Source organism: Pecten maximus, chromosome 1 (assembly GCF_902652985.1).
Source record: "Pecten maximus chromosome 1, xPecMax1.1, whole genome shotgun sequence".
Lineage (NCBI taxonomy): Eukaryota > Metazoa > Mollusca > Bivalvia > Pectinida > Pectinidae > Pecten > Pecten maximus.
In genome coordinates this window covers 39,252,356-39,396,534 of record NC_047015.1, presented here as the reverse complement: position 1 = coordinate 39,396,534, position 144,179 = coordinate 39,252,356, and the positions used below count along the sequence as shown (strand labels likewise).

Genomic DNA, 144,179 nt, shown 5'->3' with positions numbered 1-144,179 from the left:
TACTGAAAATCACCGAAATTACCGAAATCAAAGCTTTTCATTGACACCGGATACCACAGAAAAACGTACAAAACAGCAGACAATATGTAATATAAAAGTTCTGGCGTCAGACATCAGTTTGTTCTCGTATTGTTAGTTTAGTTCCTCAACTCTGTGGTGCTGTCTCGACTTTTATAGTTGGCTACAGATTAATGAATAACTACACACTTGATAACATTCAACATTTACTACGTTCAAAATTTAATAGTGATGAGAAGATGAAATACGTATGATGAGTCCGGCTCATATATCTCGTATGAGAAATATCTACCTCTGCCCCTCCCTGTGGTTTGATACATACAAATACCCCGACTATAACATGCCTACAACAGGAAAAGACCAACAAATTAACAACCGAATTACTAACTATATCATGCGTACAAAGGAGAAAAATACCACCAAATCCGGAATAATTTAGAGGTCCTAGGCTGAAATATACTTCTACATACCTGACTCTATTAAAGAGAGAGACGAGCCGGCCACCCTCGGCCAGACTGTTGTTTAATACCAAAATACCCAGCTATATAGCCAAATTTGATTATATGCCTCGAAATACACGTTTGGTGTGTTATAAGAATATGGGTAGACCCATACCTGATCTTAGAGTGGTATAAAGGTAAGTTAATTATGAATAAACACATACAAAAAATATTAGCCAATCAAAAACGTTGAAAAAGTACAACCGAAAGGGATTACTTAACGGGAATAACCCGGTTAACCAACGTGAAGCCGGTCATTTACGGCAACGCGCACTCTTGTTTTCAAGACGTGTATATGAAAACATGTACAACATGTACGCGTTAAAAACCCAAACCTTTTAAAAGTAGAAGACTGCCTAGGGTTATCAAGGGATGCGGTCTATTCAAAAGACGCTGAAGGCAGCCAAAGAAGAGTTTTGAGAGAGAAAAGATGTATTCTCAAAGAATTTTAATTCACAATCCTGGAGTCGAAAGGTCTAAACAATTATGTCGGCATTCTGGAAGGCAATTATCAGAATGAAAGGTTTTATACATTAGCACCAATAAAGAGCCAAAACGGGAAGCTACATGTATAATAGACAAAGGTGACAAAAATGAGCAAACATCATTCAACAGGCTAGAAGAATCTCGACCAAACTTTACACTTATTAAAAAAAAAAAAAAAAAACAAGATAGAAGACTTCTAATCTATCAGCATTTCAAATTCTAAATTGATTACAGGTGAGGTTTTTTTTAATTTATTTCTTTTTGCTTCATTACAGTATCTAAGAAACATAATCTGCTGCATATATAGCATACAGCTGTGTTGTCTGTTAAAACTAGACGATGCGTTTTACTTTTTTTTTCGCCAAACTAAGAACTTGTGACCATAGTTTTTGGCAGGAGGCGGAAAAACTGAAGGGTATAATCCCAGGAAATTCTTCTGGCGACAAAAAATCAAAGAGTCTGTATAACACAATATCAACAAAACGAGGTAAAACTATCAGGAAGTATAATTTGAATGGAGCCCATCAACAATGCACAAATATGTAAGACCAGGTGTTCCGGGAGAATTTCCGTCTTTACTTAGACGACATAAACCGTCATATAAATGTAGGTCTTAACCTATCAATAATACACGCTCGTGAGTCACAGCTGTTACAATTTTATGTATCTAATATTCACCCTTTCATATTACGGTTACTTTAGCCGAGTGGGCTAATGGGTTAGTCTCTCCTTATTTTTTTATCACGACGCGACTTCGAAGGCCGCTTTTTTTCGGACTCGAATATTTTGCAATTTTAATTAATAACTCAGGCCTGCGGCCTTCGTTATTAATTTAATTACAAAATATCCTCGTCCTCGTTGTATATCCTGCAACAATATATGAATCATCGTTAATTATTTCTTAAATAACATACGACTGGTTAAACAAGGATATTTCTCTCAGATACTTCACAGAGGTTAATCTCGTAGTTGCTAGGGAATGGAAAGGTGCAGGGAAAGACGGCTCACACGCGATATGATACCAATCACAATAGCGAAACGTTATCACTCTATGAAGCGTAACCATGTCGCAAATAGATAATTGTCATGATGTAAAGATGAAAAAGGATCACAATTTGTTACTTTTTTTAAGTTCAGTATGTGAGGAAAAAATCAAACATGGGTCTATAACGTAGACAGGGAAGTCACTTGTTGGCCAATCAAACTCTTACACGAGAGTTGAGATATCCCTGTACACGGAACAGGCACATGCAAGATTCCATCAATACAGAAATGGAAAAAAAAACATCTCTAACTGTCATAAGGACAGAAAGTTTCATTTCAGAATAGTTTATTGTTCAAAGAAACAACAGGCAAAACCTATAAAATAAATCTCCTCCTAGTCATAAACAGTATACATACATTACAATATGGACAGAGATATCAATTTAAACAATGAATGTACTTCATCGAAGGTCTTATCTTGACTATCAATCACACAACAAAAATAATAAATCATGTGATTGTTACAACAGATACAAGCCAGCTGATTACTCGGAAATAGGACAGCAGAGATGAAATGGCCATTTACTTTTCTGAGCTATCGTCATGTTTGATCAAGCAAAATGAAACTGAACTATGATTGTTATTTCTATACATCATTGTAAATATAGTTTGCTAGTTAGATGTAGTTTTATAACAACGTCTAGTCTGTACTGAATGTCTGGGTCATTTCCATGAAATGTTTATGTTTATGTACAGAAAAAGTCTGGATATCTAATGGAATATTCGTGTCTGTGCCTTTGGTTGATGTAGCTCGTGCAATGGAAGAGCGAGTTATCGCAATCTTCAATAGGAGAGCCACACCTCCCTTAGATAGGAAAGAAACAAACCGAAGTTCAAATTACTGGCGCGATTTCTCAATTGGCATAGGATAATGTTTACTTTTCTGTCTCCAGGGTAATTAACTACTGTATATTAAAACATGGATTTTCGATAACCCATTCAGCTTGGTTTTAAACTCTCCTTTTCTACTGCTTTAATTGATGTCGTCAATATAGGCAGCTTGGATTACTGCATTCTGACATAAGTTTTTGAAAGAAATAACGGTTGTTTAGATTAGTTCGTTCTTGATAGATGGATAAACAAACAATATATTGTGGCGAAGGTGATGATCCGTAAAACAGTTATAATGTGTGGATAGATTGGGTGATAAATATGAGATGGATTTTTAATTAACAATTCTAAAAGAAGGTAATGTTTTGATGGGGGTTTTTTCAATAAGAGTTACAAATCCGATTCCTTCATATGATATACTAAGCTTACAAGTAATGATACGTAGAGAATTGGTCGGATAAAAAATGTATAAATATATATAACAAGGGACTTTTCGTCAATTTAGTATTTCACCATTCTTAGATCCTATGGTATAGTATATTATGAAAATTAGGCATCAAAGAAGTTATGACTAAGAGAACCGGCAAACAGAAAGGTATCCGTGTTATAGTGCGGACCAGAAAGACCAGAGAGTGGGCGAAATATCAGATAGTATACACATACAACTCATGGGAGATAAACTTAAAGAATCATCACTTAGATGCAGAATCAACGCTTAGATGAAGAATCATCGCTTAGATGAAGCATAGTGTCATTCACCGCATTTCACTATTCCAGAAAGAAATATTGGGAGAGCAGGGAATGATAGATAGCCGTAACTAAAAATAAATAAAATGTATAGAGAAACATAATAGGGTACGACATAATCCAATGTACTCATATAGGTAGTAAACATACTGATAATTCGGGACTGTATCACTAAAGAGAACAAGCAATACATGTCCCCTACCAGCGCAGCTAAAATAGTAACAATTATCTTGATCTTGACCCAAAAGCCCTGAAACTCAAACCTGATTTGTAGCAACTTATATTGAAGTTACATACAATTTTTCATCAAAATACCTTGAAGCATGACTGAGAAAAGTACGGGAAACTGTGTGGAATGAATGACAGACAGACAGGTAGAGAACTCCTTCGGTAAAGCTCAGCATAAAAGCTTATTCGATTAAGCATTCGTTCGAAAGGTCCGGTTATCCAGAAAGTGATTTCTTCTCACAATTTTTTTTTCTCGCAGATTAAGTAATAGCGATATTAAATCATATATGATAACGTAAATGATGCGGGTATTGGTTATTCGCACTTCAGATAGGTTTGGCCCACATTACTTAGGTATTGCCCCATATTACTAATGCCATCACCGATATCCACGGAATTCAACCAATTAGTTAATGTAAGATTTGACGTAAACAGACCATGGTATAATGTAGACTGTAGTAAGATAAACAATGAATTAAAGAAGTCTTTTAAGAAAGATGCTGTGCTTTTACTTCACTTAAGATTAATGCTACTTTTATGAATCTTAGCAATGCCATTGGTCTATTTAATAAATTATACCTTCTATTTATGTATTGGAATGACGTATGTGGTTCCTCTCATCGTCTTACTCTTGTATAAATACATTTACCTTCCATACTTTACAATTATACTTTAGCATCAAAAGATGGAGCGTAACATGTTTCTGTCAGGTCTAACCTGAAGTTTTTTCTGGAAGAAGACTTAAATAGGCTTAGCCTGTTGTCTGATTCTTTTAACAATGCTGTATTTGCATGCATAAATATTTGTATGTATTATATATGTATTGTTATTAAAATATTTTGAAATTAAAAAGAAGTCTTTTCCGAGGTTAATTATTTGGAGAATTATATTCGATATTTCCTTCATGTCAAAAAAGAAATAAAGCTTTGCTATTTCATTAATAAGTACATAAATCGTTGTGGAGCAAACAAACCTATTAACTGCAACAGGGTATTTTCCCTTTTTTCATTCTCATTCCTTCTCATGTTCCTTATCAAATTAAGAGGAAATATGTGTCAGAACCAGTCAAAACCGGATATCAAAATAAATGTCATCATATGGTACATCTCCCCTTAAAGGCATTGAGAGATATAACCAATGTCGACCCTTCAATGTGTTCCAAATAAGTACCTTCATTACACGTTATTCTCCTATTATATACAATAACAGCTATTTTTGTGGAATATTTTCCCTTGTTATCAAACCTTAAATTTGTTTTAAGGTTTTGTGATAGTAATGCAACATTTATAGTACTATAAAACAAGTGTCAGGTTTAACATTCAAATTAAAGCACGTTATATGTTACTTCATTTTGTATTTAGTGATACCGAAAGTGCGCCGCGATAAGTGACCTTGAAGTTTACATATAATCCTACGTATTGTTGCATTTTGCACACAAATCGGGAGGCATACATCCGAAACTAGATAAGCATTCGTGATGGTATAGACACCTCTCGTACGAATTGCCTGCATTGTAGGATTAGTAAAAAGCAATTAAGTTTGTGATTTGTTTTCTCATTCGCCTACGACATTATGTTATAGAAAACATTCACCGTTTCCTGATGCTTAAGTATAAGTTGGCATCATTGATGTTGAGTTTATTGGACAATAAACATTAATAACAAACAAACCAACGAACCCTAGATGAAACGGCTCTGTAAGTTGGGTGTAAACGTACCTGCTGCCCCTATATCATGAGTCATAAGAGATTACTACGTTTGGGATCTTATCTCTATTTTAAGACTTGTACGAGTGGTTCGTTTTCAGTACAAGGTGTCCGGATGTGGTGTCATGTTGTATGGCGGTCGCCGGAAGTATACTCCAGTGAGGTACCACTATCAAGTCAGCACCAGTTCCAAGCGATCACAAGAAAGCAAACACGAGCACACCACAATGCCAAAAACACACACTCACTATACGCATGTGCTGCTCGCCCAGATGGAGACCGTCCTTAAATTTCATAACTGTTGATAGGACGTTAAACAATACAAAGCCAAACCTCTATCTAGCCGAGCGGTATATTAGTACTAAAATTTATCAGGGGTTACACAAGAATAAACCCTCCCATGTAAATTGGCAGTCAGAAGGTTTAGGACCGTTACTTACACATAAGTCGTTCCATTCAAGTAGGCTATATACTAAAACATAACTAGGAGTTATTGGAAATCCTCCCTCTAGTACGTAATTTTAAAGCTGATTTGTCTTGGAACATTACACTCTTTATTAATATTGATTAGTATTTCTGTAATAATTTTAGGTCTTCTATTTATATAATTAGGTTAATTATGTTTCATAGTACTGAATTAAATGCATGTTCTTCCATTTCGGTTTGTGTAATTTAGCGGAGCTTCTGATTTTCCAGGTATACCTAGTTTGCAGTAATGGATCGACTGTTTTCTTTGTATATCATCGGGTTCAAATTATAATAACATTTATTTGATTTCTCAGCTATTCAATCCATACAAAACCTAAAATATCAAATACGTAAACACATCGCTTCCTACATCGTAATTCGAAACATCCACATTTTTATAATAAACTACAAATATATGCGAATATCCCTCAGTTTACAGGTCTGAGACTATTTTACTAACCGATTTTTATATCTGTATATATATTGTGTTTTATATCTGTATATATATATATTGTGTATAAGAAAGGAAGCATATAAGATAAATCTGACTAAGCGGTGACAAGGTAGCGAGACAATAGGATTACTGGTGACTAAGAAGCTAAGATGACCGGTTGACAGGACAGTCATATTATATTAAAGCTACTGGATTATTATAAGACAACTTCGCTATGGTTGACCAGGTAAAATGACACCTTGGCTAGGGTTAACCAGGAAAAAACAACTTGGCTAGGGTTAACAGGGTAAAAAGACAACTTGGCTTGGGTTGACCAGGTAAAAAACAACTTGGCTAGGGTTGACCAGGTAAAAAACAACTTGGCTAGGGTTGACCAGGTAAAAAACAACTTGGCTATAGTTTACCGGGTAGAATGACCATTTGGCTAAGGTTGACCGAGAAGATCGACAACTTCGAAAGGGTTGGTCGGGTGGAAAGACAGCGTAGTTAGGATTAACCAGGTAGAGAGACGATATCACTGGGGTTGACCGGGTAAAGGGACTACTTCTATAGGGTTGACCGAGTAGAATGACAACTCGGCTAGGGTTGACCGAGTAGAATGACAACTTGGCTAGGGTTGACCGTGTAGAATGACAACTTGGCTAGGGTTGACCGAGTAGAATGACAACTTGGCTAGGGTTGACCGAGTAGAATGACAACTTGGCTAGGGTTGACCGAGTAGAAAGACAATTTTCCTAGACTTGACCGGGTAGAGGACTGTTATGCTAGGGTTGACCGGGTAGAGGGACTGTTTGGCTAGGTTGACCGGGTAGAGGGACTGTTTGGCTAGGGTTGACCGGGTAGAGGGACTGTTTGGCTAGGGTTGACCGGGTAGAGGGACTGCTTGGCTAGGGTTGACCGGGTAGAGGGACTGCTTGGCTAGGGTTGACCGGGTAGAGGGACTGTTTAGCTAGGGTTGACCGGGTAGAGGGACTGTTTGGCTAGGGTTGACCGGGTAGAGGGACTGTTTGGCTAGGGTTGACCGGGTAGAGGGACTGTTTGGCTAGGGTTGACCGGGTAGAGGGACTGTTTGGCTAGGGTTGACCGGGTAGAGGGACTGCTTGGCTAGGGTTGACCGGGTAGAGGGACTGCTTGGCTAGGGTTGACCGGGTAGAGGGACTGATTGGCTAGGGGTTGACCAGGTAGAGGGGACTGTTTGGCTAGGGTTGACCGGGTAGAGGGACTGTTTAGCTAGGGTTGACCGGGTACGAGCAACTTGGCTAGGGTTGACCAGATTAGAGGACTGCTTGGCTAGGGTTGACCGGGTAGAGGGACTGTTTGGCTAGGGTTGACCGGGTAGAGGGACTGCTTGGCTAGGGTTGACCAGGTAGAGGGACTGCTTGGCTAGGGTTGACCGGGTAACGGGACAACTTGGCTAGGGTTGACCGGATAGAGGGACTGCTTGGCTAGGGTTGACCGGGTAGAGGGACTGCTTGGCTAGGGTTGACTGGGTAGAGGGACTGCTTGTCTAGGGTTGACCGGGTAGAGGGACTGCTTGGCTAGGGTTTACCGCATAGAGGGACTGCTTGTCTAGGGTTGACCGGGTAACGAGACAACTTGGCTAGGGTTGACCAGATAGAGGGACTGCTTGGCTAGGGTTGACCGGGTAGAGGGACTGTTTGGCTAGGGTTGACCGGGTAGAGGGACTGCTTGGCTAGGGTTGACCGGGTAGAGGGACTGCTTGTCTAGGGTTGACCGGGTAACGGGACAACTTGGCTAGGGTTGACCGGGTAGAGGGACTGCTTGGCTAGGGTTGACCGAGTAGAGGGACTGCTTGGCTAGGGTTGACCGGGTAGAGGGACTGCTTGGCTAGGGTTGACCGGGTAGAGGGACTGCTTGGCTAGGGTTGACCGGATAGAGGGACTGCTTGGCTAGGGTTGACCGGGTAGAGGGACTGTTTGGCTAGGGTTGACCGGGTAGAGGGACTGCTTGGCTAGGGTTGACCGGGTAGAGGGACTGTTTGGCTAGGGTTGACCGGGTAGAGGGACTGTTTGGCTAGGGTTGACCGGGTAGAGGGACTGCTTGGCTAGGGTTGACCGGATAGAGGGACTGCTTGTCTAGGGTTGACCGGGTAGAGGGACTGTTTGGTTAGGGTTGACCGGGTAACGGGACAACTTGGCTAGGGTTGACCGAGTAGAATGACAACTTGGCTGGCGTTAACTAAGAAACGGGACTTTGTTAGGGTTGACAGAACAAAAAAACACATTGTATATGGTTTACCGGGTGGAGGGACATCTGGATGGTCAGTTACCTTCATTGTGATGGGAACATTGTATTAGTGATGAGCGGGTTGCTTAGCCACCTGATAATTGGTCAACATGAATCGGTTCAACTGGATTTTAGGTGACCGGTTAATGGGACAATTGGGAAAGGGTTGACTGGATAGAAGAAGAATTAAATAAATAGTTACCGGGAAGATGATTAACTTGATAATAGGTAATGGTGTAGCAGATCAACTGTTTTATGGCTAATAGGGTGGCCAAAAGTGGGTGACGGTAAAATGGGATCACGGGTGACCGGAGAGCCGGTTAACCAGATTAAGGCTGGCCGGTTAACGGGGCAACTGAATTAAGGCTGGCCAGATAATGGAAGAAATGTATTAAGACTGACCGGTTAACGGGACAACTGGTTTAAGGCTTGTCGGATAATAGAAGAAATGTATTAAGACTGACCGGATAATGGGATAACTGGTTTCAGGCTGACCGGATAAAGGGACAAATGCATTAAGACTAACCGGCTAGCTGGACTAAAGATGACCGGATACCGGAGCAATTGGATTAAGCCCGACCAGAAAGTTGTGACCCAGCGGTAGAACGACACAAAGTCGGTCAAAGCAACTATTGGTTTACATTGCATTCGTGTGTTTTGGTTTCGTTTTGTAAACGGATATGCGCATTCCAACCTTCATATATACATGCATCATATCTACTTCACATCGTTCTGATGATAGCATAAGTAATTTAATTTTACAGCTCTGATAGTACTGTGTATCTCTCTGTTATACATTGTACCTAACAGAACGCCTGAAGGGCATGTGTAGCATTGGTAAAGCGTACGGATGTTTCGAAAACATTTAAGTTTAGTAATTAAGAGATTGTCCAATTTGTTAAAGATTATTGTCTATCCTAGATGATTTATAGAGTATAGAGTCTGGATCATATTGTAGCTGATGTATAACCCCCGTGTATATATGACATATCTTCCAGTGCGCGGAAATGCCCGATATTGATCACCTTTATCGCACGTTTTGTTATCAGGTTCGAGAAACAGAGGAACACACTTGTTTATAATTTCATTTCTGTCTGATGACAGACATGGAATGAAGCATACAAATGGGTGATGTAATGTTATAATGGCAACAGACTTTCTAAAACTACTTCCCTCCATCATTTTTATCATATGTAAAATGGTCTATGTCTAACTCCTGTGTAAAAATGAGTGTGATAAATCGAAGATATAAAAAAAAACAAATGAAACACTAAAAATCCGGAATTGTATTCAATAGAATGTGCAGGCGGATATAAAAAATGTATTCTGTGTAAATATAAGCGTGATAAATTAGAGGTATAAAAAGAAAGTACAAAAAAAATCCACTTCACTTAAATAATTAAGTGATTGTCCTAATAAAGTAATTGTCCTATTATTATAAGTCAAATTATTGTCTATCCTAGCTGATTTGTAGCTGATAGTGTCTAGATCCTGTCGTCGTCGTTGTCGTTGTCGTCGCTGCTGCTGCTGATGCTGCTGCTGCTGCTGCTGATGATGATGATGATGATGATGGAATGAAGTTTGATGGTCTCCACATGGTGACACTGACTGACCCCCAGATGATTTTGGACGAGACCTAAAGGGCGAATAACTTACCCCCAGATGCTAATGGACGAGACCTAAAGGGCGCATTAATATTTAAATGTTTATTGATATTATCGTATTAGAGATATATTATATAGGTCAAATAGTCGGAACTGGTGACCACCACAAATCGATAGCCGGTTCATTCATGAAATATTAACATACATTGTATGTCGACAGAAAACAGGCAAAGCCAGACCCGAAAATATATGTCATCAACTTCGGCGACACTTCATACTTCTTACGAAAAAATTCTCGTGGACTCGATTAAGTTGAGATTTTTTTTAAAAAGACAATTATAGTTAAAATGATCATGAAACTTTTTTGCCAAAGTAAATGTTGAGTTAGGAAAAGTCTCGCTGTACCATATAAGGAAATGCTTGCATGTGTTTAGAACACCGGAACATTAGCAAATTGACCACGTGGAAGATAAACCTTACCCCACATCACTTAAGGAAGTAACAATAATGTCTGCATTTACATTACAAAGACAATACTAACGCTGGTAATACGTCACATTATTCTGTATTGAAAGCTGTGGGTGATCATTATAATTTATAGCAAATTGTCAGGTTTTTCATCAATTTGCATGGGAGTGCATACATGCATTTAAGTTTTACAAGGTGTTGTAATATTAATTTCTTTGTTCAAAACCCTTTTTCTAATTTTTTCAATTACGAAACTGGAGCAACCGTCCCAGACTTCACATGCATATTCTAGTACGGGTAAAATAAATGATCGGTTTATCCAGAGACGTATATAACTATATATATTCTTAAAAGAGCATCACGTTTAATACAAATTTAAACTTTCCCAACACATTAACTTTCTTCATAACTGGAGAATATATTGCTTCCCCATGATCCCCCCATTTGACACTGGAACTGAAAGTAATGCCTAAATCCTTATGACGATCGGTAAAATCTAAACTATTGCTGTTGAGTTCTAAATCAATTAATTCGTCAATATCACTTGAGATAAAAAGAACATCAGTTTTATCGGGATTTAAAGTTACAAGCCAGGGTTTTACAGTTCAAAGATTCGAGGTATTTGTTTAACATAGTTTGAATTTCAAGATAGGAAGAGGAAGAGTACGGAAGTGAAATATCGTCTACGAAAAGACGCGATGCTTAGTCAAAGACATCAGCAGTATCATTGATATAGATCAAAAATAGTAAAGGACCTAGGATAGAACCTTGTGGAACCAAAGCATCAATAGAACCTATATCGAGAAAGACCTATTAACACAAACATGTTGTTCCGCGCTTTAAAAGAATTAGGGCTGTGTAAGATAATAGGAAACCAGACAAGAATAATAAATGTAATATAAATATTTAATATAAATTATCATTATTATATTCAAAATATAAACCGTCCGTCTATATTTTTTCCCAAAGGGAAATGTGTATTAAACATTTTTGCCGCAACTTCGGTGTGCTTCGCTTGACATATCATTAATACGCCGACAGGCAGTTTATAAGATGTTAATGCGCAACTTCTGTTGGTTAGGTTATATGTTGACAATGTTATAGATTGGTAACGACTCTTTGATCAAATATCCTATCAAATATCCTATTGGACTCTCGCGCAATTTGACGCAATGATTCTGACAAATCTGATTGGTTGAAATTACTTGACGTCTCAGAACACTCGCACGAGCGTGCAATACGATGTTTCTTCACTGTCGCTGACTGCAATTCGATGTTAAATAGAGAAATACATGGTCGGATGAAGACCAGTCAGCATCTGATAAAAACTGAAAATGTAATACTTTGTAATTCTTTACACGAACATTGGAATGAGGACCAGGGTTGATAAGACATGGTCTTACATCATATAAACACAATCATGGCATTGACTGGGTACACGAATGATAAGTCCACTGACGGACAGTTCATAGTGTCGTCACACTGAAATGACACACACGGACAATGTAGCATGACACCTCACTCGATCTGATTATACTTGGCAAAACGAGGAGTCCTTTTTTATCAATTTTAAAGCTTAATGTCAAGCAAATATTTGAAAGTATAGACTTTTGGTTGTCTCGGTCTCGGGACTGAACCGATGTAGAAAAACTAATATGTCAAATTCAGTCGCCTTTTACGGATCATGTTATTGGGGCAGCAACAATGATTGTGGTACCTGCAGGTCAGTGCTATGCAAGCATGTCATGACACCATTTTGAAAAATACTGATATAATAACAATGCCATAATTCTTACTAAAAATCGATTAAATGAGGACAAAAATAAAACAAAACAAAAAAGATTTATTAAGATTCCACTAACAACCATTTACGACTCGTAACGGTCCGTATTACTATGAGAAGATTTTATCATTCCGGCTGTTCTGTAATGTATATAGCCACGGAAGAACTGTTATGATGTTTTGTTAAAACATGACAAAAGGCAGTGAATATTCCTAGACCACAATCATGAGGATAATTGAATTCCTTGTTAACATTACATCTTTACCGAGATCGGTAGCAAGGTCTTTGCCAATCCCATTTAACACGATGTGTCCCTTTCATTGGTTACTTGTCATTGTTTGTATGTGAGGAAGAGTTAATTAAAATGTTCATCAGTACTGCTAACATTGACCTTGGAATGTAAGTCTGTTTCATTATCAAATATATTGACAGGTTGTTTGTAAACTTCAAGAATTTATTTAGACCATGCCGATCGTATATAACCCACTCCCTAACCTCAGATCATGACACCATAGACAAATATGTGATAAGCTCACGATTTTAACTATGCTACTAATATCTCTGCCTCTTTCTGTAACAAAAAAGAATCAAAATTGATGTGATAGTCTACAGTATCTTTCCATGATCATGGTTCGTATGATAGAGATACCGACAGAGTTTGAAGAGATGGATAAAGAATATTGTCAAGTGTAATGGCAGCTATCTTGTTCTCATTAAGAAACTTCCATTTTCGTGTTTGATGTGAAATCGGCCCTTTGGTGTGTGGGTGTGTGTAAGTGCTCGGTTTAATGGCAATGCACTGTTCTTCTGGTGAAAAGTTCATCCGCGCTTTACCATCGCTCATCAGTCAATCGCTATTTCCTTTTTTATTTAAAAAAATTCCTTATATGATAAGAGTCGGACGTGTTTGAATCTTGTTGCTAGTCCTAGTGGTGTCATTGTTACCGACCTTGTTTTCATTTTGAGAATGTGACCCGGATTGGACCTTGCATATCTATATATTTGTCCATGTTTTTCACTCGTATCATCGACTTTGAGTTTAAATTATGGTTTCATTAATATGTCGCCATTCGCTGTTATTTCAGTTGTGAGATAATCAGACAAATTACGATGCGTTCTGTAATTGTGACTTAATTCTCATTTAGTTTCCTGTGGATCAGATTGCTCTCTGATTGAATAAATCAAAACATTCTCGCACATCTTAATATTAAGATAACGAAGAGACAAAGGAAAAACGGAGATAACATCCGTACAAACTGCCGTAGGCCTAACGTACAAAGGGTACCTATAATATATTGATTTTGTCATTGACCTTATTTCGGATACCTCTTATGGTATGGTGATTAGACGTTTGCTTTTGGGTTTGCTGTAATGATTGGTCGTTAGAGTTGGTAATTCATAAACTTGATGACTAGGGCTATGTCCGGCAGCATTGTCTCATGCACGTGTCTTAACAATTCGTCCTTGTCAACACTTTGTTGTAACGCCATGCTATGTCGCTATGTCAATGTCACCCGAGGCGTTCAATCTGCCACTGCTAGCAGCCTGTGGTATTGCGAGTGGTATGTTCCGTTACGGTATATTATGAAAAAGTCGAGAGGTTTGCACTGCCTCAAACAAGTACTTTATATTATGGGTAAGTATATCATTCGGCAAATAGTTTTTAATTATAGGTAACAGTAACAAATAGTTTATATCATATCAAACTTTTACCTGAGAATGTGTTACGAGCCATCAACATCAGTTTTGCTTTCAGTCCTACGAATATATTACAGACATGTAAACCAATATACGGTAAATGATGAATAATGAACATATAACGGCATCACACAACTGTTATGTCCTTGTTATACTCGTCAGTGATGTTAGGGACACCATACATGTATAACTGGTATGTCCTTGTAGAACTCGTCAGTGATGTTAGGGACATCATACAACTGTTATGTCCTTGTTATACCCGTCAGTGATGTTATGGACATCATACAACTGTAATGTCCTTATAGAACTCGTCAGTGATCGTCAATTATGTTAGGGACATCAAACAAAAGTTTCATCCTTGTATGATTCAACAGTGATGTTAGGGACATCGCACATCAGTTTCGTCCTTCTAGGACGTGTCAGTGATGTAAGGGACATCATACAACTATTATGTCCTTATAGAACTCGTCAGTGATGTTAGGGACATCATACAACTGTTATGTCCTTATAGAACTTGTCGGAAATGCCAGGGACATCATACAAACTATTATGTCCTCATAGAACGTGTAAGTGATGTAAGGGACACCATACATTGTACATCACTTTCGTCCTTCTAGGACGTGTCAGTGATACAAGGGACACCATACAACTGTTATGTCCTTACAGAACTTGTCAGTGATGTTAGTAACATATCATACAACAGTACGGAACTATTGTGTCAGTGATTTTAAGGACATCGTGCAACAATTTCGTTTGTTGAAATCGTCAGTGATGTTAGTAACATCATACATCAGTTTCGTCCTTCTAGGACGTGTCAGTGATTTTAGGGACATCATACAACAGTTTGGTCCCTGTAGAACTCGTCAGTGAAGTTAGTAACATCATACAACAGTTTCGTCCTTCTAGGACGTGTCAGTGATTTTAGGGACATATTGCAACATTTTCGTCCTGGTTATACTCGTCAGTTAGGTTAGGGAAATCATACATCAGTTTCGTCGTTCTAGGACGTGGCAGTGATGTTAGTAACATCATACAACAGTTTCGTCCTTCTATGACGCCTCAGTGATGTAAGATACATCATACAACAGTTTCAGCCTTTAGGACATGTCAGTAATGTTAGGGTTCGTTAGAACCCGTCAGTGATGACAGGGACATCATACAGCTGTTTCGTCCTTTTAGGACTCGCCAGTGAAGTTAGGGATATCATGTATACAACTGTTTTGTCCTTATATGACCCGTCAGTAATGTCATTGGCATCATATATACGGCTCTTTCGTCCTTTTAGGACTCGTCAGTGATGCCAGGGATATCATACAATTCGTTCGTCCTTTTTGGTCTCGTCGATGATGTTGGGGACTTCAAACGGCTCTTTCGTCCTTTTAGGACTCGTCGATGATGATAGGGACATTTTACATATAGCTGTTTCGTCCTTTTTTTGACTTGCCACTGTTGCTAGGGACATCATACATGCAGCTCTTTAATGCTATTAGGACTCGTCAGTGATGATAGGGAAAGCATGAAGCTGTTTCATCCTTTTAGGACTACTCAGTGACTTTAGGGACATCAAACAGTTCTTTCGTTCTTTTAGGACTTGCCAGTGATGCTAGGGATTTCAAACAGCTCTTTCATCCTTTTAGCACTCCTGAATGATGTTAGAGACATCAAACAGCTCTTTCGTCCTTTGAGGACTCCTCAGTGATGTTAGGGACTTCAAACAGCTCTTTCATCCTTTTAGGACTCCTCAGTGATGTTAGGAACATCAAACAGCTCTTTCTTCCTTTTAGCATTCCTCAGTGATGCTAAAGTGTGAACAACCAGAAGGAAAATTCTTAAAAATCAACATGAACATCAACCTTAAAATATTACAATCTATCCGATGGAAATTACCCCAATACTTTGATTAATTCCATACTTTTTACTAGATTATTTTAAAAGATCATGATGTACGTGTGTATATACTGTATAGACTTGATTGCCTGTCGTAGATATTATACTCTCTACATTCACGAGCGTAGCCTAGTGGAGAAAAATGGTACTCGGGCCGGTAATTCAGTCTGAACCGGTGTCACTATGGGTATTTTATATGCACCATGCAGGGAAAGGTAAAGAGATCATATTGTTTCCAATCGTGAATAACGCATGAAGAATCTTGTTTAGCTATGTCTCAGACGCCGTATGGCCAAAGTTAATATAACTGTAGGTTAGCGGTAGATTTCCACAAAAACTTACCTTTTCTTAATATGTTTTTATACACTTTTCAGCGTCGTCACAATGTACATTTGTATTTTGCTTAGTAAAAAGAGTCTTATAAAAATTTGAAATTATAACAGTGCTGTTTAGGGCATATAACGTCCTCCCAACAGCTGTGGTCATGGGGTTTTATAAAAACACCAACAGGGGGAGACAAAATAAGAAACAACAAAAAAACGGAAACGACTGGATAAGAACAAGACCCAAAGTGTTATGATAGAGACAACCGATCTATATTTAACACGATCGACGGTACATCTATGGTCACGATCTACGATTAATAATATTCGGGGTTCCACATGATAACCTTTGCTCAGAAGACAGGAATAACACCCCACAAGGTAATAATACACAACAGACATATTGTTTTCGTTTCCCTACCAGAACACAGGTTGACTGTGAAAAAATATGCATGTTGTTGTTTTTTGTTGGTTTTTTTTTAATCATTTATTTACTATAAGATGGTGGTCTCAGTAGACTTAATGCCCTTTAAAACGAATTCACAGCAGCATACGCGTGTTCTCATTTTCGCACATTCTCTTTTGTTGTTTTCCCCGTAATTCCCCGTAATATTAAAAACATTCTTATCGATAATGCGTAGATTCGGGAGATATGGAATTATGATATTATACTGTCAATAACGTTTTGGCAAATTCAACTTCAATCAGGTGACTCGCTGTAGCAGCATTGTGTGTCACGTCATAAAATAACTGCTAATAAAAACTAATAATTAGATACATATATGATTATAAATTATATTATTAATGAAGCATCCAAGCTAGCATCACAATCACACGGTTAGGATACTGATGTCTAGTAATCCCTATCTAATCCAGAGATCGGGGAAAATGTGTGATTTTGGTCGATATATATCGCACTGACTGTCTTTATTTCATTTCAAGGACAAACCATTAACTTGGGTAACAAACAGTGTTTATGCATCAACAAACGTAACCATCGATTAATGATGACAAAGCGAAAACGTCAAGCACTTGCAGGTACCGTAATGAATGTTGAAACAATATATTACTTGTTCAGTTGTTTCAGTAGTTTTACTAATATAAAAAAAATGTACAGCGGAAGGTAGAATGATGTCTGCTGTCAATGGAATATCGTATATTGTCTCTATAATTGTAATAAATGTTAACTAGCAACAGCTCTTTCTCTACTCGAATACGCAAACACTATGCAGAAATGTATTGCAACGAAAACTGTCAGCGCCTAAAAAATTGAAATTTATTGCCAGTGGAAAATATATATATATATGACAACGTGATCAGATATGTGACATTTCAACATACACTAGACACATTTTAATGATGAGAAATGTCCAGGACTAATCCAGCTATTATGTATGTGTTCTTTTAAAGAAAACAATGGTGACTCTGATCAATAATCAGATGTGCTATCCTGCGGTCTGTTTCGCCACATGAAGTAGAAAGTATCCATCCCGTATACGTAGCAAATGATTGCATAATTTATTACTGAAATGGTAAAATTTCAATGGAAGTATGCACATCGAAAATACAATGGAAGTTTGCATATGAAAAATGTTCAAGCCCCACTCAGCTTGTGTTTAAATCAAAAGGACGCTTTGACGACAGTCTCTCCCAGGGTTCCATCAGTACGTAACCTTTTACACCTCTGTTAACGCCTAACGGGTTATAACATTTTACCTCGGCAGCCATGTCGAATTGTAATCTGTGCTGTAAGTAACAGTCCAAGAATTTTTAGCATGATCTATTGGATGGTGACAAATAAGAACGATATGTAACCGTCAGCTAAATGCATATTTGCAGAAGAGATGCCGAGCTGTTCGTCTGTCAGTTGTCAACTTACTGAAATCGCGATGATCTCCACAACTGTCAATTCCATAAGCATTGAACACCAACAAATGACCTTTATCATATTTTATAAGGTCTTACCTAAGCAAGTGGATATGTATAAGCACTGGACTTTCAAATCTGTCCGCCAAAATAACCCGACAAAATAAATTAATCAAAAATAAGCATACTATGGTATAAATGTACCTTGATATTTAGTAGTTTTGAATGTTAGGCTATAAACAGAAGTTACATAAAAAGTGGTCCGTGTATTTGGTATTTCTTTTGCTCTAGTTATTGTTTATAAGTTACAAAAACACGAGAGTGTTTTTGTAATTTAGGAAAAATAACTAATGCGACTGAAAGAGATACCATATACAACAACCACGGGTTTGTGTGACCTGATTCTACCATTGTAGAAAAACGTCTTTGAGAATAAATTGACCTGTTTTGTGTCAATGTGTTTTCTTTTGACACTATCAATTGGTTTGAAAGGATATGACCTAAAGTGAAATGCTGCTAATTACAATTGTAATATGCAAAACTGACAATTTTGGAAATGCGTGGAAATATTACGATTTATTACAAATAATGACAAATAAGAAGCAATTTTATTATATTCAACGCAATACATTGATAGAAATCAATATCTATTTTCCAACAGATGACAAAAAAATCTGGGAACTACTTCTTGTGCGTAATCGTTTCCGCGACCTCGTGAAGCGGCCTTCGAGTATTAGCTATTCAAAACGCATTGAACCACTTGATTAAAAAAATCAGTCCCGGTCAATGGTCACCGTGTCAACTAATCAAAACGCATTAAGAGTTTATTCCACGTTTGGTATAAACTGAATGTTATTCAATTGTTGAATTATTATTTCATGCCTTGGAAGTTAATCAACACCCACCTATTGTGGTAGAACACAGATTACACCTTGATTTTATCTCATAATGTGGCGTAGGTACGTTTGTCAAAAATATTTGAATGACGGGTGGAGTAGAGAAACAAGGGACAGATAAGTTGACAGATAAGTTGAATTAATATGTTATCTTACAATCTAAATCTACAAAATGTGTGTGTACTAGGTGTTTTCTGTAAACACAGTATACAGTACCTGTAGCTGGCTACTAATTAACTCACCTGGCACTGCTCTCAGATTTGTCTGGTATGAATCAGCCATGCATGGCCACTTACGATAGCAATTCTTACAGATACTGACACTTATTATGGGTAGTAGATAACCAAAGTAAAATTAATGCTCGTAAATATGTAGTAAATATTTTTTCAATGATATGTTTAATGTGTAATTCTATGTAGTTAAGTGTATAAATACTTTATATTCAATTAGCAGTTAACGTCAAACCTGTACTGAGTAGCTATATCTTTCTAACAGGACACAGGGACAGATAAGTGGAATTGACTAATATAATTTTTCCCTGCCTTGGGGTGTGACAGAGAAATATCAACCCGAGAGGGAATTCATGAATGTCCTACCCGAGGATTGCCGAGGGTTGGACATTCATGAATTACCCCGAGGGTAATTCAATATCTATTAAAACAGAAACTAAAATAAGGTATCAGTGAAACTATTCTGATTTTAACAATAGTATAGTTCGTAATTTCATAAAACTGTGTGTCTCTTACGCATCTTTAACATTAAATAACAACGCGGGAACCATAGTGACGTCACACAAAAATTAGTTCCAGAAGTACTTCCGGTTCAGAAGGTTAGCGCGTGCAATCTGTCATACCCCAGGGGTTGACAGGGAATCTTTCAAGTCTAAAACAGAACGTAAATCGATGAACTGCGGGTGAATTGTTATATCACAGGAGACAGGGACAGATAAGTGGAATTAACATGTTATATCACAGGACACAGGGACAGATAAGTGGAATTAACATGTTATATCACAGGAGATAGGGACAGATAAATGTAATTAACATGTTATATCACAGTACTCAGGGACAGATAAATGGAATTAACATGTTATATCACAGTACACAGGGACAGATAAATGAAATTAACATGTTATATAACAGGACACAGGGACAGATAAGTGGAATTAACATGTTATATCACAGGACACAGGGACAGATAAATGAAATTAACATGTTATATAATAGGACACAGGGACAGATAAGTGGAATTAACATGTTATATCACAGGAAACACGGACAGATCAGTGGAATTAACATGTTATATCACAGTACTCAGGGACAGATAAGTGGAATTAACATGTTATATCACAGTACTCAGGGACAGATAAGTGGAATTGACATGTTATATCACAGTACTCAGGGACAGATAAGTGGAATTGACATGTTATATCACAGGACACAGGGACAGTTAAGTGGAATTAGAATTAACATGTTATATAACAGGACACAGGGACAGATAAGTGGAATTAACATGTTATATCACAGGAAACAGGACAGATCAGTGGAATTAACATGTTATATCACAGTACTCAGGGACAGATAAGTGGAATTAACATGTTATATCACAGTACTCAGGGACAGATAAGTGGAATTGACATGTTATATCACAGTACTCAGGGACAGATAAGTGGAATTGACATGTTATATCACAGGACACAGGGACAGATAAGTGGAATTAGAATTAACATGTTATATAACAGGACACAGGGACAGATAAGTGGAATTAACATGTTATGTCACAGGATACAGGGACAGATAAGTGGAATTAACATATTATATCACATGACACAGGGACAGATAAGTGGAATTAACATGTTATATCACAGTACACAGGGACAGATAAATGAAATTAACATGTTATATCACATGACACAGGGACAGATAAGTGGAATTAACATGTTATATCACAGGAAACACGGACACGGACACGGTCAAAATGTATACATTTATACATGTATATACATTTTGTATTTTTATTAGCAGTATAGGGTTTTAAGCAAATGAGGTAAATATAGCAGAAAGCTCGAACTACCGACTGCGAACATTTATTTATTACATCATCGTATAATCGAGAATGTGCAATGTCGTCCCTTAGGAAATCATGATGCAAAAACTTAATACCAAAGTTTAACCTCTAGACAGACATGTTTTATTCCAGAGAAATCGTGAAGGTAGACAGAAAACAATCATATACTGTTCATGTGGTCTTCGCATAAAATCTGATAATATTTTTTGATTTCCTATTATAGATTATTGGTACTAGACTTGATCAAGTGAACAATCAAAATACTTTCAAAACAATTACAATGTACTTTATTCATCCCCTCTGTTACCTTAATGATATCTAAACAAATCTTCAAGTTAAATTAGACGAAAACAATCTGCGAGCTTTTGATAACTCACATGTTTGTTTTCGTTTTCTCATTTCGTAATTCTCTTCATGAAACGTCGCGTGTGTGATTAAAACCATTTGACGTGTACAAGTAAAAGCGTTCTTTATAATGATATTGACAAAACATGCACTACGTTTACGGATTCCGAAAACTATGTACATGTAAATAGCACACGTGATGTTAGTCCAAATTATCCATTCTTTGTCAAATGAAATTAAAAATATGTCAAGTTTTAACAAACTAAGAAAATGTCTTGACAGCTGATAGGAAAAGAAATCTATAGATCACTTGTCCCCAGAGCTTTTCGGCCTGACGCTTCTCGTCCTCCCAGTCAGATACGCTTAAGGGTTATATCACCAACGAAATAAGGCGTCAAGAACAAATATTTCATTCATGGTTGACAACGAAGACTTTCCCAAGAGGATCAGATCTTTTATTGGTTAAAACATTCTCACAAGCGCTATGGTTGTATGGGTAGGGCCTTAACATGGGTCCAATGGTTTTACTCGTACCCATGATTGAAAATAGTGTTTTCTTTTAGTGTCAACTGTCAAACTCAATATACATATAAATATGTATTTATATACTGTGTGTATTTATATATTATTATGTATTAAGTAATACGTTATGTAATGTTGTGATACCTCCAAGTAGTGGTAAGTGTGGATTCACAAGTGATTATAATTGGTGTGAAAATTAGAGCGGTGTCGAAATTAAAGGAGATTGAAAGTTGTGATATATTTGGTGAATATACTAAACACGTATGTTTATTGTATAATTGTGTAGGTACATTTGTATGATGTATGTATGTGTGCATGTATTGTGTATGTATGTGTGATATGGGTCAATCAAGTGCGATTGCAGGTTGTGAGTCAGTAATGGTAAGTGTGGATTTCCACGCTAGGCAATAACACGACTGGCTCACAGCTGGTGATCATGATTGACCTATCCAACTATCATGAAGTGTATGTATATATGTATGTATGTACATGTGTGGTATGTATGCAATTATGTATGTGTGATATGGGTCAATCAAGTGTGATTACAGGTTGTGGGTCAGTAATGGTAAGTGTGGATTTCCACGCTAGACCATAACAAGACTGACTCACAGCTGGTGATCATGATTGAAGTATCAAAATATCATACGATGTATGTATGTATGTATGTATGTATGTATGTATGTATGTATGTGCGAAATCAATGTGCGAAATGCAATCAAGTGAGTGACGTAATAATTAAATATGTATAAATGGTGAGTGAAATTATTTAGGAAGTAATGAATCCAGTGTATGAATGTGTGTAATACAATGAAAGAAAATAAAGGAATGAAATGTGTAAATGAATGTAAGGTGATGAATGAGAGCCCTCTTGTATGAGGATATATTTGTCAGGATACTGAATCCAGGGCCTCAACCCTGGCAGCAGTCCAAATTTTTAAATGTTCTGGGGCATTAAAATTTCTTGTACCAGTTTACTGTGATTTTCAGTTCTTAGATGCTTTGATCATTTTTGGCCATGACAGTTTAATTCAAAAGAAGTTTATTAGACTAAACGGTCCCGCTTGTTCCTAGGTACCGCCGACAATGACTATTCCTTTTTATTATTTATTAATTAAATCGAAAACTTTAACAACAATTGCGAAACAAGTTATATCAACAGCAGGGCAGGTGATAACCTTTTCAAATCCAATCGAGGTATCAATCGATTTATTTACATTAAAGGGAAAAATTAATGCTTCTGTGAAGTTACTTTCCTTTGATGTTGTATTCATATCAGCTGATATATTTTAAGAGTTTTGAGTGGTCAAGTCTTAGTTTGACAAAATATTATACTAAAGTCATACATGATATTAGCAAAGCATTGAGAAATTGAAAAGAATTGTAGGTTTGTTTGTGATTTTCTTCCAAGGTATGGTCATATGAATATGGTGTGCACATATGGTGTGACCATACACTGTCTAACACGAACTCAGTAAAATGACAGGTCAAGAGCCTAATTACATTTAATAGTACTTGGCAAATCAGTCATCGCTTCCACCTTTTTTAAAGTTGGATGTCAGGCGAAGAGCAGTAACTACCGATTTTATTGGCTTTCAGCTGTCTCGGCAGCCTGCAGATTCCATAAACTTTCTAAATGGGCGGAGGCTCATCACCAAGTCGAAAGCGAGGTATGACCGGGCCAGGCAATAGAAAATGAAGGTTAATAGGACTAGAGAACATAAAATCCTAAATGTTTAAATGTTTCAGCACATTTATGTTATTTACTACCTTAACGTCGGCAGAGTTCACAACAAACCTGTATTCTACAAGGGGATCCCAAAGGAAGCAGTATATTATTGATTTCTTATTATGTGTTATTGCGGACTAGGTCCGTTACTCAATTAAGATGTTATCCTACTTGTAATCTTATAGTACTAGTAAGTCAGGATTTGTGGTCGTATATTGTTATTATAAAACCTAAAGACGAAATCGTAAGATTTGTTTAATGAATATTGTTGTCTATAATATAATTATTCGGGTTGTCTCCAAAAAGACTTTATCGGCATAGCCCTGGGGACTACAATCGGGACAATCCGAGAAATCAAAGACACTGCAGACTCTTCAACATCAGCTGCTTACCTCGATCTTTACTTACAACATACGGTAGCCGAAAATACTGTATGATAAGCATTGTAAATCAAATTCACTGCTTCAATCCAATTTCCTTTACTGAGAGTAACATCCCTACTGAACGTAAGCCTTACTTGATTGCCAGTATTCGTGATAGAAAACAGACAGGAAAGTCAACAACACGCGGTTTAGAGATATACAATATATATAATTATATTGCCTTGCGTTATATCGTGTCAGACGTTTTCGATATTTGTTGATATGCCTGGGTGTTTCGTTGTCACCAACAAAAGTCCCATTTTGAGAACATTAAACACTGTTCGCTGGATGTATAGGTCATTTTGAGGCGTGATATCCTTGTTGTAGTTGATGACAACCTCACAACATACGGCATGCCCTTCGCACGCCATTCACAACAATCATGGTAAAGTGTCGAGCTCAAGGTCACGAACATAACAGTAAAGATCAGCCTGTTTCTCAGCTTCCTGAGAAACACAAACCGACATTGATACGGACTGTCTGACTCCATATTGTGCAAGGGAATAGGATATGTATGTCTCCCAATAGGACCACCATGTCGGCCACTGGTCTTCATGATGAATGAACATCATTGTATGTTCAATTTGATAGTTACGGTGGAATAAAACTAATTCAAAACCAAAATTTTACGTTGTGATGGTCAAGTTAGGGTCACAATACAGCAAGTAAGAGCAAATTGCCAGACCAACTTTATGAGTTTGCTGTTTAATTATGTCGAAAGCTACAATATGATATACACAAGACACATTAAGCCTGCCATTTGCCACTCCTGTATTGTGAAACTGAAAAAAAATGTCAACAGGAAAACATTGTACATTGTAAATATTCTCCATGAACGCCATTTTCTGTCACTTTTCTTTAAAGCACAAATAATTATAAGTTACTGCTACCTCATTTAGTTAATTGCAAAGCCCATTTCGTTCGCTTTGGTAGTGGTAAATTTCCTCACTTATATTTATGAATGAACATATCTTAACACTGAGCATGATGATTGATGTCTCTGTAGCATGTGAAATTGCTAAATGAAGTTAATTTGTTCTTGGTTTGATTGGTTGTGCACGTAATTTGATTTTTAGCAACTCTTATGGTCCAATAAACCCAGATGTGCCGACGCTGATGGCGGTGCCGTGATCAATTTATTTCATTTTGTTGACATTGTTGTAGATTTTTCCTAGTTACCTGATATCCTGAAAGTCATCCATGGCATCTCGCAAACTATAAATCAATATGTATACCAACAGAAAACTCAACGCTACTTCAATTTATAGCGTATTTTTATACTAAAAGACAAAGAAAGAATGGCTGCAGATTCCACTATCAACAACAGCTATCGCTTTTTTACGTCTTACTTTTGGCCTTATCAGATGAAAGAGGAAAAGTAATAATGTTTCATATGCTATCATATGGCATTAGTCATTGTCATTTCCACAATTGTTATCGAAATTTTTAAAAATGCACCTCTTTTTAAAACTTGCAAACGCAAACAGAACAAAATGTTTTGTTAGGATCTATTTTAGGTAGGTATATAATGGCGAATCGTCAGCCCTAGTTTCCGAGCCTTTTGATTATAAAACATTGTGATTTTAAACAGTTTGTGTTTGATGATCAGACCTCTTGTTGTCTTCAATAAATAACTTCATAATGTAAAACTCTATGAAGACAACCTAGGGGAATGGACTCTCGCTTGTCGCCTGGTTGGACACTACTTTCTTTTCCGTGACTATTGATACGAGATTACCAACGATACTGTATAGCTGAGATATGCCATTTGCAGCTGTCCGGGAAAAATATTAACAATACTGATCACTTTTTATTTTTTTTTTTATTTATTTTTTTTTTTTTCACAATTTAAATCATAAAATAAAGACTAGAAAAGTAGGAATTGGCATATTGAGGCAAACACTATTTGTCTGTTACGATGATTTTCTATTTTTTTATCATGTGCGTAGTGACAGCATTTGTTAGTTACATGGTTTGTGTTACAAGTTTTATTTCGATTGCATTTGCCGTGTAGTATTTTAGACCTGTCATGCTTATTTCTGTACCTGATCCCTTTTCATATATTTTTTTTAATATTTTTGTTTAATGTTCTCTTTTTTGAACCGATTTTTATCTGAAAAATGAACTTTCGATAGATCTAGAATAAATCCAATCAATAAATTAAATCAATCCATCAATTCTAATGAACTTCAGGTTTGACAAAGTTATCGTGGTGTACAGGGTGTCATTACATCATATGAATACTTTAAATATACCGAAAATGTAATCAATCGAACAATGTTAAAGAAACCCAATCACTTACACACATTGTATACATTTATGCATTAATCTAGAGAAAACAAAACTTGTTTCAACTATATTCTTTACCTATATTGGTTTGAAAAATCAGACTCATATCAGAATAAAATCACATCTAGGATGTAGCCTTTAATTGCTATTTCATAAATAATTATAAATGATACAAATTCCCTTGTTTGCCAATTAATCCTAGAGGGCCAACACATAAATTCTGACGTAAAATAGGGGATGGATTTATTGCGGGGTCATGAAATAGAATTGATTATACCTCATGTTTAAAAAAGAGTGCTTGTTATTAGCCAAAACGCATCACGTGGCAAGGAAATAAAACATCATATTTCCATGAGCCGCGTGAGCCAGGAAAATAAAACATAATATCTCCCTGAAGCGCGTGCTCCCATTGCGACCCTCACATTCTTTTGCGTGGAGTTGTCTACCTTCCAGTTGTTAAAAAATGGCAGACAAACAGAAACGCAAACGCTTCCGTGCAGTCGAAGAAGCAAAAATGCATAAAATTCTACAAAACATTTCCTTTCTTAATTTTTTTTTTTTTTTTTTTTTAATCATTACTGACTATTTTTCGGTATAATAAACAATTTATGGCCCTGGATGGATGGCAATATGAAGGTTTATTTACCCTTTGCTCTCATATTTCCCTCGGACAAGTCTAATATGTCATTTCCACTTAACTGCAATATATATAGGAGAGCTTAATACTAGGCATAGGCCTATTGATAAACACTGTTATATCTTTCTATGTAATAAGAGAGGGAAAATGCACGGCCAGACCGGGGTTCAAACCCGGGACCTCCGAACACTAGCCGGATGCTTTACCAATAGAGCTGCCTGGTCACCGGCGTTCATCCCAGTCCAGTTACGCTACATCTATACATCTTATCTAATTCCACTTCATATTGATACGTTTATTCCCTAATTATTGATAGAGTCGCTACTAGAGTGAAGATAAAGATTCTCTTTAAATCGTTGAGAATATGACATGATTAGCTCATTAAAACACGAATTCGTTCAAGGCATTTCATTAATTAACAAACAAGCAAAGTCAGATCAAAATCCGTTTCCAATTCAAGTTGTTACATTGAATAATTGTCTATAAAAAGTAACTGTGACTTTGACTGTTAGTCTTGGTACCCTTAAATGCTTACAGTATATGAAATTCTATCAAAATCCTTTTATGAATGAAGTAACTATGAGCTATTATACAAAGTGGACTTGCATATGTATTAATGTGAGTACACACGAACGGAACTCCTTTTCCTTGACTTGACGTCATCGCTCCTGAATAATTAGGAACTCATTTTAGATAATACATTTACGCCTCCAACTTAACATTGGTAAAATATTGTAGCTATTATAAACATAAGTATCCACTTCTAATCAACCTCCCCGTTTAATCGTGATTGATGGAAGGAGCAGCTTCCAGAAATAAGACAATGCAGTTCCATTCTTCTACATTTTAGCAAATTTAGTTAGATTGTCTATTAACTGAAGTGTTTTGTGGCTTGTGAGCACAGTTGTTTATGGCATTATTGGAACCTCAACTTTTCCATATATCGTCGTTTACGTTATTTATTTTTCATTTATTACGTGTTTTATATTTCATAGGACCGATTTATTCTCATAGGACCGATTAAGTTCATTCACTGGTCGGTGCCAAGATCACTCTCGGGTTTCTTCTTTTCCTTCGACGCACTGGGTTAAATATCAAAATTTCGGCCCAAATGACCTACATTTGGTACACATTACACAGCTTGAAATCAATTCTTTACTAAAAAGTCGGATATGCCCACAATCAGATTATGAATATACAATATACATTGCATTGTTATCACAAATAAACGCATTTCTAAACTGAAACTTCAGAATTTGCTCCGACTGCCGAAACAATGTCGGAGTGTTTGAAACAAACATGCAGTATTCGGCTACGGGCACGGACGTGAACTAATCTCAACACCGGGCGCTAAATGAAAAGTGAAATAAGAATAATTTAGGAGTGATACGGAGACGTCTTTTTACCTGACTTAGTTTCCAAGCGTCCTCATTGCTTACACTTAGCAAACCCGGATTGGGGGTTGTAGACTACATTGTACGCGATCTAAAGCTATACACACTTGCTTGAAACTAGACGAAAGTGAAAAAGTAACGCCATAGTCTCCATTTCGTGACGATAGTGCTGCAGGCAAGACAATAAACTCTCGGAGTTAAAACATTCACTTAATAATAACGATAATATGACGTCTTCCTGGCCTCCATCTTTGTCCTAATTGGCCCTCTTCTTTCCATGTACAGATTAATCACTTGACATTTTCATAACGCGTTTTATCACTTCGTATACAACATATTTTTATTGGTAAAACGTCACTCACCAGAAAAACCGTAAAACATTTTTTTTCATATTCTATTCTAAGAGTAGGGTTTTAGATACTGCGTTGTATAATTATGATTAAAGTATGACAACTACGTACCTCGGGCTTCAACCTCGTCTATCACCGCCAACTATGGTAAGCTCACTGTCCAATAACGCTGCATAAAAGAAATGTCGTTCATCTTCCATTGTAAAAACTTGATAATGACACAAAACATATCAATGAAGGATTTGTATGCATCTACGTCAGCAGGCCATAATTCACAAATAAAATCAATAAATTTGAAATATTAACTTTTACCTCTATTGGTAAGTGGCCTGCTTCATTAAAATGATGGTTATGTATTGCATGGTATGGGTGTGGGCTATGAATAAACAGTAACAGTATTTAATGTTGATGGGCAGAAATAGCCGATTTGAAAGAAAGTAACGAGACGGAGTGGATAATTTCGATAGAGAGGTTATTCCAATCTTTGATTGTCCGAGGAAAGGCGATTCTTTTCGTACAGACGTCCTACAAGAAATGGTTTGAAAGGAAAGATGATAGTTGTACCATGTTTGTCTTGCTGCATGAGTAAGCTTTTCATAACGGACAGTCCTGTACTAAACCATGTCTTATCTTTTTAGAGGTTAAAGTCACACTCCGTCCGTTTTGTTCTTGCTCTGGAGGTGGTTTAAGATTCTGATATGTAATGATGTCGATATTAGGGCAAAGAACGCGTTGCTCTCGTGTTGGAGAACAACTAAAACAATGTTATTGCTCTCGCAAAAGGCAACACTCTATAGAATAATTTGATAAAACATAAAGGGGAAATAACTCCTTTTATGTGACAAAAAGAAAACTACAATGATGTGTTGTATTAATTTTTCATGGTAAGGTCATGTTTTTATTCTTCCATAATTTAACATTTTAAAATAATGTATCGCTACAAGAAATGCTGTATGTTTTATTCATGATAGAATAGGTATCTCTAAACAATGTTAAATTTTCACATTTGGATGAAATAAATAAATAAATAAAATTCTCAAATAAACATAGGATTTTCCTAAACATATGCATAGAATTGTGGCATTTGTTTCTTTTTTCTTTCTTTTTTCAAAAAGGTCCAGATTTTGAGAAAATTAGCATGGAAAGCCATAGGGAACAACCAACCAATTGAAAAAATATATTTTTGAAACAGCCCCTGTGTATAGAACGTTGAGCCAAGGATAAAATGTCTGGCAGCCACTGATTGGCCAGTATGTTATGAAGTGAGAAAATAGATATGTAGCCAATTATTTTTTTGCAACAAAGCAAATGCTGGCGTAAAGATAACTCATGTCAATTTTCCTGACAATAGGATCAGTGATTCCTGACTGTGTCGTATCCCCTTAAGTTTCTAGTTGATGGTGACACAAATATATCTATTATCTGTCACATGCTCCCTCTCTTGACCCTGTAATAAGTCGGAATGATTGATGAGAGGTCTATTCCTGGTGACTTGGCATTTCCCAGGATGGATAGCTATATTTTCCACTTTGTCTCCCAAAGAGCTTTTTTATCCAATTATCATTGCTGGGAGTTGGCATATTTCTGTGATGATATGGTCAGGTACATGATGGTATCATCTAAGAGTCAGATTAGTAATGAAATATCCACAGCAATGTCAAAATGTAGAATAAGAAAATTTCATTAAAAAGTAATTATGCATGATGCTATCACCTTTAGCTTAAACAATGTTAAACGCTTAATCAACATTCATTTGTTCTATGTTCTAAGTATATTAGCTAAATTGCAAGTTAATCATCTAGGATATAACTGAATAGGAAGTGATAGAGCGCCATCTAGTGTTAATTTGTAAAGTCGAATTATTCCCCAGACTCTGCTTTCCCGTGTTACTTTGATATTCGTATCTATGATATGGTGCCATAGATTATAATCAATGCTATGCCAAATAAACAATTCCTTTTTAAATCTATATGTTGAACAATACATTTTAAGAAACTTATCAACATTAGGTCAGAGGTGATACAGGCCGAATCAGGACTATTCCTTCATAAGGTCAGCTGAAAGTTCCTATTCCTGCTTAACGTCAAACATTTTGTAGTGTGACGAATGGTTCGCCCGTTATCAGTATAATTTGAACGGGTGGGTTGTCTTGCTGGGTGTCTACGGCAGTATGTGCTATCACCAGGACACGAACATACCGCATCATTCAAAACCACGCGCACTCACTACACGCATACATCTTGTACACAGGGTAGGTTGTCCTTAAATGAACGGTACAAACCAAACCAAAACCATCTTTGGGAGTATGTCACCATGGTTCTAAACAACATATCTGAACAAAAACATGTGTCAAGAGTAACACTATATTTGGGCATTGTAGTAATTAAACGTTTCCTATCACGTCGCCTGCTAGTTATGACGCCATGATTTGTAATAAACAAGCTTTTTGGAAGATCGCCATGACCCACATTTCCCGCTTACTGCTGTGTGTTTGGCTTCGTTTCATTTCTCGTAAAAGCTGAAATAGCATATGCATGTTTTTATTTCCTGTGGCGGAAAATGATACATGAATAAGTGTTCCTTATATTGCAACACACAAAACCACAAAGATTAAAAAAATGTCGGAATGAATTACAATTATACTCAGGATTAGTCCTCTTTATTTGGATGTGTCTACCGGTTTCTCCGTAACAGTGGACTTCAGGTCCAAATAAAGAAGATCAAACTTATTTGGAGCAAAATGTGATTGATTCCTACCCTACTCTTCAATCGAATTGCATATTAGATGGTATCTAGGCAAGGGATTAATTAAGTGACGGCGTTAGCTCCATCTCTAAATCTGGCACATTCACAAATAATGTGAAATAACTGTTTTGCCCGGAAATGAGTGTACAAACGACACACAGGAGGTTTAAATACCGAAACAGGAGGTTTAAATATAGAAATATCAATATTAATAAACATTTTTTGAAGTCTGAGTGATGCTGTCGTCCCTAATTGGTGTGTACGACGAAGACGTTCCAAATTATTGGCCTTTTTGCACGTTTTTTAGTTTTATAATCATTATTTCACGGTTTTGTGAGAACCTCGTTATTTTTAAGTTGGAGTTTAAAACAGATTTACAGGAATGCAATCTTAGCTTCTGTTGATGTATTCATCAGAATTGCAATAAAATCTAAATCCAGGAAAACCTGAACCCCAAGAAAATATCAGTAACTCTGCACGGAAACTGATTTATTGCCTAGAGCTCTAATACTTCAAATATCACCACTTTAAAGTGCAATCCAAACAATTTTATTTGAGAGCGAATGAAACCAGAGACATATATATCTGTATATATGTCTCTGTATATATGTCTCTGATGAAACCTACATTTCTTTAATAGCAAAATATGATGATATTAAAGGACGTTAATGCTTACACAGGTGAAGTTGAATTCTTCTTCTTCCTCTTCTTGGGATGAATAATTATTTTTCTCATGGCTTTTTACCCTCTTATGTATATATCGTGTTACATCAATGCAAAGATTGACGTGACGTGATTGAATAGTCGACGTGACGTCATTGTACTGTTGAAGTGACCAAATGCAATTATTGAGAACGTGCAAAGAGCACATGTAGCTTGTCTTTTCCCTTGGGTGAGATATAGAGGTTTCCCAAAGAGTGGAGGTTGTTTATCATTTTTATCCAACTCGAGTGAGTTAATTTTCTTATTTTGAAAGACACAAGCTTTAGCGAAAGTCTTTTTCAAAATTAGAAAATCAACTAAAGAGATTTTGATAAATATTATCAACAATTGTCAGGAGTCGGGGATTCATATTATAACCTTCTTACTCACAAATGTAAATTCGTCGAGTTCAAGTTCTCCAAACGTATCACCTAAATCCAACCGAATCACTATGCGACAATATATAGTTCGTAAAAAAGAAAGCTTATTATCTATTTAGATGCACGACTCATATCTTCTGTATTCCTCTTTATTTGTAAATGATATAATTTTATAAAACGAAATATTAGTTTGACGATCCTTCTGTCCATGTGTTTAAATAGCATGTCACTTGTTTGAATGACTCCGTTAAAATATATTCAAAGACTACACCGTCCTTGTGAAATCGAAGGTCATCGCTGAATATTAGACTATGCTCAATCATTGTCAGATTCAATTATCGGTCCTTTCCTGGATTTCGTAGGTATGCTATTACTGGTTATTGTGATGTTTAATGTTCATCCTGAGATTTGTTAATTCAAGACACCGTGCATTTCATCAAATATTTCGGAAACAGAGCTTGGATGCTGAGCAATGTGTGTATTTCACGTTTGTCAGCGTGTATAAATGAAATCTCTTATCAGTTATCGAGATAAATGTTCCAAAACGGATTTTTGCATTTTTGTGTTTGGGAGTCGTAATAACGGTAAGCGGAATGATAAGAAAGGGTTTATCTAGTGTGTTGTTATTTTTGTTTGTTTTTTTTTTTTTTTTTTTGTTTTTTTTTTACAATATCCGTACCGAATGACACCGACCTAGCTACTAGATTAGGGCCGCGGTGGCCGAGTGGTTGAGGTGTCCCGAAACTTTATCACTAGCCCTCTACCTCTGGGTTGCGAGTTCGAAACCTACGTGGGGCAGTTGCCATGTACTGACCGTAGGCCGGTGGTTTTTCTCCGGGTACTCCGGCTTTCCTCCACCTCCAAAACCTGGCACGTCCTTAAATGACCCTGGCTGTTAATAGGACGTTAAATAAAAACAAACAACAACAAAAACCTAGCTACTACTGTACTAGGAAAAGGGAAGCTTTAGACTTAGGCCTACGTTAGATATCGTGACCATTTCACTCGAATGACTACGATAACGGACAGCGATTTAACCATTTTGTCGTATATGGTCCATTGCTTGGATATTTCATTCATGGCTGTCGAGGTCTACTACATATCGAGGATCAAGGGGGATGTCAGGTACGATTAATGCAGTAGATCTATCTCGCTTCTGTGCGTCGTCTATTTTACAATCATCAAATCACACGACTCAAAAAGTAGTAAAAGAAGTCCATGGTCAAAGGTCAGAGGTTAGCCAATTAGATTCGGTGGGGTCACAAATGACCAAGTGGAGGCGATGAAAGTGGTTACACACCGCGATATCAGTTGTGAAAGAAGCGTAGTTATGCTATAAAAGAACAACTCTACCCGAAAACTGCGGATATCCCTGGCAATGGTAAGAGAAAAGAAGTTCTCTTACCCTGGACAGGGATATCCATAGTTTTACCGGGGTGAGATTTTCTTATCTCACCCTAGGGAAAAGACAAGCTACACGTGCTCTTTGAACGTGCTCTTGTTCTCGATAGGATGACGTTGCTACCACCCGAAACGTTTGAGTGTTAATATCAGTATTATTCACAAAAGAAATTAAAATAAGTATTAATTATCAGAGTTAACTGAGTGTTTGGTGTTCTTTTTGACAAGCTTATCGGAACTATATTTTATATGAAATCAACATCGTAAGGTGTAAAGCGTCTGCCTTATCACAACAGTCATCCGCCGTCCACGTGTTGTTGTTCACATTTTTGGGATGAGATAGGGGGGGGGATCTCAACCCTCGGGGAGAGATTGTTAAGTTCCCAAACACTCGGCAAGCCTCGTCTTTGGGAATTTAACAATCCCCCACACCGATCAGATACAATGCCATAAAAATAGTACTTTTCTTCGCATATGAAGCCATAAAATTCAGAATCAGTTTGTGTGATTTCGCAAAATCCCTATACGACCTAAATGTATGTTTTCACACTAGAAGGAATGGAAATCGGGAGTGGTGGAACGTTTGCTTTTTTTTTTTTTTTTTTTTGACAAGCCCCACCGGAAAGACTATAAGCAAATTACCCAGCCCTGTCTGCCAATCCTACAACATCAGTGATCATATCACGTACTAAAGGTATATGTTTTAAGGTGTTTCAAAGCGTGTTCTCTTATCAAAATATTGGGCTAGGTTTTTAGAAAAATAAATATGAATCGTTTAAACGGACAGCAATGATGATAGTTATCAAGTTATCAAACGTTTGTCGTGGTAGCAATTTTCTGATCCCAACGGTTACCAGAGGTATATATTGAGGCGAATTTGCTTTTACATGGACCACCGAACCAAAACAAAAAGGGATTGTGGGTTTTCCCCGTTTGAGCGGAAGATTTAATCGGAAAGTGAGTGCCTCGAGGCCACTTATTGGATATTTAGGCGAGAATTTGACACTTTACCCTTTTTCATTCCAACATGGTTTGGTTGCTTTCATAAGACTGTTTGAATATTGAAGAAAACCGAATACCGATTAGCCAATCATGTGTGATGAGTTTATGATCGGTAAAGTGTATATTAGTACACGGGCCTATGTCTATGGTCTATGTCTTTTATAATAGTTCGCGTCTTGTGTGAGTCTGAGATAGAGAGAGAGATTGCCAAAAAATAGCCACTGTCCCTAATACTACACCGCTCAAATAGCTTTCTCAATAAATCGCAGCCAACGAACACCTGTTTGTTCGGATTTTGTACCTACATTAGACCATACAGTGCAGGCCGTAGGAATGAACACAAAGTCACCATGTGCCGGTGTTTGATTTTCTATTCAAGGGGTCAATCACCGCGACTGATCACCCTAAATCCCTATCAGGGATCATGTACACGGCGTCATCGCGATCCCCGGTGGTAATGTGTTCATCAAAATCCGCGGTGATCGTTTCTCCGCGAAACATCAAAGCAATTTGTCCGCCGCGAATCCTGATGATGCAGCCCCAGAGGGCCACGATTACATTCAGCCCTCGGTTTTACCTGTGGTGGTGTGGCTCTCAGTTGACCATTATCGACCCTTATCGTTGTACGTGTACCGATTTTTTTACCGCTAGCAGTCGAGACGATTGGTAGATTTTGTGACTTACATGCAAGTGTCCTATCCCTAATGTAAGACTCGAATTCGAAGTGATACGGTTCTCCGTGACGATCATGGGTATAACTAAATAAAAAAAACATCTGGATACCGTATAGTGAGTCTACGAAATTCCCTTAACGTCTCAATTGCTGCTGTTGATAAATGATGTGGTTTAAATGATCTGCAATTCAATACTTGTATATAGGCCTATGCATTTAATCACTACTGATTTAGCTGACCTGTTTATAGATGGCGCTTTGTGCATGACCTCAGATGCCATGACCTCGGAGAGGCCACATAAGGGGCTCGTTATTTAGTGAAAGATCTCGGACTTATTTTTACGTGATCTAGCAAAGTCCTTAATTGCATAATTTAGTCATCACATATATCTGAAGTATATAGCTAGTAAGATGTCTGTTTGAGAAATTGATCCATATACGTGTACGACCTGTGACGGATGAGAAGACGATAAACATTGATAAGATCATTACTTGTCCTCGCGGGGACATAATGTATGTTTTTTGTTTCGTAATTGTTTGAAGAAAACCAAATTTTATCCTGAATACTATAGCTTATAATTATTTCGTCTGACTTTTTGTAGCGGGTTTCATACATAGACTGTACAATTATTTAAACATTTCGTAGTTTAAATACACGACTTAAAGACGTTGTGTGGTTTCTTACTATCATTATTTATGTTGATATATATGCTACTTGCAGTTTACAGGGACGATTCCGGCGTGGCTAATAGCATAGACATACACTTGGGCGCATTCAAATTACCTGTAGATATAGAAATCCATGCTCATATTTTACAAACTTTTTCACAGCAAAATCATTATGCGAGGTCTCTTTTTTTTCGATTACATGCATGATTGGAATCTATGTGTGTATACTATAAATGTTGTGTATATTGTTAAATGGAAATTGTCAAATAAATATTGTTTGAAATACATAGACTACAGAATGATGTGTATGTACAGTCCGATGTGCCCTCTTTATTGTGAGAAAACAATACATTGGTGTATGTAATAAAGAAATCTATAAAATACATTTTAACATATTTCAATTAATTATAAGCATAACATGGGAATCTTTCCCGTCCCTTTTATTTTGGAAGCAAAACAAAATAACGTACTAACAATACAGACGTCACCATTACGATCAAGACCTAACGTCCAAACAATGTGAACTATTTCGTCCTTTCTCTATCTACAGACCAGTCTATTTTACGTCCAACGAAGCCTGATGATAGATCATGTAATTTGAAATTTTCCATTGAACTGGTAGGTAACAAAGGAGTTCCAGAAGAAAATATTTATCTTCTGTGAAGAGAATGTCGGAGAAGAGTATATAATAGATATATTATATCATTATCGTGGTTTTGTTTTACCGCAATCATTGAAAATTCGCTAGGAAATCATATATTCCAAATCGTTACCGTTTAAAACCAAATGAAATCAAACTGAATGATCTATTAAACGGTCATACTTATAAATGAGTTATAAATGGTGTATCATTATTTTCTAGAAAAAAAATCTCTATATCGCGTAATATAATCATAATTGAAGTTAGTGAAAGCGATATAGATTAATTCTCTATACACAGAACAATTACATGCCGTGTAATTACCGTTATAGAAATGTTTTCACCAACTGTTAACACCTGTCAATCACATATCTTAATTACAATAGAGAGTATACCTGTTTCGCAATGACCCCATCGGACCCCTATGGTTTTTTTTACCTGAGGGGAGTATATGTTGTTATCCAGAAGGATTTTAGGCTGTAGTTGGTCCATGTCTACTACCTGTATCTCACATCTTACCGTAGGATTTTTTTTTTTAAATAAATAAATGAAATTACACGTTTTAAATCGCAACAATTAGTGTTCGTGTATTATCTCAATAATTAATAACAAATACACGGGATAACAGCTACCGTAATTATTTAAGTAAATATAAACTAAATATTGTGAAATTATACCCTTATGTTTTGGGCGACACTCTCATAAATCCTAGCGTAAGACTTTTTTTACAGAGAATTAATTAGACAATAGATTGCTGGGATACCAGCATCGAATGGGGTGGACAGTTTACCTGATGACACACCATAATCAGGCACAGCCTACTATAGCTCCGCCCACATACTCTCAGATTTGTTGCCACAGGTGTGATTGACATGTCTAGATGATTTTTACAAAGGACATCGTCGAAGTTTTAATCGTTTGCTGATGTCACTGCACGTTAATGAAATTAATGTAAAGGCTATAAACAGACATATAGATTCGCTTGTTACCGTACATTGATTGATATATTTAATCAGAAGACAGTTACCTGTACAATAGCAAACTCGTAGAGACTCGGCAAAAATCAGACACCGCAGATCGTCAGTACCGACCGCAGTGCAATTTAATTAGGGTCATGTGATTATTTATTTATTACCATATTTCGTTCAATTAACGCATTAAAATCAGACACATTGTTGACTTGAACATTACAATAAGCAGACATCTGTCTCCGGCCGTATCTTCATCTGTGTACCATTGTCGTGGTCATTTATTTGCTACATAAAATACTGTGTTATCGAACATAAACATAATATGTCGTTACTAAAACCAAAGACATATATATGTCTCTGCTAAAACATATATATCATGTGGCATAAAACTTAGTTGTTGCTAGCCACATCGTCATTCACAATATAAAAATGGTACGCATTCTGCAGATATTTTCATTTATATTTATAACGTACCCTCATGTGAGCCCACAGGCGCTTGCATAGAAAATATTACTTTCAATTTTTTTTTGATATGACAGTGGTATGTTTAATCTGTTAGCGCCTGTGGTAGGACTGTGATCTAAAGTTTTCTGACTGCAGTTCAAAGGAACCTTGCAACTTACCTGTGATAAACGGTGACGAGTACACAACTAAATTCACACATGTTCCTAATAATTTGATAGTTGTGTAATTGTCTGTAGCTAATTTCAGGTATCAAACGTCATTTTTTCAGCGGTATTATCAAGCAGGGAAAGTAACCATTTAGGAACACAAAATGTCAAACTTTTCAGGAAAATCAAAACCGAGAATAATATGCATAGAAAGAAAAAAATATTGGGAGAAAGATCCTATGGTCGGTTAATTTATGTACATGTCTGTGATATTTAAATAAGACACACTAAAAAAATACCGAAGACGAGTTTAAAGTTCTTTATTCGAGGTACGGACAAAAGCCCCCCCCCCCCCCCCCCCCCCCCCCCCCCCCCCCCCCCGGACATTATCCCCTAGGCAATAGCCCCTCCAGACAAAAGGCCCTTCACACTATTCATAGTACAAATTATTGATCACTTTAGCCACATACAATACCGACAAATGGATGTGATATCTAGCGTGTACTGTACAGAATGACCATGACATTATTATAGTAAATTGAAATACTTATACATTAACAATTGCTGGCATATTTGTAAAATTTTCAGATTGTAAATACCAAGTATACATCATGTATGTATATTTACTATATCTTCATCCAATACACACACATGTATGAATACGTGTGCCTGTTCACTCGTCTATACATATACAACACGTATCATTCAAAAGCAACTTAATCCAAAATGCTCAATTTTTTATACTTTCTTCTTTATCACATTTGAATTGAATATTCTTGTATTTTGTACCATCATGTGACTATGTTATTATTCATTGTTTTGTTGATTTTACGGGAGAAGTCGTTTATAAGTTGGTAAAATTTGCTGACTAATCCCTTTGTCATTTCTGTATATCAATAAAATATGTTTGTTTTAACTTAAACTACAACACGTGTACAGTGGACTCGCGATAATCCGGACGCCGATAGTCCGGACAACTCACAGTCCGGACGGAAATGCACGGGAACGGATTTCCGTAACGTTATTTGTACTCACCAGTCCGGAAATTTGGATTCCGATTCCGGAAGCCCATTTTGGGAACGGAGCGTACTTTTCATTAGTAAATTTCCCTCAATAATCCGGACGATTTCTTCACCACGAGGAGAAAAAAATGTCGGGGCAAGTCACCCGTGTCGACAGCTGTACAGACTATCACTTGACACTGTGCGTAGTCATAGCGACCGCTGCTAGGTCATAGCCCCGGGTGTTTACCTGTGTTACAATGTGTAGCTTTTGTTTTTATAACGGTACATTGCTTTTTCTCTACGACCTAAATGTTACAGTATTAAAGGATTTTATAGTATAGCCTGGTCTTGCTTTTATCAACTTGACGTACAATATCTATGATAGTTATTTTACAGACGGCAACTTTTATAGGAACACATATTGCTATTTCGTAGTTAGCAAGAATTTAAGCACAAACATACAGTGCGTGATACGATAATTAATCAATCTCAAATACATGTAATAAATTTATGATCGGTAATTAACATCATTAACGCTTGTATTGGGTAAACACGGATATCGGCTTGTAACACCGTTACGTGAAACTCATTGAAAGATGCATGCTATTAATTACATACACATTTACGTATTAAGCAGTGATCACAAGAACTGGGTTGATTACACACAAATTAGTCAATAGTCGTCTGATACTTAATTAATTATGTAAGCGTCACATTGTTAAGTGAATACGGGTTTAATAATTATCGGACATCTTGGGTAGTTCTCGCTAGTGTCCCGTACTTTTAAATAGATAGCTTGGGGTTTCTGGTACGTAAAAATCATGAAAAAAAAACATGGACTGATGGTAAGTTGTAAAATCCGGATCTTTTATTGTATACATATATACCCTTACACATAGTGATATGTGATTATATGCATGTATATAACAATTAATTTACTATTTACATCATAAACAATATCCTATCATAGATTTGTGCTGGAATTGCACATACAGACAATTCAACTACTAATAAAAGTAATACAACATATGAATGAGAAACATTATATGACTATACATAATTATTGGTTATTAAGCCATTCTAATTTTCTCTTCCTTGCAAATTTAATATATTTAGCAAGATTTGAGATATAACTTCTATTATTTCTTGTTAACAGCTCTATTAATTTGAACGTGCTAGGTTTTCATACAATTATGAGATTTAATGCATTTCTTTCGTAATTAATACAAATAAGGACAATTTAAGATGAGATGAAATTAAATGGAGTGAAAATAGCCTTCATAGCGTAATTGACTTAATTACGTGGTGGTCTTAAAGTGTACCCGTAACGATTTGCTATTTCAAGTTTAAATGTGATTTAGGATGAAACTAAAAATGCTGAAAGGCCGACTTTCACAGCGACTTTAGTTTTAGAGTAATTGCGATTTTTCTCGAACCCAGAGCCGTTGACTACGTTTCGGTGACCTCTGACCTGTGACGTCAGAGGTTTAATGGGATCAGAGCCGTCATATAGGAAATATACATAGAAACAAACCTGAACACGTGCCTGCAATTAATGCGAATGAGACAACAATAATGAAAGTACTGAATAAACTTTTTGACTTATATTTGTGAGTTAGTTAATAACAAATGTTACCGAAACCAGGGGCATATAATTTTCTATTATAACGTGCCATATACAACATGTAACATCTTATTAATTTTCCATTATACCGGGCCAAATACAACGTGTATCATCTTACTCATTTTCTAATATAACAGGTCGTATATAACATGTAAAATTTGAATAATTTTCTATTTTAACGGGTCGCTGTAACATGTATGGCATTTGAATAATGGGTCGTTTACAACGACTTACATCATATAGCCTTTATTATGAGGGCATTTCCGGGTTGTTACATACCAATATTGATTTCGGTTATAATACTTCTAGTAATAGAAATTTAAAATACAATTCATACACGATGTGAAATAAAAGTTAAAAAATTGGAATTTTTATTAGCCAAAACAGCAATAGATATGTTGCAAATACACTTGAAGATACCGTTATTTGTAATTTTCGGAAAGATTCATAGAGTAAATTTTCAACATCGTGGGTTTATGAATGAGGAAACTTAGGTTAATCATTCTATAGACAAACCTTTAAGATACATTTTTTTTCGCTTGAAAGGAAAACGAAACCCACTGAATTCCAAAAATAATATGTTTGATTTCAACAACTTAAAAATGCCTTCCCTAGAGTAACACGCAATTCTTAATAAAATTCAAGCTCAATTTACGTACAACATGTGAAAGTATATCTTCGGAACTTTTTTGAAGTACAATGTACATAGAAACCAAACGCGAGAACTCACAAGAATTATCGGCGTGTGCCGATTAGAACACCAGACACCTGTAGTGCAGTGACAGGTGTGACGAGCTTGTGGACAATAATTTCACACTTGGTAATTGTTTAACGGTTATACTAAGCCACTCAATTCGTAATTCTCCGAACATGTTTCTAATCTTCTAAAGTCCTGTTTTAAGTGAAGATATGACTTGTGGCACACGAATGGAAAGTAAAACCACAATGATCTCGATCACTTCACAATAATGACACAATAACAAAAAAAATAATTTTAATGATAATAAAAAATAAATACATAAAATTTGAAAAATTCATACACGAAAATTATTGCGAGTTAATAAGTTTTAGTATTAATTATGATTAATCACGATGAACTAAATTGTATGTTTTCTATATATATATAAAAAACGGAGCGAAAATGATGGTTTTAATAAGAACCTATACTATGTACCTGTACATAAAGTATCAATTATATTATAATTGTTGCGAATCACTTTTATTTAATTTCACTGACAACGATCATATAAAAATTATATCTTTCTCAAGAATGTAATCGTCCGTTATCCCTGAGACCATGACATGTAAAATACCCTCGGGATAAAATCTGTATATGTAGACGTTTGTTGCAGGCTCCAACACTGGTATTCATACGTGAGAGATTTAGTCTATTGTAGATCATGATGATTATAATATATTACTTTCTGAATTAAGTGTTCTTCATGACTTGAAGCGGGTTTTGTATAGAATATAATGCTTAGATTTTATCTCGGCACTCGGCCAACCGATTTTGATGTGGTTCGCGACATCATTCTTTGGTCTTTACAAAAAATACCATGTTTGAATATCGTTTTTTTGTTCTTGGTACACTTTAACACCGAGTTTCACCACGTCAGCATTTGAACACCAAGAACTTTAACTCTGTACATGTACCACTTGTGATATATACTGAAATGACTAAAGTTTTATATACATGTATGACTAAAAAAAAAACCACATTTTATGTTAAATATTTTATTAGAAAATGTTTTTAGATAATGCAATGAACTTTCAAAATACATGTCAAATACAATTGATATAATTCATATATATTCATAAATATATATGATCTCTAGCAATATAGTCTTTGGAAAAAACATTTGATTGTGTCACATGGATTCTAAAATAAAGAAATGCTTTAACAGCTTAATATTTAAATCACACGCTTCAGAAAAAAATATACGTTGAAATTTTATTGTTATCACATGAAATAATCAGCAAATATGTTTTTTATCTTCTAAAAACCACCGTACTGTCTTCTTAAATAATGTTAAATAAATATAATGTTTATTATCAAAAATACCAAAGAAACTGTTGATGTAATACCATGTACTGACTTTCGTATGCGTGAAGTATCACTATCGAAATGGAGATCATTTACAAATCGTGTGCTTTTAACATGCATCTTATTGCCGTACTCAACAAGACAAACACCGTAACATGAATTAAATAACTTCCACAATTCCAATGATCGATGGTAAAATTATGGATTGATATACATGTATTTAACTCGTTATGGTCATAAAGGTGATAAAACTAACTTTCTGATAGCAAAACTTTAAAAGAATAGTTATCATTTATTTGAAAATATATTTATCTGTAAAAGATTGATGCATAGTAATAACAAGACATTTCGTAACTGTCTTGTAAATCTTACCTGTGCACGGAGAATGACTTGTCAATCATTCTTATCAACCAATGAAATACGCGCAAAGCCTTTCCGCGGCGTTTGATTGACAGCAACAATGCTCACTGAGGTGTGACGAACTTCAGTGTCATCTGCTTTGTATAAGGTGACTTGTCAATCTAACCGATGAAATTCGTACAAGTATTAAGATTTTATAAAAATCATTGAAATCACATTTTTGATAGAAACAGTAACCATAAAATAGGCCTGAGTGGGAAAAAAAATATACTCAGTGACATGATATTAATGTGAAGACATGAAACTGCCGGTACATTTAACACCCATATTATATGGATGCCCTAAGATACGATATATTGCAGGTTTTTGACTATGCAACCAGTATCATTACACATAATTAGTGTTATTCCCACTTTTGATCAGTTTCATATGTGGAATTAGCCAGAGTTTCTATTGGCCTCGTCTGGCACACTACGATATGAAAACGTGGAATTCTCCGACAGCTGACAATAAAATCGGGAATGACATAACACTTACATTTATGGATAAATGAGATATTTATTTACCCCAGTATACCCATTTAGTCCCATCTAGGTGTTTTATTCAGTCCTTATAGACCCTCGCTTTACGCTAGTCAATATTTCATTCTGGATTCGACGCCATGTTGCTAACTATACATTGTAGGTCGCGGTCGGCCTAATTACCTAACCATGTGCGATGATACAACTTTTATTTCTATAGATTTTACCGCTTATAATTAAGAAATTATGAATTTTTGAATTTAATATAACAGGGTTTGTGAAATAATAAGCTTAGTTTTCTTGATTCAAACTACTTTAGAAGAAAAACACAATAAATTATATATGGTCTTTTCGGTCCATTGCGTTCCGATTCGGGTTGTTAGTCGTACTGTCACTTACAAAATGGCAGGTCAACAGCGTGAAATTTTGACTAGCGTAAAGCAACGGTCTATACTGACGGAATAAAACACCTAGGTGGGACTAAATGGGTGATCTGGGGTAAATAAATATCTCATTTATCCATATTGGTAAGATACGTGCGATTTCACACCGGTTTTATTGTATTTACACCTTATATCTTAGCGACACCAAACGGTGACGGAACATTCAATGTTTTCATATAGTAGGCTAGTGCGTTCTGGCCCTACACCAGAAATGTATGCAAATTATATCCTTACTTGGATTAAAGTTGTTTGAAATGATAAATGATCATCACACAGTGATTCTTAGATCTACTACTCAAGAAATAACTTCCATCAAATCTACTTTCTTTTACCTGTCAGCGACACCCAGCGGAATTTTTACAGTTCTTTATATATCTAAATATACTAGACATTATCTATGTCCCCTCTAGACTACGACTAGTGACAAAAAAAATCATCATATTTTCAAGCTAAGTAAAACTGATGTTTAATTCTACGGCATTTATAAGAGATGGAAACAATTAAAACCAATGGCAAATGGTTATACCGTACGTCCCTGGTCACATCGATCATAGCGTTGATGGGTGTCAGTTATATACATGTAATTACTCCATACCGATTCATATTACAGGTAAATTTTATCGCATGAGTCGGCACCGATGAGTCCTGCTGATCCTCTGTGATCCTCTGTGGTCCTCAGTGTCTCGATCGCGGAGGTTCACCGCGGCACGCTTGGTCACCGCGATCTTTGATGATTTAACCCCGGTGATCGATCGGCATAATTGGTCTATCACCAGGAAACACGGTGATTATTTCTCCATGTACACTCGTCACCATAAATCGCGGGGGAAAGGGTAGAAGTATTAAAAGCTACGGTCCTTACTGTACCACCGACAATACTTAAAGAGGCTTGCCCGCAGAGAGATCAGAAAAATTGGCTAATAGAAAAAGATTTTTTATACATGACTAGATTGTTGGAATTGATTGAGTTTTTCATTTTATTTTCCTTATAAAACGCTGAAAAGTGATATTAAAACCTCATTTTTTAAATATTATTTATTTAATCGCAACCCGCAATAAGTCCCCGCTATACAGCGGAGTCTAATTTGATTGACACATCAAAGAAACAAGCACGTGCACAGTGCCGCACAGTGATAACTTCAAAGGCAGCGGCGATTTACAAAGAAGATTTGCCGTTATATTCCATACATTTCCCTCTCAGGTTGAGTTTTAAAACGTCTTTTAAATACATATTCTGTAATTGTTTTCAAGAAATAAAGTCAGAAAGCCTCTAATTTTGTCACATAGAAACGTGTACTGAAGTTTATTTAGTGATCGGAGATGTGCCGTTTACCGGTCCGTCTGCGGGTAAGCCTCTTTAACCTAATAACTTGTATTAAAGGTATAGATAAGGGGTTTTGTATTAATAATGACATGATCTACTGCAATCGTCTTAACCAAATTCATCAGAAATGTGCGAAAATCAAGACATCATATTGAGGTTTCAGCAGAGTTACCAACACATTCAGATATAGCAATTGACTATAGCGTCAATAACCTCAGTTAAATTACAACAAACTTAATAAATTTCGAGTTTTAAAGTTTTGTAAAGAGAAAAGAAGTATATTCCTCTATGTCCAAGTCACCAGAAGAGACTTGGATAAAAGCCTATATTACAAACAATGATAATACTGATAAATTCAGGTAGTATATACCACAATATCACAGCAATACAGCCATCTCCAAGCAATTTACAAATTATTATACGTTGTTATGGATACTGTGTTATTTTCTGAAGATATTGTTGACCTCCAAAATATGCTTGACTTTTTAAAGAAGTATTCGGAGCGTTGGAATTTGACTGTAAACGTAGATAAAACAGAAAAGGTGATTTTTAGAGAGAAAAAAATAAGCGATTGTTACCAAATGTACAATAGAAATATGATGGGAAAAATTATAGAGGTGGTAGGTCAGTATTGTTACTTAGGCTTGGTTTAATTATAATGGGACCAGTGACACAGAGTATCATTGCTGCGCAAGACAGGAACGCTTATTATCTCCTCAATCGTAAGAAGTTTATAATAAATGAAAATACTAAGTTATCATTATTTGATACTTACATATCATGCACTTTGATTTGTGGTTGTGATATCTGGGGCTTCAACACCGCGCCACAGGTTGAAAAGCTACATTTGTCGTTTTAGAAATCTGTTTTGGGTGTGAAGAAAGCTTTTAATAGCTCTATTGTTTATTTTGAACTTGGTCGTTTTCCATATGATATACAGCGTAAGGTTTCTATTGTTAATACAGTGTACTGGCTAAAACTATTGAAGACCGATAATTGTATATTGAGGGCTTGTTATAGCGAATTAGTAATTGTAAGGCAAACTGGATTGTTTTCATTTGAAACATGATTTATATTCCTCGGGTTTTGGAGATGTATGGTTGGCACAGCATGTGTTCAATGAAAAATACTTTTTGTTGCTATATAAACAACAGATACATGATATTTAAATTCAAGAATTGAGAAACAATTTAGAAAAGTGTATTATATATAAACGTATTGCTGACCAGTATGTTACACAGGTCTACCTAAGCAAGCCACTGACTTTGAAAATAAAACATATTTTAGCTACTGTAAATATAGGATGAGTCCACAATCGTTGAATGTTGAAGCTGGTAGATACCATGGTATCCCTAGATCTGAAAGGGTTACGTACGATATGTAAAAGTAATGAAGTTGAAGATGAAACTCATTTTGTATTGTTGTGTCCAATAACAGAACTGTTCTCTAGCAATAATGTTAAAACTTTAAAGAATTTAGGAAGATATTTAATTCATGCTACGGTTAAGAGAAAATTACTTTAAATTAGTTAAGATATGGTTCATATTTGCCATCTTTCTCACGTTATATAGTGACTTTTTATTGTTTGTCTTGTTGTTTACAAGTACAGGCATAACATCAACAGTTTCTTTGGTATCTATGATCATAAATATCAAGAAATTTTCCCTACTTTCCAAAACGATGGTTTATATTCCTTTTCTGTATATGATATTTTCCATGCTGACGTCATTATGTTGCGATGCATTGAGCTGTATTTCAATTATGTTTTGAATTATGCTGGCTGTGTTCTCCGCTATCTTGTAAAATGAAATATGTTATAATTTGTATGTATATTATAATCCTATATGCTGATGCATACGGAGTGAAATAAAAGGTAAGAATTGAAATTGGGACATTTATAACAACTAGACAATGTCTTTCTCAACCCCCTGGGGAGCATACCACCAGAGCTGCTATATCGACGGTATGTCTTGTACTGTCCGTCCACATACTCATCTAAGTTAAATATCTTGTACCATGGAAACAAGACATTGGCCGTTCTTGGACTCGAACTAGCGATCCTAGCGGTCACGTAGCCAGGTGTCCTTCCAATAAACGACCGGGTGTACGGATATACCAAACCAGAAAACCAAACCAAACCAGGCCCTACGACTTGACCACCGTACATCAATAAACTCATGGAACATCTCATTAACAATCTCAGAGGAAAATGAAGCTACAAGAACTTAGAGTATAGGGATATACTAAACTGGCAAAGCAAACCAAGTTTATAGGTAAAACTTAACAGAATAACAAACATGCGAAAATATAAAGTTGTATTGCTAAGCCAACAAAAACAGGAAATTAACTTATCGCATATGGAATTTTGAAACAGATCGTGTTGTCAAGCAGTTAGACAACCTATCCTTTTAAATACATAGTATAATACTTTGATCTATAAACTTTCCTTTACCACATACGTTTAACAATACAACCGTTCTGGGTTATTATATGACTATTAAGTTAATTTGCAATTCCTCTATATCAATTATAAGCTTAATTCGTCGTACATATTGTCAACACTAGGTATTATTTCAATCATGAGCAAATATAAGGTCATCATACTTAAATCTGCTGAAACTTTCATCTATGTGGGTGTGAAATACCCTAAACGGTAGAATATCTGCCATACATAGAATTTTATGATTCTATACATAGGTATTAAAACGATCTTTTCTGTTCTTTGTCGGTCAGAAAACTAACTACGCACATTTTCCTCCAAACAGGAATACAGTCATAATTTGAACAAGAGGGGATAGGCAAGTTACATTGATGACGGGAAACAAAACCAGCGACTGATAGATCGATTTTACATCCAGCAACTCGGCATTGTGTAGGTCAGGATTGTCTACAAGAGAATACAACTACATTCTGATATCAGTGACATCAGACACAACAAAATAGTACCAGTGACATCAGACACAACAATATAGTATCAGTGACATCAGATACAACAATATAGTACCAGTGACATCAGACACAACAATTTGTTACCAATGACATCATACACAACAATATAATACCAGTGACATCAGACACAACAATATAGTATCAGTGACATCAGACACAACAATATAGTACCAGTGACATCATACACAACAATATGTTACCAATGGCATCATACACAACAATATAGTACCAGTGACATCAGACACAACAATATAGTACCAAGTGACATCATACACAACAATATAGTACCAGTGACATCAGACACAACAATGTAGTACCAGTGACATCAGACACAACAATATAGTACCAGTGACATCAGACACAACAATATAGTACCAGTGACATCATACACAACAATATGTTACCAGTGACATCATACACAACAATATAGTACCAGTGACATCATACACAACAATATAGTACCAGTGACATCATACACAACAATATAGTACCAGTGACATCATACACAACAATATAGTATCAGTGACATCATACACAACAATATAGTACCAGTGACATCAGACACAACAATATAGTACCAGTGACATCGTACACAACAATATAGTACCAGTGACATCGTACACAATAATATAGTATCAGTGACATCAGACACAACAATATAGTACCAGTGACATCATACACAACAATATAGTACCAGTGACATCAGACACAACAATATAGTACCAGTGACATCATACACAACAATATAGTACCAGTGACATCAGACACAACAATATAGTACCAGTGACATCAGACACAACAATATAGTACCAGTGACATCAGACACAACAATATAGTATCAGTGACATCAGACACAACAATATAGTACCAGTGACATCAGACACAACAATATAGTACCAGTGACATCAGACACAACAATATAGTATCAGTGACATCAGACACAACAATATAGTACCAGTGACATCGTACACAACAATATAGTACCAGTGACATCATGCACAACAATATGTTACCAGTGACATCATACACAACAATATAGTATCAGTGACATCGTACACATCAATATAGTACCAGTGACATCATACACAACAATATAGTACCAGTGACATCAGACACAACAATATAGTACCAGTGACATCAGACACACAACTTTTATACGAGTAGCTTCATACACAATATTTTGAAAGAGTGACATCATGCACAACAATATAGTACCTGCGACATCATACACAACATTCTGATACTATTGACATCATACACAACATTGATAACAGTGACATCATACACAACATTCTTATACCAATGACATCATACACAACATTCTTATGCCAATGACATCATACACAACAGTATGATACAAGCAACATCATACACAACAATATGATACCAATGACATCATACAAAACATTATGAGACCAATGACATCATACACAACATTATGATACCAGAGACATCATATAAAACATTGATGCCAGTGACATCGTACACTACTTTCTGATACCAGTGACATCATACACACATTATGATACCAGTGACATCATACACACATCATGATACCATTGACATCATACACAACATTATGATACCAATGACATCATACACAACATTCTGGTGCATGTGACATCATACACAACATTCTGGTGCATGTGACATCATACACAACATTCTGGTGCATGTGACATCGTACACTACATTCTGATACCAATGACATCATAAACAACAATATAGTATCAGTGACATCATACACAACATTCTGATACCAGTGACATCATACACACATTATGGTACCAGTGACATCATACACAACATTCTGATACCAGTGACATCATACACAACATTCTGATACCAATGACATCATACACAACAATATGATACAAGTAACATCATACACAACAATATGATACAAATGACATCATACAAAACATTATGAGACCAATGACATCATACACAACATTATGATACCAGAGACATCATATAAAACATTGATGCCAGTGACATCGTACACTACTTTCTGATACCATTGACATCATACACACATTATGATACCAGTGACATCATATACAACAATATGTTACCAATGACATCATGCACAACATTATGATACCAATGACATCATACACAACATTCTGATACCAATGACATCATACACAGCATTATCATACCAATGACATCATACACAACATTGATAACAGTGACATCATACACAACATTCTTATACCAATGACATCATACACAACATTATGATACCAATGACATCATACACAACATTATCATACCAATGACATCATACACAACATTCTGATACCAATGACATCATACACACATTATGATACCAATGACATCATAAACACATTATGATACCAGTGACATCATACGCAACATTCTGATATCACTGACATCATACAATACTTTCTGATACCAGTGACATCATACACACATTATGGTACCAGTGACATCATACGCAACATTCTGATATCACTGACATCATACAATACTTTCTGATACCAATGACATCATACACACATTATGGTACCAGTGACATCATACACACATTATGGTACCAGTGACATCATACACACATTATGGTACCAGTGACATCATACACAACATTCTGATACCAGTGACATCATACACAACATTCTGATACCAGTGACATCATACACAATATTCTGATACCTGCGACATCATACACAACATTCTGATACCAATGACATCATACACACATCATGGTACCAGTGACATCATACGCAACACTCTGATACCAGTGACATCATACACAACATTATGATACCAGTGACATCATACGCAACATTCTGATACCAGTGACATCATACACAACAGTCTGATACCAGTGACATCATACACAACAGTCTGATAGCAGTGATATCATACACAAAATTCTGTCGTTTTTTCTGTGAGTTTCCGAATAGCCAGTTTCCAAGCTGACCAATTACGGACAAACACTGAGTGTTATTATTCAAACTAGATCTTCCTACATTGAATTCACTCCCAAAATGAATCAAATTCTTGATGCTCTTCCTAAGTTAGCAGGTTATTCAATTACTTCGTCCTTATCACTAAGAACATATTACTTTATCCAGCTTGCAAACGAAAATATTTGTTTGAACTAACTAAGGAAACTCTACAAACAAACGAAAATGCCATGATTCAGAGCAAGGTATTTTTCGTAAATATGTTTTTTCCAACAATACCTAATTAAATTCCTTTATGGCAAAGTCGTATCATTAGGCTATAAACTTTGGCAGTGACATTAATGAGTCCAATGTACAGATGTTCCAATGCTCAGAAACGAAATAAAATGTACCGGGAAACAGAGAAGAGAGCAATGAAATTGAAATGTCAGTGACAGACGAAGGAAAATTCAAGCCCGAAAAGATATAATAACGGAAATTAACTTAGAGTAATAATGAGAATGCATTGCAATAAAATATCAAAATACCATAATAGATTTGTTGCTGATTCATGAATGACAAATATGGTTGGTAGTATTTAGAGGTTCTTCTGCGCATGCATGTTTTGAGGAATATGCTTCATAGCGTCGCTGTACTGTAAATAGTATTAGTTAAATAGTTTGTTGATTTTGTTTAAGGCTGAAGTGATATAGGACAAAATCTTTTTTTTTTTTTCAATCAGAGAATATTGCAATTTCAAATCTAATATGGATATACATATTGAGCTTTGTACATTTCTCAAAATACAATTGCTCATGCATTGACCTTTCCATTTCATGCAGCTCGTATGCGTAAAATAAGCGACATCATTTAGCATCAAGATCATGATAACCACTGTCTAGAATCTTAGAATAGATAAAAAAAAAATCATTCCATTCTTTTTGTCTGTGTCTCTTAGATGTAACCTCTTTAAAACTTTTAATTAGCTATTTCGTATATCTTTGAGATAAGCCACAATGTGCATGAGAATCGAAAATAATGTTCACTATCCTTTTCAATATTCCAACACTACTCAAAACCTAATGTAATGTTACTAAAGGGCGCCTTGATAAAAAAAATCTAGCTCATTAAAACTGCCGAACGAGGTAATAAATCAGATCCATTCATTTCTTTATATTTTTTTCCTGGTCAAAAAACAAAGTCTGCATCATGTTATGGTTTGAAAAGGTAACTAACTGAACGTTTGACGACATCGTCTAGCGTTACTTAATTGATAGCTCGAATATATGAATTTTAGAGCTTTATAAGGAAACGTGTTCATCGATATTTTGAGGATTATTTCAAATTAAACTCCTGTTGCCATGGCGTGCCTTAAACACGTGGTTATCCGCGCGTGGGCAGGTGTAGTGGCATTTTCATTTTAATACCAGTGAGAACTCTATCTTTATTATCGAAATTTTAAGACGAAATAAGATATAATGTATATTTACGTGGGGACAAGGATAATGAATCCTCAGTTTTGTAGCTTTATGTCAGGGGTTGATTGCTGTTCTTTAAATTTGTAAGACACGAATTTCAGTATTTTGATCTTAACACTGATGAGTAAAAAAGGACAAACCCTATCTTACTGAAAACGTGCACATTTTAGTCGTACTTTTATTTCAGTGCTCAAAGAATTCCGTTAGATAATGATTTCGCTTATTGCAGTTTCTGTTTATCATTTTGAACTGCAAGTGTTTAAAATTTGAGAGCGCCAAATTATATACTTTCACAGTATAAGAAATACAATTAAAGGAAATTTCTTGTTAAAAATTGCCAAAAATAAAGAAATTACTAAAACAAAGTGTTTGTAAATATTTGTCTTCTATTTGTTAAGTACAGGATAACACATGTGAAGGTACCAAAACAAATTATTCTTTTATGAACCTCTAGTCCACTGTACGTGACAGTGTCTTCACGTGGTAGCCTAATGAACTATTTACACAAAACAAGTTTAAGTTCTGGACAGTATTACAAGACACTTTTGCTGCCTTTTCTATTCAAGGTACAAAATGTAATCTATTCCATTGCTTCTTCGTTCGTATGTCATCATACAACAACATTTTACCGCACAGTAGAGCGGTATGTCGTAAAAGAAAACAAAATCGCTAAAATAATAACTACCTTATTGGTCATTCCTTACAGGTCTATCAACGTCATCAACGGTGAGCACGTTATTTCTTATTTTTTGTTTTATAGGAAAAAAAATTACCAGATTTCCGAATAAGATTAACATCAATTTGATTCATTAAGAAATTACTTCTCCTAACACGTGTAACCAACATTATAGAACACCCTTAAATGTTCTTTTCAAGATTAAAGATATAGGGATAATCAAAGTTATATACATAAACACTTTGAAAGAAATTAAAACACTTCATATTATTATTTTAGCCTTCTTGATCACTGTTTTGATAAATCGGTTAAGCACCAAAAAAAAGAAAAGAAAAAACAAAGATTTCATCATTTCAATTACCAATGATGTGCTGAGATGTACATCTTCGCCACGAATTGAAAACAAATGTTATCAACCAGAAATGATAAGTTGCCGTTTTGTTATTTTGGATTCATTAATCATCGTTATTGCAAAATCGTCATAATTAAAGCGCGTCATCGTTTAGAATGGATTACAGTCTTGGACCGATAAATGACAATTCATCACATATGTAGCAAATGTCGACACGAAGCAGTTATTTGGTTAAGGTAAATATATTGGTAGTTAGAGTCTACCTCCAGCCTAGTCGTATTAAGTAGGTCACAAATTACGGTATAAATGACTATTCATGTTTCCTATATTAATACACATTTTTACAAGAGTAGTAGCATTTATCTTTATCGTATAATCTAAAAGATCTCCCATTCCTGACATTGTAGAACCACCAGTACGTTGAACATATACTTGCTTATTACACAAAATATATCTCTTGGTACGTTCTGCTGCAGTAGCAACAGAGTAAATTGTGGAGTCGTCTACACTTTCCTATTGGTGTGTTGATTATATTGCTATTGTTGAGCAGAAGTATTAAGCAATGACAATGACAATTGTTTATTTTCGTAAACAGTAGGCTGCAGAGAACATGAATATTAACAAATGGATAACAATAATGCATGGTAAAACAGGATGGACATCAGTATTGTGAATTAATTATCTTGGTTATATCAATAATAAATTTGGCCAATGAAATAAGTTCATTTTGAGTTACGTAATTGAATAATGTATTTGAAATTTACATATATTTAAAGCAGGCACTGTTTAAAGAAAATATATCGAGATTCCTGAGCATGTACTGCTCGAATCATTTCGAAATTGATAAACATTGTTAAGTTGTTGCTTCGCCAATAAAAATGGTTAAATGTGTAACTGGAATTTGCATCTAAAGAATTAAATTTCCCATCCGGACTTTCCTCCGTAATATGGCAGAAGATTGACCGGCAATCTCGGTAGTTTTATACCGATCTGGCTTCTGGCTTTTGGTGATATTTCATATACATTGTATAATAAAACAGACTCTTTAATGGACTTTTAAATTCCTACCCTCCATAGGTATTTTAGAGAAGATTATTTTCTAAAAGTCTGTAACCTTATTGAAGCATAACGTACGTGCTTCAATATATGTTTACCCTTCTAGATTTCCTGGCCTTACTCTCCGATCGCAATATTAACAACGGAAATAGGAAGTCGTAACCCATTTCACTGTTAATATTCTTAAAGACAAATCATTCTCATTCCCAGACGAGGACATTAGACTGCTTTACAAAAGGTTAGTAGTCTCAAACTTGGAACGTTGACGCTAGAGCGTTGACATTTGTTATTACTCGGCGTATGTAGACAGTTAATGGGATGGATGAGATGGACCTTAAAACTGGCTATATCACCTGCCCCAAAGGACAGTTTTGATATATCGGCTTAACAGCAATTAGATGGACGAATCGCGATAGTCTAAAACGTTTAGACAAGCTTGAAACATTAAGTGTGTACTCTAGGCCGTCCTCCTAAGTAATGCTGTAAAGTAGCTAAATCCTTATGTAGCTTCAAAAAGTTGTGTCAGAGTCATCCTTGAACGTCTGGTAATTGATATACATGTGTTACCCATGATGAACACGGTCACTATAAGGGTAAATCATAGAAACTACGTACAGGAACATTATTACATTGCAAATAAACTATTCGTTAGAGTTAAAACTTGTTGTGTCTTCCGGATAACAGTCCAGCAGAACTTAAGGGTGTATATAGGAGATTAATGTTGAATTTTAATCAAAGTACTGTAAGTACTGTAGCGCTAAAACTCTTGTGCAATTTTATCAGTTGACAATATTTTACACGTTCTTTTCTGTTGGAATTGTATCACAAACAGGATTTCCCTTATTTTTGAGCAAGTCGATATTAAGTTCTTCAATTGGTTCATTACCGTAATTTGACAGATAACACGTTTGGACCTGACCAAACTCACATGTCCATTGTATTCATTTTAGTTAGCCAAAAGCCGTTTGAAAGTGTTAAAACAGTTGTTTCATTGAATATGGTTGATGTTAACTTATTCCAACACACGTTGTTGACTTCTATTACATGAACGCACAAGTCAAATGTAACTAATTTAGGGCCTTTTGATTTTGTGAAGCAGCGTTAAGGTAAAAATGAATGTCAGACGGACACCGCAACATTTTGAAGCGTTTTATCCTGGTCATTGTATTGAGAAGATTTAGTGAAAAGACTATTCCGACTCTCAACGCTATCAGATTAATTAAATCTTAAAGAATGAAGAATTTGGTCGGACTCTTCTAAGGTTAAGGAACCCGCCATATTCTGATTCAGTCATTGCATGGAAAGGGTAGGTGGTATATCTTATCAATAAACGGAACACAAATCCAACGATTGCAAAAGTGGCAATCGAACATGGCCGAACTGTTAAGGCATGTCAACATGTTACTAAGTTTGATGGAAATCTCTCGGACTACACAAACTCCCAAACAACCTAAAATTCTACTTGCACACACGTATTAATGGCAACCCAAGATCACATATATATGGCTTGGTCGATGCCTCCATAATATTTATATCTGTTTTCTATGTCAATGCCATGAAATTGCGAAAAAAATGGGGACGGAGTTATGAGGAAGAGTACCGGGAGCTGGCAACGGTGTTTGGTGGATTTGAGGTATTTGCCGAAAAGGACTTAGAATTACCGAAACGGAGATAAACAAGAGATCCCAGAGGGATCTTGGCGTCCACCATTGAATGATCTTTATAGATTCCATGTCAGATTGATCTTCTCTCTATTTTCTCTTCCTCTTACTAATCTGTGTAAATTGAGAAACATTCCTCCAGTACTTTTCAAACAAATTGGTTTGGTTTAGTTTGTTTAACGTCCTATAAACAGCAAGGGTGATTTAAGGAAGTGCCAGGTTTTGGAGGTGGAAGAAAGCCGGAGTACCCGGAGAAAAAAACACCGGCCTGCGGTCAGTACAAAGGGAACCTAGATGCAATTTGAGATTTAGAAATAATGGCTGCCTGTCGGCCATGTTGTTTTCAGATTGGTCCCAAAATGCAATACAAGGGACTAAGAGGAACCTACATATAAATTTCAGGAGGATCCCTTCTGTACTCTCTGAGAAATAGCGATAACAAACTTCAATTGTCAAAATCTAAGATGGCTGCTTGTCGGTCATGTTGTTTTCCGATTGGCCCCAACATGAATTATGCATAACTAGGGACCAAGGACAACCTACATATGAAACTTCAGAAAGATCCCTTTAGTACTTTCTGAGAAATAGCGATAACAAACTTCAATTGTCAAAATCCAAGATGGCTGCCTGTCGGCCATGTTGTTTTCTGACTGGTCCCAAAATGAAATATGCATACATTGTAACTAGGGACGAAGGGCAACCTACATATGAGATGGTGGGCTAAAAATCAGATGGTGGGGTAAAAATGGGGTCTTAATTGGTATTACTTTCAGAGAATGGACTCAAATATATGTTCTCCATTGCACAACTGTATCTTATGTAAAATTTTAGGGGTTTATTTTTTAATCATTCGTGATTCACAGCCCGATTCCCGTCTGAGTTGAATATTAATTCAATAGTTCTATATGTTGTTGAAATAGCATAATTTTTAAGACATAAATTGAAATTTTAAAGACACCTGAATAAACTGTATATTATTCAATAATAAACACAAAGGTTGCTGTATTTAAATTTTAAGAAAATCTTATTTTGATATACATATGTTACACCATAACTTTTTTACACGTTTTATAATTCCAATATCCTCATTATGCAAATTCCACATGAACTTGTATAATACAAAATAAGAATAAAAGATAATGATTTAATATATTATCCATGGTTATACATATTACATAATATGCAAGAAATAGTGAGTGCATGGCACAGTAGAATGGTGATTTGCAGTTTTGTGTGGTATTTTAAATAAATTATACAAAGGCAACGCAATTACCAGTTTGTATTATTACTTTACTTTGATAAGTAAGATTATGAACTTTATACGATTGACTACTCAGATTTAATTTCTGTATGAAATATTTATTTAATCTGTGTTGCTATTATAGTGTGTGTTATATAGATTTACTGGGCAATACGACTTTCAACATATTTTAACTATACAAATTACTCCATCCTACTCTTTAAGTCACCTAATACATTCACAGTTATGGAAGTAATTTCTACCATATATGAAGATTAATTTCTCACACCTGGGAAGATTTATAAGTTGACATATCTGTGTATCTCTAACCGGCCAGTGTATTGAAAGATTTCCTGAGGCTATACCTGAACTGTCCAGGTAATCAAAGGGTGTCACACCTGTATCAGCAGGGGTGAGGAGAGGAGGGGAGAGGGAGAGGGGGTGGGGGTGGGTGGTGTTAACCTATAGACCTCCATTTTTCACCCTGCGATATATACCCAGAATTTCTTAAGACTGTCTTTATAATAACTTTAACTAGATGTAAATCATCTTTGACTGAAGGTTTAAGGATACAGTATAATTCATCGTTTTGTATCGGATTAGAAAACTCTACTGAGCTAGATCTAGTTACACTTCTTTTGCATTAAAACATATGTACTTGTGCAATTAATATAATAATTAGAATAAGACCATCAAATGTTAGATGGCTATAAAAATTCAAAATTTACACGGTGCAGATATGATTAAAAAGTTGTTACATTCCAATCTAAATTTATAAAGTAAATTTTGGATCAATATTAAAACGATTTCCGGTGAAGATAGACGACAGAGCTTTTACAAGAATTTATTTAATAGGCCTATATCTGTGGGTTTTTTTTATACTCAGAACATTTTAAACATATAGTTATTAGTCACAATATGTATATAAGTATATATAAGTCTCTGTCTTTTTTGTAAAAATTCATGTTTATAAGTTTCGTTTGAAGAAAAAAAAAAGAGAGAGAGAGATTTTGCCGATTTTTGTGAGAGAATGGCTGCAGTTCAGTCCCAATATCCTTAAGTCAATTGAAATATACTGTTTTTTAGCAAATATATCCAGGTTGTAAATAACATAATTTCACTTCAGGTAAAGTTGTTAATTGGAGAATTCACCTGTGACCCAATTTGGCGACAGTCGGAGTGTTTCACGGTTGGCTGACTCTTGTAATCAATTAGTGTCACTGACCATAGCTAACCTACACTTTGGTGAGTCTGTATATAGGACAACACAAAAGAACTTACATGCAGCACTAGTGTTAGTCAAAATTTGAAGCGTCAAATTGACGAGCGGCTCAAATTATTTCTGCGTCAATGCACTGATTTAAGATATTGAAATTATTATAAAATTATATTTGCAAATGAGCTACGAAAAGATAGTACTAAATCTATCTTTAGCCTACTGTACTACAGCTTAGCCTTACTGTTGTTTGTGTTAAAAGACCATTTACATCCCCGAGCAAATATGAATTAAAACAACTATAAACACACATGCGAATATATGTCTTTTCTTAAAATATAGATAGCTTAATTATAATAAATATGTTTATTAAAAAAAATAAAAAAAACCGCTTCCGGGAATTGAACCCCGGCCTCAACGGTGGAACACTTCGCCTCAACCTACTGAGCTAACCGGGACATTCTTCAAAATAATGATATTTTATCAATAAGAAGCTACTCAGTCTAACATTAGTTTTCTTTTCTTTCAAAATTCATCTTTATATTATATTTTCATTGCAAAATAAGTTAACAGAATGATGACAAACCTTACAGTGTTGCTTATTTGTTATTTGTGTAAATGTGCCACTATAGATATCACAGTAGTCAAGTAATTTTACAAAACACCAACCCGGGGGGGGGGGGGGGGGGGGGTTTAAAAAGCGCGTTGCGTGCCCATCTCTCAAAAGCGTTGACAATAGCTGCTAAAACCTATGGTTTTAGCGCTAAAAACGAATAGATATCTCAAAGGTGGGGTTTCAAAATGGCCAAAGAAGCAACTACGATGGAAAAAAAATTACAACAAAGAAAATGGTGGCCCAAAGATCGATCATGTCAATTTTAATGACAATCACTTCTTTGCTTCCTTATCACGTCCTATCCCCCTCTCACACAACAAAACTCAACCGACATTACTGGTAAGTCACTAGACATTACTTTTTCCTCGGTGAAGACTTCCTAAGAAGGAATACTTACTTGTTCTATCAAAGAAATGTGACGGGATTCCATGGAGAACTTCTACTTTATCACAAGATTCATGGATAATGTCTGCTGCCGACATATTCTCGAAAAGGTCGGCGATGCTCTTTACAGATAGGTCAAGACTGCACTGCAAAATGCAAAAGTGCGTTTCGAGAATAGCGTCATTACTTTCGCAAGCTCAATACCAAAAGCAATTTTAAGCCTAATTGCTGAGGAGAATTTTCGATTGATTGTTTCAACAAAGTACTTTTTTCCTTGCTGGTTTATAAATGTTAAACAGAATATCGATATTTTGGTCCAATCGAGAGCAGGTCCAAATACACTGTTGTTGGTATGATTCTAATTCATACCATTAAAGGCTGGCACGACATTTTCCTATGTTATCTTCAATTCACATTTTCCTTAGGATATTTATAGTTGTTAATGTAGCATCAATAATGTGTGTCACGGCCATCCTTGAAACATGAGTAATTGATATACATGTGTTACTCATGATAAGTACAGTCAATATAAGGTTAAATCATAGAAACTACATAACCATTCATATAATATATTCGTAAGAGTTTAAAATTGCTCTGTAGGGTAACATAAGTAACTGTCCTATCTTAAACTATATTATCAGTTTAACGGGGTTTTTTTTAATAAACGTTCGTTTACATGTAAGCAGACGACACTTGTGAGAGAAATCCCATTTTACTCATCTCCAAGCTTGCGGAATGGCATTTAAGATTGATTAAACTCAAATATGAATCCTATTGTCTGTCTCACAGGATATATTAATTACTTGATCGATTACATATGATTTCATATCTATGATGCATTACCATCATGCTAAATACATGTACAGTGTAGAACCACATTCTTCTCTTAGGTACTACTGTCATGTTACCAATAAAGTGTTTAGATGTCAAAAATAAATTATAATAATAATTTTTCTTTTTCATCTGTTCAATAAATACCGTATACATCAAAATAAAAGGCGCATGTTTATTTTTTGTGTATTTAAGGTCAATCCTACGTTCCCTGTGTAAATTTCCACGTTTACGGTAAATGTGAATTCAATAGAGTCTTAAACTCTTCAAATTATTTAATATGTTACTGGCCCTAATGTGACAAAGCCAAGCCTTGCACGCGTTTAATAATTTCATATTTATTCTCAAATTTTATCAGTATTTTCCAATTACAAATATATTTTTCAGGAGAGTCAAAAATCAGTTTTCATAAATGTTAAGGCGAGGCTGACCATACATTGTCAAATTATATACAGTATGGTCGGTCTACGGCTACGCAAGACAAACAATACTGAGTTGTAATAATGGCATCCATTTACGAAAAAATTAGCTGATCGACATATGAAAATAAGGACAGTAAAATCCACATAATGATAGAACGCTCTATATGGTCTCGCACAACTAGTTATACTCTATATTATTACTAGTGACACCATCCCTCAATCACTCATTTGAAGCTCCAGTAACGTGAAACTTTTATCAAATCCAGGTTTTCCCTACCTGATTATGTCATTAGATATGTTTAATTGCATAAAGACAGCACACCAGTACTCGAAAAGCAGGTAACCTTACACTCGTGGAGGGGAAACCCCATCATCCGGAAAATCCTTGCCTTTTCAGACATGTATCCCACGCGGAAATCTATTTTTCAGTGGCAGTATTTTTTGTTAAAGCCTTACTCTCTATTCTCATATCGGCAATACATATTTTATATGTTGATCAAACCTCAAAAAATTCTTTTCGGACTTCATCCAGGTGTTACAGCAGGTAATTGGATGAAACTGTTGTGTGGGACCATATAACAGGTTGGGAGATAAGAAATTACGTACAGCATGCGTGTTTGAGGTTTGACATTTGCTAAAGGAGTTGATATTTCATATTGCGTATATATATGTTATTTGAAGTTGATCTTAAAACCGGCTATATCGTCCTCGTAAGGGGGAATCTGGGGCGTCAGCTATCGTGACGGTTAGAAGGACTGTAATCGTACCAAAACCTGAAGTGATGTCTGAAACAATTTGTGGTTACTCACCTCCAGCCATTCCTAGGTAGATAACGAAAAAACATAATGCTGGTAGATCAATCTGGGTGTGTTATAAAGTGCCTGTATCACCTACCACTCTCATCTTTTGACCTTTGAACTGCTGATGTATATAGCCACCCATAATGGAGCAAGTGATCATTGAATATGTCTGATGGTAATCGATTGCTACCGTACAAATCATGGAAACATGCTAACAGTGTTATTTCGTAGTTAATGTATCACTGATTATCAATACTTCCTTGGCTTCTTATTGGTCCGAAAGTGGGTTTTTTTTTTCGGTTAGACAATGAGTTTGAAAACTTTTCCTGGACTGAACGATATACCAATTCATCTTTTCTCTTGATTTCCCTGGTTATATTTCAATTAATGTATCACAGGTATAATCATGTATATATACAGTGACGTACGAAAACAAATAGCCTTGTAACTAGGTAGTTTGTGGTATCTCTCGACTTGCTAATGGTTCACAATGATGAAGAACAGGAATGGAACTTAACTGATTTTTAATGTTTATTTACCGATTTAACGGTTTTGGTACGTGAATCATAAAAACAGTGGACATTACAATGACAATGATAGGTCGTCCTAATGCAAAAATGGTATGATCTAAGCCAGGATATTGACCTTCCGACAAGGAAATGTGATCTGATAAGAATGAGTCAGATGATTAGTTAATCTAGAAACAATTTATTTATGTAGATAATATTTCCATTTCTATTAATCATCAGGGGACATCTGATTTGAGATCTGTTTTCGGAAACTGGAGGAATATCTTTGAACTCGATTGACATGGAGGCAAAATTAGTCATGACGTCAAATCTATGTAACTCTTAGTGATATCTGGTTACCTTTAATAGATTAAATTTCATTTTGGTACTAGATCTATTTATTCCTGAAGTTAAATCAATAGCATGTGGATTTTTAAGAAAACGGAAAAGAATTTTTACCAATCTTGAACATCGTCATTAAAAACGAATCGTTGGTGGACATCATCATTTTTGTACGACAACTTCCAAAGGACTATTGGTATACCAACAAGATCTCACCGTATTCCTCTCTTGGCTGGCTTGTTTTTGCTTCCTTACGATGCCGTTTATATTGAAGAACTGGTAATAAAAGACCTCTTAAAGTCCTTCAATTTCAACTTTATATTGGTGATGGGTTGTCTTTAAAGAACAAAGCATAACCCTGTCGATCTCACTCCAGACAGCCACCTTCTATCGTAAAAGAATTATCGTAAGACATCGTATAATTAAAGCTGTATGACAAATGTGGCGATTTTTTTTTTTTTCATGATGGAGAGTAACACCTCAGCTTCCTTTACGTACAGTGCCTGCATGTCCTTGTTGATTCAATATTGATGTAATCGCTCCAAATATCTTGAATTTTATTCCAGAGATGAAGATCGACGAATAGTAATTAGGATGTTCCATGGTCGGCATCATGATTTTATCGCCATTTTATTTCTGTTTTCGATATGAAATCCAACGTTCGTTGATATGTCTGGTGGTTCCATTTGTTTTCCATTTGAGGACGCGACAAAACCTGGATTTTAGCTTTATTTTCATATAGAAAATGTCGTCAATCAAAAAAAGCATAATACACTTTACCTACCTGGTGTCATTCTCCATTTTCACCTTTACCATCAATGAAAATCGTTTCAAAAGTAAACAGATAAACAGATATCGGATATACCCTTGAAAGCCTACGAGGTATGAAGTCAAACTAGCTTGATGCTTAATTATATTATTGATATGCCGATGGTTCCGTTGTCACCTCCCTAGATTATTAGATTGTGACTTAACAAGAATTAATTCTAGATTTGTATGCCTGATTCAATCAACGAACCAGAGGACGCTTACTCTTCCTGAGCATTTGGTCTTATTCTCCATGTACTTTTTCAGGAGTCTCCATGCAAATCTGTTTTTGTTTATATTTTACTCGATTTGGTCGATTTTTACTTTGAATTATAGTTTGGTTATTATATCGGTATCATGTGTTGTCTTGGTAAATTACAATTGCGAAAACATGTTCACCTTATACGGCTGTGCCACATCCATGTTCTTAACAAATCCTGTCGTAGCTGAACTGTGATGAATATTTATGATATGTGTACAATTCGAATCCATGTATGTATATACAATGCGAACCGGATATTCATATCATCTAATAGACGACTTGTCACTGACCATCACGGCGTCATTGAAATGCTATTTTGTAAGAATGTGGATGTAGCGCAGCGGTAAAAGTTGCGGGTACTTCTGGCTAGACGATTTGGTGCCGTAGATCGTAGGTGCGAGGCCCAGTCAGGGAACAAGTCATAAAGTTGTCTTCCTTCGTCATTTGTGTTACTTCTCTCATCGCTGTAACCATAATGCATTGAAGCCTAATATCAAATCCGATTTACCCATTGTAATGGCAATGCCAATGGTGATACATTATAAAAGGAACTCAATTACAAAAGACGAAAACAACACATACCTCTTTCTTATTACCATTTACACGGTTACTATCATTAAAAAGATCATTTCTCCAATCTATCTGGTCTCGATTATCCAATATCCGCTTAATATCACGAAGTTTACATTTAGTCGAGCGTTGACTGTTCATTACATCAGATAATCCAAAACTGTGTATAATAGTGTCACATTTTCTTCTCCAAGAGTTAGCAATATGTTCTGTAGCATTATATATAGTTTTAGTTAAACGGGGTTCTTCCGCACCGTGTAGTCGTAGACGTAGACGTAGTACTTCAATAATTTGCTTGTGATGTGTCGACATGAATCCCATATCGCCTCGACTTGCTGTATTTGAAGAGTTTTTCGAAGATCCTAGAAATAATCTACACGCCTTATTCTGTATATTTTTCACATGTGTCCATTTCGATATTCCCCATATTCCAGCACCGTAGTAGAGTACAGGTTCCACGAGGTTACGATATAATTTTTCAAATACATCAAAGGAAAAACCTCCACTTGAAAGGATCTTAGTATATAAAGCAGATAGTGCCCTGCTCGCTGATTTAGTAATATTTTGTACTGTATATTTGAAGTCCGTAAATTCATTAAACGTTAATCCTAGATAACGGTACGAGGTTTCGTAATCAATACGTTGATCTCCACACTTAAATATGTAGTTTGATCTGGGTGAATTTTTTCTCCTGAAGTGTAAAACTTTGGTTTTTCAGTATTTATAGACATCCTCCACTTGCGACACCAGGAGTTAACAACATCCAACATTTTTTGTAGACTTATTTCATCTTCAGCAATTAATGCAATGTCATCTGCATATAGTAATATTGCTAGATTTTGTCCATTTATACTCGTTCCACAATTCAGAGAGTTGATTTCGTCGACAATGTCATTTACATATATAGAAAAAAAAGTGTTGGAGACCATTTACAGCCTTGTTTCGCTCCGAATTTAATATCGAAAAGTCAGTTAAAGAATTTCCTAGCTTAATAGCGCTCCTCGTAGATGTATATAACGATTTAATAGCGTTTAAAAAAGGACCAGTAATTTCAAGCTTCATCAGTTTGTACCACAGTAAATCACGATGAATATTATCAAACGCCCGTTTTGCATCAATAAAACATACAAATGTGTCCTTTCTCTGAATTCTCCTGTTCTTAACAATAGAAGTCAATGTATACAAATGGTCCAAACAACTTCTTTATTCCCTAAACCCGTTTTGTTCCTCAGCTAATATGTTGTTCCGTTCATCGACACCAACAGACTTATTTAAATTTTTCCAGTAAGGTTTACGATTACGATTAGTTTGTTTAACATTTTTTCGGTTTTATTTCTCTGTATTTTCTTTCCATCCCTTACCCGTATGCTCTATGTAAGTGTGAATGCATGAAAATGCCTCGATTTACGTTTAGGTCTTTGTGTGGACTTTGTCACCAAAGACAGTCAGACCTCCGGCTGACAAAGACAGACATGGACGTATCATTGTCGAGTCCAACAAAACTATTAGGTATGTGGTATAATATTTTATTAACTATGTTGTATGGATTATTATTCTTAATGAAATATCCATAGTATAGATATATATTTAAGTCAGAATTGTAATTGTAACAGGAGAGGAGAAAATGTAGCGGCCAGACCGGGGTTCGAACCCGGGACCTCCGAACACTAGCCGAATGCTCTACCAATTGAGCTACCTGGTCACCGATGATCGACCCAGTCCAGTCCCGCACACACCTCCCTCCTTTTTTCAAGTCTTCGCCCTCGAAGACACACGAGACCCTTATACCACCACCGTGGGTATTTTAGTTGGGCGCCAATTTTGTAACAGGAGAGGAGAAAATGTAGCGGCCAGACCGGGGTTCGAACCCGGGACCTCCGAACATTAGCCGGATGCTCTACCAATTGAGCTACCTGGTCACCGATGATCGACCCAGTCCAGTCCCGCCACACAATTGCTTTTTTTATAAAGAATACTTTACCGTTTTGTAGATCAAAGTTTGTAGGCTCTAATGCACATGTAAATATCATTTTACACGCATACTCTTATTACAGTTACAAGGTATGTTCGGATTGTCGAGTGAATTTCCTAGTATTTCGTAAGAGTCCACGAAGTACATTTGGCCCATTGTTGGGGTAGGTACACGTAAATATACTTTTTGTATGTAATAATTGTATTTTTTTGTAATTGGTATATATTCTATACAATTGATTATAGATGTAATTACCGTATTTATAAACCAGATGAATTATCTGTGAAATTCATTGTAATGTTTTATATATTCGATGTTTCGAAGTTCAAGGGACTAACAGAAAAACTTCGAAACAGCGGGACTTCGAATTATTCATGGTTGACAATAGTTCGATTTTTTTCTTGATAATGACCATATCGGTTAACGTTACATGCCCTCGGTGTCTTCATGTTGATCGTCGCCGGTCAGGCTCACATCAAAATGTTTAGTTAATTTATCCTAAACCCAACAAAATAAGAATATTTTTCATCAATTATACCTTAGCATTTTTTAATTAAACAAACTATGTATCTGTTTCAAAGCACTTATATCCCGGCTAATAGATAAAACAAAAGTACAATGCACACTTACATGATGTACGTTAACGTTTTTCTGCTAAAGGCACATGTGTTAACGTTATGTATGGCAAGCCGTTTGGGTCTTTACCTATTGAAATGAAGATATCTCTATTTAATTTAATATATCTCTATTTAAAATGAAGATATCTCTATTTAATTAGAGATATCTGTAATTTAAATAAAGATATCTCTATTTAAATAAGATATGTCTAATTTAAATACAGATATCTCTATTTCTACTGAAAATAGAGATATCTTCTTTAAATTACAGATATCTCTATTTCAAATTCAGATATCTCTATTTGAATTACAGATGTCTTTAATTCAAATAGAGATATCTGTATTTGAAATAAAGATATCTGTATTTCTACAACAATTAAAGATGTCTTTATTTAAAATAGAGATATCTCTATTTGAATTAAAGATATCCCTTTTTTAAATAGAGATATCTTTAATTTTGTTTAAATAGAGATATCTTTAATTTTGTTTAAATAGAGATGTCTTCATTTTAAATACAGATATCTCTAATTCAAATACAGATATCTCTAATTCAATTAAAGATATCTCTATTTTAAATAGAGATATCTTTAATTGAATTAGAGATATCTGCAATTACTTTGCAATACAGATATATCTATTTCAAATACAGATATCTCTATTTGAATTAAAGATATCTGTATTTACACGTGTTTGCTCAGTGCGAAGATTAATATTGAAACACAAAGAAAATAATGATTACTCCCTAATCCTGATCAGTGGTAACGAAACGCTTGTAATTAAATTGGACTATCCGTATCCCATATGCATGCATGAGAGATGTAGGTCTAAACCGATAAACTTGCTACTTGGAGGGGATTTCTAAAGAACAGAACATGGCAACTGTTCTACGGGAAATAGAGCGAACTGTTGCGGCTATACGCAGTACCATTGAAAGCAGCACACGGTCTTCATTTCCCGCCATTTTGCCAATCGGGACCGTCGGCACTTTCCGTAAAAGTGACCGGTATGGTTTACCGGAGTGATTAAATGTCATGGCTTCTAAATATACCATTTATCTATCAATTTAGTCTGACTATTAGTTAACACCATGATCGGGAGTGACAACGCACGCTATCGTTACCCCTATTGTCAGTCAGGGCATTATGGGAGGGGTGTGAAATCTTGCCGCGGGGTCACGACAACCACCTGTCCAGTGGTCAGTACAGGTAAACTTGTTGTTCGAATCATGAGATGTCAATTATATGGTGTTCCGTTAGGGCCAAATTTCCTATATCGCTCCTTCGTTCCTTCGACCTAAACGCGAAGGAGCGCTCCTTCGCCATCGTATTTTCGCTCCTTCGCCATCGTGTTTTCGCTCCTTCGCTCCTTCGCTCCTTCGCCATCGTATTTTCATTCCTTTGCTCCTTCGCGTTCGGAAGTTCGATGGAGAGTAATTTAGTTATTTATTTTATTTTATGTGATGTATGCATAAGTATTCCAAATGATTTTGCAGCTACCATACCTTGAAGAGACGTTTAAAGAATCTTGGTCTCAAGAAACGGGGAAATTGGAGTTTAAGTGAAATTGTCACCGCTATTAAGGTTAATATACAATCTCTCCAATAGTATGTTCCACGTCCTATAGTATTTCGACTGATCCTATTGTATGTATATATACATATCTTATCCATCTTAAAGTTGAAAAAGTGGCTCAATGAACCGAACTATTTATGAAAACTTCTCTCCGCCCACACTTCATTTAACTTTCAGTTTAGTATACTTAGTAGTTATCTTATATGCTGTTTTCCATTTGGGAAAATACATGTACCACTGAAATTTTTGGAAAACACCTTTTTTTTTATCTAGGGGAACTGTACTGAAAGTCTACGAAAAAATAGGGCTGAAACTCACTGAATTGAAAATGTTGATTAACAATTTATGAAAATTGTAGAATCTATATGATAAAACAATATTTAACTCAAATTTAGTGTTTGCGTAATTAATTTTTTATGTAAAACTCTAACAATTTGGTTTCCTGGTAAGGTATTTAAGGCTTTATTTATAAACACTATTAAATCTTCATATCAAACAGAGGAAATCGAAGGGAGTGGACAGGTTTTGGGATGCCGGAGCATGGCATAGCTGCTGGAAGGTACCTTACACTACATAATCAATAATTCTTTATAGTTGCAGGGGATATATATACTTTTATAGGTGGTGCTATTCTGAAATGATTGTTTTCCAACTTTCTGGTGGCGTCACGTAACCAAGTCAGTGTTTCTAAATATAATATATGGTCGTTATTACTATACATGCAAGTAGATTAATATCTTTAATTAAGGATCAGATCAAAGATAGAAAAGTAATATTTCTGAATGTTTGAAAGTTGTATGTATTTCATTGTGGTGAACGATGACATTTTGTTCCTGTTCTTTGCAATATTATTCTCATTCAGAATCAAAGAGTCGAGCACAAAATTAATTTTGAACCTTATAGTTTTGTACATTCAAATATACATGTATGCACATGAATTGGTAGTCCTTGTAGGTCAATTTTGTACAACTTAATTCATTAAAATAATGTCGTATATCAATATATAGTGTACTTGAGACATTTTTTCTAATTTCTGAAACCACTGAACATAAAGCAGGGAATGGAAAAAAACGGACAATTTTCGAAGCTACGTATACCTCCATTGAACTTCCGAACGCGAAGGAGCGAAAATACGATGGCGAAGGAGCGAAAACACGATGGCGAAGGAGCGAAAACATGATGGCGAAGGAGCGAAGTTCCATCGCTCTTTCGCCATCGTGTTTTCGCTCCTTCGCCATCGTATTTTCGCTCCTTCGCTCCTTCACCATCGTATTTTCACTCCTTCGCCATCGTGTTTTCGCTCCTTCGCGTTTAGGTCGAAGGAGCGAAGGAGCGATATTGGAAATTTGGCCCTAATGGAACACCATACAATTACCTATAATATCATAGATAACGGGCCATGAAAAACGTTCGATACATCGAAAACTTCGATTTATAAAAATTCGAATCATACATAGGTTCGTTAGTAGCGTTATATAGTGAGGAAATTCGGGACCAAGCAAAAAGTTCGATACAGCGAGAAATTCGAATCAACGAAGTTCGGATCATCGAGGTTTGACTGTAGTAAAACAGGTATGATAAGCGTATTTAGTGAAAGTCTATGTATATCTTATATGTTGGTAAATGTCCATTCAGACTATTTACTAAATGGAAATATTTGTTTCGTTTTAGGGTATTTTACAAAAATATCATCATGAACGTATATTGAAATAAAAATGATCAAAACCACAACACCGACTCTGTTTCATGAGCAATATACATCTATATAGATTTGCATAAATACTCTTCAAAAAGTATAGGGAGAATAGGACAAGGTGTTCAAGGAGGGTATGAATCTTCTGCTTTATCAACGTCACCCGCAATACAAATCTAGGTCAAATCGACGACACCCCGTGTATCAATCTAGGTCAAATCGACGACAACGCCATTTAAATCTAGGTCAAATCGACGACACCAGTCATACAAATCTAGGTCTAGGTCAAATCGACGACACCAGTCATACAAATCTAGGTCAGATCGACGACACCCGCCATTTAAATCTAAGTTAAATCGACGACACTCGCCATACAAATCTAGGTCAGATCGACGACACTCGCCATACAAATCTAGGTCAAATCGACGACACCCGCCATAGAAATCTAGGTCAACTCGACGACACCGCCATTTGAATCTAGGTCAAATCGACGACACCCGCCATACAAATATAGGTCAAATCCTGGTTAAGTCACATTCTCAAAATAAGGCGATGACACATACCATTTAGCATCGAACACGTCTGACTTCATATCACTCAGGGAGATAGACTGTTTCATACCGAGACCATGAGGTAGACCATAACACCTTCCATTGGACTTCGATGGAGTTTCAAATAGTGTCTCCACATCAGCGCTAATTTGAACTTTGTGCAGTTTTTAGTCCGCTAATGACACCTACACATGAATATTGAGAAATAGCCTTTTGAATAAGTATTACCAAGGAAAGTACTGGAAACGTGAAAGACGCTAGACGAGAAATTAACGATTCAAAATTGTTTTATTTTATTTCATATGTGATGTATGTTTTAGTACATTCCATAGCCCGAAGAAGAGGAAACAAAACTGAAAGGCTCACTGTTAGGAGTTTGTTACAATGAGGCTAACAAACGGCCGACATATTTATACAGTAGCAGCACGGGTTATGTATGTATGTATGTAAAGTAAGTATGTAGGTATGTATGTATGTATGTAAAGTATGTATGTATGTATGTATGTATGTATGTATGTATGTATGTATGTATGTATGTATGAAGATAGGTGATGGTTTTCTCTTTTTCTTTTTGTTTACTCATCATCTCCATTAACTACTGTTATATCTATTTTTCATTTTTCTACTTATTTATATATTTAATTTTTTGTTAATCTTTTCTCTTCTTTGTTAGACATTCTCTTCAATAAATTATTCTCTATTATAAAGCAAAATTCTCCTCTCAGTTATGATCTTTCTTTTCCATAAATTGATAATAAACATTCCATTTTACTTTTTCTCTACATAATTATATTTACAACTATACCACTAAAATTATTAATAATATTTATGTTAACGAAAGTATGGAAAGGACCTGTATAGGCTAAGCCTGTTGTCCAATCCAATTTGTATATATATCTCTATTATGAAATATTGTATTAAAATTCATTACGTTAGTATTTCATGTGAACCTACATAATAACATCACACAATACAGACATTACTTCAAACGAACCAGTTCTATTACCTATTCTCTACATCAACATTCACCGAATTTGAAACCTCGTTGAGGAACTTTATCTAATGCAGGAATTCATTAATCAAATCAATTTTATAAGTAAAGAATAGAGAAGGAATGTTTCAGCTGCGACGTATACAACAAATACAAAATACATCATTTGGATGTGGAATGTAAATATCTGGCGGAAATTTATTTCAATAAAGTAACATTTATACCATGGAAACCATTTTCGTGTTACTGAAGTACATTAAACATTTACACGTGATACATGGCTAACTTGTGTAGTTATACAATATGGTCTAACTTGAGATTATCAAATATGAAGAACATACAATATTTACTATATGATATAATAATTTCAGATGTGTTAATGAAATTTACATTGGTGTATTTAGAAACATTCTTCTCAGTAGAAAACTATGAAAACATGAGAAAACAATTTAAGAACCCTCATATTAACATTCTTCATGTATTTCTACGCTGAAGTATGGCACACTTGTATAAGTCAATATAATCAGAGAAGGTCTCTGGAACTAATGAACAGTTCAAGTATCAATATATGAACGTGCGGAACCCGTCTGAAAGTCAACGGCAGATAATGATGATAGTGGTGATATTGGTATACAAGAGTCCACTCGTAAGGACGATCCTGTTCTTCCCAAACTTCCTCAATTATAGGCATTACAGGACGTATAAATGGCACCAGACAACGGTAAGTCTAATATAATACAACTACCAATACCAGTGTATAGACGTCTCTCACGGACCCCATCTCCTGCTATAACGGCGACTTGTCTGTGAACGCACTGAAAACGGAAAATTCAAAAACGTTTCAACTGTAGTAATGCGGTAAAATTCAAATGCGCCAATTAAGTATGTCTACAGTCTAATTAATATGTCAAACTGCAGGGGATAGCATTTTCTTATTTTTCAGGGTTTTTTCATCTTATTATAGTGTGACGATTAAGAATATAGCCGTCGTTATATGAAAGTTTTGTTTTATTAAGGTGCTCATTTTCCTTCAACATTGACTTATTTATAAGCGTTTAGCTTTTTATAGGCTAAATTTATGGAAATTAGTCTTATGAGCTGTGTTAAGTTGGAGATAATTCTTCGTATAAATGATTTAACACATTGAGAGCACGTGGTACTAAGTAAAAAACAGTGCGTTGGATTTCCAATATCTAATATTGTCTTACCAAGTGAGTCTAGTGTCTCCAACTGTCGTGGTGCTGTCCTATACTCGATTAAATCTGAAAAAAGAATAGAGGATAGTCTTAGGATGTAAAACCAGCCACACCAAGTGACCGGACAATTCACACATTCTGACTTTTTAAAAAACAGCATATCGACTGATTAAACTTCATTATGGCGTACTACAATGATAAGGGCGATTTGCTGTGAAATATCTTCCACAGAAAACATTTAGTTTAATTACATAATACGTCGGATATTCATACATAAATAATGGTTGGACGTATATCCAGCTTCACTCACGCGGCGTTTTCGTAGAGTTCTTCCGGAGATTCGTCCCCAGGAATAGGAGGTGGAGGCCTCCGGCGGGGAGCCTGCCATCGCTTGGTCAGGTTGCGGGACTTCCGTTTCTGGTAAAGGTCATCCTTCCTTTCTTGTTGTTGTAGGTGGAACATCTAAAACGTAGATTCACAACAATCCTCTTATTTTTTTTCTTTGTTTTATTTTTCTATTTTTTATTATTTCAGTTTTTTTTTTTTTTTTTTTTTAAACATCAGGAAACCAATATCGGTATTTGTGCTTTCCTCATTTATCTATTATCTACTTTCTTCTTTCTTTCTTTGATTTTTTTTTTTTTTTTTTTTTTTAACATCAGGAAAGCAATATCGCTATTTGTCATTTCCTTATCAATGCAATAATCCCTCCGAAAATACAACAGATACGTGAAGACGATAATTAAGCACGTGCACTTAAAGATAGTGTCATTTTATTGAAGAGTTTTCATATGAAAACATTAGATTTCATTTAAAATTGAGGTTTTCATTTTTGTAGACATCGCTTTCAGTGCTTCTTAAGAAAGCATAATTTTTCATGGATTTTTCACAAAGGGATTATTTCGATTTTAGTTTATCATCAAATCACGATGGGCACTTTAAAGTATCCGTGTCACACAATGGGTCCGTATTATGTGGTATCAGACTAGCTACAGTCTGTTTTACTTTCATTTATCAAGATATGGTGGGGAAAAAACAAGAAATTGAGGTTTGAACTGAATATTAACTCCCTTTGCACACAAAAGAAATAAAAGTTAGAAGTTTGTTACATGTAGATAACATCAATAAAAGAAAAGAATGCATTACCAGCTTCAAAGAGAAACGTAAGTGAAACGCGGGCTCCGAAGAGTACGTGCTTCCTTTCCGAAGATGGCACAGACTAAGTATGGAGATAAATCTTATATATCAGGAAAATCTCTCCTGGGGACAAATATAGAGCTAATTAGAAAACTTCTTATTATTCAGCAGAACTCGGGTAATGTATAAAGAAGACAAACATAAATTGGAAGATTTCAATAATGGCTAGAATTGTACGTGAAACATACAAAGGTGCCCAATTTCAAAGTATATAACTACAGTAGATGTAAATATCGTTAGGCGTAGATACATGTCAACATCACGTTTTAGTTTCTCCAATCCGAGGGCGATAGAGAACTATTGTAATATGTGTCCATCTGTATCAATGGTATATTATTGTTTACCTCCGGCAGATTCTAACACCTGCAATCTCAAAGAATTTTACAAAAGACATTTAAGAAGTAGAGACAATAACGATTCCTTACCGGAGGTTCGTATATCTCGTCGTCATCATCATCGCTCTCGGCCTCGGCGGGAACTGGCGGTGCGGAGCGGTGACCTTTCGATGAGGAACCGGGCATCTCGTCCATTTCCATACCACCATTCTCCGTCTTCTGGCTACTGAGGTCTGAAAGAAATACCCTCAAAAATTGTACCGTACATAAGAAAAAAATATACGCTGTTATATCGACCCATATTTCGTAGTTTCTTAGATATGTAGCTAATGTTTTATAATACATCAGGAGAACTGAATATAAGTATTCAGTTGAGTATAAATGTACACCAGCCGAGTTACATTCTGAAATAACCAATAGTGGTGTAAGACTTTTGTAGTGACAATCATACATCGGTCCATCCCTTCCATTCTTAGTCTCTGACGGAAATATCGTTACTATTGGTTAGAAAAATGTTTATAAGATATACCTTCCTCTTGGACTTCGTCAAGATCTTGGAGAACATCGACACCGAAGAAAGACGATATAACTGTTGGGAATCGCAGGTCCATGAGGTAAATAATCAGTCCGAGAATAATACAAACGATACCTGTAACATGTAAACATATCAGGTACGGAACACATCAGTAGTTTAAAGGAACATGGTCGCTTGTAGATTAGCTTTGTCTCTCCAAAATGTCAGTATTTGAAGTTTATTGGATGCATGTCAGAACTTTTCTTTTATTTGCTGCTCGAGGTACATGCTAATGGCTGTGTGAACCTTTATAACATCGTATGCTCGAAGAGCAAGTTCAAATGCCTATGTGAGAACTTTTTCGAGTACATTTAATATTATATAATATATAGATGTTTATAGTACAACTGTATCACCAATAGCAACGTACACTGCATTAACGTTGATCTGGATAAAAGTATACATTTTCCAAATTATAACAAATTAGCGCAAGGAAGTATTAAAGCCATGGAGAATAAGCACATTCTCATATTTTCTGTAGGAATAGTACACAGAAAATTTAATTCGCGCAATCATAATTTCGCGCTATTCTTCAAGAGCAAAAAACCGCTAAAATAGGATTACCGCTAAAATATGTACATTCACAATACTCACCAACTATAAGATTGATCCAGTACGAACCGCCATACGTGAAAACTAGTTGTTTCGTTTCGGTAAAGGGAATGATCAATTCATTGAAGTTTCGTATAGAAGACCAAATGATGTTGGCTGTAACCATCACTGCCCCTGTCAGCATCAACATGCAAGCCCCGTAGCGAAGAAGGACATAGAACAAAATCACTGTCAGGAACCATAAAGGCAAGGCCAACCTGGAGTTGTACAACAAACACATAAGTACACCTGTACATGTTATGGATATTGGTGGTTTTACCAAAATATATGAAAGAAAAACAAAGATATATTATTCTTGGAAATTATGAAACAATCATTTACTAAACAGCAGAGAATACCGGCATACGTCTAAACCGTAATTCTAACTTAAACCTCTAAACTTTTTTGGTTTTTTTTTCCTTAAAAGCATAATTTGATGTAATACACATGTACTACATACCACATCATGATGTGGGCGTACCAGCCCGCCTGGCGGTAATGACGCCCCCATCGTATGCCTTCCCCGTCGAAAGTGAAGTATTCTGCTATCCAAAGGACAGGAAGTGGGAGACCTCGGAACTGGGCAGCCCGGAACTCACGGTTAAATCTTCCAGCTTGAAGGTAACAATTGTCACACTAATTTTACAAAACTCACAAGTAGTTAACACTCAGATATAGATTTAATGATAGACAAAAACACTTAGATATAGATTTAATGATAGACAAAACATGTGCCAAATAATGAATATAAAATTGAGCGTACAGCTGTTTCTTCCTTCTATTACTCTTCAGTGATGATGTGGAAATTCAGAAGGGTTTATAATCAAAACTATACTGGTTCCTTTCGATAAATCAACAGAAAATGTCGATTGACTTACCAAAGATACCGAAACCAAATCGTCCCTGCTCCCATCTCCAGTCAAAATGTTCGTTGTAGTTTATGGTTTCATTTAGATTATCTACATTCTGGATCTCTGGTAGTCCTGTAACACATTCCATTCATAAATTCATCTTTAAACCTGAGACGTGTGTCGCCAAATTGAGCAGGACATATCAAACTTCCTTGCTCTTGGTAAACAATAAGGCATTGCGTACTTTAAATGAACGTGTTTTGGCGTACAAAACTTTTAGCGCAATAAAATATAAAGTTTTACGGAAGGACCCAAACGCAAAAATCACTAAAATGATATTACCATAAAAATATGTGCGCTTGCAGTATGTACTCATTAGGTTAGGAGACTCAATGCATCACCACATGAAATCGATAAAATTGGTCCTTAATTTAAAAAAATATAATTATTTGTTGTTTTTATTTGTTTACTTATTTATTGCTATGATTTTTGAATGACACGGGCATTTTTAATCATTATTATCTAAATTGCCACTTTACCTTTCAGTGTGATGTTAATGCCACGGAGCCCAATGTGGACCGCTACATCGGCGTGGATGTCCGCCTTGGATCCCGCTTTGTATTTCGTGGTTAGATCTTTGATTTCCGATACCTCCCAGTCATATGTGAAGTTAGCCACTGCAATCGTTCAAAAATATCACAAAAACGTTCGACTGTGTGGCTCAAGCTAAAAAGCTTGAGTCTGACTGTAGGCAAACTTATTATTATGGTGTTGGTGGTGGTGGTTAGGGTGGTGGTGGTGGTGGTTATGGTGGTGGTGGTGGTGGCATAATTTTGCAGAGATTCATCTCCAGGGGTTAAAGAAATCCGAACACAGATTCCTTGTGTTATTATATTTATATATATATATATGTATATCACTTACGTATAAATTGAGTTTTTTATGATGAATGACTTCACTTCACATCAATAATGGGTTCTACATTAAGATACGCTCAGTTACCACTCTCATATTGTCTGTTCCTTAAAGAGATATGTGTTATTTTCGTCTTTTGTAATTGGGTTCCTTTTATAATAAATCACCATGGCAACTTACATAGTATAACAGCTCCAATGAACAAAAACGAGGTGATTCGAATGAAAGCGAAGATTCTCTGTAAATAGAATGAAAACAAAAAGAATGAAATAGCACGGGCGTGCCCTCCAGTATTAGCCTGTATCTGCATCTCACATAAAAATACAACTTACACAAGGAAATCCTTATAAGGACTCAAAAACTAGGCCGCATATAGGGGGTAAGTGTTCTATTTTAACTAATTGAGAAACCATATTGAAGCATGAACGCGTTAGGCATTGATACAGCTTGACTGACCTCTTTGCCTCTAATTCCAGGAAGGACAACGTAGAAAGAGATAGCAAGGATGATGAAGGCAAAGATAAGACCAGCTTCAAGGACGTCTGTCATAAAAGCCGTCTGGTTAGGCCCATAATAGGTTGGGGCGCCATTTTCGCGAAAAGCGTCGTACAGGCCTTCTGGCAGACTCATCTTGATCCTGTAAAATTAGTTAAATAAGCCGTGGTTAAATAAATGTCAAAGAATATCAACATTAAAACTAAACCGTGTTTCTAACTCTAAATCGACAAAATGATGACAAGATACGACAAAATGATGGCAAAATATGAACAGTATGTAGATTTGAATAAAAAATGTTGAAAAAGCGTGCAAGCTTTTACAGGAAACCTAGCGTTTGCTGGTTTATCGCCCCGTGAACACTAAGGGTCATTTTGAGGCGGGGATTCATTGTAGTAGTTGGTGACTACCTCACTGAACAGCATCAGAGAGAATCCTCGCATACCAACATGAGCAATTAGGATAAAGTGTCTTATTCACGGACACAACCATGACAGAACAGAACAACCCGTTTCTCAGCTTCCCGAGAAACACAAACCGACACGGGTGTGGAGCGTCGAACCACGCCCCTCGGGTTGTCACCCGATATTACGTCTAACCAACTGAGGTAGCGCGGCCCCTGTATGTTTCAGCCGAGTTAACGTCATTACCGGGAAGTCATATTCCTAAAACTAGAACCAGGACGGTGAACCACCGTACAGTTATCAGGGAATATCAGGTACTTCACATTTTAAAATAAACATTGCGACCTGTCGTGTTTATACACGTACCTGATCTAGGGAAGGATTAAGAACGTTCACAAAGTTTGAGAATTTTAGAAGTAACGCTTACACAGTTATAAAGATAATTATCTCTTATCCAATGTTCTAACTATCGTGATTGTGGGAAATGGTTTAGAGTAGAAGAATCCCTACATTACATTAGCACACACATTGTCTACACATCAACCAATAAACTGCTTTTTTTTTAGGACTGTCCCAGTAACGGTCAATCAAGTGCACGGTAAGAGCGACAGTGGCGATAAATAATTGTCCTATATTTAGTGTAGCTTGCCGCGTGATTAACGCGTTAGGCGAGCAACTTATTATATCATAGAAAATCAGACCCATCGCTGAAAGAAGCTTGGCGGTATCGTTTTTTCTCATATTGATTTGAATAGTATCCGTTACAAGTATCACTGTGTAAGCTTAGGGGCTGTGTGGTAGTTTTATATTCAGTATTCGGTAAACTGTATCTGTTATCAAATTCATTATCAAAAATCATTTTAACTTCTGTTTCGTTTTGTACAAAACTGTATTCATTCCACTTGTAAAAAAGCTTCGTAGTTTTCGTGAAATACAGTATCAATAGTTTATAACAATATCACATACGAGATGGAATTTTATTCATATAGGTTATTTTTCAATGTTACCCCGCAGAGATTTTTTCCTTTCCACCAAACATATCTAGCCTGAACGAAACAGCAGTATGTTTTGTTTGTTTTTATTTTTGTTTTTTTCTTTTTCTTTCCTTCTTTTATTCAGCTAATACAATGATCTTTATGAAACCCTATCAAAGGTCCTATTCGCGTGTGTGTCTTTGATACAATCCTCTGGGTATTATCATGTTTAAGAGATCTCGTCCGGCATATCATACTAGATACCGTAAATATTATATATTTCGCGTAGGATTTATTTTCGCTACTTCAAAAAAGTGTTGTAAATAAATCGTTGTTGTAAATTTGGAAACGATTATTAATTCATCAAATAAACAGCCATATCTCTTTATTATTCCAACTTTTCGGCTTCTATATGATATTGCCTTTAGAACAATTTTGATAAGATATTATTTTGTCAATCTTAACTACTCGCGGTAGTTATACTAGCAAGACTGCCTTTAAGTATCTAATATGTATACAAATAATACATATTGTATGTAATGTGTATTGTGTACATTATGGTAGATTAATTGTCCTCGTCACTTGCCTTTCATAGATTTAAATTTACTACATTTGTATTTACTACTCAATACAATAGTTGTTTCGGGTTGTTGATACTAAAATGAAAAACTGTGTTTTGTGATGATCTACATGTTTATATTAAACTGTGCTTAGTTTTGGCAATAGTCACTGTAATCAGAGACCTATATACTATTAGTATATAGGTCTCTGCTGTAATTTAGCATTTGAAATTGATCAAATTACCACTACATGTAATTGAATTCATAATATAATATTATTATTATGTTTTATATTACAATAGTACGTAGATCACTCTACGTTTTACATGTATTCGTATGATGTATCTACGCATAATCATATGCTGTTATTTTCACCTATAGGCCGAAAGGCCTACGGAATAAATAAATAAATGAATGAATGAAAGTATCGGTTTATTCTCGTGCGGTGACGTGTCTTCCGCGTGCGATTTAACTCTATAAGTGGTTATAAGTACTTCAGGTTCATATACTGTAATCGTAAGAATGGTATACAAATGGTTAGTGTTTCTAGTGTATCCTGAACAATTAATGATAAATCTCCTAGAACGGCTTATACAGATAAACAGCGCACAGTATCATATACAACAATATATAAATATTAGAATAAACCCTCTGTAATATCTTGGTATAAAAAGTGAATACAAGTCTGTAATATTTCAGCATAAAATAGCATAAATACGACTCTGTAATATCTCAGTGTAAAATAGTATATACAAGTCTGCAATGTTTCTGCATAGAATAATATATATACAAGTCTATATTATCTTAGTATAAAATTCACTCGGAGGAGCGATGACATTTGAACGGTTCAACATATCACACTGAAACTCCTTGATGGAAAACATCCTTTTCCTATTAGGAACGTTACAGGTATCATATTAGTTTACGTGTCAGACCCGATATCGGTAATTTAGTATTATTGATGATTCATGAAAGTTATATATCTTCACAAGGCAATAGCATGTGGTATCATAATACTCTGTGTGGAGATATGATATTGGTGATGTAATACTTCACAAGACCACACCCGATAAGGTATCATCTATACCTTATATAGAAAGGAGTTCAACGTCATGTCATGAAAACGAAAATCCGGTTATTCAAGTAAAGTAAACTAACATGAGGATGGCGAGTGCTTAACGGCGTGACTTATTTCTTATTCTTAATATGACATTCTGAATGCTTTTTTTTTTTTTTTTTGTCTACTTTATTGTCAAACAAAATCTCCGGTAAGGAGGAAATAAAGAATGATGATGATGATGATTATATGGTTTGGTCGGGTGGCACAGTGGTAACACGCCTATCACATAGCCAACCGAGCCAACAAGAGCGATTAATATAAATAAGCTGGAAGTGACTGAGCCATTATCTAATACTATTATGTGTGTATAATGTGATTACGAAAGAGAATGAGTACTTCCTGGTAAAATGGTCACGATCTGTAAATATTCACTCGGTAAACTTCCCGATTGATTTAAGTCCCCTGATAACATTGTCTGATTATGTTTTATTTTAGATTAGCGACATCAGTCAGAGATTGAGATAGGTCAAACAAACAAAATCTACTTTCGTTTTACGGCATGATTATATGGATATTTCATGTAAAATAATGTACCTTAGAATGAATGAATGGTTTCTGTTATGTTTTTAGTTCTGTTTTCGCCATTGGAAAAAGCACCACACATTGTGTTATGTTTTAGGTGCTCAATTGTTCAAGTCAGTGGGAAATGTTTGTGCAGTTTTGCTGGAATATTTAGAGCTTTTTGGGTTGACTGTTTGAAACATTACATGTAAGGTCGCTATTGTTTCTTATCCGGCTAATGTCTTTACAAGTATGATCATTGAACAATATATGATACAAACCAACTTTAATTATCTATATTTTGAAATAAATCTATTATCGTTCTTGGGTTTTCAATCAACGCATTGTCGTATAGAAAGCCTGCCCTGCAGGTAGGGCATAAGAATTGTACATGCTGCCCCCATTGCATGATCGTAAGATGCGACTAAATTTGGGATCTTATCTTTTCTCTTCTTTCTGAACAACTTTCTTCTTCCTAATGTCTTCCTTGACAATGCCTCACTTTTGGCCTTTAGTTAAGCGTTCGCCCCTGTGAGGAAGGCTCTGGGTTATGTCCCCTTGTCGAGACATACAGAGTCCACACGCATGCATATCGCACGCACGGGAGGCCGTCCTTAAATGACCTTAGCTGTTGACAGAACGTTAAACAAATAAAACCAAACCAAAGTATAGAAAGCACTGTTGTGTACAAACTGCTATATGAATTAATATTTATACCATTCCGTTAGGATCATGACAGGGCAGAGATTCCTAACTTAACCAAAAGTATATTCAATTTTATTTGATCCCTAATCGATTAAGTCAAAAATGTATATTAATGAAGAAAAATACTAGTTTCGATGTCCAGCATGGCTATCGACGAGGGCCAGAAACGTGACTGGGTGACGCGATAAAGCTATACGCGAGCAGTGTATTAATTATATTAAATAGAACTTTGAATTTGTATTCGTAGTTATACATTTATATATATAATTCGCATACAGAGAACATCTGTTTGTTAGGATCCAGTACCTATGTTGGACCATAACGTCGTTATTACTTACTAGACCATATGTGTCGGCTATAATTTTACAGAAGTATGACCGCCAGTTTAATTTCAGTCACTTTAAATCATATATACATAGTTATTAACTATCCTATACAACACAGCTATTTATCTGTATACATGTTAGTACCTAAACTGTGATCACCACCCTAGTTCGTATTTCACTTCACACGACACTCGTTCACGGGGTTTGGTTTTACACTGTTAGATTATTTCCTGTATACACGCACACACCACACTCCATGTATGTGTGTACACATGTGTCGGTATAAGGAAGTGAACCGGTTGAACTTTTTTTCAAATGTCTAATAAACAACTCTTCATTTCAGGGAGTAAAATAAAGAATCCCTGTTTTTTGAAGCACGAAATTCCAGTCCTGCCTGTTCATTAGACAGTGCGGCGAGGGGGAACTATCTGTATCAGCCCCACACTATTGTACATGATCTGAGTAATAACCTTCAACAATGGTTGATAATATATTTATATACACATGTACTTCACGTGTTTTTCAAATACAATACATTTATATAAAATTATAACATTGAACATTGGGTCTTTTGCACCTTCCTATCCAGATTGTGACATTTCTTTTGACTGATTTCGAGTTTTTGGTCACCACTTCAGGTCCTTAGCATCACAGACACTGACGAGTACATGAAGGACGAAACAGCTGTATGTAGTCTAGTTCATCTTGGCTCTAATGTACCTAAGTAATTATCGATATGTTTTGAAAGGTGCATTATATTGTGTACATATGTCGTAGTTCGACACAAGTTGGATATTTAGATCTCTGCCGAATTCAATATAAACAACATAATGATCAGTATAATATTCATAAATATGTCAAATTTCTTTCCCCATGCCTACCTGTGGTGCTGTTCAAAACCTCCGAATGTCTGTTAATGACGTCTCATTAATGTGGCCTGTCCCTCCTCCAGCTAACCCTACAATGTTACATTTAATATGGTTTTAAACTTCCTCGTTTTAAGTCACGTGACCTGTATAGATTGTTAAGTCCGTATATGTGTATAATATCCACTGACTTATCTCGAAGTTCCGGAGTATTTACGTTCTTATTAGTTTCACTGCGGCCCAGGGTACAACAGCTGCGTTAACACTATATGGGGTATGGTGTTCCCCTCCATTGGACCGATACACTAAGTATGTAGTATTGAGTCGATTGTTCGTGTTGAATTATGACATTAATGATACCATTCAAAATGTTTCATCAATTCCTGACTAAAGAAAAACTACTATTAATATTAGTTCTAAACTGCTATAAGTGATAGGGAACATACCGCTCTCCATTTCACGATAAATTGTGATGATGGTCGAAATAAATTCGTCAATATTATTATATATACAGTAAACATGACTTTACCGAAACACTGTGTGACCGGTAAAGTCATTGTCGACAGTGGAGCAGGTCGCCGTGCCGGTGGATATGGTCGGATGGAACAGGATGTCGTTATAGTCAGTGGTCGGTAAAGTCAGGGTTCGCCCTGTAATTATTTACGTTTAATTGAGGCAATAAGAAGACAATTGTACCACACACGAGACATTGGCTTTGTCTACATTTCAATTTTACAGTGTCTATGACGGAGTCGTCTGCGTTATAGTTGTAATATAACCTACGGTGTTCCTCACAAACAGGAGAATGCAGACTGAATGATTTTATTTAAAATATAGATCAGGCCCCGGTTTTATCAATATTCTCTAACTCATGGAAGTTCCTTAAATTAATATTGTCCGTAGGAAAGCATTATTGGATGTAGGTGAAATGTCTTAGCTACGGAACTTTCCTTAAATTCTGTAATAATTTCATATGGAAAACCTAAGTCAATTGTAACCTATCTTTAGCGCGATCGGTTGAGCATGAGACTCCCTAGCGGAGGTAGCGATCTGAATTCAATTAATCATGTGCTCTGTTACACAATGGATTTCTTTAGGTTATGGAAAGTTGATGAAACTGACCCCAGGTCTTACTAACACGATGAAGACATACTGACGAGACAAATACGTTGTGTGTTATGTTATTGTTACGCTGATTATGCTAAAGTACGTGTAAACCTGTCGGTCTATACATATATACATTAGTATCCTTTTAACCCGATAATATTTCCCTAACTTTTTCTTCTTTCATGATCTTCATACTTTTCGTTCCTGGCATCAGTTACGAGCCCTAGCAGGACGAGACATTTGTTATTCGGCATACGCTCCAGTCATTGATTACGTTACTTTCTTCTTTAAAGGTGCTGGCATCTAGAGCCAAACGAAAATACATAGGTGTAATTTCCTTAGAACAATGAGGGACAATTTACACAAATTAATATTGATATACATGTATATAATTATATATTATTATATATGACAATGGCTGGAATATTAATGATCCTAACTTGTGTCTATTATTGTTTTACTACGCCTTCTGCACTGTTGGATTGTTACCATAGTGTGTCTATTTTCTTTGTACTTTATTTCACTCGATGTAAAAATGCACAGCACATTAAAATCTGAGTAACGTTAATGTTTCACACAACATTAAGGACGACTTGAACACCTTAGCTGTTGATAGGATGACAAACAATACTACCTCAAACGTTTTCCCTTTGGCTCTGCTCGATTTCTAATTTGAAATCGGCGATGCGGTTGAACAACTGAGAATTAATGTGGAATAAGTTGGAGGTAAATTGAAGGTTCATGTAAATACCATACCCAGTGATATTTTACAAGCTTATAAATCACTATTCTGGTCAATTTAAAAACTTGGTCAGCTGTTACTGTGTGTCATGACTATGTGTCTTGTTGACATATAATTTGTTCGGTAGACTCATTTCGTAACTTTACCAATAAAAATTTCACATTTCTTGGGTCTACTTCTACCATTGTGACTTGAGTACACTGATAGTTTTTAATGCTGGTTTTAGAAGTACCTACTCTAGAGAGGTCCATCCGCTGTGTACTGATCGGGTTTGAGTGACGTAATCGAATGAGGAAGTACTCTTGTTTCCCTTGACAACGATAACTACGGGTTACTCGGACTTTTTTTATGCTGACCTATATCGTTGTGACCTCTCTGGAGAATGGGGACATGCAGAAGAGCTATGGTTGTTTTTTTTATGAATTCCATATGGAGAATTCTTCACGTTGGTGATCCGCCAAAATGAAACTTAATAAACCCCATAGGTCACCAGAGACGTTCCAAAAAACACGCGAATAGTGTCGACAGATTTACAGATAATTTACGGCGAGTGTAGGCTCATTCGTTACACAAAAAACGTATGCTCACTCCTAACAGTGATTCAGTTGAACATTGGAATGGATTAATTAGGCAAACTTTTATCACAGGGTACGTCATTGTAATTGTATTTTCGTTCTCACATTAATTCTTCTCATTTTGAAAATGTGACACGATTTACCTGGATTTAATCAAGATTTATCAGTTTGAAATATATCAATTTAATTCTTTTCATAATTTTGTTATTGTAGGATACCCTCCTTAAATCCCATGGAATTTACCATACAATCTAATTATATAGGCACGTCTAAATTCATAATCATTTTCTAGTCTTGTATTGCATGTAGAATTTCACTAAGCGTGAAAATAGTATCGGGGTTTTCTTCAGATCTGTCACTCTGGTGTTTTGTGAATCTTATTGTCGTCCCAAAGGGATTTTTTCCCAACTGTAAGTGAAAATACACATCTCTTTTGTTTTGTATCGGCTTCCCTCGGATCCCTTTCTCCATTTCCTTTGTTTGGTTTCGGACCGTTTTCCTCTTTCCAACTTTGCATGCATTGTGAAATTATCGTCCTTTCAACAAGCCAAATTGATGTAAAGCCAATTTAGTTAGTAGGCCCCTATACGGTCCGATCTGTTTGAGAGGGTGTAATCGACACATTCTATATGTATGAATCGTTGCTGTGAAAGAGCTTGTCATATTTCCGATAGGCGATTACGTAACCGTGGGCATAGGTAATTTTAAGAGCTTATGAGCTCTTTAGCTTATCCAGTCCTGTTTAGCCAGGCGCTCATATTTTCACATTTTGTAATTCCCTTCGCGAGGTTACTAGGTCTAGTGACAGCAAGTGCCGACTTCCGGATGGTATCCCTTCATCTTCTCTTTATCCTCTGACTGTACAGACATGGACAACATGTGTATACATTATGCTTTTAACACTTGGTTAAAACTTTCTCCTGACACCAACAATCGTAACATCTCGTGAGAATTACCGACAATCCTCGGAATCCATGTCTTCGAGATGATGTGATTATAGGCCTCTCCCATGTTTGATGTTACCTTGTATATTTGCACCTGTTCAGAATATTCACGGGTATTTCCTGTTCTTTAAAAATGTATATAATATTCAATATAATATTCACATATATGAAATGTATTAAGTTATGGTGTAACAGCACCTCCCCTGCTATGACAAGTCCTAGATATACATTATGTAATTGTTAATACGTCCGTATTGAAAGTTGTTACCCACTTGTTTATTAGCAAGTCCTATCGCTTATAATTAATTGTAGTTGCTGGAATTATGAAAACATCGTCTATGTATAACGTGGTCTTCAGATCTCACAAATGACAAGCGCCCTTTCATTCCTTCCCTGTGAATTGATTTTTGTGTTGTATAAAGTAATTTTATTCACGTGTCGTTACAAATATTGGTAAAAATGTCCCATTGTTAAACTCACACGCTGGGCTAGTATATATAAACCGTTTGGTTGCGTTCGTAATAGAGCCTTTAACAGTTCTGTCTTATCTATTGTTCGATCGTATCACATTCTCCAGTGATTATTGTACAGCTGAACATCCAAAGGTCTATACAAAAGACAAAGAACAAAACAATTTGAGAGTTAGATACTGTAGAGCCAAAAATGAGTTTGACTGCATCATACTGCTGTTTTGTATGATCGCTGGTTGGGACCATTTTTGCGACACGGAAAAGTGAAAAAGCTTTGTAAAGGGCGACATTGCTGCGTTCACGAAAAAGAAAAATGAGCAATTTCCTAATTAGGGACCAAGAATGACCTTCTTTCGCATCAGATATGTGCCATCTAAGAGAAAATGAAGTTCATTGTTTAGTCCCTGGAGGACTCGTTAGTGATGTTTGGAATATCATACAACTGTTAGTTCCTCTATGACTCGTCAGTTATCTTTCGAACACCGTACGGCTGTTTAGTCCCTCTAGGACTCGTTAGTAATGCTCACCATTCTTGTTTTCATACCTGTACGAGGCTGATTATATGGAATAGCTTATCCAAAAATGTTACACAGACCTTGCCAAGTCCTTCTTCAATTTTACTTATAAATAAATTTACGATGTTTTATCTTGGAATAATAAAATCTTTATTGCATGTCGATCGCATATTGAAGCACCTGGAATCCATGATCCTACAGACTCTTCAGTCGGTTATCTCGATCTATACTGGCAACTTAATGAGTCGGGACAGCTTATGCAGTTGAGCTTATGCAGTTGTGATGTATAATAAGAGTGATTTCCAAATTGGTAATTTACTATTTCTGAATAGTAGCACCCCTGTCCTCCCTACCTAATGTGTGTACATGCCTCAACTGTCTCGCTATGCAAGGACGTGTTCCAATTATCACGATTTCCATTATGCTTTTGTTTTGTTATCAAGATATGTCATTTTCTGGTGGGGAAAAAACAAGAGATTTTGAGAGATACAGGTTGATGAAGACCATGAACATTTGTTATGGTCAACATCAGGTTCTCATTTGGAAATACACTTCCTTGTGTGATATAAAGTCGGATGTACGTGTCGAATGCTTGTTAAATTGATATGCCTATATAAAATGTACGTGTAAATACAGATATATATGGGTCTAGTTTTCACCTTGATTCATTTTGAGTTTCGATGAAGCAGAAGACGTTTTCTCTTTCGGAAAACCTGGTCATATCCCCTAATCATAATAATTATTTTACATCTAATTTTGCAGGGTCTCCATGTAAAACCTACTTTTTTTTGCTGATTTTGTAGTTTGCTTTTATTGTTTTGTTTTGTTGTTGTTTTTTCTCTCGTTTTATCACTATTTAGTTAGAACTACGGTTTCGTTATCATCTCGTTGTTTTCTGCTTTTATTTTTGTTCATTTATTTAACTGGTTACTTTTTACTACATGTAGCTAGCTATACGTACATGTATGAACTCTTTTCCACGAGGGATAGTAATTTAATATGGTAGGCCTATATATATATATCACTGTATTGAGTTTTAGCCGAGTTTCGATTTTCTTTTTATTTAATTTAACCGGAAGTTCCTATTCAATTTAGTGTCAATTAATTGTATTGGTGTAGTTCTATCACGGTACATGAAGGGATGGGGAAGGGGGGGGGGGGGGGGGGGGGGGGGGGGGGGCTGTAATGAACTATGAGTCTGGGTCATTGAAACGTATTGCGCTTACAGTGCAATTTAAGCGTGCGGTTGACATGGATAGAATGACAAGATGGTGGGAATCAAAACAGAGAAAAGCACGTGGATAAATGTCAAACCGATTTCGCACGAAATGTTGGCGACTGAGTGAAGCATCATCAAGACTGAAGTATGTATCGTTTAGGCACAGGTCCTAGCCTCGTCTGTCAATAATATATGTGATGTATTGACAGACGAGGCTAGGACCTGTGGTTTAGGACATTCATTTAAAATTAAATCCATATTTCTGACCACTGTAATAATAATGTGTTTCGACTACATGACAGCCCACACTTATCTAAATCGTAGGCTAGTCTTAGGAAGTTAGGAGCCTGCGATCATACGAACCAGAGACCTATATAGGTCTCTGTACGAACATATGTACATTTGATGTATATTTTCGCAGCAAAAAATACCCTGCTGCACAATAGTATTTCTTATCGTGACACTAACAGATTTATGGTTCCTCGTTCTTATCCACAGGGATCGGGACTTCCACACCAGCCGACAAGTATGATATAGGCCCAACAGTTATGTGAAGGTGTTCTGTAATATGACAATCCTATAACAGGATAAATTGATGAAAATGGCTGTATGTCAACTTCTATCCAAATGTTTCCGCCAACAAAATATTTTGTCCACGAAATTACCGTTATCCTTCAGAAGTAATACGCAGTATTCCAGAGATATTAACACAAGTGACTTGTCTATAGAAGATCAAGCATCACTTTATGTACATGTAAGTGCACAGTTATGTTATAGTTGATTAAGATCACCTTGTATAAATAATGTTATGTATAGAATATGTATGTATGTTGCAGTCATAACTAGGAAATATTAGTAAACTCTAACAGTTTAACAGGTACATGCATGGGTGATCAAGAATTTTGCAGTAATATAAAAAAAATTATATATTAGGTGAGTGTATAATAAATTATGTATGATTAGAAGACAATAAAACAATTTTAATATCTGAAGATTCGTTAGTTTTTTATCATCAATGTAAATGTTAGGGTATGGAATTATAAGTTTCATAAATACACTGTATATCTGACATCTATTTGCAGTGGCCATATTGTTCGAAGCGATGTACATACTGTAACTTCAACAAATACATCAAGTAAGTTATAGATATCTGAAACTTACAACAATCCTAATGATATACTTCAACTATACATGTGTTGCAAAATATTGTCAGTCACAAATATGCTTCAAAAGTTTTATAATTGTGCTTTAAATCCCTGTCAATATTAAAACTGTTCCAAAAGTATCTGTGCAAGAAGGTAGGGAGACATTTTAAATAATAAGCATAAAGAATACTAGGAAAATGGAACTTTACCCCAACCTCTACGTATATATATATATACCCCATCAAATTTTCATACGAGTGACACCCACACAGATAATTCTGAAATATAGCCGTCATAAATATCTTTTGACTATACATTGTATATGTATTTGTCAGCTTTTACCAAAATTTGGGAGACATTATGTAGACATGTAACTATGAAACTATGGAACATTGGTAGAAATTGTAATGTTTTGCCAGATCAGAGCTTTCGGGTATCTGTTACAGTCGCAATGTAGACAATGAACGAATGACAAAGTGCCTTACCACAGAGACCAAAACCCTGATAGAGTCTAGCCAAGTCAGCAGAATTAACTCTATTTTCTTTGGAGGAGGTTTGTACCTTGGCTTCTGATTCCATGGAAATCTGAGCCATCCATATGCATATTCTTTGTAAAATGAGCATGCAATCATCTTTAGTGCTGTTTGAACAAAAGACAATTGGATGGCAGTCTTTTTAAAAACAAAAAAAAAACTGAAAATAAATTCTTATATTAATCCCTCCATCAACTACTTTTGATTAAGCATATAATTTTATAAAGACAAGAATTTTGTTTTATTGCAAATAAAATAAATAAGATAACAGGCCACTAGTCTATAGTAAAAATATCTATCTGATTCTCTATAAATAAAGATAAGCTATGCTTCAACCAAGGAAAATGGAATCATTCCACTATTATCTAATATAAAAATGATTTTTCCTCGATAATTAGGAACACCAAGTCTAGCAGAGCCAAGGACAATCGCCAGTGTTATTGAAGCTGTCACTAAGACAACACAACTGCATGCAGCAGCCGAAGTCACGCTGGAGGTCAATCCCACTCTCCTGGAAACTGGAAAGTTGAGGTTAGGACGGTGTAAAAGTGACATCCAGTTTTTATAGACATTATATATTAAAATATGATATTATTGTATATTGTATTTTTGTGACATCTTCGTATGAATACCTGTAAGTTTTTAAGTATATCAAACAATATACCTTTTAAATTTGAGGTTTTCAATATCATGCCTTGTGAATCAAGATTTTCAGAGGACCATTATGTTAAAAAAAAATCCTGAGCTAAGATATATACACGTATATATATAATTAGATCCTCATGGCTCCCACACAATAACTGCCGAGTATTGTTTAAGGTAAAGCCATCATATCTTGTTATGATTAGTTTAGATCAAGGTGTTCAAGTGCAAAATGTTATGTAAGATTGCTGTAACTTTTAAAGTGTTAAAAATGTATCGTGATGTGACAGTATACCTACATCACACACCTAAGTACTATGTAGTAAGGTCACAGTAGTGACCTTCACCTCTAGTCAAGGATTAGAAATAACTTAATAGCTAATACTGGAAGCTATACTTTTTTTTCTTTTTCTTTTAACAAAATCAAATCATATAAAAATTGCTTTGTTTAGGGATTTTCGATCAGCCGGAGTGAACAGAGTGTCCATTGGGGTACAGGTATGTTAAACTATTTTGTACTATCTTTTATGTGCTCAGCCTTTCTTGACCTCTGATCTTTATGTTCAATAATTTTAAAATCTCTAGACTCTATTTTTCTTCATTTTGTAGTGTGTTGTTTAAAGAATAAAAGTTAAGGTAAAACTGGCTTAATTCTGTTGAACTTTCAAAATACTTCGTATGCAATTGGCAACGGTGAAGGGGGAAAGTCACTAATTACCATGCAGAATTGGTAACTTTAACATTCAGCATTTTTTAGTTTCATCTAGTTTTGCATACATTTCTTTAATTATATGTACAATGTACATAATATTTAGATGAAATCTATTTTTGTGTGGACTTTTTTTATGTGTAAATGATTTTTGTACTGTTTTCTAAGTTGGTATAAATTGGTTTTTGTTTTATTATTAGACATAAAGATATGACTTTTGTGTTGCAGGCCTTTAAGGACACAGATCTAAAAGTATTAGGCAGAGAACACAGTTCCCTGGACTCCATAAAGTAAGTGACTGAAAACGACCTTTAGAGTCTAAATTTAATACCATTAATCCGTGAGACACTACCAAAATCTTTAAACCAAGATGTACATGGACAGTAATGTTAGTAGGTTTTAAAATGTTAAGTACCACAATCTATTTATATAATTAAACTTGTCGTAAAACCTGAGAGGATTATGTTCAAAAGGAAATTTTATTTGCTTGAAATTGATGCCTTGATCTGTCAGGTAATTAAGATGGGAGAGTGAATATTTTGTTTATTAGAAATTAATTCCTAATATTCTATTGTCTGAGAATTACTGAAATGGAAAGCTAAATATTGTTACAATGTCAGTCCATTTTTTTCAAGCCATAACTTCTAAGCAAACATTTTCAGGAAACATGTTATAGAATTCATGTACTGTTGCTATACTGGTGTGATTTGGTGAAAACATAAGTTAGACATGTTTTATTTTGTTTTGCTTTGCAGGGGTTAAATATTTAACACTTAGAGCTAGTTTATAGTGAAGATAACATTAAAGTTGTCACATACACAGGAAGTGAGACAGGATTAAACACTAGTTTGTCCCAACTGATACATGGTTACAATGCCTTAATACACCACAACAGTGTGTAAGGCTGTGCAGGTCAAGTACCTTTTCCTGACATCTCACAGACCTTCTCATTTAATATTACTCAGCATTAATGTAACAACATGTATACACTTGCTTATTTCAGCTATATCATCCTGCATCAAATACATGTCTTTTTTTCTTTTATTTGATAGAGTGATGTCTTCAGATTATATAATTATGTTTTCATTAGGGAAATTGTGTCACTATATATAATCATGATCATAATGTAATCAACCATTTTGATTTTTGAGTGATTTATTAGCTCACCTGCCCGAAGAGCTTATGCCGTGGTGCAGCGTCCGTCCGGCCATCCGGCCATCCGGCGTCAACTTTTTCATTTAAACAACTTCTTCTCAATAACCAAGAGGCCCAGGGACTTGATATTGGGCCTGTAGCATGCTGGGGTGAATGGCTACCAAGTTTGTTCAAATAAATGACCTTGACCTTCATTCAAGGTCACATGGGTCAAAAAGGCTTTAATCTTCAAACGACTTCTTCTCAATAACCAATAGGCCCAGGAACTTGATATTGGGCCTGTAGCATGCTGGGATGAAGGGCTACCAAATTTGTTCAAATAAATGACCTTGACCTTCATTCAAGGTCACATGGGTCAAATAGGCTATAATCTTCAAACAACTTCTTCTCAATAACCAAGAGGCCCAGGGACTTGATAATGGGCCTGTCGCATGCTGGGGTGAAGGGCTACCAAATTTGTTCAAATAAATGACCTTGACCTTCCTTCAAGGTCACATGGGTCTAATAGGCTATAATCTTCAAACCTCGTCTTCTCAATAACCAAGAGGCCCAGGGACTTGATATTGGGCCTGTAGCATGCTGGGGTGAAGGGCTACCAAGTTTGTTCAAATAAATGACCTTGACTTTCATTCAAGGTCACATGGGTCAAATAGGCTATAATCTTCAAACGACTTCTTCTCAATAACCAAGGGGCCCAGGGACTTGATATTGGGCCTGTAGCATACTGGGTGAAGGGCTACCAAGTTTGTTCAAATAAATGACCTTGACCTTCATTCAAAGTCACATGGGTCAAATAGGCTAAAATCTTTAAACGACTTCTTCTGAAACACCAAGAGGCTCAGGTACTTGAGGTTGGGCCTGTCTGTAGCATGCTGGGGTGTAGGGTTACCAAGTGTGTTCAACTGAATGACATTGACCTACATTCAAGGTCACAGGGGTGAAATATTTTTAAATCTTGCCATAGCCAAGAGTCGCCAAGACCTGATATTAGGCCAATAGTAAGCTGGAATGAAGGACTAGAATATTTATCGACATGAATAAAATTTGAATAAATTGGTTATCAGCATAGTTTCTGTAGAAATGACCTCTATCAACTGAAAATTTGCTGTAGAGCCAGGTGAATGATACAGGCCCATTGGGCCTCTTGTTTTACTGGTACAGCCACATGTCCTAGCCTATTGTTGTATTGAAAGACGAGGCTAAGTAGAACCTCTGGTATAGCAGTTTACCAGTTTTATCATTAGTAAAGAATATTTTAACCACAGTTTATTAATTTAAATGTCAAACTCTCACGTGGTCTAAAGTTTGAATGGAATTTGACCAAATTTAAACATTATCGTGATCGAGACAATTAGATGAAGTGTGTAATTATAATTGGCATGATATAACAGTTTTATTTCATATCTGTAATAGAGAGACAGAACCATAGCCAATCTTAATTCTGTTTCCATAAAAAAAAAAATCAAGAACAAAACATTTTCTCAATGGCACTTATTTTACCAACACTGCTGGGTTGCCTCAAAATTTTCCTTAAAAACAAGGTAAAAAGTATGAAGAGGTCTGCACTTCTTTTAGCGACTATTGTAGTAGAAAAGCATTTGTCACTTTTGACTAATTTTTAAAATAAGAAAAGTTGTCAAAAGTGACATGCTTCTTCTCTGCAAGTTATTTGATTTTTTTTAAAATAAGAGTTATGTCCCTTTAACCATTGTGCCCACAGGGCGTTAATTTTGTTATAGGAGTATCCAAATTTGATAGCATTTGTGCGATTCCTCTAAACTAATTCTATTTGTGTGGCTCCCCCAGACTATATGTGAGCCTCCCCAAAACTATATGTTTGTCCCCCCAGACTATACGTGTGTCTCCCCCAGACTATACGTGTGTCTCCCCCAGACTATATGTGTACCTCCCCCAGACTACATGTATATGTGTACCTCCCCCAGACTATACATGTGTCTCCCCCAGACTATATGTGTACCTCCCCCAGACTATATGTGTGTCTCCCCCAGACTTTATGTTTGTCTCCCCCAGACTATATGTGTACCTCCCCCAGACTACATGTATATGTGTACCTCCCCCAGACTATACATGTGTCTCCCCCAGACTATATGTGTACCTCCCCCAGACTACATGTATATGTGTACCTCCCCCAGACTATATGTGTGTCTCCCCCAGACTATACATGTGTCTCCCCCAGACTATATGTGTACCTCCCCCAGACTACATGTATATGTGTACCTCCCCCAGACTATATGTGTGTCTCCCCCAGACTATATGTTTGTCTCCCCCAGACTATATGTGTACCTCCCCCAGACTATATGTGTGTCTCCCCCAGACTATATGTTTGTCTCCCCCAGACTATATGTGTACCTCCTCCAAGACTATATGTGTACCTCCCCCAGACTATATGTTTGTCTCCCCCAGACTATATGTTTGTCTCCCCCAGACTATATGTTTGTCTCCCCAGACTATATTTGTGTCTCCCCCAGACTATATGTTTGTCTCCCCCAGACTATATGTTTGTCTCCCCCAGACTATATGTGTACCTCCTCCAGACTATATGTGTACCTCCCCCAGACTATATGTTTGTCTCCCCCAGACTATATGTTTGTCTTCCCCAGACTATATGTTTGTCTCCCCCAGACTATATGTGTACCTCCTCCAGACTATATGTGTACCTCCCCCAGACTATATGTTTGTCTCCCCCAAACTATATGTTTGTCTCCCCCAGACTATATGTGTACCTCCTCCTGACTATATGTGTACCTCCCCCAGACTATATGTTTGTCTCCCCCAGACTATATGTTTGTCTTCCCCAGACTATATGTTTGTCTCCCCCAGACTATACTGTATGTGTACCTCCTCCAGACTATATGTGTACCTCCCCCAGACTATATGTGTACCTCCTCCAGACTATATGTGTACCTCCCCCAGACTATGTTTGTCTCTCCCAGACTATATGTGTGTCTCCCCCAGACTATATGTGTACCTCCCCCAGACTATATGTGTGTCTCCCCCAGACTATATGTTTGTCTCCCCCAGACTATATGTGTGTCTCCCCCAGACTATATGTTTGTCTCCCCCAGACTATATGTGTACCTCCCCAAGACTATATGTGTACCTCCCCCAGACTATATGTTTGTCTCCCCCAGACTATATGTTTGTCTCCCCCAGACTATATGTTTGTCTCCCCAGACTATATTTGTGTCTCCCCCAGACTATATGTTTGTCTCCCCCAGACTATATGTTTGTCTCCCCCAGACTATATGTGTACCTCCTCCAGACTATATGTGTACCTCCCCCAGACTATATGTTTGTCTCCCCCAGACTATATGTTTGTCTTCCCCAGACTATATGTTTGTCTCCCCCAGACTATATGTGTACCTCCTCCAGACTATATGTGTACCTCCCCCAGACTATATGTTTGTCTCCCCCAAACTATATGTTTGTCTCCCCCAGACTATATGTGTACCTCCTCCTGACTATATGTGTACCTCCCCCAGACTATATGTTTGTCTCCCCCAGACTATATGTTTGTCTTCCCCAGACTATATGTTTGTCTCCCCCAGACTATACTGTATGTGTACCTCCTCCAGACTATATGTGTACCTCCCCCAGACTATATGTGTACCTCCTCCAGACTATATGTGTACCTCCCCCAGACTATGTTTGTCTCTCCCAGACTATATGTGTGTCTCCCCCAGACTATATGTGTACCTCCCCCAGACTATATGTGTGTCTCCCCCAGACTATATGTTTGTCTCCCCCAGACTATATGTGTACCTCCCCCAGACTAAATGTGTGTCTCCCCCAGACTACATGTGTACCTCCCCCAGACTATATGTTTGTATCTCCCAGACTATATGTGTACCTCCCCCAGACTATATGTTTGTCTCCCCCAGACTATATTTGTGTCTCCCCCAGACTATATTTGTGTCTCCCCAAGACTATATGTTTGTCTCCCCCAGACTATATGTAACTTTCCCCAGACTACATGTATATGTATACCTCCCCCAGACTATACATGTGTCTCCCCCAGACTATATGTGTACCTCCCCCAGACTATATGTGTACCTCCCCCAGACTATATGTGTACCTCCCCCAGACTATGTTTGTCTACCCCAGACTACATGTGTACCTCCCCCAGACTATATGTTTGTCTCCCCCAGACTATATGTGTACCTCCCCCAGACTATATGTGTACCTCCCCCAGACTATATGTTTGTCTCCCCCAGACTATATGTGTGTCTCCCCAGACTATATGTTTGTCTCCCCCAGACTATATGTTTGTCTCCCCCAGACTATATTTGTGTCTCCCCCAGACTATATGTTTGTCTCCCCCAGACTATATGTTTGTCTCCCCCAGACTATATGTGTACCTCCTCCAGACTATATGTGTCTCCCCCAGACTATATGTTTGTCTCCCCCAGACTATATGTTTGTCTCCCCCAGACTATATGTGTACCTCCTCCAGACTATATGTGTACCTCCCCCAGACTATATGTTTGTCTCCCCCAGACTATATGTTTGTCTTCCCCAGACTATATGTTTGTCTCCCCCAGACTATATGTGTACCTCCTCCAGACTATATGTGTACCTCCCCCAGACTATATGTTTGTCTCCCCCAAACTATATGTTTGTCTCCCCCAGACTATATGTGTACCTCCTCCAGACTATATGTGTACCTCCCCCAGACTATATGTTTGTCTCCCCCAGACTATATGTTTGTCTTCCCCAGACTATATGTTTGTCTCCCCCAGACTATACTGTATGTGTACCTCCTCCAGACTATATGTGTACCTCCCCCAGACTATATGTGTACCTCCTCCAGACTATATGTGTACCTCCCCCAGACTATGTTTGTCTCTCCCAGACTATATGTGTGTCTCCCCCAGACTATATGTGTACCTCCCCCAGACTATATGTGTGTCTCCCCCAGACTATATGTTTGTCTCCCCCAGACTATATGTGTACCTCCCCCAGACTAAATGTGTGTCTCCCCCAGACTACATGTGTACCTCCCCCAGACTATATGTTTGTATCTCCCAGACTATATGTGTACCTCCCCCAGACTATATGTTTGTCTCCCCCAGACTATATTTGTGTCTCCCCCAGACTATATTTGTGTCTCCCCAAGACTATATGTTTGTCTCCCCCAGACTATATGTAACTTTCCCCAGACTACATGTATATGTATACCTCCCCCAGACTATACATGTGTCTCCCCCAGACTATATGTGTACCTCCCCCAGACTATATGTGTACCTCCCCCAGACTATATGTGTACCTCCCCCAGACTATGTTTGTCTACCCCAGACTACATGTGTACCTCCCCCAGACTATATGTTTGTCTCCCCCAGACTATATGTGTACCTCCCCCAGACTATATGTGTACCTCCCCCAGACTATATGTTTGTCTCCCCCAGACTATATGTTTGTCTCCCCCAGACTATATGTGTACCTCCCCCAGACTATATGTGTACCTCCCCCAGACTATATCTTTGTCTCCCCCAGACTATATGTGTACCTCCCCCAGACTATACATGTGTCTCCCCCAGACTATATGTGTACCTCCCCCAGACTATATGTGTGTCTCCCCCAGACTATGTGTACCTCCCCTAGACTATATGTTTGTCTCCCCCAGACTATATGTGTACCTCCCCCAGACTATATGTTTGTCTCCCCAGACTATATGTGTGTCTCCCCCAGACTATACATGTGTCTCCCCCAGACTATATGTGTACCTCCCCCAGACTATACATGTGTCTCCCCCAGACTATATGTGTACCTCCCCCAGACTATATGTGTACCTCCCCCAGACTATATGTGTACCTCCCCCAGACTATATGTGTACCTCCCCCAGACTATATGTGTACCTCCCCCAGACTATATGTGTGTCTCCCCCAGACTATATGTGTACCTCCCCCAGACTATATGTGTACCTCCCCCAGACTATATGTGTGTCTCCCCCAGACTATATGTGTACCTCCCCCAGACTATATGTGTACCTCCCCCAGACTATATGTGTGTCTCCCCCAGACTATATGTGTGTCTCCTCCAGACTATATGTGTACCTCCCCCAGACTATATGTTTGTATCCCCAAGACTATATGTTTGTCTCCCCCAGACTATATGTGTACCTCCCCCAGACTATATGTGTGTCTCCCCCAGACTATACATGTGTCTCCCCCAGACTATATGTGTACCTCCCCCAGACTATATGTTTGTCTCCCCAGACTATATGTGTGTCTCCCCCAGACTATACATGTGTCTCCCCCAGACTATATGTGTACCTCCCCCAGACTATATGTGTGTCTCCCCCAGACTATATGTGTACCTCCCCCAGACTATATGTGTACCTCCCCCAGACAATATGTTTGTCTCCCCCAGACTATATGTGTACCTCCGCCAGACTATGTTTGTCTCCCCCAGACTATATGTGTACCTCCCCCAGACTATATGTTTGTCTCCCCCAGACTATATGATTGTCTCCCCCAGACTATATGTGTACCTCCCCCAGACTATACATGTGTCTCCCCCAGACTATATGTGTACCTCCCCCAGACTATATGTGTGTCTCCCCCAGACTATACGTGTGTCTCCCCCAGACTATATGTGTACCTCCCCCAGACTATATGTGTACCTCCCCCAGACTATACATGTGTCTCCCCCAGACTATATGTGTACCTCCCCCAGACTATATGTGTACCTCCCCCAGACTATACATGTCTCTCCCCCAGACTACATATGTGTTTCCCCCAGACTATATGTTTGTCTCCCCCAGACTATATGTTTGTCTCCCCCAGACTATATGTTTGTCTCCCCCAGACTATATGTGTACCTCCCCCAGACTATACATGTGTCTCCCCCAGACTATATGTGTACCTCCCCCAGACTATATGTTTGTCTCCCCCAGACTATATGTTTGTCTCCCCCAGACTATATGTGTACCTCCCCCAGACTATATGTGTACCTCCCCCAGACTATACGTGTGTCTCCCCCAGACTATACGTGTGTCTCCCCCAGACTATACGTGTGTCTCCCCCAGACTATAAGTGTTCCTCCCCCAGACTATACGTGTACCTCCCCCAGACTATACGTGTACCTCCCCCAGACTATATGTTTGTCTCCCCCAGACTATATGTGTACCTCCCCCAGACTATATGTTTGTCTCCCCCAGACTATACATGTGTGTCTCCCCCAGACTATACCTGTGTCTCCCCCAGACTATACGTTTTTCTCCCCCAGACTATACGTGTACCTCTCCCAGACTATATGTTTGTCTCCCCCAGACTATATGTGTACCTCCCCCAGACTATATGTGTGTCTCCCCCAGACTACATATGTGTTTCCCCCAGACTACATATGTTCCTCCCGACCGACAGACTATTTGTGTGGTATCCCCTGACAATATGTGTGTAGCTTTATGTTCTATTCTCCCTGACGATTTGTGTCTCCCCCAGACTACATGTGTACCTCCCCCAGACTATATGTTTGTCTCCCCCAGACTATATGTGTACCTCCCCCAGACTATATGTGTACCTCCCCCAGACTATATGTTTGTCTCCCCCAGACTATATGTTTGTCTCCCCCAGACTATATGTGTACCTCCCCCAGACTATATGTGTACCTCCCCCAGACTATATCTTTGTCTCCCCCAGACTATATGTGTACCTCCCCCAGACTATACATGTGTCTCCCCCAGACTATATGTGTACCTCCCCCAGACTATATGTGTGTCTCCCCCAGACTATGTGTACCTCCCCTAGACTATATGTTTGTCTCCCCCAGACTATATGTGTACCTCCCCCAGACTATATGTTTGTCTCCCCAGACTATATGTGTGTCTCCCCCAGACTATACATGTGTCTCCCCCAGACTATATGTGTACCTCCCCCAGACTATACATGTGTCTCCCCCAGACTATATGTGTACCTCCCCCAGACTATATGTGTACCTCCCCCAGACTATATGTGTACCTCCCCCAGACTATATGTGTACCTCCCCCAGACTATATGTGTACCTCCCCCAGACTATATGTGTGTCTCCCCCAGACTATATGTGTACCTCCCCCAGACTATATGTGTACCTCCCCCAGACTATATGTGTGTCTCCCCCAGACTATATGTGTACCTCCCCCAGACTATATGTGTACCTCCCCCAGACTATATGTGTGTCTCCCCCAGACTATATGTGTGTCTCCTCCAGACTATATGTGTACCTCCCCCAGACTATATGTTTGTATCCCCAAGACTATATGTTTGTCTCCCCCAGACTATATGTGTACCTCCCCCAGACTATATGTGTGTCTCCCCCAGACTATACATGTGTCTCCCCCAGACTATATGTGTACCTCCCCCAGACTATATGTTTGTCTCCCCAGACTATATGTGTGTCTCCCCCAGACTATACATGTGTCTCCCCCAGACTATATGTGTACCTCCCCCAGACTATATGTGTGTCTCCCCCAGACTATATGTGTACCTCCCCCAGACTATATGTGTACCTCCCCCAGACAATATGTTTGTCTCCCCCAGACTATATGTGTACCTCCGCCAGACTATGTTTGTCTCCCCCAGACTATATGTGTACCTCCCCCAGACTATATGTTTGTCTCCCCCAGACTATATGATTGTCTCCCCCAGACTATATGTGTACCTCCCCCAGACTATACATGTGTCTCCCCCAGACTATATGTGTACCTCCCCCAGACTATATGTGTGTCTCCCCCAGACTATACGTGTGTCTCCCCCAGACTATATGTGTACCTCCCCCAGACTATATGTGTACCTCCCCCAGACTATACATGTGTCTCCCCCAGACTATATGTGTACCTCCCCCAGACTATATGTGTACCTCCCCCAGACTATACATGTCTCTCCCCCAGACTACATATGTGTTTCCCCCAGACTATATGTTTGTCTCCCCCAGACTATATGTTTGTCTCCCCCAGACTATATGTTTGTCTCCCCCAGACTATATGTGTACCTCCCCCAGACTATACATGTGTCTCCCCCAGACTATATGTGTACCTCCCCCAGACTATATGTTTGTCTCCCCCAGACTATATGTTTGTCTCCCCCAGACTATATGTGTACCTCCCCCAGACTATATGTGTACCTCCCCCAGACTATACGTGTGTCTCCCCCAGACTATACGTGTGTCTCCCCCAGACTATACGTGTGTCTCCCCCAGACTATAAGTGTTCCTCCCCCAGACTATACGTGTACCTCCCCCAGACTATACGTGTACCTCCCCCAGACTATATGTTTGTCTCCCCCAGACTATATGTGTACCTCCCCCAGACTATATGTTTGTCTCCCCCAGACTATACATGTGTGTCTCCCCCAGACTATACCTGTGTCTCCCCCAGACTATACGTTTTTCTCCCCCAGACTATACGTGTACCTCTCCCAGACTATATGTTTGTCTCCCCCAGACTATATGTGTACCTCCCCCAGACTATATGTGTGTCTCCCCCAGACTACATATGTGTTTCCCCCAGACTACATATGTTCCTCCCGACCGACAGACTATTTGTGTGGTATCCCCTGACAATATGTGTGTAGCTTTATGTTCTATTCTCCCTGACGATTTGTGTCTCCCCCAGACTATATGTGTGTCTACTCTAGATATTATTGACAGGTCATCCAGGCTATTTGTGTGTCTATCCCAGACTATGTGTGGTTCTCCCACACTACATGTGAGGCACTCCCAGTTTGTGTTACTCCCTCTGACTATTTCTGCTCTCCTTATTATAGTGGTATAAATCAGCCCTCGTATTCTGTTATAAACTATAGGCAGTTGACCAGTTTTGTTCTTTTCAGGTGTATAGAGGAGGCGGTCAGTCTGTACCCAGGACGAGTGTCTGTAGATGTCATCTTCGGTCGACCCGGCCAAACCCTTGACAGCTGGATCACAGAGATACATCAAGTAAGACTCGGATAAGAAACACCAACAATGGTCAGATTGATCTTATAGTTCTGGGGCCAGTTGTTCAAAGGTCTATTAAAAGTTAATGGAGGTTTAATTTAATGGACCTTTGAACAAACGGCCCTTGATGTCTGGTAGAATTTTTGTTTGTGTTAGGTTTATTAAGTCATACCGTGATTTCTTGTTATATACAATGTACTGCATAAAAACAAGTTCTAATCTTCGAACATGGACAGAGCACCAAATATTCAGACGGAATACCAGATCACTGTACAATGGTACTCCATCTAGAACACCATAATTTTCATCTTAATATATACCCTGTATATAATATATTATGTAGATGTCCAGCTTAACGTATTTACTATCAAATGTTAAATTTTCAATTACCCGTGGTAAATCAATCAACCATTGATAATCATGTCTTATAGGGCATGTTTTACCTGATTGTAACAGATAAGAACTGAAAGTGGCATATCACAATGTATATATATATATATATATATACACGAGACATTTTTGTGCATTAAAAAATGGCTATTGAAGCTAAAAGATATTAACAACTAGAATAAGCTCGGCATACTAGGAATGATTATGTACTATATTGCATGAATTATTTATATAAATGTGTAGAAAGAGTGCTGTTTTCAAGGTTCAACCTTAAAAATGCATACAACAAATGAAAATGAAGTTCAATACTGTAATATTTGTTTAGTTGGGGCACCCACAAAATTTGTACTAAGAAACTATCTGAATAGCTTAAAACCATAGAAAATATATACCCACAAATACCATACAGCCAGTTATTTTCATGGGTCAAACATTTTGCGATTTTCACTTAAAACAAAAGATTTAAATTTTAACAAATTAAAATTTTGTGATCTGGTTTTTACAGGATATCTAATTTTCACTAATATTGCTCCCAGTATCAAATTACAAACTATTTAGCATGTGACTGTTGATATAATATATCACAACCAGTAAGAAAGCTCTCAAACACCAGCATGTTTCAGCGAGATAAGATAACAATAGATGTTTATAAATGCAAGTATTCTGTATAACCAATGTATTTCTGTTATACCACAAACAAATCAACTGTCATGTAGCATATAATCTATTCTGAGCCATTATAATTGTGGAAATAACTTTGGATGATTGGATGTGACCGAGTTGGCTGATGATGACAGTCTTAATCACTGTTTATTTCACGGATAATATTTACCTGTGTCTTACTATTTCATGGATTATATTTTCGCAACCACTTTGATGGCCCGCTAAATAGCAAAAATATCCCTGCAAAATGACCAGCGATACAGTATTTCTCATCATGCATTATTCATCATCCATAATTTCTGTACCTGTCTTAATCTACAAAGTGAAAGTGTATGGTTGAACTTCAAACAGTTCATATAAACTATTAACAATATAAGATCTGTTTCAGGTGTTGTCTATATGTGACCAGCACATCTCTCTATACCAGCTGACACTAGAAAGGGGCACACAACTCTTCAAGTGGGTCCAAAGTGGACTTATTGTAAGTCTCTATCATTTCCCACAGTATCATCTCACCTGAGTGATACATCAGATCTTTTCATGCATTTCAAATATGAACATTTCCTAAGCGGAATACTTTCCTGGTAGTTACAGTAGATAAAATTTACACAAGTGTACAGGTTCAGGAATATAATAAACTTATTTATCACATAATCATTCTGTTATATAGTGGATTCGCCTTTGTAATATTTTTACTAGTAGTGTAACGATTCATCGATGCATTAGATTGCATAGTGGTGCATCAATGCATCGTCTATCCTTGATTTGTATCGCGATACATGAAAATTTGTAGTCATCTCCCTTGACCAACATTAGCTTACGTTTTGTAGTAACTAGGCCATTCCAGTGGCTTATAAAGCTGCCTGTTAGAGTTCTTTCAAATCCAATTTATCTAAATTCTAGAACGCTTTGTGGGAAACGGACAAAACTTACGTTGTTTTTTTAACAAATGTAGACAAAGACTAATATTCCGGAAATACCACAAACAAAACATGGCTACTGTACGATCCAGGTATTCATATCATCTTATAGAGGACTTCCACAATGATCATGTCAGGGTATCGGGCCGACCATCACTGCGCCATTGAAAAGTTCTTTTTTAACAAAGCTGGTGTGGCGCAGCTGTATAAGCTGCAGGTATTTCTGGCTAGGCGATTGGGTGCCGTAGATCGTGAGTTCGAGGCCCGGTCAGGGCACAAGTCAAAAAGTTGTCTTTCTTCGTCACTTGTGTTACTATGTTATTAATCTAAAATATATAGAATATATATACAACTGTTTATTATGCCCCATGTGTTCTTATTTATGACTTAATTTGCTTCCTGGTATCAAAACACTTTTGACCTTTTCTTCTTCCCTTTTTTGTCCGACCTACTTTTCCTTACTAAATGTCCCATTTAGGTACTTCTGATAAGCCTATCATTATAATAATCTGATTTGGTGGAGTGTCATGCTGCATTGTTGATGTCATGACATTTCTGTCCAATGACACTTTGATGTAGCCAGTCAGTGTCTTTTTGTCTCTGGACTGTTTTCTTCATATGATATTAGATGCTGAAAATTAAGATGCAAAACCATAAACAATTACTCTGTTCGCATTTATGAGAAATTCTACAACATGATTCATCATCTTCATACAGGAGTTGCCAGAAGAAGACATGATGGCAGACATGTACCTGGAAGCAGTGGAAGTGAGTCTCTTGGTTGTTACATTTTTGTATCTCCCCTGATCTTATATCTTAAAATTGTTATAAGTACCTCGATCATATATATGCAGAAATAAACGTTGGAGCTGTCACAATACTGGAATACATGAAAGTCAACAAAGATAATTATTTTTTCTTAGTGTATGTAACTTAGTTCATGAAATAGTCAAAGAAGACAGAGAGCTGAGTTACCTCCCCTGATTGTTAAATTTGAAAAGGCAAACAACTGAGTTATCTCCCTTGCTTGTAGTTTTTTGAAGCAGTATTGAAATATGAATTGATGAAGATATACATTAGAGGTCATTTTCTGTTAATAACCCCACATAAATAGTATGCATATCATATGTTTTGGGCAGGCATCCATCCCTCGATCTCAGTCTCAGGAGCATATCTCACCATGTCCATCTGGTCATGTCCTTCATTTGACCTATGATTTGTGATTAGGAAATATAGCTTTCCCCAGCATGTATCAGCCACTGTATCATCAGTGACTGCAGAAGATTGTTCCCTTAATGTTCTACAACACTGAAATGTTACAGCTTGGATTTGTATTGAAGTAAACATATAGAGTCATATACAACATAAAAATGTCATATACAACATACAAAGTCATATACAACATACAATGTCATATACAACAAACAACATCATATACAACATACAAAGTCATATACATGTACAACATACAATGTCATATACAACATACAATGTCATATACAACATACAACGTCATATACAACATACAAAGTCATATACAACATACAAAGTCATATACAACATACAAAGTCATATACAATATACGTCATATTCAATATACAATGTCATAAACAATATACAATGTCATAAATAATATACAACGTCATACACAACATACAAAGTCATATATAACATAAAAAGTCATATACAACATACAAAGTCATATACAATATACGTCATATTCAATATACAACGTCATAAACAATATACAACGTCATAAACAACATACAAAGTCATATATAACATAAAAAGTCATATACAACATACAAAGTCATATACAACATACAAAGTCACAAATAACATACAAAGTCATATACAACATACAAAGTCATATACATCATACAAAGTCATATACAACAAACAAAGTCATAAACAACATACAATTTACATGATTCAACTCTTTCAATTATCTAATAGAGTGCAGCAGGGCTGATATTTACATCCATTGTGTACATGTGATAACTGGTGTCAATGAATGTAAGTGAGGTTTATAAGTTGTTGTTTTTTGTTTTTTTTAAATAACATATATGTATTGTTATTTAATAATGATCTGATAATTTATATTTCAGATTTTGGAAAAACATGGGTTTGAACAGTATGAAGTATCTAACTTTGCTAAGAATGTAAGTATTGTGGTCTTCAGTCAGTTATAATTTAGATGAGGAATCAGAAGTTTTAGAATATTTTAGAATAACATTGGATAATTTCATTGATGAGATAATATTGCATTATAACCATGTGAAATATTACATAGTTTTCCTGCCTACAGGAATTTGGTAAAAATTCTAACTCATGATCATATATTTTGTAATACATATAAATATATGTATAACTGTGTAATATGTTTGGACAGTGCATTGATAAATTAAGTCAAGTCCCTGTGATCCTAGCCTGTGCTACCCATTAAAGGTCAATAATTGATTGTTAGGTATTACTTATTGTGTACATTTGTATATACCCATCATACATGTTTGTATGTAACACAATATGATGTCAGTGATACAACCTATATATCAACATACAGACATTTTAAAAATAAATATTTTAGGGTGCAAGGAGTGACCACAACACAGCCTACTGGACAGGACAGCAATATATAGGAGTGGGACCAGGTAATATAGTTACTGTTGTGGGACCAGGTAATATAGTTACTGTTGTGGGACAAGGTAATATAGTTACTGTTGTGGGACCAGATAATATAGTTACTGTTGTTGGACCAGGTAATATAGTTACGGTTGTGGGACCAGGTAATATAGTAACTGTTGTGGGACCAGGTAATATAGTAACTGTTGTGGGGCCAGGTAATATAGTTACTGTTGTGGGACCAGGTAATATAGTTACTGTTGTGGGACCAGGTAATATAGTTACTGTTGTGGGACCAGGTAATATAGTTACTGTTGTGGGACCAGGTAATATAGTTACTGTTGTGGGACCAGGTAATATAGTAACTGTTGTGGGACCAGGTAATATAGTAACTGTTGTGGGACCAGGTAATATAGTAACTGTTGTGGGACCAGGTAATATAGTTACTGTTGTGGGGCCAGGTAATATAGTTACTGTTGTGGGACCAGGTAATATAGTAACTGTTGTGGGACCAGGTAATATAGTTATTGTTGTGGGACCAGGTAATATAGTAACTGTTGTGGGACCAGGTAATATAGTTACTGTTGTGGGACCAGATAATATAGTTATTGTTGTGGGACCAGGTAATATAGTTACTGTTGTGGGGCCAGATAATATAGTTACTGTTGTGGGACCAGGTAATATAGTAACTGTTGTGGGACCAGGTAATATAGTAACTGTTGTGGGACCAGGTAATATAGTTACTGTTGTGGGACCAGGTAATATAGTAACTGTTGTGGGACCAGGTAATATAGTTATTGTTGTGGGGCCAGGTAATATAGTAACTGTTGTGGGACCAGGTAATATAGTAACTGTTGTGGGACCAGGTAATATAGTTACGGTTGTGGGACCAGGTAATATAGTTACTGTTGTGGGACCAGATAATATAGTTATGGTTGTGGGACCAGGTAATATAGTTACTGTTGTGGGGCCAGTTAATATAGTTACTGTTGTGGGACCAGGTAATATATTTACTGTTGTGGGACCAGGTAATATAGTTACTGTTGTGGGACCAGGTAATATAGTTATTGTTGTGGGGCCAGGTAATATAGTTATTGTTGTGGGACCAGGTAATATAGTAACTGTTGTGGGACCAGGTAATATAGTAACTGATGTGGGACCAGGTAATATAGTTACTGTTGTGGGGCCAGGTAATATAGTTACTGTTGTGGGACCAGGTAATATAGTTATGGTTGTTGGACCAGGTAATATAGTAACTGTTGTGGGACCAGGTAATATAGTTACTGTTGTGGGACCAGGTAATATAGTTACTGTTGTGGGGCCAGGTAATATAGTTACTGTTGTGGGGCCAGGTAATAAAGTTACTGTTGTGGGACCAGGTAATATAGTTACTGTTGTGGGACCAGGTAATATAGTTACTGTTGTGGGACCAGGTAATATAGTTATTGTTGTGGGGCCAGGTAATATAGTTACTGTTGTGGGACCAGATATAGGATTTTATAGGTAGAGGTGTGGGGTCAGGTATAGGATTATATAGGTACATGTGTGAGGCCAGGTATAGGATTATATAGGTACAGGTGTGAGGTCAGGTATAGGATTATATAGGTACAGGTGTGGGGTCAGGTATAGGATTATATAGGTACAGGTGTGGGGTCAGGTACAGGTGTGGGGTCAGGTACAGGTGTGAGGTCAGGTATATGATTATATAGGTACAGGTGTGAGGTCAGGTATAGGATTATATAGGTACATGTGTGAGGCCAGGTATAGTAGTATATAGGTAAAAGTGTGAAGCCAGGTAAAGGATTATATAGGTACAGGTGTGGGTTAGGTATAGGATTATATAGATAAAAGTGTGAAGCCAGGTAAAGGATTATATAGGTACAGGTGTGGGTCAGGTATAGGATAATATAGGTACAGGTGTGGGGTCAGGTATAGTATTATATAGGTACAGGTGTGGGGTCAGGTATAGGATTATATAGGTACAGGTGTGAGGTCAGGTATATGATTATATAGGTACATGTGTGAGGCCAGGTATATGATTATATAGGTACAGGTGTGGTACATGGTTTAGGATTATATAGGTGAGGGGTGGTACATGTTTTAGGATTATATAGGTGAGGGTTGGTACATGTTTTAGGATTATATACGCGAGGGGTGGTACATGGTTTAGGATTATATAAGCGAGGGGTAGTACACGGTTTAGGATTATATAGCTGAGGGGTGGTACATGGTTTAGGTTTATATAGGTGAGGGGTGGTACACGGTTTAGGATTATATAGGTATTTGTGTGGGATTGAACCAGTAAATTGATATCCTTTGTTACACTACTCTCTACTTTACAAAGTCCTCTGAAGACAATCATGACCCAGTTTCTTTAGCTTCAAGGAATCCCCTTAATCTCTTATAGCTTACACTTGACTGGTCAATGGCACCAAATCTGTAACAGGAAGGAGTAGTGAAAATGTCAGTAGGGGGGCTTGAACTAGCGACATCTCACTGTCTTAATTAGCAGATGTTATACCACCAAGATGAAGGGAAATCCCAATTAGCCTTAGCTAGTAAGGCTAGTGATAAAATATATTTTTTTGGTTTAAAAAGGATTGAGCAACAGGCTTTTCCTATATAAGAAGGGTTTACTGCACTCTCCACTTTCAATAATTGTCCATCATGTGTCATGAAACCTGTACAGGTTTCTTGGTTCATTACTTGTTAATTCTTTTCCTGTAACCACTGGGCCTCAAGGGACTTTAGTCCTTAAGTTATAACATGTTCATGGTCTAGAGGTATCGCCTGTCTTACGTTTGTTTTTTATAGGAGCCCATGGTCGGTTTGTCCCACGGGGGTTGGGGCAACGTACGAGAGAAGCACGGATACAAACCCTTGAGCCCATTCCCTGGATGTTTGAAGTAGAGAGAGATGGCCATGCCACACGTAGGATTGTGGAACAGACAGACAAAGATATGTAAGTTAAACTAATATATTGGTCAGACCATCATCAGCGTAAGTTTTAAATGGTTTCTGATCATTTAGATTGGATGTTGATTTAACTCTGAGGAGAAATTAGTGCTTTTGTATTTACAGATGTAGTTCAGTTTCATATTTTACTCTGAAGGCCAATTTTCCAGCATCTAGGCAATTCTAGCTCAAAATGGCTGATAAGGTTTTAACATTTGTTCTTGACTGTTATTAATACATAAGGAGAGTTGAACGCAAATTCAAATCTTTCACAATTATTTGTACAAAAAGAACACCTTTGGATGATGACCAAGCTACCAGTTACCAATATGTGAGTCTTGTCCATAACTCTTGATACAAATGTAGCTCATCATTTGCCAATTTAAAGTCATTTCTAGTCAGTGTTCACAAAATTATGTATTCATGAATATGTCAGAAAAGGAAATAAAGTACATTTTGTATTTGTAAAATCTAAGTGATTTACAGTATTGCTACAACAACGCTGTTTACTTCATGAAACCAATAAAGTAACTTAAGATTATAAATGTTCTTCAAATATTAATAATGTTTAGGCTTAAAAGTTAGTTCTCTAGTATTTGTTTAAAGTGATATGTGTAATAACCCTTGTCAAACTCTTGTTTACAATATTCAGCTTGTCATCAATTCATATATACTATAGACCCTTATGATTACCACGTCACTGATGCAAGCAGAAACACCAAAGATCATAATTTTCAATTTCCATATGATCAATTACTGGATGGCTTATCTATTTGAAATAAAAAAAAAAATATTTTGTATGAAATTCGAAAACTGTATTGTACCACTCTATAACAAATGTTTTTTGATTTTTATTAAATTTTCAGCTTGAAAGAATTAGTTGCTGTGGGCCTTAGAACAAAGGAGGGAGTAACACATATGGTAAATCAGTTTAAAATGACTCGTATTACATTTATTGTCAACACAGAGGCTGGAGATGATTTTAAAGGCCGAGGCATGAGATGGCTGCCATTTGGTTTGTTTTTGTTTAACGTCCTATTAGCCGCCAGGGTCATTTAAGGATGTGCCAGGTTTTGGAGGTGGAGGAAAGCCGGAGTACCCGGAGAAAAACCACCGGCCTACGGTCAGTACCTGGCAACTGCCCCACGTAGGTTTCGAACTCGCAACCCAGAGGTGGAGGGCTAGTGATAAAGTGTCGGGACACCTTAACCACTTGTCCACCGCGGCCCCAGATGGCTGCCAACCATACAATCATCCGAAATACCATGAAATTCTAATACTTATGTAGACAATTCTGATCCATTCAATTTTCTGATTGTTTGTAGAATATATGTTATATGTTAATGGCTTGATTGGTGTTTCTGTTTTAACTATAAGTATAGTGTCTATGACTAAGCATGGTTGATATCTTCTCCATTTCTACTAGTCATCATTCATCTCAATTAATATCGTTTGGCTCGTGTTTCAGAGTTGGAACCTAAGGTGCCCAGATCATACACTCTGGTCAGTTTTTCAAGGACCGACAATTGCGTCGCTGATCAACACCCAATTCATAATCCTTGACAATAGGTAAATATATTACGTGTGTCTGCTGTGTAAACTGTATATGTCTCCTTATACGAGGTATATCTCCTTAAACTGTATATGTCTCCTTACATTGTGTATGTCTCCTTAAACTGTATATGTCTCCTTACACGATGTATCTCTCCTTAAACTGTATATGTCTCCTTATACGATGTATCTCTCCTTAAACTGTATATTTCTCCTTATACAAGGTCTATCTCCTTAAACTGTGTATGTCTCCTTATTCGATGTATCTCTCCTTAAAGTGTATATGTCTCCTTATACCAGGTATCTCTCCTTAAACTGTATATGTCTCCTTATACTGTGTATGTCTCCTTATATGAGGTATCTCTCCTTAAACTGTATATGTCTCCTTATACCAGGTATCTCTCCTTAAACTGTATATGTCTCCTTATATGATGTATCTCTCCTTAAACTGTATATGTCTCCTTACACGAAGTATCTCTCCTTACACTGTATATGTCTCCTTATACCAGGTATCTCTCCTTAAACTGTATATGTCTCCTTACATTGTGTATCTCTCCTTAAACTGTATATGTCTCCTTACACGATGTATCTCTCCTTAAACTGTATATGTCTCCTTACATTGTGTATGTCTCCTTAAACTGTATATGTCTCCTTATACGATGTATCTCTCCATAAAATGTATATATCTCCTTACATTGTGTATGTCTCCTTACATGATGTATCTCTCCTTTAACTGTATATATCTCCTTACATTGTGTATGTCTCCTTATATGATGTATCTCTCCTTAAACTGTATATGTCTCCTTACATGATGTATCTCTCCATAAACTCTATATGTCTCCTTACATTGTGTATGTCTCCTTACACTGTATATGTCTCCTTACACAAAGTATCTCTCCTTAAACTGTATATGTCTCCTTACATGATGTATCTCTCCATAAACTCTATATGTCTCCTTACATTGTGTATGTCTCCTTACACTGTATATGTCTCCTTACACGAAGTATCTCTCCTTAAACTGTATATGTCTCCGTACACGAAGTATCTCTCCTTAAACTGTATATGTCTGCTTACACGAAGTATCTCTCCTTAAACTGTATATGTCTCCATACACGAAGTATCTCTCCTTAAACTGTATATGTCTCCTTACACGATGTATTTCTCTTTAAACTGTATATGTCTCCGTACACGAAGTATCTCTCCTTAAACTGTATATGTCTCCGTACACGAAGTATTTCTCCTTAAACTGTATATGTCTCCTTACACGATGTATTTCTCTTTAAACTGTATATGTCTCCGTACACGAAGTATCTCTCCTTAAACTGTATATGTCTCCTTACATTGTGTATGTCTCCTTAAACTGTATATGTCTCCTTACATTGTGTATGTCTCCTTAAACTGTATATGTCTCCTTACATGATGTATCTCTCCTTAAACTGTATATGTCTCCTTACAGGATGTATCTCTCCTTAAACTGTATATGTCTCCTTACACGATGCATCTCTCCTTAAATGGGCTTTTTTATAAGCTGTACGAGCTCGGTATACGCGGTCAACTTTGGAAAGTAATCTACAACTCTTATATGGATACAAAAGTATGCGTCCGAATTAAGGGAGAACTAAGTAACTATGTACAGGTGACGCGCGGGGTCGGCCAAGGAAAAGTTCTCAGCGCGTTTATGTTTAAATTGTATATTGATGGATTGCTAAATACCCTAGTTGAAACAAACTGTGGCATAAATCTAATGGACAGACATATTCCCGGTATTCTTCTTGCGGACGACACTTGTCTGATATCATCTACTAAAAGTGGCCTACAAACTCTAATAGACGCGTCAAGGATATATGCCTTCAAATGGCAATTAAAATATAACGCCGACAAAAGTGCTATTGTTGCTTTTAATAGTAGAAACCAATCTGGAAAACATGAATTCTATATGGGGGAAAATAAAATAGTGTCAAATGACAGTGTAGTATATGCAGGAACAATTATCGCAAATAAAAATATGGTAAATAAAGCCATTGACAGATCTTGTCGGAAGCTTCAGAGATCGTTTCACTCTCTTTGAGATGTAGGTCTCCGGTTTGGAGAAATTACTCCTATAGCGTCATCTGTTATATGGAAACGCGTCATAGTACCTACCGGAATGTATGCGTGTGAAATATGGGGAAAAGTGCCGGGGAGGAGTCTAGACAAACTCGAGGTAACGCAAAGAAAGAGCTGCAGAATCCTGCAGGGGTTTGATAGAAATTCACCCTCAGATAGTACCATCGAAACTCTCGGGATTTGTCGTCTCTCATACTACATCGATAAGTATAGACTATTGTTTTTTGGAAGACTGTGCTTGACTCAACTAACAAAAATACACAAGCATTTATTTAATTTTAACATAGGAATATACCTCATGTTCGGATTATCAGAATGTACCGATATTTTTCGGACATTAATCTCCACTATCTACGAATATGGTCTTGAAGACTTCTTGGATAGTTTTATAAGATACGGATGTTTCCCTACAAAAACCGCCTGGAAATATACAGTAAATAAAGCGATTTTAGAGACGTCTGAGCTTAAATGGAAAGAACGCGTAGCAAGACGATCAGAACTGACGCGATTCAGAAATATTCACCAACGTATCGCTCCACACAGACTGTGGTTCTTGTGCCTCGATATAAGCAACATGTGTCGGGAATTTGGATTCCTCGTCAAACTTGGAAGTCTACCTTTAACAAACTGTATATGTGACTCGTGTAAACAAAATGTCGACGACATTGTTAAACATTTATTAATAGACTGCCGTGTATATTTTGAGGAAAGAGACATCCTACAAACTTCAATAGTGAATGTACTTCCGGTTATTCAGAGTGTCAGTATTTTAAATGATGATGAAAAACTTGTAAACTTTCTTCTTGGAGGAGATAATGATACGCTTGATATCAGTCCTGAGAATTGGAAACTGTTGATGATCGAGTCTGCAAAGACATTCTTTCTAATGAAATCAGCTCTTGTACATTGGCTATCCCGCCTGTAGTGTTCTATCATAAGATTGACGAACTGTGTTGAACAATAATCAGCTCATATGACTTCGGCGAATTTCAGTCCATGTACTGAGTTTCAATATTAATTCAATACATACATAATATCAAATTAATGTCTATTTAATCAATGTACATACGTTCTCATTTTCATATTTTCAATATTGTCGAATTGATCTTCACACGTTGGAGGAAATAAAGATATTCAATTCAATTCAATTCAATTCTCCTTAAACTGTATATGTCTCCTTACATTGTGTATGTCTCCTTAAACTGTATATGTCTCCTTACATTGTGTATGTCTCCTTAAACTGTATATGTCTCCTTACACGAAGTATCTCTCCTTAAACTGTATATGTCTGCTTACATGATGTATCTCTCCATAAACTGTATATGTCTCCTTACATGATGTATCTCTCCTTAAACTGTATATGTCTCCTTACACGAAGTATCTCTCCTTAAACTGTGTATGTCTCCTTACACGATGCATCTCTCCTTAAACTGTATATGTCTCCTTACACGATGTATCTCTCCTTAAACTGTATATGTCTCCTTACACGATGTATTTCTCCTTAAACTGTATATGTCTCCGTACACGAAGTATCTCTCCTTAAACTGTATATGTCTCCTTACACGATGTATCTCTCCTTAAACTGTATATGTCTCCTTACACGAAGTGTCTCTCCTTACACTGTGTATGTCTCCTTACATGATGTATCTCTCCTTAAACTGTATATGTCTCCTTACATTGTGTATCTCTCTTTAAACTGTATATGTCTCCTTACACGAAATATCTCTCCTTAAACTGTGTATGTCTCCTTACACGATGCATCTCTCCTTAAACTGTATATGTCTCCTTACACGATGTATCTCTCCTTAAACTGTATATGTCTCCTTACACGATGTATTTCTCCTTAAACTGTATATGTCTCCTTACACGATGTATTTCTCCTTAAACTGTATATGTCTCCTTAAACGAAGTATTTCTCCTTAAACTGTATATGTCTCCTTACACGATGTATCTCTCCTTAAACTGTATATGTCTCCTTATATTGTGTATCTCTCCATAAACTGTATATGTCTGCTAACACGAAGTATCTCTCCTTAAACTGTGTATGTCTCCTTATATTGTGTATGTATCCTTACACTGTGTATGTCACCTTTCACTGTGTATGTCTCCTTACACTGTGTATGTCACCTTTCACTGTGTATGTCTCCTTACACTGTGTATGTCTCCTTACACTGTGTATGTCACCTTATACAATGTATGTCTCCTAACACTGTGTATGTCTACTGTATTCACTGTGTACGTCTGCTGTATACACTGTGTATGTCTACTGTATACACTGTTTGTCTACTGTATACACTGTCTACTGTATACACTGTCTACTGTATACACTGTGTATGTCTACTGTATACACTGTCTACTGTATACACTGTGTCTGCTGTATACACTGTGTATGTCTACTGTATACACTGTGTATGTCTACTGTATACACTGTGTCTGCTGTATACACTGTGTATGTCTACTGTATACACTGTGTGTCTACTGTATACACTGTGTATGTCTACTGTATACACTGTATGTCTACTGTATACACTGTGTATGTCTACTGTATACACTGTGTATGTCTACTGTATACACTGTGTGTCTACTGTAGACACTGTGTGTCTACAGTATATACTGTGTATGTCTACTGTATACACTGTGTATGTCTACTGTATACACTGTGTGTCTACTGTATACACTGTGTATGTCTACTGTATACACTGTGTATGTCTACTGTATACACTGTGTATGTCTACTGTATACACTGTGTGTCTACTGTATACACTGTGTATTTCTACTGTATATACTGTGTATGTCTACTGTATACACTGTGTATACACGTTTCTACTGTATACACTGTATGTCTACTGTATACACTGTGTATGTCTACTGTATACACTGTGTATGTCTACTGTATACACTGTGTCTACGTATACTGTGTATCTACTGTATACACGTGTGTGTCTACTGTGTACTGACACTGTGTAGTCTACGTGTATACACGTGTGTACTGTATAACTGTGTCTACTGTATACACTGTTGTATGTCTACTGTATTATACACTTGTATGTCTACTGTTACACTGTTTGTCTACGTATAACTGTAGTCTACTGTTACATGTGTATGTCTTTACTGCTATACACTGTATGGTCTACTGTATACACGTGTATGTCTACTGTATACACATGTGTATGTCTACTGTATACACTGTGTATGTGTACTGTGTATATCTGTGTATGTCTACTGGTAGTACACTGTGTATGTCTACTGTATCACGTGTATGTCTACTGTTACACTGTGTATGTCTACTGTATATCACTGTGTTATGTCTACTGTATACACTGTGTATGCTACTGTATACACTGTGTATGTCTACTGTATACACTGTGTATGTCTACTGTATACACTGTGTATGTCCTACTGTGATACACTGTTGTATGTCTAGCTGTATACCACTGTGGCTACTGTATACACTGTGTATGTCTACTGTATACACTGTGGTATGTCTACTGTATACACTGTGTATGTCTACTGTATACACTGTGTTGTCTACTGTATACCACTGTGTATGTCTACTGTATACACTGTGTATGTCTACTGTATACACTGTATGTCTACTGTATACACTGTGTATGTCTACTGTATACACTGTGTATGTCTACTGTATACACTGTGTATGTCTACTGTATACACTGTATGTCTACTGTATACACTGTATGTCTCGTACGTATACACTGTGTTGTCTACTGTATACACGTGTATGTCTACTGTATACACTGTGTATGTCTACTGTAGACACTGTGTCATGTCTACTGTATACACTATGTATGTCTACTGTATACACTGTTGTGTCTACTGTATACACTGTGTACTGTCTACTGTTACACTGTGTATGTCTACTGTATACACTGTGTGTCTACTGTATACACTGTGTATCTACTGTATACACTGTGTATTGTCTACTGTATACACTGTGTATGTCCTACTGTAATACACTGTTGTATCGCTACTGTCATACACTGTGTGGTCTACTGTAGACACTGTTATCTGTCTACTGTATACACTGGTATGTCTACTGTATCCAATGTGTATGTATACGGCTATACACTGTGTATGTCTACTGTATACACTGTGTATGTCTACTGTATACACTGTGTGTCTACTGTATACACTGTGTATGTCTACTGTATACACTGTTTGTGTCTACTGTATACACTGTGTGTCTAATGTATACACTGTATGTCTACTGTATACACTGTGTGTCTAATGTATACACTGTGTATGTCTACTGTTTACACTGTCTACTGTATACACTGTGTCTAATGTATACACTGTATGTCTACTGTATACACTGTATGTCTACTGTATACACTGTGTATGTCTGCTGTATACACTGTGTCTACTGTATACACTGTATGTCTGCTGTATACACTGTCTACTGTATACACTGTGTATGTCTACTGTATACACTGTCTACTGTATACACTGTATGTCTACTGTATACACTGTGTATGTCTACTGTTTACACTGTCTACTGTATACACTGTATGTCTACTGTATACACTGTCTACTGTATACACTGTGTATGTCTACTGTATACACTGTGTGTCTACTGTATACAATGTCTACTGTATACGCTGTATGTCTACTGTATACATTGTTTGTCTACTGTATACACTGTGTGTCTACTGTATACACTGTGTATGTCTACTGTATACACTGTGTATGTCTACTGTATACACTGTGTATGTCTACTGTATACACTGTGTATGTCTACTGTTTACACTGTATGTCTACTGTATACACTGTGTGTCTACTGTATACACTGTCTACTGTATACACTGTGTATGTCTACTGTATACACTGTGTATGTCTACTGTATACACTGTGTATGTCTACTGTATACACTGTGTATGTCTACTGTATACACTGTGTATGTCTACTGTATACACTGTGTGTGTCTACTGTATACACTGTGTATGTCTACTGTATACACTGTGTATGTCTAACTGTAATACACTGTGTATGTCTACTGTATACACTGTGTATGTCTACTGTATACACTGTGTATGTCTACTGTATACACTGTGTGTCTGCTGTATACACTGTCTACTGTATACACTGTGTATGTCTACTGTATACACTGTATGTCTACTGTATACACTGTGTATGTCTACTGTATACACTGTGTATGTCTACTGTATACACTGTGTGTCTACTGTATACACTGTGTATGTCTACTGTATACACTGTGTATGTCTACTGTATACACTGTGTATGTCTACTGTATACACTGTGTATGTCTACTGTATACACTGTATGTCTACTGTATACACTGTGTATGTCTACTGTATACACTGTGTATGTCTACTGTATACACTGTGTATGTCTACTGTATACACTGTGTATGTCTACTGTATACACTGTGTATGTCTACTGTATACACTGTGTATGTCTACTGTATACACTGTGTGTCTACTGTATACACTGTGTATGTCTACTGTATACACTGTGTATGTCTACTGTATACACTGTGTATGTCTACTGTATACACTATGTATGTCTACTGTATACACTGTGTATGTCTACTGTATATACTGTGTATGTCTACTGTATACACTATGTATGTCTACTGTATACACTGTGTATGTCTACTGTATACACTATGTATGTCTACTGTATACACTGTGTATGTCTACTGTATATACTGTGTATGTCTACTGTATACACTGTGTATGTCTACTGTATACACTGTGTATGTCTACTGTATACACTGTGTATGTCTACTGTATACACTGTGTATGTCTACTGTATACACTGTGTATGTCTACTGTATACACTGTGTATGTCTACTGTATACACTGTGTATGTCTACTGTATACACTGTGTATGTTCTACTGTATACACTATGTATGTCTACTGTATACACTGTGTATGTCTACTGTATATACTGTGTATGTCTACTGTATACACTGTGTATGTCTACTGTATACACTGTGTATGTCTACTGTATATACTGTGTATGTCTACTGTATATACTGTGTATGTCTACTGTGTACACTGTGTATGTCTGTTGTATACACTGTGTATGTCTACTGTATACACTGTGTATGTCTACTGTATATACTGTGTATGTCTACTGTATATACTGTGTAAGTGTTTCCTGCTGACATTGTGTATGACTATGCATCCCCACTCAATTCAATCCTCATGAACAGGAACATTCTTTATTTGATAAAAGCTGGTCATGAGTGCAGTCACCTGTTGAGATTAGATAGATCACTCATACATTTGTAGCTAGTATGTGTGTGTATTTGTCATAAGTGTGTTGTAGTGACTTTCTTTCATCAGAATACCTGGAATTCTAGAACAAGTTATATGTAAGTATGTAACCCAGCCCTCAATTACACCTGTCAAATTCCGCACCTGGGACCTCATACGGCTAGGATTCTTAAAATCCACAGTTCTATATATAGTTTCTTACTGATCATCCGTTCTCATTTCAGAACCCTGGAACTGTTTGAATATTTGTATTATGTAATCATATGCCTCAGTTCTGATATAGAGGGTTTCTATATCCTACACCAGAACTAAATCTATGATTAATTGGGATTTACAGGTCCCTCTTTTTCTCAGAAAATCCAAGTATTGTAAAAGTTGGGGAAAAGTGGGATTTTCTGAGAATTATTGGTTTGTTTTCTGTCCAAGTTCATCACACTTTTTCTCATAATTCCATACTTCCTAATAGGAATTTGTAGTATTTTCTTTTTCGAGAAGAAAAGTGAGCCAAAATTTTACAAAGCAACAAGTGTTACAGCTGTTTGGATATTTGCTTGACTGACAAGACTGCTGTGATCTGATTGGCTGATTGCTTTCCACACAATATCTTTTGAAGGAATGATCAGAATTTTATGAAACTTAATTGGTAGACTTATTACCTAAGTCCCTAGCACAAGTTTGATTAACGCAACATGTAATGATTCTAAATGCTATGTCATGTATTTTATGTTTTCATGCATGTTGCCCACTTTAATTTCATGTAATATAATATTTGCCTGGGCGGGGGATCTTGACGACTATGTCCTTGTTTTAATATCCAGTTCAGTAGTACAGCCCTTTAGGCCTCTTGTTTTGATATCCAGATGAGTAGTACAGCCTTTTAAGCCCCTTGTTTTAAAATCCATATAAGTACTAGTACGTCCCTTTGGGCCTCTTGTTTCAATATCTCGATGAGCAATACAGCTCTTTGAGCATCTTTTCAATAATTGTGGACCCAACTGATTTTTTTTGTCTGTTTCTTATTACAGAGGCCTTCGAACCACGAAGAAGGGGATGGCCGTATTGGATGCCATGTTACCAGATCTTATCATTGCTATTGAAAATAGATTTCTCATTCCATCGATGACTCAGAGATAAGATAATTATAACACAGACTGTGATATAAGAGACAATGTAACGTCTATAGGCCTACATGAAGACAATTTGAGATAACACAGACAGTTGGTCAATATGGCTTTTATGCAAAGTGTCATTTTACATGTACAATAAAAACTTGATAAACTTGCAGTATAACTTATAAAATGAAGAAAGTCCAGGATTCTGTTGATGATGAAAGTGTAAAGTATGTACAGTGTATGTAGATAAATTCCTGGTACATGCTGTATGTTTTTTTTTTATAAAATGTTAATTTTAAAAATTGATAATACGGCAGGGGTTTGGGTACTTTTCCATAGTAGCCAGATCCCTGCCCTATCATAAATCTTTAAAATTAGCATCTTATGCAAGCACCTGTGATCATTGGTTGAGATTATAAGCCATGCAACAGCTGTTGATTTGTAAATGTATATTTGTTTACAAAATTCCTGGGAAATGTAATAAAATTTTGAATACTTTGTGCTATTCATTCTTTTTTATTTGTAAATTCCCTCTCTTACATCTATAATTAGATAGTAAAAAAATCCACATTTTATTTTTTCTTTACACTCTGAGAAAGAGATTATACAGCAACAGTTTGATAGTAAAATACAAGAATTGCCAAAATAAAGGTATTTGTGAGTCTGTTTTCAATTACATGTATATATATAACGGTATATATTCAACTTTGATGTTTGGAAATCTTGTAAAGAGTAATTCATTTATATATACACAATGCATATATATTTATGAAGAAGTTCTAATTCTATATATAAATATTTATATATATATGATATTTTTAACTTTGATGTTTGGGAATGTAGTAAATAGAATATACTGGAATATAGAACAGATATAAAATACGGCAGAAGGGAGCAATCAATACTGTGCTAGCACCAGTAATTAGCCATTTAGCCAATGGCTAATCTGGAGATGGTTTAGCTAAAGACAATTACTATTTTCACTAAAGTACAATAAAGTATTTCATGTGTTTTGACCAAAGTATATTCACAAAAATTAGCCAAATGACTACAAGAAATTGTATCCAATCGCTAGCACAGCAATTATTAAACAAACAGGCAGCAACAATTAACAAACGAGATAAAAAAAGTGACCAAGACAAAAATTGATAAATATGCTTCGAGGGCTGGAATATAAACCTACCCAAGCAACCGTACATGGGGACAGAGAGAAAGTGGGTCGGAGGAAAGAAATGGAAAACAAGTGTGCATGTTTGGCAATTCATTGACTACAAATAAAACACACATCTGAATACATTTTAAAATTTGGTTGACATTTAAACTATGAATGAAGGTACTGTATGAGTTCTTCTGATAATAATTGGTTGTTATTTCATTTATTGTTTATCCCCGAGTGTGTATATTGTACTATGTTACCAAGGACTTAGATGTACAGCCCGTCTGTGATATAACCCACCAGGCCTCAATTTCATTAACTTAAAGTTTTGAATTGATGTTAACAAATCAAGTTAAGGAGCCTTCCTTAAATTGTATGTTAAGGAATATTGATGAAACTTGGGCAGGTAGTAGAAGTTTTCTGTGATTTAATCGTAATAGTTTCTCCCACTGATGTGGGTAGGTCCTAATATTCATAGTACATTCATGTATCTAGTATATATACGTTGACTTATCTCGGGAATATATATTCATCAGGGAATGGAGTCTATTTATCTTTATCCTATATAGAAATGCATGACAGTATTAATATTGTCAGAAAGTAAAAAAGTTCTTAATCTTTTTTTTGACATAATGCGTCAGTTATGAGCTTGGTCCACTGCAGGGTTCTAAGCTTAAACTTTCAAACTCTAGAAGACTGTTTAAAAACGTACCACTATGCACTTTGTCCACAAAAAATTCAAACCCATGCAGTTTCAATCCACAAAACTCTTATAGACAGCCTCCTAACCAAATTTACTATCAAAATTCCAGTTTCACAAAAAATGTAAAATTCACATTTATCTACTTATTATACAAACTATCTGGCTGTACGATCCAGTCAAAAATCTATGATTGGTGGGAGTTGGGAAGGTCATTTCTATTTTTAATTTGTTAATAAAGAACCACTCAGAATGCGTCCCCTTCCTCCAGCTCCCCACGTAGGGAGGAGAGGAACGGTCATCAATGACAAAGGGGCATTGTCCGCGGTGCTGCAGACAACCCCTGCCCGCTTCACGCTCAGAAGGGGACGCTCTGACTCGTCATCGTGGTTTACGGTCTGGTCAGTTTTACCTGACATCCCGGCGATGCATACTATAGAAATGATCCCTAAAAGTATGATCTTAAAAATTAAGGTAATGCACAAGATCTTATTCGATTTAAAATCGAAATTTAATACTTTTATTCATTACCATGTTAAGGGGAAAAAAATTATGTATTATTTTATTTGTTGCTTTTTGTTTTCTTGTATTAAAAGAAATAAAGTTATGTAGTATTTTTGAGAATCTAGTAATATAAAAATGCATATTCTGTCCTCATAAATTGGATTATTTAATAAATATTTCCCAGTAATATCAGGTTTTATAAGGGAGATAATGCTTGTTTAAAATATGGAATGCAGACAAATGAAGGGAGGTAACTCCAGAGCATATTTCTATTATAGATAAGTCCGACATTTTCCCCAGTAATTCAGATGATCTTGGCCCTGCGAAATCCGGTGCATAAAATAGATTCGTAGCATGTAAAAATATACTTTCCAACATCTTGATGAAGGTGGCAGGTAGATTTAGTGCGAGTGATGCCGTGCAAAGAACACAAACCCAATCACATGATATATAAACCAGTACTAAAAATTCAAGTACTCTTTATATATCATGTGACTGTATTTGTATTCTCTGTGTCCTGATAAAGGGGCGGATTGCCTCGAAAATTTGACATTGTTCATGTCCACACTGTTGGAATTACTTCTTTGTCCCATATTAACATTTCAAGTACAAGTGTAATTCGTATCCTGTAGACATACGTTTGGTAGGATCCAGTGTTATCCGGATAATTACCGTTTATATTACTAATTTGACCAATAAGTTTTATACATGTAGATGATATACATAGTTCTGACATCATACTTACAATACAGGTATGTACAGGATATACAATCCTTTGACATACTTACAATACAGGTATGTACAGGATATACAATCCTTTGACATACTTACAATACAGGTATGTACAGGATATACAATCCTTTGACATACTTACAATACAGGTATGTACAGGATATACAATCCTTTGACATACTTACAATACAGGTATGTACAGGATATACAATTCTTTGACATACTTACAATACAGGTATGTACAGGATATACAATCCTTTGACAATCAGGTCATAATAAAACATATACATCATCATTTAGTCATTTCATAGCTGGATATATTGTCTTGCTAACAAAATTGATATTACAGGAATAGTGATTCTAATTTGTTTCTTCATTTCGTCTTGAAATTTGTTCAACAGTTGTAATAGTTCCAACTATACATACACTATATATCTCCATATATACATACACTATATATCTCTATATCGGCGACCTATTTACCTCTACATCAAGTGGTCACGAAAACTTTAAAAACAATATCTGTTGGTGCACAGGTGCCTGACTCGTTTTATAAAATAATAACATATAAGAGTACATATAAAATATATATGCTCTTATATGTTATAATTTTATAAAACGAGTCAGGCACCTGTGGTTGGTGATAGGTTTACTTCATCCAGTGGCTAAACCCTCGATAAGTCCATAGTTAGAAAAAAAAAGTATTATAACTAATAAAGATGGGAATTATTCAGTTTTGATTCGTATATTCTGTATAAAAACGTGCTTAATTACTTGTAAAATACTATAATTCAATCTTGCTTGTAACAATCGTAAACGTTAATGTTATCATCCCAAAACGTAAAAGAAAATGACATCGCTGTTTGTATAAATGTAAAGTCGCTTTTGACTGTCTTAAATACAAGGACGTAATCATTTTTAAGGAATGGATCAATAAAAGCGGATTTCCACAGGGATTCTGTGTAGTAAATTAAATTATATTAATTAACTTAGAAAAAAACCCTATTCTTACTATTGATGTAGTAGGAGTAGGGGCTTTTTTCTATTAATACTAACCAGACTCCTGTGATATAATTAACTATCCTATCTCTATCGAAATAAAAATGATAATAACAATGAGGAAAATTCTCTATTTTTCGAGTGTCCAAAACTTTAATATCAGATCGAGGAGATTCGAATAATTATTCGTTTACCCAATACATAGCCTAAACGCATGACGCTTTTACATTTATGAAGTTTACTATGTCATAGGTAACTTACCCGTTCTCTGTAAGTCTAACCTCTCCACCTCCTCTCCTTAGTTTACTATGTCATAGGTAACTTACCGTTCTCTGTAATTCTAACCTCCACCTCCTCTCCTTTATTCTAAAGTTTACTATGTCCCTCTATTTGCATCTCACATACACATTTACGCCTATAATGTCTTTCCTGCTCGATGTGTTTTACATCTTATGTGTTTTAGAAACGGGGACAGATATATATAAGCTGTAAAACTTACATTCAAATGCGGAAAAAATACTCTTACGAGGGATGTTCATGTATATATTTATATGACTGAAATAAAGTTTATAACAAATAAGGTTTGTATTATCAAATTATGAATTCCTTGACATGGAAATATCTGTTACTTTTTTTCTCGAGGTTTCATGAAATATTAAAAAAAACTGTTTCTTCATTAATTTTTTTAAATTTTAATTACCATTGAGTAAACAGTGAAAGGAAAGGTTTTTTTTTTGTTTTTTTGTTTTTAATCTTATGAAGGGACAATTTTATCCTGGATATAAGGTAACAATCATTTGTCTTGGGTTGTTTCCAGTCTGGTCGTTAAATCTTTACTGGTAACTTCAAGTCTTCAGATCTCCTTACATCCTGTTGGATACCTGAGTGTAGTACTATATATCGACCTCCCCTGGCGCGCTTCCATCAATACAAGCTGGTATAACTTGTTTCGCAATTGTTGTAAAATAAATGAAGTTAACATTTTTCCTATTTAGCCTACTCGCAGAGATACATATTGAACGTATCGGTACAGTGATGCATTATAACACCATTAAATTAATGTAATGTTGTAGGATAAACATGTCTTAGACAACAACAAACAATAATACGAGATCATGACAAGTTATAACATATTTCTTAGTATTTTGGACAAATGAACTTACTTATATTTGCCAATTTCGTCTTATTAGAAATGTTTCACCTAAGGATAATTATCTGAGATTTAATTGTGATCCAAAATGAGTATCCACCACTCCAGGAGATTATGTCTGAACCAGATGACAGTAATATTTACCCTGTTCTTCCTGGTATATCCTTTAAACATGATGTTAAAACGTACATTTTTTTGTATAATTTGTTTTATTTCAGTTGATGTTTTAACAGTATATTTCTGAAACTTCTTATCAGTTGAAGTATTATTTAGCAGATGGTTTGGATAATAATGTTGGACATCTCAGTATGTGCAATATTGTTTTATTCCTAACAATGTTAGTGAAATTCATTTACCGCTTTTGCTCCTACTCTGTATGCCAATAGCAGTTCCGACACAGACGTATTTCATGTTTTCTGGAAGTATCTAGTATGTATTCTATTAAACTGCTATGTTAATGTACCTGCCCTTATATGGATTGTTCAAGACACACAATATATTAACACTTTTCAATACGTTTGAGAATCAGATATAGTGTAGCCAAAAATGAATTCCAATGCAGCAGCTGTTGCTACGGGCTTTAAGTACCAAAAAGATACCAAAAGAGGTGATCGAGGAAACTGAAATACATGCAGGTCGACAGAATTGTCTAGACGGGGACGTGTAATGGCCTCATCATTTTCTTTAGGCTTATTTCTGTTTTTACCCTGGCTTCCCGTCAGGATTTCCACATTTTTGATCCCAGGCTTCACTTACGAGTCCTAAAGGACGGAATAGCTGTATGGTTTCCCTAGCATCACTGACGAGTCCTAAAAGGATGGAATAGCTGTATGGTTTCCCTAGCATCACTAACGAGTCCTAAAGGATGGAACAACTGTATGGTGTCCCTAGCATCACCGACGAGTCCTAAAGGACGGAATAGCTGTATGGTTTCCCTAGCATCACTGACGAGTCCTAAAAGGACGGAATAGCTGTATGGTTTCCCTAGCATCACTTACGAGTCCTAAAAGGACGGAATAGCTGTATGGTGTCCCTAACATCACTAACGAGTCCTAAAAGGACGGAATAGCTGTATGGTTTCCCTAGCATCACTGACGAGTCCTAAAGGACGGAACAGCTATATGGTTTCCTTAACATCACTAACGAGTCCTAAAGGACGGAATAGCTGTATTGTTCCGTTAATTAAATTTGGTCTGCCTAAAATTCTCTTTAATATATGCAATTTTTTTTACTTTAATATTTCTATATTATACTTGTTTATCACCGAGTAGTAAGTATTTCAATCATATCACCCACAAAATTCATCTCTATATTTTATTCTTAGTTTTCACCTGCTTTATAAATATTATTTACTTTTATACAAGTACTCGGTATCTGTGCTATTTTATTTTATCCAAATCCTATGTCATCGTCCACTGAAAGGCCAAAATATTGTATGTTAAACCCGTTAGTAATGGTGACATGTCACACATTTCTCATTACTAAATGTTTTATCAATTATATCAGAATATTATTTTGGCATAAAATTGTCGTGTTTAAAATTGTATGATATATAGTTGTTACCGGATATTGCCATTGTTCTGCCCTCGATGATTTGTATAATTGAAAACTTCCTGGTTCTATGAATGATTTCACAGAATTTCATATTAATTTGCCCAGGCTCTTGTGATGTATTGTTATTATATCCGACTTTAAGTGTAGTTTTGTTGTTATTGACGTAGTAATAACCAGCAAGCTGTATTTCCGAATTATACATGTATGTTAACATTCGTAAAATAAAAATGAACCTTTTTCCAAAGCCAAGATATAATGAATACAAAATAGACTAAACATGTTTTATTACTAATTCTGAAAAAAAAAGTATGATTACCTGTCTAAATAGATAATGTATGATTACCTGCCTAAATAAATACACATATGATTACCTGTCTAGATAAATACATGTATGATTACCTGCCTAAATAAATACACGTATGATTACCTGTCTAGATAGATAATGTATGACTTTATGTAATTTAAGAGAAATTGGCGACTTATTTCATTATTCATTTAACTGACATCAACATCTTTTACCCAATAGCAGACGGAGATATATGTCTAGATATTATTATGATAGACCAAATACATTTAACTGACATCAACATCTTATACCCAATAGCAGACGGAGATATATGTCTAGATATTATTATGATAGACCAAATACATTTAACTGACATCAACATCTTATACCCAATAGCAGACGGATATATATGTCTAGATATTATTATGATAGACCAAATACATTTAAATTTCATACATTATTCAATAACGTAATTCGAAATGAACTTATTTCATTCCATAAGTTTATTATTGATATAAATGAGATAATTAATTAAAAGTACTGGTGTCTATCCTATTCATATTGTGTAGACTTGTGTAAGTTACTGGAGATTCCACCAAAACCAACTAACCATCCGAAATCTAATTTCCGTTTTCAAAATGTTGTATTTTCAATATGTTGGAAAGTCTTAATAAACATAAAACCTGTAACTGATATTGGACTTCACGTGTACATTCATGTAACCCCCTAACAATATGCGTGTATAATGATTATGAATATTGTTATTATTTTTTACACACAAAAACGTTTTCTGGTCCCGGGTTTATCAATATTCCCGAACTTAAGGAAATCTTAATTAAAATTTTCTATAGGAAAGCATTTTCTAAAGGAAAAAATACCAATATTCTACCTTTTCTCCGCCAACAATGACCTTGGTTGATAATTTGTTTCCGTCAAATACTGTCTCTTTTATTCGCAAATATTTAAACGGAGATTTCCCTGTGTTTGGTGGGTCATTCGGCTGACCGTGTTTTTAAAATGTAACAAACTTTTATATGAATACTTCTAGTATTATCATACATGTAAGTATGTACTGTACTGGCATTCCTTTTAAAAATGAATTAAAGAGAGTCATTAGTACCGATATATCCCTAAGTATTTACTGTTCATTAAGATGTTGAATCACTTAATTCTTCTATTTTTATACCACCATTTTGTATTTATTTATTTCTTTGAAGGTAATATAACACACTGCGCGGCAAGGCAAAACCTGTGTAATATGTACAGACAACAGACTGTCAAATTGAAGATAGATTCAATTTTTAAACCAATGTCAATTTTATCCAGATTTACACCAGAAGGATAGTATGAAAGTCACAAATGATGATTAGCACCTTTCAATACAAATTCAGAGCTAAACAAGTATAATGTAGCTAATCACACAGCTGTTTCGTATAGGTACCAAGGAGGCAACTTCGGGAACTAAATTTCGTCGAAAGAAATGTCCAGATTTAGATTGAGAGGACCAATAGCTACTTAATTTAATAAATTTCATAATTTTCAATATTTGATTTCATAGGTATAGAAATCCATGCCTTAAATCAAAATGTTAAACAATCGAAGAAAACGGTAAGTCTACAATGGAATTAGAATAAAGAATCTTAAATGTAAATGAACGTATATTGCGGCGACGTTGAGCTATGAATCACTCTCCGTATCTTTGTTAAAGAATTAAGGAAACTATACGTGTGGTTGTTCTACTTGTGCGATCGTCGTAATAAAGAAAACTGAACTTTTTTTTTTTTTTTTTTTTTTAAATATTTCTGGAATTCCTGTACCACTGGAGAATTTAATATGCGTAAATCTGTTCAAATTGAAGCCATGAAAATTACATCGGGATGAAGAAGTTGGACATCTCATCGAAAACTATAACTTGAGGTTAATATGGAAACTTTAAATCTGAGACGTCATAAACATAAATTAATTATAATGTACAAGATGATAAACCACCTTATATCTGACTATCTTTATAATATCATTGCACCTTTTATCAATACTACAAATAACAAATATACATTAAGCAATACTAGATTCTTCAAATATACCTCAAGTTCGAATTAAATCTACAATATTAGTTTCTTTCCTGATACAATGATCTTATGGAACTTATAAGATTCTTCTGCTAATACCTTGACTATATTCAAACATAGACTCATTAATTATTTTGATAATCAAGTAGATAATATGTCCCTGATCTTCAAACATTACAATCCTAGGGTCATCTAAAGACTAAGATGATAGCAGTGATAATTTTCAACCCAATAAATCACTACTATGGTGCAATTAAATGGTTTGTTTGTTTGTTTGGGTTGGGTTGGCGGCGCATCGACAGCTAGGGTCATTTAGGGCCAAACAATATACTATATTTCTATTTGATTTGATTTTAAAAACAGATAAAAAATGCTCATATTTAAAAGCATTCGTATTGTATATTTACATCATTAAAAACAAGGATGGATAGTATTGCAACAGCAATACAAAGTCCCCTACCTGACCTAGGAGTGCACCTCTTTATTTCCCATTTTTTAAAACTACGTGTTATACTGATCAGGTATACCAAGTTTCGTTAAAATCGGAGTAGTACTTTAGGAGGGGTTGTCAGGACATACCTCAACCAATGAGAAGCCGGTGGCCATTTTGAAAAACGTTTTTTCGAAAAAAAAAGTGGGATGCACAACTACATGTTATACTGATCATGTATACCAAGTTTCGTTATAAGTGTGTATACGTACATAAAGTCAGATCCAGTCATAGAAATGTCCCTAGTTTGTGCTATAGACACTAGTGAGCGTAATGGTGTGATTATTTCTCAGGTAACAGAGCCATGTCCGGCCAGTTGCATGGTAGACACCGGTGAGTATATCGGCATGGCTATTTTTTAGGTTTGGTTATTTCTGTGACTTATAATTGTTCGTTGCTGCATCTTGCTCAAAGAAACTCTACAGAAGAAACTACCAGCATATGTTGCAAATTATTGATGATTTTGAGAAAGTACATGTCCAGACAAACATTTTGGTAAATTTGACATTCATTCGTTTTTAAGATTCGACATTATTCTCCTATAAAGATGACCCTTAAAGGATTTACCTCTGTTTCATCTACTAGACCCGCCCCTCCTTTCCTACGGAAGCTGGTCTCCATCGAATAAACATGGAGTCTTCTTTCAACAATTAGATTGAATTTGATCAAAACTCCTCAATCCACAAAAAGGGACTTTAATTTCCTTTACGGCGCTTGGCGCCTCTGGCCCTGGATGGACAGACCCTCCGTTTAAATATAACGTTTAGTTTCCTTCACCAAATATCATTTGAACAAAATTCATTATTCATTGTTCACAAGAGGGGCGGCATAAATCGCAACGGTCATTTGCATTTGGTGAACTAAAATATGTATTTGACTTGACAAAACATTTTTTTTACAATCACGCGTTCCTAAAGTGGACCGTTTCAAAACCAAATTATAGGCATTGTATTGATTTAAAACACGCCTTGTATAGTAATATGATCTAAGTAAGTTACCACATGCACAGCTGTACATTTTACGATGAATAATACAAAGAATGTATGTCTGTGTCTCTATTTCTGGTTTGAACTACTTTTTTTTCACGATCGATCTTTCAATTATGAACACATTTCTAAACGTATTATAACAGTGATTAAAGAGTTATCGACTCCTTCTACTTGGCAGATTCCAAAGTTTCGCCAGTACCCTTGGCCCACACGGAGGTAAAACATTACACCTGATACTAAAAATACATATCTTTTCAAACTGACATTGCGTGGGCAATTCGTGGAAAATGTTCTAAAATAACTAATCCGGAATCCCAAACCAGAATTACATGCATGTACAAATCTTCAGAACAACAATCTTACATGGTGCATCGGCAAAATTCGGAGTTTTTCTCATTTATGGTTGATTCAACTATACTTGCGCGTGAATCGTTCACAGTTAAGATTATGTAATAATATCAATTCGCTCAAACCGCTCCCTGATTTTATTGGAGATAAAGCTAAATATAGTAACAGGACACACATAAATTCCCCGAATATAGTATCACGATACGAGCGATTGTTTCAGTGTATTTCCGGGAACTCGCATGTGATAATATACATGTCACCGCCGTCGCCATATTCACTCATTCAAAGTTTGTTCGGGGATCAAACAGTCCAGCTCGCCGACAAGACCGATTTTGTTGTTGTTCGTTCTTTTGGGGTCTCAAGCCGGCATATCATTGTATTGATATATGGAATGCCCCTTGAAACTCTATATCTAACGAACGAAATTACAACTTTTGATGAGAAGACACTGTAAGAAGCGATGGACTACCTGGTGTATTGTTTATAAGTTTTTAACAATGGAATCAATGTTGACTGCCCACCTGTGGAATGTTATGTTAAAGTTGATTACGAAATCGTCGTTTGGTTTGATCTGGTGGACGTACAAATGTTGACTTTCGTTTGACTGGGCGATATTTTACATCATTTTATCTTGTTTATATACGGTCAGTGTAAACTTTCGGTTGGGGTATGCGGTGTTTAGACATGCATTTCATGCCGATTACGGTCACATATCAGTTCGGGTTTTTTTTCTCTTCTTTGTAGTGGGTTCTTCACTTCCTCATTTCCGAGCGAGTTTGCACTTGTTAGAAAATTCCTATGACTAATACAAATAGTATATGAATGCATTTGTGAAGTACTTGTGTAATTGCGGTAAAAATTGTCCATTTATCATTTGGTAGACCTGTACACATTACGTTGTTAGTGTTGGCATTAGATATTCTGTGTCACGTATTACACTTCTTTTGTAGTTATATTTATGTGTGATTCCAAACTTTATGCGTATTTTTCCGCAACAGTATGAGATCTTTACTCTGGAACCGAAAGTATGCTCACGATTGATTATGCTTTATATATAGAAACCATATACCACATGGTTTCCATTTATAAAGCATAGTCATGGGCATACTTCGTGGTGGCGTGGAGTCATGTATAGCAAATGCTGTACATAGCCGACAGTTATAGTACTTTTTATTTTTGCTTTGTCCTTCGCAGTCGATTGGCGGCACGAGACTTATGATGAAATTTCTGTAGTAAATATGAAGATTTTATCGTCAAAGGCATACCAAATTCATGATTTAACGTCAAAGCAACTTGCAACCAATTTAGTATCTATATCGGAACAATTAGTCGTAAAACGTGTACGAACTTAGAAAGACAATGGCACCAACGCAGAGATCGACACAGTTGATTCCTCATACGTTGTCTTTAGTTTCGCATTTAACTTTGGAAGTGTTGCGTTACGTAGTAAATTGGTAACGGACTAAGATATAACTGTTTTTTTAATCATTCTGTTGGCAGATATCTAGAAAAATAAAGTGGATTTTATCAAGTCATTAGTTAATATTACATTTCCACTGTGTGTTCTCTATATGAAGGTACTGGTGAACAATTAACATGCCGCGTATGAATACATACAGTTCATTTTTGACGGTGCCAACGCCAACACATCTTCGCTAGCCAAGGCTTCTGATTACGTTACACTCCAGTTCTGGCCCTCTAGCGGTGATTCGAAATTACCACCCTTCACGCATGACATTTTCGACCAATCAAAACAAGCGTTACCGATTTACTTCATCGGTGATGTTTACAAACACACATCGAGGTTTGGTGTCATTTCGATGAGATATGTGATCAATGACTTATATGAATTGATCAAACACTGCGAATGTTCCCCCAAAGATTGTGATTTTTGTATTTAGGTAAAATGCCATGACATAGTCGGCAATGTAGCTCTGTACTGGGTGCCGCATTTTTTGTTTACTGCGAAACCAAGCCAGAATGTAAAACGCGATTTGATTGGATGCCCTGGGATTCCAGGGCGCGACGGTTTGAACACGACTATATCCGCCAAGGGTTCGTGGAGTGTAACGTAATCAGAAGCCTTGGCTAGCGAAGATGAGTGTAACGTAATCAGAAGCCTTGGCTAGCGAAGATGACGCCAACATTGAGAATGCAGAAGTGTGAATATAAAATCGCGTTTGATTACACATGAAATAATATTTTATCAACTTTAAAACTTGTTAATAATTGTAAAATTGAAGACAACATTTCAATATTTTTCTTTCATGATGATTAAAATAATGAATTTGTGTGGAACTATATTTTGTGTACTTGTGTACTTTATTACCTTTCCCGCCAAATTGGAACTATCTGTTACGCTGTTACATCGATCATTCTGTTGTTTCGTTACTACGTATAACGAACGTAGAATACTGTTTCTTATGATTTTTTTTTCAAAGATTACGTTGAAAAATAGTTTTGAAATGTAAATATAAGAAATAATTATTATTTTTTGTTGTTCACTGGTGTATGAACGGCATTTTATGACATATATTTCAACATAACGCGCTGCGTCATTTAAAATATCTGTCAAAAAATGCCGTTCATACACCAGTGAACAACAAAAAATAACAATTATTTCTTAACTGTGTCAGTTTATTACATCTGCAACAACCTAATTTTACTACATACGAGATTCCGGATTTATCTCGTACCTCACTAACTATAACATCCGTGTACTATTTATTTCTATAAGCCACATCTTTGCCAGCCGTGTTCCAATATCTACTTTGCAAAATGACCTGTTGTTTCATTCGGTATTAAAGCATAACTGGGTGAATAAAATAAATAAAACAATCTATGACTCGTCAGCTATGCTAAAGGTACCAATAGTATTTGAGTTACCAATGTGGCTCAGATATCGAACGTCACAGTTCGTATATTATACGTACTGACCGAGTGGTGTTAGGGATTTTTGTCCTGTACCCGTTCGTTTGATATTAGGCTACGTCGTGACCTGCTTTTTACGGTATTAACGGTAACTACACAGGCACCACCATGACTAGTCGGCGCTTCATTTTTCCTCATTTTCGCTACGGAAAAGGTCTCGAGTATTTTCAAGTACACTTTTATCTGACGAGCGTACTATTGTGTCATTTGTATTTCCGTCCTTCTGGTGATTTATATAGAGGAACAACGTTTCCCTAACAAACATTTCCTTCTTCCCTTCCTCTCTTCATGACGTATAGAATAGATTAGTCATTTACATTGTTGTAATTGTACACGTCTGTATTGTCCACCTGTACATTGAAACAATAATCGACCATGATTAAAACCCAAATACATGTATACGTAACGGTCCGCAAGTTTTAAATTTGTAACTGCCCATTAACACTATTAGTCATTAGGACCCAAAAATAGCAAGTGAATATTATGTGTAAAATGGACAAAAGACGAAACGACAACAAGCAAACGAAACATGTAAATATATATTGGTACACTCACGATTAATTCAAAATAAAAAAGTGATGTTTTACTTAAATCTTGTGATACAGACCAACAGCTTTTAGATAGTTCAACATTTTGTAAATTTTTACAGTTTTGGAAAGAACTTTTGGAATGGCTATGCTGTTGCAAAAACTTTCGCTTGCAAGTTTTAGGTCAATTTTTAAAGGTATTCTTAAACATTTTCTTCACTTTTATTGTTAGTCACCTTTGAGTCCCATGTATACGTATACTGAAACAGACTATACCTACATTTTCCACAGGTAAACCCGGGTAATGTTTATATAGCAAAAACAACATGTTGGCCGAGTGGGAATGAACCAAGCCAATAGCGTTTAACGGCAAATTGTTCATTGCACGCGATGCACCGAGGCGTAACGGTTATATATTTTCATTATTCAGGGACTTTCTTCAAACTAGTTAATAGCATTTTCAAAATAAGGTGAAATTGCGTACATGTATATGAATGATATCCTTATTACAATGGAATGCCAACAACATTTCATCCAGAGCTCCACATTGATATAGTCAGATCGCTAGACTGATATGTCGTTTGAAGCTGCCGTATGATACTCATCACAACATTTAGAGCCCCCATCTTCTAGTAATCTCGTATCAAGGGTCTCAGCTTTTGTCTACTCGAACACTGGAGGGTAACACGGCGAGAAAGTTATGACGGGCCGGTGTGTCAGGACCAAAAACAAGCCACAGACCTTTATTAGCTAGCTGAATTTTTTGACAAAAGCATAATTCAGCTAGCTAATAAAGGTCTGTGGCTAGTTTTGTCGTGGTGCTGATCGGAAACCTTTGATTTCAAAGATGAATATTGAACCCTGCCACTCTGCCCGAAAGGAGCCTCATTCCACCAGGAAATGACATTGAATTCACTCTGCCCAGAACGGCTAATATATACATGTTTGTAACATTTCCATGTGTTTTATAATACGATGCTAATGTTTGGCTTGCTGCTATCAATTTAAGGGGAATGGGAAAATCTTCTGAAACATACTTTCCAGTAACTGTACAAACTTCAACCAAACAATGCAAAATTAAGTCATCTAAATAATTATTTTAATGTTTTTCAATGTACAAACAGTAAAATAACATGTAAGCCATTTCTGGAAAATTTAATTTTGGACACATTAAAAAACGAAAAAATTGAGAATAAGTATATACAATAAAATATAATATATATACATTATTTAGGAACAAAGAAATGCCCTTACACTCTATTAAAATAAGAAGTGACATGATTTACTTTGTCATACTCCCATACTGTCAATTCATATTCCGAGTTATAATAGAATATCTGGTCCAAAAGTTATGTACATGTTTATAAATAGTCTACTACCAACTTCACACATGTATATACATCTGTTCTCCTCACAAATGTCGACATACGGTATACATTCATGTCCAATAAATAGATCATACTAACACTGCCAAACTCTATAGTAAACACAGTATCATAGTCTCACAATACCCTTATTAAGCAGCTATTATATAATTTCAGTTGTTGACAAGTGTAATTTATCATTAACAATTTACCTGATCAACCCAACTGTCCCAGCAAATTTTCTTCTAAACCAGGAATACAAAATAACTAATCGGAATCATGCAAATGTTCACTATTTTGATAGCAATGGTCTGGTTAAAGGCTCAAATCTGTGTACAGGTAGGTAGTCCTGTAGGTTCAGTCTGTCAACTGTGTACAGGTAGGTAATCCTGGTCCAGTCTGTCATCTGTGTACAGGTAGGTAATCCTGTAGGTTCAGTCTGTCATCTGTGTACAGGTAGGTAGTCCTAGTTCAGTCTGTCATCTGTGTACAGGTAGGTAATCCAGGTCCAGTCTGTCATCTGTGTACAGGTATGTAATCCTGGTCCAGTCTGTCATCTGTGTACAGGTAGGTAATCCTGGTCCAGTCTGTCATCTGTGTACAGGTAGGTAGTCCTAGTTCAGTCTGTCATCTGTGTACAGGTAGGTAATCCTAGTTCAGTCTGTCATCTGTGTACAGGTAGGTAATCCTGGTCCAGTCTGTCATCTGTGTACAGGTAGGTAGTCCTGGTTCAGTCTGTCATCTGTGTACAGGTAGGTAATCCAGGTCCAGTCTGTCATCTGTGTACAGGTATGTAATCCTGGTCCAGTCTGTCATCTGTGTACAGGTAGGTAATCCTGGTCCAGTCTGTCATCTGTGTACAGGTAGGTAGTCCTGTAGGTTCAGTCTGTCATCTGTGTACAGGTAGGTAATCCAGGTCCAGTCTGTCATCTGTGTACAGGTAGGTAGTCCTGTAGGTTCAGTCTGTCATCTGTGTACAGGTAGGTAATCCTGGTCCAGTCTGTCATCTGTGTACAGGTAGGTAATCAGGTTCAGTCTGTCATCTGTGTACAGGTAGGTAGTCCTGGTTCAGTCTGTCATCTGTGTACAGGTAGGTAGTCCTAGTTCAGTCTGTCATCTGTGTACAGGTAGGTAATCCAGGTCCAGTCTGTCATCTGTGTACAGGTATGTAATCCTGGTCCAGTCTGTCATCTGTGTACAGGTAGGTAATCCTGGTCCAGTCTGTCATCTGTGTACAGGTAGGTAATCCAGGTTCAGTCTGTCATCAGTGTACAGATAGGTAATCCAGGTTCAGTCTGTCATCTGTGTACAGGTAGGTAATCCTAGTTCAGTCTGTCATCTGTGTACAGGTAGGTAATCCTAGTTCAGTCTGTCATCTGTGTACAGGTAGGTAATCCAGGTTCAGTCTGTCATCTGTGTACAGGTAGGTAATCCTGGTTCAGTCTGTCATCTGTGTACAGATAGGTAATCCAGGTTCAGTCTGTCATCTGTGTACAGGTAGGTAATCCTAGTTCAGTCTGTCATCTGTGTACAGGTAGGTAATCCAGGTTCAGTCTGTCATCTGTGTACAGGTAGGTAATCCAGGTTCAGTCTGTCATCTGTGTACAGGTAGGTAATCCAGGTTCAGTCTGTCATCTGTGTACAGGTAGGTAATCCAGGTTCAGTCTGTCATCTGTGTACAGGTAGGTAATCCAGGTCCAGTCTGTCATCTGTGTACAGGTAGGTAATCCAGGTCCAGTCGGTCATCTGTGTAAAGGTAGGTAGTCCTGCAGGTTCAGTCTGTCATCTGTGTACAGGTAGGTAGTCGTGCAGGTTCAGTCTGTCATCTGTGTACAGGTAGGTAGTCCTGTAGGTTCAGTCTGCCATCTGTGTACAGGTAGGTAGTCGTGCAGGTTCAGTCTGTCATCTGTGTACAGGTAGGTAGTCGTGCAGGTTCAGTCTGTTATCTGTGTACAGGTAGGTAGTCCTGTAGGTTCAGTCTGCCATCTGTGTACAGGTAGGTAATCCAGGTCCAGTCTGTCATCTGTGTACAGGTAGGTTGTCCTGTAGGTTCAGTCTGTCCAGGTAGGTAGTCCAGGTGTCAGCTCTAATGAAAACTTCACTAGAGCCTCTATGAAAGTGTCTTTGTAAATATGAACCATGTCCTTTACAAACTGCTCAATTCCATTCTCCAATATCACCATAAAAACCTGAGGTAAAATATTGGAACTCCTGAGATTTGTTAGTGTTGGTCATGCAAGAATATGTCATTCTTAGAGTATTTTAAACTACTGCCTTACCAAAAGTCCATTTTCTGTGACAAGTCCCCTATAAAATCTCTGCATAGACGGATAGCTGAATGGCATGTCTGGCAGTGATGGAATCTTAAAATTATTAGGTATAGCAGCTAATAAAGTTACTTGTGAAAACACTTTGTTTGCTTGTGAGTAAACCTAAAAGAGGATATTAGCTGAAAGGCAAGACTGTCTTTGTACATTTAAATTAGCATCTTTCATAAAAGCTGACTGACACTTTGAGCAATATAAACGCTTCCTATGTCCATAAAATATGAAAATTTGTGTCCTGTTTGCTCAATAGCATCAGTACTAATATGTTGTCCTGTATTCTAATTGTCAGTGGTAATACTTCCAATATTTCTTGTGTTGTTGTTTTAGGTCCAATATTGTTCTTGTACAGTTTCTAAAGCAGACACCACAGATGCATAGTATTAATCCTTTTTGGATGTGAGGTGAATGGTGTTAGGTTCACTGAAAGGTCCTACTCGATTGTGGACATCCACTGCCCTCACAGCAAAGTGATATCGGTTACCCTCCTGGAACTGTGTAAGAGTGCAAGCCATCGGAAGCGGTAGGGCTTTCACATCTCCAACCTATAACAAGTGTAAATCAATCATTTTTATCATTCTGCCTCTTGATAGTGTAAATTAATGCATTTCCATACAGATCAGATGAATTTCAGATTAAGATTATGAATTTTGAGTTTCTTGACAAGTTTATTCAACTCATTCAACATATTAAACTGTTGGGAGGTTTTGAATTACACTTTCATAAGCTCAAGAAGTTTTGCTTCTCTGAAACTTATTTTGCTTTATCATTCTGTTCTATCATAATTTTACACACACCTTTTTCCATAGAGCTGTGGTAGGTTGTGTGCTGCCTTCTTGATAAGCAAACAATTGGTAGGAGGCCACTTCAGCATGCGGAGTCTGGTTCAGCGTCATGTTCCATGACAACACAATACCTACAACAAACAAGGTATATTTTATGGAAGGGTTAGAGATTTCCTTTGGGTTTACCGATGCATTTGCCCATAAAAGTTTTCGAATGTTCTTTTTTCAAAGCAAACTGCAGAGGCTGTGTTTGTGGTCTTCACCTGGTAATTGTATTTTCAACAAATCAGTTTCCTTTGTGATGTTTCAATTGTACAGAGAAGTGGTCAGTGAGTTTGTGTCAAACAACCCACACCTTCAAAGATGTTATAATAAGTACCGGTAATATTCATGAAATTAATGAATTACTATAAGTAGCAATCATCAGCAGTTTCACAATTTTTCACAAACAAAAAATGGGAAGAATTGTAAAGTACAAATACAATTTTTTGTCTTCATATATATATATATATATATATTGGATATTAGAAATTGAATTGGAAATTATATACAAATCATGGTTGCTATGGAACCACAAATATAAGTACAATGAATGATGTAATATGTAGTATTGCTTTATATTTGTTGCAAAGGTTAACCACATATGTTTATACCAATGTAATAATTCGAAAGCTCCAAACCACAAAATAAAGTATACACAAACAGTTTAATGTGATGCAGTAACTTGCATCGCCACAATATTAGACACCTCCAGCTGTTTAGTACCTTGGCTGACTCTTGAGATCTTGAGTGTAGGTTTGGGGGGCAGTGGCTTCTGGCCAGGCTTGACCTGGTCAGCAGAGGCTGCAGGGAGGGGAGCAGGGTGGTGAGGTTCAGGAGCTTTCTGAAATGTAAAGAAAATACCATTTTTCAAGATCCATTCAGCTGACAATCAGTATAAGGTAAACAGAGAAGGCATTTTCTGACAGCAAATTCAGTCTCAATATCACTACAATAATTGAATTTAACAAATGTACTTCAAATACATTCTACCAGGTATATACTGTATACACAATTGATGTTTCTCTTATTTGCTATCCAGTTACCATTGAAATTCCATATATATGGAACAGTAGGGCACTGCAATCCAAAACAACTCCAGAAACGTAACATTTTGTCATTGGTACCGCCGTTTGTATATGTGATTTCACAACATGTACACTAAGTGTCGGGTACACAACAGTAAATCAGTATTTAGAGGTTCAGATCGTTCTACTGTACCCTGCTGTATATAATAGTTTGGTAGACTCACCAGTTGGGGTGCAGAGTTACCAGGTGGAACAACCTGGAGTGATGGAGGGGCAACTTGTAGGGGTGGTGGAGGACGGGTCATAATCTTGACATTTGAAGATGCGACGTTCTTTGACGACAAGTTAGGCCGTTGTATTGGTGGTTGTATGGTAGCAGCAGCACGGAGTTGAGGAGGCTGGCCTGAAGTTGTGGTCATGATTGGCCGAATAATCTGGTTATTTCCACCAGGGCCCTGCATAACTGTGAGCAGACTTCCTGGACGTATTGCAGGGGATGTAGAGTTGAACACTAACTGAAACGTTTGCTGAGGGTTACGCATTATTTGTGTGCCAGCCGGAGTGCTGAGAAGGATCCCTGAGTTACTGGCGACTCCATGTGTTTGAGAGGGGATAGTTGGGCGGAGAATCTGCTGAGGGACAATTCCTCCTTGGTGGACGGACGCTACTGGGATACCCTGAGTAACACCACCTGTTACCAGGTTGGTCGAGGCAGCAGGTGTTGTATATCTCTTCATACCTGTATCCTCCTCTCCAGTCAAGTCCACCACATCACCAGGTCGACTTTGGCCTGGTGCAGAAATGGTCAAAGTATTGCTGGGCTTGGCTAACAATGGGGGACGTGTCAGCATATTGGGCTGGCTGGTTGTTACCAAGACAGGAATAAGTCCGGAAACTGGAGGATTGGCCCCCATTAGCTTGGTAGCTGGCATTACCATACGTTTGTTGTCTAGAAGGGTTTTTACAGAGCGGTCAATAGGCGCTGGTAGCACAGCCTTGGGCAGGGCATTGCTAGCCATAGCAGTAGTTGTAGCAAGGCTTTGGATGATACAAGGAGATCCTGAGGTCACTGAACTCTGTGTCAACTACAATAAGAAAAATCAAAATATGCATCATCATAGATTCAAACATCAAGTTCAAACATTTCCCTTATGAATAGTTAAGTTCAACAAAAACAACTTCAAATCTTTATACCATAGATTCAGAAAATACTGCAAAAAATCTTGGCAATTGTATTCAATCTGTATCAAGATATAATTCTACCAGCCTGGTGTGAGTAGTAATTTCACTTACCTTTGTGACTGTCATAGGTGTAAGTTTAGGAGGCACAGTGTTATTGGAGAGTACGACACTTGTGTGGGGTGGCGCCAAGATGGGTGTGGCTACCCCTGAGGTTGGGCTTTTTACAAGCATGGGCTGGAATCCTCCAGTCTTTGTAGGAGTCTTAGATGTTTGGTTACCCTTGGTGGGTGTGGTCTGTTGGCCTAGTTGGTTCATATGGTTTGTCTATAAATGTTAAAGTACATTAATTACGACATTTACACTTACGTGTGTTTGTTTGAAAGTCTTTATAACTATTTAACAGCAAATATGAGACCTTAATAGAAGTGGTCATATAACACTGAGTGTGTAATACCTTTTCTATGTCTCCTTGTAACAAATTTTCCAAATGTTGCAAAAAGTCATTCATTAAAACCTATGATTAATTATTGTCTCCCTTTGATTTCA

At 36.5% G+C, this 144,179-nt stretch overlaps 3 protein-coding genes and 2 non-coding genes across 7 annotated transcripts in view; 1 reads left to right on the top strand and 4 right to left on the bottom strand.

Moving 5' to 3' along the window:
- Positions 1–67,049: 67,049 nt before the first annotated feature.
- Positions 67,050–67,121, bottom strand: Trnai-aau. Its single transcript has one exon. It is a non-coding gene; the product is annotated as a tRNA-Ile (tRNA).
- Positions 67,122–71,875: 4,754 nt separating this feature from the next.
- On the bottom strand, positions 71,876–84,366 carry LOC117333458 (dual oxidase maturation factor 1-like). Its single transcript, XM_033892761.1, has 12 exons — positions 84,223–84,366; positions 78,713–78,893; positions 78,437–78,494; positions 77,881–78,018; positions 77,369–77,473; positions 76,951–77,104; positions 76,494–76,708; positions 75,855–75,974; positions 75,416–75,558; positions 74,104–74,255; positions 73,806–73,859; positions 71,876–73,412 (listed from the first exon to the last, which is right to left on the bottom strand). The coding sequence occupies exons 2-11, from the start codon at positions 78,884–78,886 to the stop codon at positions 73,844–73,846; spliced, it is 1,275 nt and encodes a 424-aa protein (XP_033748652.1). The 5' UTR covers positions 78,887–78,893; positions 84,223–84,366; the 3' UTR covers positions 71,876–73,412; positions 73,806–73,843.
- A 5,443-nt stretch (positions 84,367–89,809) lies between these two features.
- On the top strand, positions 89,810–122,976 carry LOC117333443 (radical S-adenosyl methionine domain-containing protein 1, mitochondrial-like). 2 transcript variants are annotated; one of them, XM_033892743.1, is made up of 16 exons: positions 89,810–89,924; positions 90,278–90,533; positions 90,862–90,914; positions 91,371–91,477; positions 91,856–91,988; positions 92,552–92,597; positions 93,037–93,098; positions 103,791–103,896; positions 105,338–105,430; positions 106,587–106,637; positions 107,978–108,031; positions 108,457–108,520; positions 111,306–111,453; positions 112,313–112,367; positions 112,915–113,015; positions 122,390–122,976. In XM_033892743.1, exons 2-16 carry the CDS (start codon positions 90,375–90,377, stop codon positions 122,496–122,498), a joined length of 1,341 nt encoding a protein of 446 aa, XP_033748634.1. In that variant the 5' UTR covers positions 89,810–89,924; positions 90,278–90,374; the 3' UTR covers positions 122,499–122,976. The 2 variants fall into 2 exon arrangements, with proteins under 2 accessions (XP_033748634.1, XP_033748642.1); XM_033892751.1 differs by lacking the exon at positions 90,278–90,533 and having other exon boundaries at positions 89,833–89,924; positions 122,390–122,582.
- Positions 122,977–124,574: 1,598 nt separating this feature from the next.
- LOC117340158 lies at positions 124,575–124,796 on the bottom strand. The gene has a single exon (XR_004535375.1). It is a non-coding gene; the product is annotated as a small nucleolar RNA U3 (small nucleolar RNA).
- Positions 124,797–137,988: 13,192 nt separating this feature from the next.
- Positions 137,989–144,179, bottom strand: part of LOC117333317 (activating transcription factor 7-interacting protein 1-like) — a 23,068-nt gene continuing 16,877 nt past the window's right edge. For both annotated transcript variants that reach the window (XM_033892561.1, XM_033892571.1), the window contains 5 exons: positions 143,745–143,957; positions 142,676–143,536; positions 142,150–142,267; positions 141,397–141,515; positions 137,989–141,144 (listed from right to left, as the gene is read on the bottom strand). In XM_033892561.1, the coding sequence (XP_033748452.1) occupies positions 140,983–141,144; positions 141,397–141,515; positions 142,150–142,267; positions 142,676–143,536; positions 143,745–143,957 (1,473 nt within the window). In that variant the 3' untranslated portion in view covers positions 137,989–140,982. The remainder of the gene's footprint in view (positions 141,145–141,396; positions 141,516–142,149; positions 142,268–142,675; positions 143,537–143,744; positions 143,958–144,179) is intronic.

Coding starts and splice junctions, on each gene's coding strand:
- LOC117333458 (XM_033892761.1), bottom strand. CDS start 78,886: ATGAGTCTGCCAGAAGGCCTGTACGACGCTTTTCGCGAAAATGGCGCC. Junction 78,495..78,712: donor CTGGAATTAGAGGCAAAGAG/GTCAGTCAAGCT, acceptor TTCTATTTACAG/AGAATCTTCGCTTTCATTCG. Junction 74,256..75,415: donor ACGAGATATACGAACCTCCG/GTAAGGAATCGT, acceptor TCTACGTTTTAG/ATGTTCCACCTACAACAACA.
- LOC117333443 (XM_033892743.1), top strand. CDS start 90,375: ATGAAAATGGCTGTATGTCAACTTCTATCCAAATGTTTCCGCCAACAA. Junction 111,454..112,312: donor GAACAGACAGACAAAGATAT/GTAAGTTAAACT, acceptor TTAAATTTTCAG/CTTGAAAGAATTAGTTGCTG. Junction 113,016..122,389: donor TTCATAATCCTTGACAATAG/GTAAATATATTA, acceptor TTCTTATTACAG/AGGCCTTCGAACCACGAAGA.